We start from the raw sequence: 106148 nt of genomic DNA, 5'->3' as shown, positions 1-106148 counted from the left end.
GTATATGTAGATATATATTCCATAGCTTTAAAACAGTCCTTGAATACATGAATATACATACATATACATAAGCATGCTATGCGAAGGGCCATGAAAATAGAAAGTTTCTCATGATCCTGCTCTCTCTTATTTCTAATTGTGGGTGACGGGTTGCATTTATAGTTTCCTACAGTCTTTCTTTTGCCGAATACAAATATATCTCTGTTTGTGAGAATTCCTGGGATGAACTGTGGGCAGAAAGCTAATTTAGCCGCGGTGCTGATTGACATTCCCTCCTTGCTGCCAGCATTGCTGTGACAGGATTGCAAAACCCGGAGCCTGTAGAACCCCACCTGCCTGCAGAGGGGCTCAGGGCATCCCTGCACCCCAAATTCCCCCATTATGGGGCTGCAGGATCAGTGCCTGTGTGACAGCCCATGAATGGGGACGGCGACGCGGCAGCCAGAACGGGAATGAAAGTCTCTTTTTAGCTGCTGAACAGAAGATAGGAGTTAAAATATGCAAGTGCATTATAGAGCCAGAAAAATGTGTGCTTTGTTGAAGCTAACGATGAGGGCTGCTCCATCCTTCCCCCACTGCCAGCACAGTGCACTCCGCAGCTCCTTGCCTAACAGGAGCTTGTTTTGGGTGAACCTCATGCAAGCTTTGGTCCTGCTGCCATGAGCCTCATGTTGGAGGTTTGCTAGCTTCAGAAACACCCCACTACTTGCTGTGGCATGTGTGTTTGCATCCACTCACAAGTGTCTAGCTACTCTGTTTGCAAAAATATATATATATGTATGTTTTATTTCAGCCTGAAATTTAAAAAAAAAAAAAAAAAATCATTGCAGAAATAATAGCAGTGGCAGATGTGGGAGCTTTGGTGTGCTGGGGTGCTGGCTGCACCATCAGAACGGTTGCGGTGCGGATGTCACAGCCGCGCTGTACATCACTCCACCAGCTGCATCGCGTGGCAGATCTGCTCCAGACAGAGTTTGCAGGGAGCCTGAGAGAGCAGCCCTGAATATTAACCCGGTTTCTTTTGTTGCTTTAAAAGAGGAGCATCATTAACCACGACTTAGCTCATTAAATCAGGGATGAAAGGGAGGGCAGCTCGGAGCGAGGGGAATTAACCCAGCGGGGAGCAGAGCCAGGATGCAGAAGGAGGGAGATGTGTGAGAATTGGGAGGGAAGGGGTATTTTGGGCAATTCTTAAAATTCTGAGAAATGCTCTTTAAACCATGGGTTTTTCAAAGAGGGAGATAGCCATGAGCAGTACGGGGTAAGCATGGTGCACCCTGTGTCATGCTTAAAGTACAAACTCGAAGGGCTACTTGCCCTTGGGGTAACTTGGTGTAACTGGTGCTTTCACACAGCTAAGGGTGAGGCATCCCTTTTCCATTCTGCATCCTCCGGGGCAAATCCCACGAGGAGGGTATCCCCAGCACATTCTGCTTTTGGTACAAAGAAGGAGCCAAGAGCCACATCTCTGCCCATGAGATTTGGGCTCAATCCAGGGTGTAAGCAGGAGAGGATGAGAGGATGCATGAGCTGTGGGTGTAGTGAGCAGTTTGGCCTTGCCAGGGTGTGATGTATAGCATGGCTGTATCTGTATGTCTACCGGGTTGGATTAGTGTCGCTAGCACTTTACGAATGAGTAGTTATAACCATGCTGCCTCTTAAAAAAGAAAGCAATTATCATATCTATTGGGCAGTGCATTAAATGACACCATTTAATTAAAGCCTAATTTATCCCTGAATGAAAAATATTTAAAATCAGCGCACAGTATTTTATCCCATTCAATTACTGCAAATCTCCATCACATTGCTGCTACAGATGAGCTTGGCTGGCAAGTCGGCTGCATGCACCAGCAGCACTCTGCTGCTCTCTAGATGCACCCAGCAGACTGATTTCTGCCTGGGGTGGTCTCTCCCAGCTTAAGGTTTGCAGCCACCTCAGATAATTAAGGGCTGGGTTCAGCTCCACTGCTGCTGAGCCCTCTTGGGAAGTGGCTTTCCTATGGGTGCCCAAGATCTTTGGAGGACTCATGCCAAAAGGAATTGCTCATCCTCGGAAAGTCTCTCAATGTATTTTCATAGCAGGCTCCATGGTTCAGCTTTGGAGGTGTTCAAGTTCAGGTCGGAAGGGCTTTGGGCAGACTGATCTGGCACCTAATCTTGTGGCTGGCAATCCTTTCTGCAGCAGGGGGTTGGAACTAGATGATCTTTAAGATCCCTTTCAACCCAAGCCATTCTGTGGTTCTATTATGGGAATCCCTGGATTTAACATTCAGGAAGCATTTTTAAGGGGTGTGGGATGATATCCCAACCCTGCTGAGGACAAAGAGGGGTTGGTGACCGTGTTCCTTGTGCTGGGATTTCTCCTGGGGCCTCTGGAGAGGTCTCCAAGGTTGACGTGGAGGGAATCCAAGACGCAACCCAACAGCAGCCAATCCTCTTGGCCCACCTAGCAGATCTGTGTCATGCTCCAAAGTCTCTATTTTGCAAAATTCTTTGTGTTTTCAGCCACAGCCGCTCAACAAATGAAATAATCATGGGATTATTTGCCAAGCTGGCATAAATTTGGGCAGAAAGAGCTGCTGCTGCTAGCCAAGGGCAGATAGTTGGCTGTCCGTGCTGCCCAACAGCCACAAGCAATTGTCTGGTGTACGTGCTTGTGACTAATGGACCAGTGTAAAAGGCTTTAACATAAATACATTAAATAGTTGGGCCTCTGGTCATGTGCAGGGGCTCTGTGCAGAGATGTGTCATCTCCCATTGAGCCGTGCAGTGTTTGAAAACACCAGGACAGCACGTGGCTCACTGTGCAGCAAAACTATCAGGGAGTCCAGAAAAGCCAGGAGTTGGACTTGATGATCCTTATCGGATCTCTTCCACTTGGGGCATTCTATGATCATAAATCCTCCCTAATCTGAAGAGAGAGAATGATTTATTAAGTTGTGGTGTGAATCCAGAGCCCAGGACTCAGTTCACTCTCAGATCTATTGAGAAATAGCCTGGAAATGCTCTTCTGTACCCCAAATTCTGCATAATTCCAGTGGTGGAGAAGATCTTGTACAGCCCCATGTGGGCTGAGCTCTGGTATGAGCAGCTGCCTGATTGTGACCGTCTCTGAACTCACTTCATGATTTTCCTTGCTAAGAAAAATCTGTTTTCTTTCCAGATGGAGCAGCACTGCTCCTTTTTCTTCAGCCTTGCAGTTTCTTTTTCATTACAGCTTGGAAAAGAGAACAGAAGGATATGCACATGAGAAATCTGACAGTCTTCAGCTTACTAGGGGATCTGGGGCAGCGTTCTGCGCTTAGATCTGCACCGCAGCGCTCATCTGTATTACAGAGGTTGACAACTGTGCTTACTTCTCTGTGTGATAAATCTCCTGTAGTAAGGTGCTGTTCCCAGATGGTAACAGTTGGTATATGCGTGTATATGGACCATTGTTTTTTTCCTAAGATTCTCCTCCTAAGAGGGAAAAAAGAGAGAGATCTGCAAATTGGCTTTGGCCGTGGAGCGGAACGCATGGGGTTCTTCAGGACTCAGCCCCACAGTTCTCCTTCTCCACCTCAAACCCGCAGCATCCTCAGCCACCTCCTCCCTCTGTGGGCATGAGATCTAACTCTGATTTAATCTGAGGCTGTGGTTACACTGAAGAACACGGGAAAAGCAAATTTCCTAGGGAGGGATCTGGGGTTCCCACCACTTCTCCAAGTGGAAGAAGCAGAGCAATCACAATCAAACACGCTTAGTCCAGGGAAGATGCTGCTCTGTGGTGCTGCAGGGCATTAAGAGTTCAACACGGGGCTGTGCAATAGGGACAGGAGCTTTGTGGCTGCAGAGGATGGAGCAAGGACAGTTGCTGCATTCCTGCAGACCATCATGAGCCATCATTTTTGTGGTGGCGATGCATCATTTTTGCAACCAGCAAAAAGCTTTGTATCAGTGGCTGATGTCCAAGGTTGCTTCGAGCCCTGGGCTGTGCTGTTGCTGCTGGGGACACCGTGGTGTCTTGGCCCCTTGTCCAACAGATCCCTCAGACTGCTGAAGAGGAACCAGAGGACAGAGCTGGGACCTTCAGGATGGCCCTCCACGAGCATCCGCACCAGTGACACTGATGATTTTTGCTCCAGAAGCAAGTTCCACCTTTTCCTTAAATCTGCAAGGCTAATTGAGCAGAGGAATCAATTAACACAGGCATGTCAAATTGCTTCTGTCATTAACCCCATAAACAACTCGCCCTGGGTTAGCTGGGATGTCCCCGTGCTGCCAGGGGGTCCCAAAGCTGCTGACAGCAAGGCAATACTTTTGGTAGGGGCAAAAAGCCCATGGTGTTGGGGCTCTAATAGGATGTATTTTAAAGGCATGCAACATTTTGGAGCTTTAGGAGGAACGCTGGAGCTTTCTGCCTCCCCAGACACCAAGAGGCACCATGCCCCATTGAACTCTGCCTTCTGCTGCCACGCGTGCGAGCAACGTCCCATGAAGTCCCGCTCACGAAGCATTGCGGTCATGCAGAGCAGAGCAGCACATGGCAGCCTCTAAGGATGTGAGGATTTTCTCCCCGGTTACAACCCCCCTCCCAGTGTTTTCCGAGCCTTTCTGAGCCTCCGCTCGTGCTTGTGACAAATCTTGCACCATCAGCTCTCGCTTTGCTTGGATTTTTTTTCCACTCTCAGCCGCCCAAGCGGGTGCTTTTCTGTTGGTTTTGAGGGCAGAAACACAAGACGAGCAATCTGTGTGCTCCATACAGGCTGATACGGTGATACCACAGCCTCCCCCCAGCTCAGCTGGAGATTGCTGGATAATGTATGGCATTCTGCTGAGATAATAACCCGGAACGAAGGGAGCGTTCCTCCCCGCAGCGTTTGCAGCCAACACTCAGGGCAGCCCTTTGTGGACAGAAGAGGTGGAGGGGGCATCGTCTGCCTGGAGAATGGCAAAGGCTTGAAAAGAGGGGGGAAAAAAGAGCTAATCATCAGGATGTTTTTTTTTTTTTTTTTTTTTCTCTTGAGCTCATAAAGCTGGGATGAAAGGGGAAGGAGAGAGTAATTGGAGATGTAAAGTGTGAGTTGCTGGGTGAGTTAATGAGCTAGAGGGGAATTAGAGCCCTGACCCGAGCGTCCCATAGGGAAATGGTGGTGCTGGAGGTGCTCTCTGCTCAGGAAACCCTTTGGGAATATGTCCCCAAGGTCTGCTCTGTGCTCCCAAAAGAGGGGCTGACATCTCAGCAGGTGCAGCACCGCGCTGCTGGGGCGGCTGGGGGAAAAGGGGCTATTTTAGGAGAGGAGGCAAAAAGCAGTCTGTGTTTGGCCAAGGAGGTTGGGAGAGGACGCTGTGCCTGTCTATAAATACAGCAGGAATGTAAACATCAGGGTGGGGAGCAAATAGAGCGAAGGCGAAGGGGGATGTCAGCAGAAAAACCTACAGCTCCCGAGCAGGGACAGAGCTGGGAGGAGCTGAGCTCCTGGTCCTGGGGCTGGGTTATGGGGTAGCTCAGAAATGGGAAAAAAAGACCTTTTCCCTACTAGTGAGACTGGATATCTCCTGCAGGCTGTCGGTCTCCAGACTGATGGATCACAGAGCCCTCTTGCTGTGTTTTGAGACAGGTCCTAGTGTAAGACCTATCCCCAGGACCTACCCAGGGGAGGCTCTGGTTGGGTATTAGGAAAAACTTTATTCTTTGAAAGAGTGGTGATGCAGCGGGACAGCTGCTCAGGAAGTGGGGGGATCACCGTCCCTGGAGGTGTTCCAGAGCCATGGAGATGTGGCACTGAGGGATGAGGGCAGTGGGCATGGTGGGGTGGGCTGTGGTTGGGGATCTTTGAGGTCTTCTCCCACCTGAATGCTTCTATGAGTCACTGATTCTATCCCAAGGAGCTACATGTAGGATTTTGGAAAAGGTCATGCAAGGGAAGGCTTTCCCAGGTGAAAAGAGAGCTTGTTCTGCAGCAGGAACAGAACTAGGAATGATTTTCCATTCTTTTCCCCCCAGGCTTTTCAGTTTTGCTAATCGGACGAAGCTCGCAGATCTGTTAATGCATTGGATTGGAACACGCCCAACCTCGTGATGGGGGTGCTGGGATAAAGCATTTCTGAGGTTGTGCTGTTCAGTCACAAAGGGGTTTGATAAAGATTATGTGGGGTCACTGTGACCTAATTACGGTTTAAGGGAAACGTTTTTGTAAACGGGCTGGAATTCAGATACAGGAATAATGTACCTGGAAGGTGCTGTAAGATGCATGGCTGCATGCAGTGCTAAATGAGCATGTAAATGAGATGGTTCTCATTAGAAAAGGGCAAATCTGATGCACAGATCCTGAGAGCCTTCCCTAGAATGAGCCTTTCTGTTCAGCCGCTTGTCCTATTAGGGCAGAGGAGGGATAATGAACTGCTGGTAGTGCTGTGCTCTGTGTACCACTGCTTTGATAGTAGCCATGAGGAACCATTGTTCAACCTCTGTGTCCAGCGCCAGTATATTTGGGCATAATTGCAACGTTTAGTGCTGTAAAATCCACCACGTGGATTTCTGGGGGCCGAGTGCTGTTTGAGGTCATAGAATCATTCAGGTTGGAAAAGGTCTCCCCAACCTCAGCCCCCCACTCCCCCCGTGCCCACTGACCTCAGTGCCACATCCCCACAGTTCTTGAACACCTCCAGGGACGGTGACCCCACCACCTCCCTGGGCAGCTGTGCCACTGCATCACCCCTCTTTTAGAGGAGAAATGTTTCCCAATATCCAACCTGACCCTCCTCTGGCAGAACATGAGGCCAACTTCCACCTCACCACATCGTCCCTACAGGGAGCTGTAGAGTGCAATGAGGTCTCCCCTGAGCCTCTTCTTCTCCAGTCTAAACAACCCCAGCTCCCTCAGCTGCTCCCCATAGGTGTATGCTTCAGACCCCTCACAGCTCTGCTGCCTTTCTCTGGACATGCTCCAGGGCTTCAATGTCTTCTTGGAATGAGGGACCTGATGTGCAGTTAGTTGGTGGTGGCTTTGGCTGGATTCATGCACTGCGTGCAACTTGTGGGCAGGGGGCTGCCCCCCTGGGGCTTATTTATGGTCAAAGCCAGGTTTGGATAAGAAATCCTCCCAGCATCTCCAATACCATCCCTAACACCAGAGCTGACATGAGCCACGCTGTACAGTGCACCATCTCTTTGTGCTTGGCCATGTCCATATATTTATATCCCAAACATTTTCCTTTTGGGCCCTAATCCTTATTCCTTTTGAACCTCCATACAGTTTTCTTTTTGGACTCCAAACCTTTTCCCTTTTGGATGCCAGCACTGCCTCTTTCCTGCCCTGAATAATGTCTCCTATAAAACACCAGTCCCTGGGCCTGATGATATCACTCCAGAGGCAGAAGATGATCCTTCTTGAGCTCTCTTCTGGTCAGAACAGGCTGTGTTCCAGCTCAGCCTGTGCATGCCAGCAGCTCAAGCCCAGCCAAAGTGCGAAGGCTCTGTGGATGGAAGCAAAATCTCATTTATCTTTCCTGAATGCTGGTGCTTGGAAGGGATATTAAACCAACCAGAGTGTCCATCACATTCAGAGGCAGGTTGGAGCATTTCTTGCACGCAGGGGATGGATTTCTGTGAAGAAGATGTTTTTTTGCTAGCAGTCCCCAAACTGAAGATGAAAAGCCTGCTGGATTCCTGGCTCCAGCACCCACCCTGCTTGATTTATGGGGAATACACCAGCAGACAGGAGCAGAGCCTGGGGAGGATATTTATATCCCAAACGTTTTCCTTTTGGGCCCCAATTCTTTTTCCTTTTGAACCCCAAAACAGTTTTCCTTTTGGACTCCAAACCTTTTCCCTTCTGGATCTCAGCAATGCCCTGTGCTGCTGCTCCTCATCTCCTTGCAGTTTTGCTCTTTAGTTGAGGTTCCAGGACCATCCCATGCAGTGTGTTGGTGCAGGTCCTCGTGCTGCGTACACCCCAATCAATATTTCATTAAGCTCATGGATTGCAGCAGAACCTGCACTGCAAATCCCAGGAAAGGGCAGAAGGTTCCATCCACCAAACTCCTCCAAAACCCCAAGCGTGGCAAAATCCCCCCCTCCCATGCCTTTCTCTGTTAAACACTTGCCTTCGGTACATGTTGTCCTCCTTCTTCCCCAGTATGGACTGAAGTGGGAGATTTGGGGATGATTCACTCTGTTCTGCCCAGCAGCTCCAAGCAGCAGCCGGGGAGTCTGCAAAACAGGCATCCAGCCCGGAATATTTTGTACACTATCTCAACACAGCACTGTAATTAAAAGGCATGCTTGAAATAAATGACAGAGGGCTTGGTTTATTTTTTTCCTTTTCAATTTCTTTCTTTTTTTTTTTTTTTTTTTTCCAAGGGAGATGGAGGGGGGCAAAGTTGAATTGTAATATCAAAAGGCACAACAAGCATATTGGAACAAATAGCATCAAACAATGTGTGGCCCGTGCAATTGCTTGAAAATGTGAGATGCTCGGTTATCACCCAGGGAACTTGCTGTCTGATTAAAAATAATTATTGCTGGCATTAAAACTGTTTAGAATTACTCTGCACAATTCATCTCCTATTGCCCGCTGCCACCATATGCCTGGTTTGTTGAGTGGAAAAATGTCTCTTTCGTTCGGATAAATAATGCTTTGTAAATATTTAGAGATGAATGTTCTGGATCAGTGAACGGCTATTTTTTTTTTTTTTTCCTTGTGATAAATATGTGCAAATGAGTTTGGTTTTAGCTTGGTTTGAGGCAGGTGTTGTTCAGGGCTGAATGAGTCCCATGGAACAGCTGTAGCAGGGGGACTTAATGAAGGAGCCCAAGGGTCACTTCTGGTGCTGAGAAAGTGGGGTGCAAACACCACTTTTAACATTTTAAGGCCATCAGGAGAAATGCCTCCCAGCCAGCCATGGTTGCAGACACCTGGATAACTTGCAAATGCTGTGAAATTGTGGAATTTTGATGCTGTACAGAAATGCAATGATGGATGCCCCCTCCCAGGCCATGGATGGGGCCCTGGGCATCCCAATCTGATGGGGAAAAGCAGCCCTTGGCAGGGAGTTGGAACTGGATTGGCTCTAACGTCCCTTCCAACCCAAACCATTCTATGATTCCATGATTCTATGTCTGCTGGTTTGGGGCTTATATAAGAACTGTATGAGAAGCACCCTTGCAATAAGCATGGCTCATGTTGGACCTGAAAGCACAAGGGTCTGAGTGAGGGGAGGATGCAAAGCTCTTGGTGTGTCCCAGCTGGATGCCCCGTGGATTATTGCTCATGAAACCACTCCCAACCATGGACGTTTGGAAAAATTTCTTCTCTGAAATAATGGTTGGGGACTGGGATGGGCTGCCTAGGGAGGTGGCTGAATCACTGCGTCTGGAGGTGTTAAAAAAATGTGCAGATGTACTGAAGGATGTGGTTTAGTGGAAAACTATTGGTGGTAGGTGTATGGTTGGACTGGATGTTCTTGAAGGTCTTTTCCAACCTTGGTGATTCTATGATTCTGTGACAGAAAGGGAGATGATGCTCTGTATCTTTCCCCTTTTGCACATCCAAAGTGCTATGAAGAAACCTCCCATTTGGCTGCCAAATAGCATAATACTGAGTTCACATCAGCACCAGCACAATTGTCCAGGTGGGGCTGGAGTGATTCATAGAAAGGGAAGACTGTTGGAGGGCACACAAATGCTTAAAGAAACGCAATTCTTGCATTTACTGCTTTGTGTGTGCTTTCAATTACATCTCTCCCTCTAGATAGATAAGGGGAGCAGTCAGACACAGACCTTCCCTGCAGGAACTGGGGCATTGAATAAGGTATCATAGAATGATAGAATGGCCTGGATTGGAAAGGAGCACAATGCTCATCTAGTTTCAACCCCCTGCTATGTGCAGGGTCGCCAACCAGCAGACCAGGCTGCCCAGAGCCACATCCAGCCTGGCCTTGAATGCATGAGGAGATAAATTCTTTTCCCTTGGAATACACACGGGAGAGGAGCTGCAACTCCCCAAGCACCAAAGTCCTGCTCCCTTTTCCTCCCCAAGGATTTAAACCCATAGGAGATGCGTGTCCCGCCTGTCTCGGTGTGCAATGCCTGTTGTATTTGCTTTGCATTCGATTAAAACACGAAGGCAAACAAGGGGCGTTAATGAATTCGTTCGTTTATGATGACAATCCTTTTTCGAGTCCTCCAATTGATTTGCCGAGCAAGCTGATAAAAAGAGCAACGCTTGCATTATTTACAACCCCCACTCTAAATGTTATGTCTGAACCAACAGAGCCTGTTTGCTTTTTAAAATTCAAATGAGGACAGCAATAATCTCATTTCCAGGAGCTGGCCGTCCTCTGTGCTAGGTGCTTTGCCCTCATCTCTCCATCACGGCTCGGGGACCCAAGGACTCAGTGTCACCCTGCTGTACCAACATCCATGGAGCAGGGAGTTGAGTTGAGAAAAATAAATAAATAAAGAGCAAAAAAAAAAAAAAAAAAAAAAAAAAAGTGCTGTGGGGTCTTTTAACAGCCAGCTGAGTCATCAGCTCGGCGTGGTTAATTATGCATAGATCCTAATTAAAGTCATTATTTACTTTGGAAAGCAGAGAGCTCCTGTCCTCACTGGGTTCAGGGTTTGGCTCGGCCCCTCGGGCTGCATGGAGGCAGGGGCATAAAGGGAGGTAATGGAGGCTGTTGGGAAGGACTTGGTGTCACCTCAGGGCTGTGTGACTCTTTTTGTGGACACGAAGTAGTGATGGCTGCGTGGAAATACCTCAGGTTGGTGCAAGATAAGGAAAAAAATCACGAAAAAAAGAAGGAGTCAAGAATTTCATTCTCTTCATGGAGGACTGGGGACCCATCCTCCAAGCAGCAGCCACAGCCTCCACCAAGGAGGCCGTTGCTCAAGCGAGTCAGAGCCCTGATTTGAAACAGCTTGCTCAAATATTTCTGTGCTCCCTGCGGTCGGATTCCAGACTTTTACTATGTGATTACTTTAACCTGTTTAAAAAGCAAAAAAAAAAAAAAAAAAAGAAGCAATGCTGCAGAGGGTGAGAAGAAAGGCCTGATTCATTGATGAGGGCAGGCCGTGGCACCAAACAAGGTGTTACAGTTTCCCCAGGAATGTTTTTGGGTCTTAAAATGTCCCGTAGTAAATAAAAGCAAGGAGGAATCAATGAGCATTGGGGGACATTTGGTGGGGCCCCAGATGGAGTATTTTCAGCGCCATCCTTCCTGATGTGCTCCATGCTTTTGTTTGGTTGCAGGAACCAGGGGGACTTGGTGCTTTCAGGGCACAGTCTCCCTCTTTGGGTGCCAATGGCAAAGGGCATTAGGAACAATTTCTTCTTGAAAAGAGTGGTGATGCAGTGGCACAGTCTGCTCAGGAAGGTGGTGGAGTCGCTGTATGTGGAGGTGTTCAAGAACAGTGGAGATGTGGCAGTGAGGGATGTGGGCAGTGGGCATGGAGGGGGTGGGCTGGGATGGTGACCTCAGTGCTCTTTTCCAGCCTTCACGGTTCTATAATTCTATGCTTGAGACACAGGCTGTGCTGCTCCCTCCCTGTGCTCACTGTGGGCTTTCTCCTGCTTTTTCCTGCAGCCAGGGGTGCACTTGCAGAAAAACCCATTCAAATCCCCAAACTGTGACGTGCGGGACTATGGGATCTCCTCCAAACTACAGATCAGATGGGAACTTATGTTCTTGTCTGCTTGCATGGGCAACATCCAGCCATGACCATTGCCCCAGGAATTGCCCCAGAGACCTGGCACAGCACTGATGGGTTTTGCAGAAGTTGATTTTCAGAGGAGTGCAGCAGCTGATGGCACTCTCTCCAAACCAAGATAAACAGGGGTGCCCCAAATAACTCCCTTCTTGCTGGTGAGGGGTATTTTTAACGAGCAGCTTGATACAAAAGTAAGGCAGGCAGTTAGATGAAAACAGGAGTGCTTTGCTGGAGAGGGGTTTTGCTGCATCTCAATGCAGCATCTCAATGCTCACTGCCATGCCATCCCCAAGAGATGCTGCCCATGGTGCTTACGTGACCGTGGGGGATGTTTGTAAAGGGCTGCTGTAAAGTTGCTGAGGTCGCAAGGTCAGGCTTGAGTACAAGCAGTTTCTATGAGCTGCTCTTCTGTGCCCCCCAAACACCATTTGGCTCCAGAGATTTGGGTGCTGAGGCCACCCCAGCACGGGAAGTAGTGTGGTTTATGGCTGTGATAAGAACCTTAATGGCTTTTTAAACTTAAGTACAGGCATGTCAGCTGGTGTTTCCCTTAGCACAGAGCAAGAGGTGAGCAGAGATCAGGAAGAAATGTGTGATGTGAAGGGGAATTTTGGGAAGAGGTTTGAACCAGGCACCCTCAGGGTACACAAAGCACCAGAGGCTGCCAGAAGTGCTATGTACTGTCATGGGGAGGAACCAGACGAACCCTATCCCAGCAGTTTAGGCTTTAGGGGGGTTGGCATTTGAGCAAGTCCCCTCTTTTCCCATCCTTGCTGGCTCTACAAGAGCATCTCTGCTGTGAAAACAAGGGATGTGCATCTTGCAAATATCTGCAAGGGGTTTATTGCAAAAACTCAAACCAGACCTCTAAAATTCAGGGCTAGGTCCAAGGTTCCTTACTCACTGTGCAGGTATCACGCTGTCTTTAGCAGCTCTGCTTACAGATCAAAGCCACGCAGAGCATGTCAGAAGAGAAAATCTGGACTCTTTGTTTTGTTTTAATTTGCTTTTATCCTGCTACTTCCCCAACCCTTTAACCAGGAGCAGAGCTTCATTGGGTGAAACTAGTCCTGAAAAAAAAAAAAAAAAATTTGGAGGAATTGTGCTCACATAGCAACCCCGTGCCAGGGGGAAAATCAAGGCTCCGGTCTCACAATGTGAGTCAGCTGCTTCCCCCTGCCTGCCCCCCCCCCCCCCCGGGATGAGTAATTCAGCTGTGATAACCTTTAACGAGTTGCAGGCACTGTTATAGCTCTGTATCCAATCTCAGCTGTGTGCTTTATTAGCAGAGCCCAGGATGGAGATGAAGCATCCTTGTAGGTAACATGGAGGTGAAACTGGGAAGGCGAAGATCCTCAAGAAGTGCATCCATCTGGATGCAATAGGTAAGGAGTCCATGTCCAAGCAAGATCCCTGTGACTCAGCCTTAAGGGAGTAAGCATGTTTTGGGTTTTAGTGCTCCTGTCTGTCTGGCTGCAAGATCACATGGGCAGAAGGGCCGTGTGTCTGCCCAAGGAGGTGACTTTTGGAGGCTGGGATGAAAGATGCCATTGTGTGTGCTTGGCATGGGATGGGTTGGGAATCCATCATGTGTCAGCTCCGTGCCCTTTGATATGGGGTTGAGGAGTGCTTTGGTTCCCCAGGGCAACGCTCAGCCTGGTGTTGGCTGTCTTATAGACTGGGGCTGCTCTGGGCTTTGAAGTCATGGGATTTTGCGTGATGGCAGTGTGAGGTCTCTGCTGTTGTCCTGTCTGTGCAAAGAGCTTGGAAAGATGGTAGCAGTGATGGAGAGGCTGGAAACACAGATGCAGAGGGAGCGAGATGAGGTGACAGATGCACTGTTTTAAACCATTCCTGCTCTTGACTGGCTGTGTTGTGCCCCTCATGCTGTAGGTCCTGCTCCACAAGGGATTGTACCCAGAGGTGCCATGTTTAGGTGGCTACAGGCTCCTCAGCATATTCTACTGCCCACAGATTGTCCTGGTTGGACAGAATAGGGCTGGTGCTGCTGAGACATCAAAATATAAGTAATCTTTTGGGTGCCTGTGCAATGGGTTCTCCCCTGGCTCTGTTCCTCCCCTACTTGCAGAATAGTCCTGTGAATCAAAGGATCACGGAATCATTTGAATTGGAAAAGACTTTCAAGGTGACCAAATCCAGCCATCAACCTGACCTATCGCTAAACAATATCCCTTAGTGCCACGTCCACACATCTCTTAAATACCTCAGTGGGGAAGGTATTTAATGGGAACTCCACCACCTCCATGGACAGCCTGTTCTGGTGCTTGGCCATCCTCTCCATGAAGAAATTCTTCCTTTGTCTTTTTCCTTATCTTTCTCCTGTTTGGCAGGATCTCTCCCTGTACTGCTCTCTGGTCTCTCTCTTCCCCTGTGGCTCTTATCTCACCCTTGGAAGAGATGTCTCATATCTCCTACAGCTGTCACTCAATCGTCTCTCACTGAACTGGTTGCAGGAGGAAGCATTAAGCACATGGATGCAGCTCTACTAATTTATTGTCCGCTTTGGGAGCCTCAACCCAGGTGGTTTAGCAAGAAAAAAAAAACATCACCTCTCTTGGATTTCGGCTGATAGCTCTATTTTTAAGCATCATCCCCATGGGGCAAATATTGGATGTACGCTTTAATTCTTTGCTGATATGTTTTTGTTGTGAAAAATAGTGCTCAGCTGAGTCATGGGGAGAAGAAATATGTCTCATCACAGAGTTAGTTCCCACACTTGGGACTTATGTCACGGACAACGTCATTCCATCAGGACACACTCGCTCTGGGCACCTCTCCAGCAAGATGGGAAGTTGCATTTATCCTGTTGTGTGCATGCAGAATAGGTGTTTTTTTGGCAATAAATCCAGTGCCTCAGTGAAGCATTTCGTTTCTGTGGTAGGAGGAATCTCATTAATGTGAGCTTCAGAGGAATCCAGCACTGTCAGCCAGAAGACAAATGCAGCAATGCTGTTGTCATTTATCAAATGGAGAATGACCTTTGCTATCCATTAGGATGAAATGAAAAGCTTTGAGCTTTAACTTTGTTAAAATGCACATGGATGTCTTTTTACATCTCCGAGTTGGTGCATTGCTGAGTTTAATGAAATTGTGCATTTTGCTAGTGCTTAAACAATATTGTTATATAATTCAGTCTCCATGTGTTTTCAAAGCAGCAGGCAAAAGAATTACACTAAAACCAGACACAAAACTCTCTTGCTTCAGTCAGTGGCTTAGGAGGCAGAAGGGGCTTGGGTCCAAGTGCCAGCCTGGTGTTTGTAGGTTGTATGATTTGAGTTACTTTTGGTCAACATTAGATATGTGTGCCTATAAAGATGTGTGAGTAGGCACATGTGCTCTCGGGAGAGCTCAGCTGAAGGAGGTGGGTGTAACTCCCTCTGGTCTGCTACAAACCTCTCCATGGGAAGAAGGTGTAAGATCTATTTTTTTCCCCATTTTTTCATTCTGAAAGATGCTGATGCTCTTTCCTCTTTTCACCAGGATCCTCTTTGCTCACAGCAAAGACTCCAACAGTCATCCACCAGATGTCCGTGCGTAGGCATCTCACAGATCCTCCCCAGCTCCTTGGCCACCATCCCAACTGCAGCTGTCCCAGCTCTTCCTGCTCTTTTCTAGTCACAGGGAAGCTTACCTTCATCCTGCTGGTAGGGTGGGCTGATAACATGGGGTCATTCATGCCCAGGACATCTCTTGGGGGTCCTCACGTCAAAACCAAACTCTTTTTTTCTGCCTGTCTCTTCGGTATTTCTATTTTCCTGTTGACCCACGAGGTGAAGACATTTCTGCTGAGCAATGCAGGCAGGCACTGAGATGGTGCCTGTAACCTCCCAGAGACCGTGTGGTTATGTGCATGAGGTTAGGTGAAGTTCATTTAATGTTGCACCTTATGGGCTTCCCCACGTGGTAGAACTGAAAAATTATGATTGGGTCTACAGCTAGAAAACCTCCTGTGTTCACAGATTGCAATCCAACCTGTGTTTGCTTCAGCACAATTCTTTTTTTTTTCCGCTGTTTGCTGTATCTGCTTATTTACAAACATAAATAAAATCTAGTTAGAGTATGTGCCTTAAGAGAGGCTTTCATCAAAATAACGACAAGTGGTGCTTTGTGTTCCAGCGGGTGTAGCTCAGCCTGCCAATAAGCCAATAATTCCTTTGCATATAGACAAGCCCAGAAGCAAACACTGCCTATATATTGTGGGTTTACTGCAAAAAGCAAGAAAAAGCAGTGACCAGAAGTGCTGGAGTCTTGAGCATCAGCCGTTGTGAAAACAGTGGGCAATGCGTGGCTGATATCTCAGTGGAAATCAATCCGTTAATGGACAGGTTTCCTCGTTTCTGGAGCTAATGCATGGATCTGCAGAGAGAGGATCTGCAGCGATTAGCTAGAAATACATCCTTGTTTGTGAAGGGCCTTAAGGAAGTGTCTTTATATCTAAAGCTACGGGAACTTCCATCTGCTGGTGTAATCAACATTGAAGGTGAGTGCAATCTTGGATCTCCATAATATCAATTACCATTGATAGTGGCATATGGGAGGTGGCTTTCATTTCTGAGTGCTTGGAATAAGGAGGTTTGGCTCAGTTGGTTACAAATCCATGTGCAAAACTCATGACAAGAGTGGACTGTGAGCACCCAAAGGAACTGGCATCTTGCTCAGTTCTTGCTGTCCCCAGGGAAGGGCTCTGCTCTTTGAAACTGAGCTTTGGAGGCTTGAATGGGGAACAAGTGACTAAATATTGACTCAGAGAAAACAAAGATCCCATTTAGATGTAAATGGAAAAATGTGGGAGGGGGAATGGTAGAGAGGGAGGAAGGAAACCAAAATGCATAAAATAAGAGTCTACAAGCAGAATTATCTCGTTGCAGAATCCATTTTCCAGACTTCCCTCTGTGAGTTATCGGCAATACTCCACATACTTGTGCAGCCCAATAGCTGCGAGGCACAAGTACATTCTCCAGTAGCAAATAATTCCCTTTCCTGATAACATCTTCAGCAGGGTTTGGCTGCAATGTGTGAGCACAGTGGCATGGCTTTCGCTCTGGCAGTGGGGGACGCAGTATGCTGTCACTGTGCTGATCAGAGCCATTCAACAAAATGCAAGTTTTCCATCTTCCATGCTGTAGGGTCTCCAAACTGACCCTACAGCAACTCCCACCTCTGGGGCTGAGCTGTGCCAGGACCGCATCTGTCCTTTCCCATGGCTGAATGCAGGACCCACTGCTAACTGGGACTATCTGAAGGGCAGCTGTAGGCTTAATGACAATTGAATGAATGCACTTCACTACAGGTCTGAGTAAGGATCTCAGTGCTGGGCTGCTTCTGCGTTACAGAAAGTAGAAGATTGGCTTGGGAAAACCCGTGAACTTAATGGTATCATTCCTTTTTAGCAAGGTACTTTTGTGTGGATTGTTAACAGATTGATGCCTGCAAAATAGGGTCTGCCAGACCCCTCTGCACCAATGTTTGTGCTTTTACGTGGTGAGGCCAGCAGAGTTTGGCTTGCAGAGTTTGCAACCTTGCTTTGCTTCAGCAATTTCCATCCTTCGGGAGAGGCTGCAGCAAACTGGAGCAGATCGTATCTGAAAGGTGATTACAGCAAGAATCACACCAGCAAACCAAAGGAGTGTTTGGGGTGTTTCATATTAGGCTAAAACCATGTTGTGTCCATGGGGTTGGGTTTTTATTTCTCTCCTGTTGGTGTCACAAATTGCCCAAGGGAGGCGCTTTGGGAAGAGGGCAGCTGTGCCCTCTCAGTATCAATGGCTTTCCTGAGCTCTGATGGGATAATAAATTGGGTATTAGGAAAGAATTATTCATGGAAAGGGTGGTTAAGCACTGGGACAGGCTGCCCACGTAGATGATCTTAGTGATCATTGCCAGTATTAATGATTCTATGGTTCTATGGTGGTCTCTATCCCTGGAGACATTTAGGAGCCCTGTGGATGTGGCACTTAGGGGAGTGCTTTAGAATTTGTGGTAGGTTGGTGGATGGACTTGATGATCCTAATGGTCTTTTCCAACCCAAGCAACTCTGATTCTATAAAACACTAAGGAACAAAACCCAAGTGTGTTACAAAGTCCTGAGTCCGCGTTAGAATCATAGAATCATTTGGTTTGGAAAAGATCTCCAAGATTTCCAAGTCCAACCATCAACCCATAACCATCACATCCACTGTCCACATCCCTCAGTGCCACATCTCCACCGTTCTGGAACACCTCCAGGGATGGTGACCCACACCATGTCTCTTTGCCACTGCATCACTGCTCTTTTAGAGAATAAACTTTTCCTAATATCCAATCTGAACCCCACCCTGACACCTCTTGAGGCCGTTACCTCTTGTCCTATCACTGTTACACGGGAGAGTCCCTGTAAGACTTGTCCTCCAGACCCTTCACAGCTCTGTTGCCCTTCTCTGGACCCACCCCAAGGTCTTGATGTCTTTCTTATAGAGGTGTCTTTCTTGTATTGAGTGGCCTAAAACTGAATACAGGGATGGTCACCTCTTGATCCTCCTGGCTGCACTATTTCTGATATAAGCCAGGATGCAATTGGCCTCCCATTCTCTTTTCTCTCTGGTTTTTGGGGAAATGAAGGTGACTGCAAGGCTCTGACACCTAACTGCACATCTACTCTAAGGAATTCAGCAGCTGTACAGGGATGGATACAGCCAGAAGTGAGAACAACGGGTGGGAGAGCTCAGCCAGGGGGCCTTGCTCCATCAGGGCTTCCAGCGTGTGCTATGTGTTCCCACCTTGGATTTTCCTGCTGATGAAGAGACATAAACCAGTGCTGTGGTTGCAGACTGGATTCCTGGGCCACACATCCTTGCTGGGAAGCAGCACATTGGTGGTGAGCACTAGGGCACATCTGCAGAGGATTTGCTGCTTGTGAGCCTCTCTTGCTCCTCTATGGGGAAAAATGTGATTTTCCTGTTTTTTTTCTTCCTTTTTCTTTTTCTTAGTGGAAGGCTTTTATAGGCTTGGATTTGGAAGCTTTCCCAGTTTTTGCAAATAAAACTGCAAGCCTGTCTGTGGAGCGTTGGAAGAGGAATCTCAGGAACGTGGGAGCTCTCTGCGGAGCCGCTCTGGAGTTTCTCCTGGTGCTGCCTTTAAATGCTCCTCAGGCAATGGTTGTTCTGCACATCTCTGTGTGTTTTAAACAAAAGAACAGTGGGACCCAACAGCTGATTTTTCATCAAAATTGGCAAAACAAAAATCGCAAGGAAAAAAAACAGCATTGGGCCCTGTAGCTGCAGAATAAAACGATGGAAGCATCAAAATTATATTCCGCATAGCAAGTGTGGGACAAAATGAACACCAACAACGGTCCCATTGTAGTTTGCAAAATACCTCAGTGCACCTTTGTGTCCTGTTTGCAATGTCACCACATGTTGGATGTAGGGAAGCAGCTTCCTGGCCTTGAGCAAACAGAGACACCCCCCCCCCCCCAGGATGAGATGGAAGGATATGGGGTCTCCTCGGCTGTGTGTACTGAAACATGCAAATCCAGCAGGAGATGTTCCTTTCTTGCTGTTTCCCATGTACGGGAAGGATATGGTGACTAATCACAACGTTTTACTGAACAAAGCTAATGGGCACCGTGTTTCCTATTTTGCAGGGCTGCAGCCAGGTCAGGAATGCGGTGAGCCCTGGGAAGGAGAAGTTTTCTTGGGGCCAGAGCGGTGCAATGCCACTGCCAGGATAATCCATTTCCTCCAGGCTGCTGCCTTGAAGATGTCAAGGATTTGGGTAAAAATAGAAAAGAGAAAAATGACATCCTGGATGAGGGGGAAACGGGAAAGCATCAAGCAAAGCCCAGCGCCGGCCTTTTAGTACCTAAAGGGAAGCTGAAAGAAAGAAGGGGAAAGACTGTTTAGCAGAGTCTGCTGGGATAGGCCAAGGGGAAATGGTTTCAAATGAAAAGAGGGGAGATTTAGACTGGAGATAAGGAAAAAGTCTTTTACAATAAGAGTGGTGAGGCACTGGCATAGGTTGTTCAGAGAGGTGCTGGTGCCCCATCACTGCAGACACCCAAGATCAGATTGGATGGGGCTCTGAGCACCCGATGGAGCTGTAGATGTCCCTGTTCACTGCAGGGAGGTTGAACCAGATGGCCTTGAAGGGTCCTTTCCAACTCAAACAATTCTATGATTCTATGAATTTCTGGAAAAACATTTTTTCCTTGGAAAAAAAATTTTTTGCAAGAAGCAAAAAAATCTCCCCAGCCTGTCTTGGGGTTATTCCTGCTTGCCCTTGCCATTCTGCTATGCACGTGGGGCCACTGCAAACTGGGGGCCGGGGTCCTGAGGCATTTGGGTGAACCCAGGATGGAGATATGGGCATGAGAAGTGCACAGTGGCTTTTCTCCAGAGCGGTTGCTGAAAGATCAGCTCAGGCTAATTGAGAGAAGAAAACTCAGCCTGTCCTATAACAGCAAATTAAACACAACTTTGTGGGTTTGGTGGTTTGCTGCCAAGCGCCAGCACAGCTCCATATAAATAGGTTATGACAGGATTATTCTCCCAGATTTTGGCAGGAAGAAGCTCTTGGGCCTTAATCCTGCTCGTGGCTAACGGATAAAGCCCAGCTCCATACTTACCAACCGTACCGATGGGCACCCATCCTGCACTTGGGAAAAATCACAGGTTCCAGCCTAGGGACCTCAGTGGCCATGGAGAATATATAAAAGCAAAAATCTCCAAATCTCACCTGTGAAGTATTTTCATGGGAAACCCAGAATCATGCCCTATTGCCATGCTCACAGCAAAGACAGGCTTTCTGGGGAAAAACTGGGCTGCCAGTGCTTCCAGCTGAAGTTCTGAACTGGCAGAATTGCTGGAAAAAGAACTGATGTTTTTATGTTTTGTTGTTGTTGTTTTTGTTTTTCCAGAAATGCATTTTCAAACTTTCCCCCAAAATTTTCTTGGTTTGATCAATTACATCCAAATTGGCTGATTTCTGGGTTGGTAGCAGGACTGAGCTGGCTGCGGGGGCTTTGGGACAGGGTGTGGGCACAACAAAGGCACGTGTGTGCAAAAGCACTGCAACCTCCAGGAAAAGGGAGGACAGCCTTGAATTTTTATAAGGAGGCCGGCACAGCCGCCGCTTTGTGCTGCCTACGAGCAGGCTGACAATGTCCCCTCTCACTGCTGCCTGCTCGCAAAGAGGAGGAGTAGGAGGGAAAAAATGCCCAACGTTGTCCCCTCTGCCCTGCCTGTGCCAGCCATGTCCTGGGGGTGCAGGGGAGATGATGGTGGAGGTGACAGCCAGAGCATACTGTGGGTGCATCAGAATCATAGAATCGCAGAATGGTTTGGGTTAGAAAGGATAACAGAGCATCCCTAGTGCCACCCCCTGTCATGGGCTGGTTGCCCCCACCAGATTAGGCTGCCCAGGGCACCACCCAGCCTGTCCTTGGGCATCTCCAGGGGTAGGATGTCTTGTTCCAATCTGTACTCGTGGCTGGGATCGCCCTGACCCAAGTGTAACGCCTCACGCTTGGTCTTGATGAACTTCATTAAGTTCCTGTGGGTCCATTTTTACAGCCTGTCCAGGTCCCTCTGGATGGCATCCCTTCCTTCTGTTGTACCAACTGCACCGCTCAGCTTGGTGCTGTCTGCGATCGATCCCACTGTCCATGTAGCTTATAAAGCTGTCAAAGAGCACTGGTCCCAAGACAGACCCTTGTGAGACAACACCTATGGCCAGCATCTATCAGTACCAGCATGGATCCCACATGGCTTTGGGCATTTATCTTTACTACGCAGGTCTCAAAGCATCAGTAATCAAGCACAGGGAGGAAGGAAGCTGTGAGCTCCCAAGATTCTCAGGTCTGCTTTAAAGTTTTCATGCGGTGCTACGATGTGGGGGCATCTGCACTTGTTCTGTTTGTTCCTTATCTCACCCAAAACACTGCTGCAACCCGGAGGAGCTCCTGCCTGCACACACATACACACACAGGCATTGCAGGGAGGATGCAGGCGAGCACACGCTGAAATATTTAAATGTAGCACCGCACTCAGCCGGCGACCTCTGCATAATGAGAACCTCTCGCTGTTTCTGATCCTGTGAATTGCCCGTGGCCCCTGCCTTTGTTTTGCTGTCTCCAGCCTCCATATGCTCCATTTGCATCCTGAAGTTATTGATGGGCAAAAGTGAAGACGTACAGGGGCAGCAGGCAGCAGCTCAGCGAGCTTTTGGCTGTTGCAGAATGGGCAGCCTTGGGTCCAGCCCACTGCTGGTTCACACATTGGGCCAACTCCGGAGCAAAGCGGCTCCCTGTGGCTTTGCTCCCATCTGTTCCCAGCACCACACCAACCACGCTGCGTAACTCCTGCAGGGCTGTCACATCCTGTTCTTCCTTGGGAAGATGTCAGCGTGTTCCTATCGACGGCTCCGTCATGTGCTGGGGAGCAGAGGGTTTCACAGCTTGCAGGGAAGAAAATGGGCTGTGTGTGTTTTCCTGAAGGCGTTTTTGGGTGTTTTGCTGTACAATAGGACAAGAGGTAATGGCTTTAAGTTGCACAAGGTTGGATATTAGGAAACATTTATTGTCTGAAAAAGCGGTGATGCGGTGGCACAGCTGCCCAGGGAGTGGTGGGGTCACCATCCCTGGGGGTGTTCAAGAGCTGTGGGGATGTGGCACTGAGAGACATGGGCAGTGGGCATGGTGGGGGTGGGCAGGGTTGGACGTGGGGATCTTGGAGATCCTTTCCAACCTTAATGGTTGCATGTTTCTATGTTTCTATTATTCAGTCAGCTGCCTGGAGTAGTCAGACCTCATCCTCCCCATTGGAGGTGTCCCACCAGCTCCATGACCCTCACTATCCAGATTGATACAAGTGCTTTTCCTTTCATGAAAAAATGACTAGATGCCCTGTCCCTGCAGGTGTTCAAGGCTAGGATGGATGGGCAGCCTGGTCTAGTATTAGCCTGTGGGTTGGAGCTTGATGATCCTTGAGGTCCCTTCCAACCCAAGCCATTCTTTGATTCTATGATTCTATGACTGGATGCTTTATTTTGACTAAACCATCTGAAATGAGGTGTTCTTCATTCCAGAAGGCAGATGATGATTTTTATCATAGAATCATTAAGGTTGGAAAAGGCCTCTAAGATCACCTCGTCCAACCATCAACCTATCACCATCATGCCCACTAAGCTAACCAAGTGGTTGCCTGTTCCTTCTTCCTTCTATAACATATTTTTGGTTTCTTTGGTTGAATGTATGCTGTATATGACTGGTAATTGAATCCATGTTGATTTTCTTTCCACTCAAAGCCTCTTTTCAGTTATTTTGTTTCCCTTAATGACAGAAAGAAAAAATAAAAAAGAGTTTTGTGGTCTTCTCAGAGCTTCTTCCATAGTTCTTGTTCAACATCTTCCCCAACTTAATGTAACTGGCAAATCTCTGCTACTCTGCATATAGCTGTGCCTTTTCCTAGACCTAAAGGTGAGGAATTGTCACCCTGAAATAACTCAGCTGCTTTGTTAAAGGAAGGCATTTTCTGCTGAGGTACGAAGCATCTTCATCTCCTAATGATGCCAGTGAAAGCCAGAAGCAATCAGGGGGCTACCAGAATTGCATTTCTCAGTCATTACCTTATTGCTGCAAATACAGTTTTGGCCATCCATCTGCTAAAGTGCCCATAATAACGACAACTCAACCGGCGTCTCAGCCAATCCTGACAACAGAGATCCTTTCAGCTTACAGAGCTAACGACTTCATAATTGCCCACAGCGTGCAGGCGTGGGAGAGGAGAGCATCCATAACCACACAGGCTTCTCACGGCTGGGAGGAAGGCAGTGCTGGGGTTAGCACTCGCACATCGACCCAACAGGATGTTGCAGGACATTGTTCCTTTTGCTGCATCTTCCTGACATCTGTGCCCGCCTGTTGTTTGGTTTCGGTGGACTTTTGTTTGGTTTTTCTTTTTTTTTTTTTTTTTTTCATGCTGGGATGTCAAGGTTTTGGGGTTTCCAGCCTTTTGCTGAGGTCAGCCATCGCTAGGATGAAGGCAGCCTGGAGGCCTGCCAGGAGCACCTGGCAATGTGCTCACTTACTGAATTACAGTAATGAAAAGAATATCAGATGCTAAGAGGTAGTTATAAGACCTTACTGATGTATATACTTTGCAGACCAAACGCTGCTTTTAACATACCCAGCTACGACCCAGCCCTCTTTCCCTTAACGAGGGGAGAAAACATTAACTGTGAGTTCTTACTGCCAGGGAAATCTGAACTCCTGAGTAGTTATTAACCATAGATCCTACTGTTCTCAGCCAAACGCTGTTTTCCTTTTCCTCCAAGCACTCAGCAGCATGACAAAACTATGCAGGGAGAGAAGGGTGTGGGAGCTGCACCCTGCTGCAGAGAGACACTCGTGGGATTGTGCTGGAGCTTTGCAGGATGCTGGATATCTGCAGCTGGATATCTGAAGTGGGAACAGCAGCTGGGGGACCGCTCCTTTTTAATATGCAGTAATTTCTAAATCGCATTTCATTCTCTGTAGCAGAAATACGTGAAAATGGTCTTTAGTTTTAAGTGGCTCTGTGGGTGTTCTCGCATTGCTGGTGGGTGAAATCCTTAAGTGGCTGCAAACTGAGCAAGGTTTGGGTCTGAGGTTTGCTGCTATGAGACAACAGAGTTCCCATTGCATCCCAGCTTTATATCCGGCACCGATTTGGGATTCTCCTCATGTCTGTTGGGTGAGGACTGTTTGATTTATGGGCTGGTTGAACGTAGCTCTGTAGATGTGGACATGGCTGCTCCTCCGGCCTCCATGAGTGTGGAGCATCATTGCTGGGATAGGTGGTGGTGCTCCATCCCTGCAGACACCCGAGGTCAGGCTGGATGGGGCTCTGAGCACCTGATGGAGCTGTAGGTGTCCCTGTTCACTGAAGGGGAGATGGGCACAGAGCAGAGCAGCGCCCTTGGCTTTACCCCATGGAGAAGGATGATGACCATCCGTCCAGAGACAGAACAGATTTTCTTAGGAGTACACACGACACTGGAAGAAGAGACACGTTTTAAGTACAAGGGCTCCTTTGCACATTTTATTCACCTTTTAGACTTCTGTTGATCTCTGGGCTAACGCTGCAAGAGAAGGACCTATAGTGACTGTAAAGACTCAGGATGTCTTTCCTGAATGATAATAGCTCAATTAGAGCCAGTCATTAGGTAGATATGGCTAAGGTCATCTTCTCTATGTACTTTAGTTGGACATTTTCTTGCTAGGTCTTCTGCTGACTCTTTGCAGTCATCTTAAAATTTTTAGCTTCTCAGCAAAGTTTTCCATTACCAGCAAGCTGCCCGGCCAAGGTCCCCCAGAGCACCACCATGTCCCAGCAGTGACCTCTCCTCACTATGAAAAGAAGAGCTTCAAGCCTCCAAATTCTCTTGCAGCCAGCTGCTAAGCCATGACATACTTTGTTCCTTTTTCACACTACTTTTATTTCTTTCAGAGCTTTTACGTGGCAAAATTCAAATGAGATCCTGATATGTGATCGTGTTCATTGGCTGCTTCGGAGGGTGTGAACATGCTATAAACTTTGACTTCTGTCTGCAAAAGCTGCTGTTGCCCTCTCCCCAGTGTATCAGGCTCATCAGATGCATCCCTATGAATCTATATTGACTTGTTCGATGTTGTCATATCTGAATCTCTTTAAAATCCTTTGCCTTTGGCAAACAGTTCTGTAACATCCTTTCAGCTTTTTTTGGTTGTGGTTTTGTATTCGATGCTGTTTATGCCTTTATTCTCTTTGCCCTGCTTAGATACAGTTATTTGATAGCTGCTTTTTCAACTCTGCTGCTTCACTAGACTGCTTTGTAAAAATCTGGTAGGGTCTTTAGCAAGGACTGCTCTGTGTTAATCCCAAGCCTGTAACTCATTCTTAAGCTGCTGCTGCGGGATTTGAAATCATGTCATGCTTTTCACTCTTCCACTTTTTTCCTCATGTCATTTCCCTTTCTAAATTTTAGGTGTTTCTGTGAATCAAGGACCATTACATAGCATGGTGCTGCACAGGAATGCAACGGAAACCTGTGCACCTGTTTATCACCAGACCTGATGTGTGTCCTGTCGGCTTTGTGTGCAACACAAGCCTCAGGTACAACAGCAAATTATGTCTTTCAGTACTTTTGCTGTATTTCAAGCTCACTCCCTAAGTCCCGAATCATGAAAGCGCTGAATTACTTTGAGCCAAGCACATCTGTAAGCACTTTGCTGAATTACAGCCTTATTAATCTTCCTGTATTTTAAATATATATATTTAAATCACATTTTAAAAACAAATGGGTATGCACTATTTCTTCGTGTTCAGGATTCTTCTTTGGACACTGATTTGAATGCCTTCCTGGCTTTGCTGGATATTCCTGCTGAAAGGTGCACCAGGAAGCTGCTGTGAGAAAGCTGGAGGATGCTCCCCAAAAAAGCTGCCATGTGGAGACATTCTGAAGGCGAGAGCACAAGATATATTCAGCTTAGAAATCATAGAATCATAGAATCACTAAGGTTGGACAAGACCTCCAAGATCCCCAAACCCCAGCTCACCCTCACCATGCCCACAGACCACGTCCCCCTGTGCCACATCTCTATGATGCTTAAACACCTCCAGGGACGACGACTCCACCACTTCCCTGTGCAAACGTGGCTGTAGATACATTTCTCCCTTATTTCAATAGATCTGGGGAGAAATGCAGCTCTTGGTTTTTTTTGTTTTTGTTTTTTTTTTGCCCACTCCTGTTGCAAAGAGGAACGTTTGGGGCTGTAGGAAGTGTCAGACCTGCAGCTGTGACTGTAGGGGATGTGGGGCAGCTCCTCGCTCCATCTCTACCTCGTTGCTCTCACCAGCAAATTAAAAGCAGGTTTTTGGTGCTGAGAGTTTTTGGTCCTTGGGAGATGCGGGAAGAAAATCAGTGCTTTGGTAAGAAAGTCTCCAAAAAGTGCTAGAAAACAAGAAAGAAGAAAACACAGACTAAAACAGACTTTCAAGGTCCTTCCTCCATTCCCACGAGGCGGTTGGTGGGGAAGCAGAAAATGCCATAAACCCAACCTGATCCAGGGCTTTGGGGGCTTAACAGGAAACCTGAGCTGAGAAGTGCGTCGGAGCGCCTCTTGGAAGACAATTTAAGTTTGTTTATGTGGAAAGCAAAGCGAAGGACTTGCGTTCGGGGGGGAGAAGGGGGAGAACTTAAAGAGGATGCAGCCAGGAGGTTTGTTTTTCTCACTGTTTTCTAGGCTGTATTTGTTTTCTCTGACAGTGACTTACAGCTCGGCTTTCTTTTCTATTTTGTTAGGGCAACGAAGAAGATAAATCCGTAATAATTCAGCTCTCTGTCTTTAATAAAACCTTGTCTTCTTCGCACAGCCCCTGGGAAGATCTCCATTCCGCAGCCCTGTGAGATTGGCTGGCTTTTTCCATTTCACCTCTTCACCAGGAATGGCAGAAAAACAGCATCGCTGTGAAAATTAATAGCAGAAAAACAGCATCGCTGTGAAAATTAAGAGCTAAGTGTGATTTCAGCCATGGGAAAGCTCTGGGCAGGAGAAGCCGGGCCCACTCCTGCTCTGTGCTCAGGGAAGATTTTGGGTGAAGACCAACAATGACTTTTCCTTGCTCTTGGTGCAGAGAGCTCGAGCTGAGTGAATACCATTCTGGGGCTAAATCCCACCGGGTTTGGAGGGAATAGAAGGAAGGCCGTGCTGGGGGCAGCTGAGCTGTGAGCAGCACTGGGTGTGAGCCCACAGAAAGTTTGTGTTTATCGCCACCTGAGCCCCAAACCAGCTCCCCCCACACCGTGCTGACTCTGGACACTCAACTCCCATCTTGGACACCCGGTCCCACCTCCCCACACAGTCCCACCCCCGCTAACCCTCAGCGCGGCCCCTTTAAGAGCGGCCCCGTCCCCTTTACTCTATGTTTACATAACAGAGCCGGGCCGTACCACTCGCGGCCGGAGGAGGGGGGGGAGCGCGGCGAGCCGAAGGGGCGGTGCTGGCGGGGGGCGCCCCCTCCGCAGGCGGTAACATAGAGCGGGGCGCGAGGGCGCCGCTTGGCTCCTCCCATCCACCCCCCCGCCGCCAGCACTTGGTACGCCCCTCGGAGTGTAGTGTCCGCGGTCGGGCGACCGCCGGCTCAGTGCGGGGCGCAGCGCGGAACCCGCTCGGGAGCTGCACCCGGAGCTGGGTGATCTCGGCGGCGGCTGCCCCGATGTTTTCCCCCAGCCAGGAGGAGCACTGCGCCCCGAACAAGGAGCCCGTCAAGTACGGGGAGCTGGTGGTGCTGGGGTGAGCGCTGCGGTCGGGCCGTCCTGATGGGGGGGGAGGAGGAGGAGGAAAGCGGGGAGGGGGAAGGGGCTCAGAGCTCCAATGGAAGTAACTCCATTAGGGCGCAGCGTCCGACTCAGTCTCGTAAAGAGCCGTGCGAGCTGCTTTCCTCGTGAAAATGGAGGGTAAGCCGGGCTGCGCGGCCCCGCCGCTAACAATGGTGCGGTGTAACGCCGTGTCACCTCGGGTCTTTAATTACATCGGGGCTGCTGTTGTGCCGCGGAGGCTTTTTGTGCGCAGCTGGAAGCGTTTTCCTCTCCGTTGCTTCGCTGCGGCTGAAAGTAACAGAAGTACGGGATGTTTTGGCTCCGATCTTAACGTGTGGAAAAGCACCGATCTGCGCTTATCGCTTCTGCCCGAGCTCCCGCTCCTCCCTGCCGCGCGTTGGGACGCCGATAAGATGAAATAAACTTCGTACGGCGCGGTGTGGGTTTGGGATTTGAGTGATGTGGTGCCGAATACGCACATCTCGTCCTCGTCGTGCGCGGCGGCTGGCTGCGGGCTGAGCTGTGCGCCGAGCTGCGCGCCCGCTGCCTTTGTGGGCAGCGCTGATGCGGAGCGCCGCCGTTCCCCTCCGCCGAACGCCTTGCGATGGAGGAGCGACAGGCGGGGGGCAATGCGGTGACTTCACTAATTCCGTTTTTCGGTGGGTGAAGAGCCGTTTAACGCCGTAAAAGCCGATTGCTGCCTTTCCCGCGAGGTGTTTTAACCTGGGAGTAATCCTAGAATGGCCTGGGTTGCAAAGGAGCGCAATGCTCATCCAGTTCCAACCCCCTGCTCTATGCGGGGTCACCAACCAGGCTGCCCAGAGCCACATCCAGCCTGGTAACACAAACTTACTGTTTTCTTCTTTGGTGACTCAGTGTTTGCAGCTAGAACAGAGCAAGCATCTGTCGGGCAGCGTTAAAAATACATGTATTAATACCTGCCTTGTATTAAAAGCACACAATCTGGAGTTTAGTGTAATTAAGGCAGTGTAAATCTGCTCTCTTCGAAGTGAAACGGAGATCTGTAAAATGCAGAATCCTGGCACTGCAGCTCTTGTCATAGCCGCTTGATTTAAACGGTTAGAATGACCTCACAGCTAATTTGAAGAAGTTGTTTTGAGATTCCACATAGCTCTAAAAAAGAAGGGAGAAAGAAAATGACAAAGAAGGGGGGGGAAAAAATGACACAGAAGTCATTCATCAGTGTCATAACCCTCTGGAACTGTAAGACTTATAAATTAGATAGGGAGAATGGTGATGAACAAAGGAGTTGGCCTACCTGGTGAACTGCTGAGACCTCGCTTTGTGATTTGATAAAACTTTCATCTTTTGGGCAGGGAGGTGATTGTCCCTCTCTACTCTGCCATTGTGAGGCCCCATCTGCAGGACTGTGTCCAGGTCTGGGGCACCCAGTACAAGAAAGACAGGGAGCTGTTGCAGAGGGTCCAGAGGAGCCACAAAGATGATCAGAGGGCTGCAGCACCTCCCCTACAAAGACAGGGTGAGGGAGCTGGGCTTGTTCAGCATGGAGAAAAGAAGGTTGCAGGGTGACCTCATTGCAGCCTTCAGTATCTAAAGGGAGCCTACAAACAGGAGGGGAGTCAACTCTTTGAAAGGGTAGATAACAGCAGGACAAGGGGAAATGGTTTGAAGTTGAGGGAGGGCAGATTGAGGTTGGATGTCAGGGGGAAGTTGTTTGCTATGAGAGTGGTGAGGTGCTGGAACAGCTGCCCAGAGAGGCTGTGGATGCCCCGTCCATCCCTGGAGGTGTTCAAGGCCAGGTTGGATGGGGCCCTGGGCAGCCTGGGCTGCTATGAGATGTGGAGTTTGGTGGCCCTGCCTGTGGTGGGCCTCATGATCCTCGAGATCCCTTCTAACCTGAGCCATCCTATGGTGATTCTGTGATTCTTTTGCTCCTGCTCTGCCTTAGCAGTATTGCAGCGGGGTTCTACTGTTCCTGGTGTTAACATCAAGGGGAACGTGTTCCCTTGGCAGGAGGTGTTGCTGTGTTCTGCAGGCAGCGTGGCTGCTCGTCTGCAAGCAGTGTGGCAGTTCTTGTTTGGTGAAGGGTTTCTTGAGATTTACATAATCTGTGTTGTAGTGAGCAAAAGCAGTTTATATAAATCAAGCCAGACAGGTCAAGATGGCTGGTAAAGAAGAGATCATCTGGTTGTGTACATCTGCTCCTAACATCATCTGTTCACAGAGGGCTGTGGCTTTTTTGATGAAGTGGAGGCATCTGTAGTCTTTTTATTTTTTTCCTTAAAGCCTTTATTTGAAGTCCCTTCAGAGCAGTGTTCCATTAAATGCTTTGTGGAACATGGGACTGGAGGGAGTTGTGAAGGAGAAGCTGAATGCAGTAGCAAGCACCTCAGTAGAGCATTGGGGTATTTAATGAACTGGTTGGCTGGTCTGGTAGCTGCTCTCACACAGAGCTGTATGGGGTCAGAGCTGTGCTGGAGAAAACCAAACCATCTCCTTGAGGGGACTGCATCTCTGCAGACTTTTCCACTATTTAGTGGTGTCAGCGTGCTGTTTTCAGATGATAAGATCATAGAATCACAGAATGGTTTGGGTTGGAAGGGACCTTTAAAATCATCCAGTTCCAGCCCCCTGCTATAGGCAGGGTCACCTCCCTCTGGACCTGGTTGCTCGCAGCCCCATCCAGCATGGCTTTGAAAAGATGGTGTAAGCTGACACAGGAATACCAGGGAAGCATGTCTTAGAGGCAGAGATTTCTAGCAACAGAAGGATTTTGGCCCTGATGTTCAAGAAGCAATTCAGTATAGAATCCTTCGGGTTGGAAGGCTCTCTTGAAGGTCATCTGGTCCAACTCCACAGCAACACCACCTTGCTGCCAGGTTAATGAGGAAAACTGGACACCCTTCTGAACAGACATGCAGTAGTTCTGCTTGAAGAAACTTTCTGAAAAAAATATAAAATTCTGATCCATGTTTGCAGTGATAAATTCTGCCTTAACTTCTGGGAAGCTGTCCTCATTGATGGATCACCCAATACTATTAGCAGTTCAGATTTGAAGCAGGTCTTTTTGTGTTAATCCGGGACACCTTCTTTTTTTTTTTTTTTTTTTTTTTTTTAGACCCTTGTTTCTCATACAGGCTTTTTCTGACTGCTCCAAGTTCCTCTTAATCACTACCTTCTTGATAAGCTAAATAAAGTTCTCTAAGTATTTCCTATGTTTAAGCGTGTTTCCAGTTGTTAAATTATCTGTTTGGCTTTTTTAGAGCTCTTTTGTTCATCTCCTTGAACTGCACAGCAAGGGGGGCTGCTGCAGTGTGCCAGTAATGCTGCTGAAGGCAGAAGCAGTGTAGCATCTGTGCTTGTCCTTGGCATCTGTTTGCTTCTGCTTATGGGCTGAAGGCATTGAGGGTCATCCTGGCTGTGGCATCCTGCTGGAGAATTACCTTGTGCTTATATGGATTTGCTGTTTGATGCAAACCTAAGGCTTGTAGTGATTCTGTAACTTTCCATGCTGTATGATGTGGGTGTGTTATCGGAGCTGCTTAGGTAATTCTGCTTCTGCTTTGGGACTTTATTTTAAAATGTGCATTAGGCTTCATTGATGGACTTGAGGTTTTTTGTTTTCTTAATGAAAGCCTGTTCATGGTTGCGTAGAGCAAAGATTCTGCTTCACTTACAGTAAGAAAAAAAAAAAACATATCTGAGTTCATTCTCTGTGACTATCATTCCTTGGAGTACTTCTGACTTCCTCAGCATGCAGGTTTGTATTCAGCAATAGGCTTTATTTGCAGCATCACACTATTGATATCAAACTGGAGAGCAGAAAGAGACGGGAAGCAAAACTCTATGCAGAACAAAGCAAATTGGAGCATCAGGTATCTGTGTGTTGGATGCCTGTTATGGAGAAATAAAATGAGGTGCTTCTGGGAAGTGGTACTACTCCCTCTGGCATGTGCAGAGGCTGTAGGTCACACATGTAGAAGCAGAAGACAGTAGAATCCTAGAATGGCCTGGGTTGCAAAGGAGCACAATGCTCATCCAGTTCCAACCCCCTGCTGTGTGCAGGTCGCCAACCAGCAGCCCAGGCTGCCCAGAGCCACATCCAGCCTGGCCTTGAATGCCTGCAGGGATGGGGCATCCACAACCTGCTAAGGCAACCTGTTCCAGTGCCTCACCACTCTCTGACTGCTGCTTTCCTACCTTGGCAGAATCAGGGATTCTTAGCTTCCCGTTTTCAGTTAGAATTTATAAATGAGTAGATAATGTGAAAGTCTGCTTACCTCTAATTTACAAAAAAAAAAGCCTATAAAACTAGAAATGACTTCCTAAACTACTAAGATTAGCTTTTTGCTACTGAAAGCAGTATCTTATTCAAGCTCCTTCATGCTCCATTGTAACAGCAGGCTGTTTCTCAACTGTGATTGCAAGGTTGCTAGAGAACAGATTTTTTCCTAAGAGGTTAGGAACTTTTGGCTGTTTTATACTCACTTATTATGGAGTTAATGTTGCCCTTTAACTTGCTTAATCATTTCTCAGCAGTTATAGCACATATCGACTTGATGCTTTGGGAAGATGCAGCCTTCTTTTTGTGTACTCCACACTAAGGAGAAGCTGGGTGAATGTGAGCCAACCTGCCTTGCTGAAGGTGGGGTTTATTAGTTGAGAGTGCCAGCAGAAAAGTTGTAAAGCTGTTTTTCCAAACATACCTGTAGGCAACAGGTGTTTAGGTGGGCTGAGCTAGCCCTTGCTTTGACAGTTTTTCTTGATATTGCCTACACGTGTTTTGGTTCTCAGTTTCATAGTATCTGTGATTAGTATGGGTATGCAGCCTTACAAAGGAGCATTCTGCACTCTTGCTTTGTGTCTAGTAGCAGTGTTTCTGACGTCACTTAGGGTTGTTTGGTTACTGTGCCATGTCCTACTTAAGTCTCATTTGTCCCTTGGTCAGCCAGGCAGGTGGAATTGGGGAGGGTTTGGTTCAATCTCCCAGCTTCATGCAGAAACTTGCTTTCAGGTTCCCAGGTGTACTGGGTGTTGCCTGGGTAGCGAAATCTCATTTGTGTTCAGGATGCTTTGTATTTTATCAGCAAATACACTTGGTGTTTGTTTTCCACTCTGCCCCAAGGTCAGCAGTGAAAAGCTTTACATCATGCTTGTCCCAGACCTAAACCTTGGGGGATAGGAATGGGAATGCCAGCATGGCAGCATCCTGTTTACTTCTGTTGCCTAAATATGCTATTGCTGTGTTGAAGAGGAACCTCTTCTAAATATGCTTTTTCCCCTTTTGGCAACATGCTGTTCAGATTTTTGTCTTTAAGTAGAGGCTGGGATGTTCCACCAGCTCCATCTCTCTGTCCCCTCTACTACTCCCAGCCTATTTCTGCTGAAACTCCTCATATTCTCTTAGCAAGAAAGACTCTGACTACCGTGATCTAGATGAGAGGTTATTTCCATGCCTACACAAATGTCTGTCACTTGTACCAGGGCTATATAGCTATATTTGCTATGTAACAGGTCTTTGCCTCAGTGAGGTGTGAAACTGAGCTACTTGTCAGCTCTTGCTGAGTAGTGACAGTTGTCATTTGATTAGCACGTGATATGAAATATGGGCTTTGGGCAGCTACTGGTGTAGCTTTCTGCAGGTTATTACTAAGTCTGCATGCTCTACAGATACTTTGGAGGGACCAATTTGTAAGTAACACTTTGGGATTAGATTCTTTTAATCCTATTTCTTAGTGGCCTAGAACAGGTCTTAGTCCTTGCACTAAGCAAGCAGCACAGCTGAGAGCAGAAGGGGTTCCCAGGACTGCAGATGAGTTTGTTGGGAGTATGGCTGCAGGAGCACCCTGTCACACTCCCCAGTCAATTGTGCCCCTTCTACAGCATCACTTCAGCATTCAGCCTTGTAATGTGACAGCAAGTGCTGTCTCACAGGGTCTTTGTGGCTGTACAATGCACACTACAGTAGTAGCAGAAACATTCCAAACTTGGAAGCTTCTTACTGAAGGGCTCTGTGCCAGCAGAATGTGGGGTTTTAATACAACTGTGTTCTGAGTGCTATGTGGACAAAGTGATTGAGGGCTTGCATTGCTGTGATTAATATAACTTCTGTTCATACAGAGGCCTTCTGAGCAGCGTGTGCAAATATCAGCAGTTCTGCACTTCAGTTTTGTTCAGTTCCTCCAGGGCCAGACTGTGAAGTCCTGTGAGATCAGCCTGCTGCTGCTTAATAGTGGCAGTTATTGGGTCAGGGTGGAGAGAGAACAGTTGAGCTAAAAGCTTTCCTCTGTTTCATGACAGGCTGTATAGGTGAAATAGATGGCTGAGCAGTTTGATTCATTACAAACAGAGTTTTGAGCTGAGCTTAATTAAGCCTGATATCAAAGTGCTGATTGCAGAGGACTTGTTAGGCACACTTCTGTCAGCAGCAGTTTGTGGCTCTGATGGGCAGGGAAACTGAGTGAGCCACGTCTTGTGCTTCTAGAAGTGATTTACTTCAGCTGAGAGATTTTTTTTTTTCCCCCTTCCATTTAACAATATCATCTTTACTATAGGACTTAAGTACACTGTATATCCTGACCTAATACTCATCTGTCACATTTTATTGCTTACATTAACTATAATATAGCTGTGTTACTGACTCTAGCAGTTAATTGTGTTAAGCAGAGACTAAAGCAGCCAGTCACATAGTGAGACAAAAACTTGCTTCAAATGTCAGTTTATTGTGCTGCCTCCACAAATGAATGGAGACAGGCGAGGAAACAAAGACAGCTGATGGTGTGCTTAAAGAAGGAGAAGGTCAAGAAGTATTACGCTTCTGTCTGTGAGTGCTGTAATGCTAACTAACCCCTGTTGCAAAACGCTTCCTTACACTGAAGAAAATGAGGACAAAGGAGAAACTCTGGCATAATCTTTTTTTTTATTGATTAAACAATGCTTTTTAGAAAGCAGTCTTTAAGCTCAGCTGTAGGGATGTGGTTAGCAGGCTTTCAGGTTACTCTTTACCTTGAAATATGTATACTGTTTTCATTTCAGGATCCAGTAAATTGATAAATGGTCATGAAAGAACTTAACTAAAGCCGTCCAGTTTGGAGAACAATACCTAAACAAATAGGTAAGCTTCAGACATATGGGGTGCATCCTCTCAGGGCATATAAATGTCAGGGACAAAGTGGTACTGACTGTGAAGGCAATTAGTCACTGTATGAAAGTAAACAAAACAAACCGAAGCATCTAAAAGCTTAAATCTCCTCTTGCGTATTGCAAATAAACTGGAGACCAAATGTGCAAACTCCCTAGCACGTGCCTTTAGGAAGAGTGAAAGAACTGTTTAGTCTAGACACAGAAGTTAATGGGCTGAAACTTTGATATAAGCACAGCTGTATTTCTTCACATGAAGCGGCATGATTTGACTTTGGTGTCTGATTTAGTAATGGTGTAGTGGTAGTCTTTGAAACAGGAGTAATGTGCATATGTGCTGCTTCATAGGAAAGGCTGAATTGTTGAAAGATATTAAAGCTGTAGCTTGTGCTTCCCTGCACATCCTGTGGCAGGATGCTGTCCATCTCCATGGATCACCCATGTTTTTTTATGGAACGCTGGCTAATAAATCAAAATGTTGCTGTGCTTCCAACTTGACTTCCTTCTAGTCTGCGTTGGACCCCTGAGGGCGAGCAGCTGTGGAACTCTGCCTTTGGGTTCCAAAATGAGTTTGGCACTGAGGAGGGATCTTATAGTCTGGATGTGTTTCATTACCTCATAGTAATTGTCCTTACCTCTGTGCTGACAAACATGTTTGAATTACTTTTTCCATCTTAATGTTTGCTAGAACAGCTTCCCAGTGCATCACAGAGTTGTGAATCTGTGTGTTTAGTGCATGACCTCTTGTTGCAGGCTTGTTGTGGCCTTCTGTGTGTCTGTGTCCCTGCTGGTAGAGCAGTTACATGGACAGAGGCTTTGACTATAAAATCCCAGAGTGGCTGGAGTTGAAAGGGACCATAAAGTCCATTAATCCCTGCTGTGGGCTTGTCCATCCGTGTCCTTCCCTCCCCCAAGGTCAGGCTGCCCAGGACCCCATCTAATGGCCTTGGACACCTCCAGGGATGGGACATCTGTGGCTTTTTGGGCAGTCTGTGCCAGGGCCTCACTGCCCTGTGAGTGAAGATTTCCTCCTAATATCAAACCTAAATCTCCCCTCTCTTATTTAAAGGCCGTTCTCCCTCGTTGTATCACTATCAGCCCATGTAAAAAGCCAATCTTCCTGTTTGTAATCTCCCTTTAAGCACTGGAAGGCTACAGTGAGTTCACCCCAGAGCCTTTTCTTCCCCATGCTGAACAAGTTCGTCTCTTTCAGCCTGTCTTTGTAGGAGAGTTGCTCCAGCTCTCTAAGCTAAGCATCTTTACTGCCTCTTCTAGACCCATTCCAGCAGCTCTGAATCTTTCTTGTGCTGAGGGCCCCAGGCCTGAATGCAGTACTCTGGATGGGGGCAGAGCAGAAGGAGTCAGTCCCTTCCCTGCCCTGCCCACCACCCCTCTGCTGATGCAGCCTAGAACACAGTTGGCCTTCTGGGCTGCTAAGTGCACACTGCTGGCTCATGACCAGCTTCTCATCCTCCAGGACCCCAAACCCTTCTCTGCAGGGCTGCTCTCAAGGAGTTTTCCTAATCTGTGTGCATTTGGGACTTAAGTGCTGACTCAAGTGCAACGCTTTACACTCATACCTAAGTGTTCCCTAATCTGATTCTGATGGAAGGTTTCATTAAGTGAACTGTCAATACCTCAGAAGTTTTTTGCCAAAACATACCAGCGAATTAAGCAAATTGATCTTAGGGCAGATCAAGAGGGGTGCAGACTTAGTTTGACATGAGCAGCTGAGTAACTCCTTCCATCAGAGCTGAATCTGTAAAGGAAGTTTGGCAATAGCCGAACAGATCAGTTTTGCATGGCTTTTTTTACTCCTTTTTTTTGTCTTCAGCTTATCTTCATGGGACCCAGGCAAAGTCTGAAAGATGAGAGGCTCCTTCAGATGGCCCAGCTGCCCATGGGATGTGCTGGCGTTCCCAGCAGTTCCAGGAACGTGCTTCTGTGGTCAGCATCTGTGCAAGTTTCAATGCTTCAGTCTTACAGGCTGTGGTGAGATTTATCTTTAAGATGTCTTGATCAGGCTGCTGGGGTGCAGAACACAAGCTGCTCACTTGTCTTTAGGGATATCACTTGTTTTTTCAATGTTTCCAGAAGGTTTCCTTAAATAACCATGTCTGGAAGTGAACCCCTGCACCCATTTAAATACTAATACAGCTTTCCCCAAAGCACTTGTAAATGTGATCCTTGTTTTCTCTCCAGGAGGTAAATAAGCCTTTTTTTTTTTTTTTCCCCAGTGTTTTCACAATCTCTTTGCTGTCAGAGCAGAAGAGCTTTAATGTTTGACTTCTGTTTTGTGCCTTACTTTCAGCATTGGAGCACAAAATGCTGTTACATTGCTGGCTCAGCCCTGCTTTATCTCTTTGGTTGCACAATCGCATTTCCAGCTGTAATGCTTGCAGTAAAACTAAATATATAGCACTCAAGTTGTGAGTTTCCAGTATGCAGAGGCTGGTGTAATATAGCAAATACCTTTCCATTTAAGGATTCAGGAAGACTACAAAATATAAAGTACGGTACCTTTTGCAAGCATAGCTGGAGTTTAAGTGATGAGCAGGATCTTAGTCAAGCTCAAGGTTTATTATTTGCAATGTGACTTCAAGAACTGGCCTCTGATCATGTATGGCTACTTTGCACCTTAGACCAATCAAGAAGTTTATATTGAAGCTTTACCTACTGGAAATCTCTCAGCAGTGTGTAAAAATAATACTTTGTTAAAGGGTAAGCAGATCTTTCTGTGGCAAAAGTGATTTGTTCTTTCTCCTCTGGGCATTCTGTAGCCAGTGCAGGCAGGAAGGAAGGAACTGAATTTTGGGTTGGCTGGATTCCAGCTGCAGGCTCTATTCAGATCCCAGCCAGAAAAGAATATTGGCTGACTTGTAAGTTTTGGGCAGAGATGGCAGTTGAGAAGAAACAGCCGTCTCAGTTTTGTGAATTGATGAAGTTTGCTATGAATATGTTGCATGGTAAAAAGTGAGATGCTCTGTGCTGTGTGGGGTTGGAGAAATGCATTAAAAAATCAGTTTGTCATGCATAAGTCAAGGGGAGCAAAACAATTGAGTTAAATGAGGAAACGGTGACTGGCACACATGTATGATGCTTTTTAATATCCAGAAAATGATCGTCTGGTTTCAACCCCCTGCTGTGTGCAGGTCACCAACCAGCAGCCCAGGCTGCCCAGAGCCACATCCAGCCTGGCCTTGAATGCCTGCAGGGATGGGGCATCCACAGCCTCCTTGGGCAACCTGTTCCAGTGCATCACCACCCTCTCAGTGAAAAGTGCCTGGTCGTGTTTAGGTGCAATGGGACAGACTGTTCAGGGGTCTGATGCCTCCTTTAGACTGTTGGGCAGACATGGAGTAGGGGCAGGGTCAAGATGCTGACCCTGGCAGATGAAGGCAGTGTGTGAGATGGCTGCTCCTCCCAAGCTGCCGAGGCAGTCTCATTGCTAGAGGACACCACATCCTCAACCTGCTGGCACTACTGGCTCTGTGTTGCAGTCATTTTCCATCTGCCTCTGATGAATACTCAGTGATTTACTGAAAGAGGTAGTGGCAGGTGAGGCTGTAGTCTGTAACTGGAAATGAAGGATGTCATTGAACTGATTTTTATTCCACAGCCTCTCAATGCTGTTTGTGCTCTATTGAGGAGACTGTGTGACATAAATCAGCCCACCACTCCCCCTGCTTCGTTAGACATCAGGGAATCCACGTGACTGTGATTGCCTCGCAGCTGCAGAAGTTGTTCAATTGGAGCTGTCACCTTAGTAGACAAAGAAGGGATCCAACTGCAAGTCATGTTGCCCAGAGGAAATCATGCTTTGCTGGCTCTTTAGCTTATGAAATTCCTTGCTTTTCATTCTTCTCTTTGTCACTACCGTGGCTTCACCTCTACTGCTTGTAATAACTGTGCGATGTCAGCCTTGAGTGAATGGGAACAAACACAGATGTGCTGTCACTGCAGCTGACCAGACTGAGGAGGTCTGGGTGCAGAAGTGCTGTGATCCCTGCAGGCAGCCCTAAGGTCTGACCCAGGTGGCTGTGAGGAAAATCTGAGTACAGTAAACGTGTTGATTGCCTTGTAAATGGAAGGGAGCGTAATGCCTTTGGGTGGAAGTAGTTGGTAGTAACCTGTTCACTAGAAAGGATTTTAAGTGTTGTGTGGTGAGGCACTGGAACAGGTTGCCCAAGGAGGCTGTGGATGCCCCATCCCTGCAGGCATTCAAGGCCAGGCTGGATGTGGCTCTGGGCAGCCTGGGCTGCTGGTTGGTGACCTGCACATAGCAGGGGGTTGGAACTGGATGAGCATTGTGGGCCTTTGCAACCCAGGCCATTCTGTGATTCTCTCCATATAGAACTGAGTTACTGTGGTGATGCATACTTCTATGTCAGCTTTTCTCTGCTTTTTCAGTGGAAAAGGACATCCTGGAAGAATCAGAGCGTCTGCTTTTCCTAGAAAACCAGTTTTCAGAGGCAATCTGAACACAGACTGAAACTTTGTCTTAGGAATTCCAGATAACATCCCATGTAGTTCTGCAGCCTCGTGATTCTGTTGCTTGTGTATGAGCTCAGTTCAAAACCCAGATTGGTATTTTGTGTTACTTAATACAAGCCTTCAGTTTTCTCAGAGGGCAGAAGTCACACTTTCCAAGTGGCTGTAATTCAGTCCAAAAATCCAGAAGTTTGTTTGGGACTTGCCCAGATGTGAATGTTTCTCTAGTAGACTTCAGACTTGTTGTGTTATAGTGGGCAGTTCCAAAAGATGCGCTTGAAAGTTCTAGAGACTTAAGATGTTAGAACAGGCTGATGCAATGTACTTCTGTACTTTTTTTTTTTACTATCTTCTACTCCCTACGGTGGTGGAGTGATGGCAACTCTTACTGATGGCATCTCTTACAGGAGACTTCTGTGTAATGGGAGCAAATGCCAAAGCTTTCCTCTGCTTTTGATAGAGCTATAGAGGGAAGTCAAATAGTTAACAGGAATTCAACAGATAGGATTTGACGAGTATAATGCAAGAGTATTGACAGGATAACAAAGGAATGTGCTCTTTGTTTTCTCTAACATGCATGCAGTCTATTCAGGTAGGCAAGGGAGAAAAGGTGTACATATACATATGTTCTGCAGATATCTAAACTTTTACAAGTATATGATTATATAGAGATACTAATATATGTATTTGTGCACCCTCATCTGCTAGCAGAGCAGTGTGATGAGGCATTTGTTAGCATCGCTCGCTCCTCTGTTCAGTTGAAAACAGCATCTTATGGCCCTGGTGCTCTGTTGGAATGTCAAGTATAAAAACTGATGAGGGTGACAGGGAATCTCCTGAGCCAGTCAGCTTAATGTGTTACTTGATTTTTGTGTGTCTGAACTAGCTCTTGTCAGATGTGCTTTGCTGGGGAAGCTACTTCCAACTGCAGTCTCGTCATCAGCTTTATTTGTACTGCTGCCTTTCCGTTTGGCTTGCAAATGCTGCTTCTAAGTCCTGTAATACTGTTTGGAATTATAGCCTGTACTTGGGGAGATAGTGCTTGAAACAGATCCTGTTTTCTTGGTTCAGTTTGATGCATAGTGCCTTCAGAATCAAAGGAATGTAGTTATTTAGAGACAAACATATGGTGTGGCTTGTTTTGCAGAAGCTGGTGAACAAGAATTGTACTGGTATGCTGACTGGCTGTGGGTACTGGCTAAGGAAAAGAGCTGAATTCTCAAAAGGGGTAGGGGGGGAGATTGAGACAGCTGTATGTGGTTTTAAACTTGGTTTCAGTTCTACAGACCATTGTGTCACTTGTGCACATTGCTTAATGTCTGTTGGGATGTATAAATGCAGATTTCCTGAAGCTTCAGCTTGTGTGGGATAAGCAGAAATAGCAGGCTGGATTCACATTGTTTGTGTGAGCTATGAGGAAACTTTGATCCTCCAACGAATTTGACTGCTGGCAAGCCTGCTGTGTGGCTTTAGGGTTTCTGTGCTTGTTTCTGTATGAACAGTCTTGCTTGTGGCTGACTGTGCATGTGCCTCTGTGCATCAGTGAGAGTGGAGAGCCTTCCCATCTGGGTGCTGATACTGCAGAGCTCTTGTTCAGGCAGTCACTGATGGGATTACAGAAAGCTGTAGAGTGGGAATCTTCTGGAGGCCAGAATCTGAGCTCCTAAAAGGAAAAGCTTCAAGCATACATCGTTCATGTGACTTCAGGTCATGTTTTGCCCAAGGAGGCTGTGGATGCCCCATCCCTGCAGGCATTCAAGGCCAGGCTGGATGTGGCTCTGGGCAGCCTGGGCTGCTGGTTGGCGACCTGCACATAGCAGGGGGTTGGAACTGGATGAGCATTGTGCTCCTTTGCAACCCAGGCCATTCTATGATATGGGCCATTCTTAATGAGTGTATGCAAAATCACTAACTCCTGAATATTTATGGAATTGTCTTCTGAGATCATGCTTGTATAGAAGTTGAATGTTTATTTCTTGTAACATTTTGGGAGGTTCTCTTGAGGAAGAGCAAGAGATGAAGAATTTTGCAGTTAAGGGTAAAGCTGATATAGTTTGCCATCAGAAACTGTATAGATCCCAGACTTGTTCTCTTTATTACTGCATTGATAATTTCTGGTATCTTAAGACTTGGAGGGAACAATCAGCTGTGCAACAATGCTTGCATACCTCCTCTGATCCAGCAGGTTTCAGATAATTCCTCATAACCAGATTTAAAGAACTAATTTCTCCTGTAGGGTGTTTCTGTTGTTTGTTTTTCTTAATAGGGTACATGTACACACTTTTAGCAAAGAATGGGCTTTGCTCGCTTCCTTTCTGCCTGTTCTGGGTGTAACACTGCACTGTTTCCTGATGTTCTCTGGGCTTGAGTGCTTCACTTTCTATTGAGTACTTTGCCTCTGAGATCACCTATGTTCACAAAGTGGATGTAAGTTTTTCTTTTTCTCCATGCTTAATGTTATTGGAAGGAACCTAAAAAGATTCTTGTCATGCTTGAGTGTTTGAAAATGCTATAAGCAGCAGACCCTGGAACTACTTGTCTGTGCAATCACAAAGACATTCCAGCTGCTCGTATTTAGAGGAGAACTGAAATAATAAGGCAGCTACCACTTCAGCTTATAAAAATGTGAGCAGTCAAATAGTCCTTGATAGTGTGTTAAAGAAAGCACTTGGCAGCTGAGAAAATGATTTGTTTGAGTCATGCGTTTGTTTTCATAGACCAGATGATCCTTTGAATCCAATGCATTTTTTTTCCATAATGCTTAATGTAGTGAAGCTTCAGACATCCCATGGTGGTTTTCCTCTTCATTCCTCAGATGACAACTTGGACAGTTTGCTTTTTCACCTTCGAGTAGGTATGAAGATCAGATAGGCTGGGAACATGCTTGGTATGGCAGGGCAGGTGTATCACAGGATCTCTTGTCCCCTTGCACTGTATAAGGTCTAATTTGTTTTAGTTTTGAAACTCCCAGCTGTTTTTGATCTGCTCTTTGAGAGGCCTGTAAACTGTTTCCATGTTGAAATGTTTAGCAGTGTGGATGCTAAAAGTCTACTGTGTTCTGGATGTGCAGTCTTCTGCTTTTGCATCCGTTGCTTTTCTCCAAACCCAGCTATGCATCGTGCTTTGCCTTGAACGAGACTTTGTGTTCATCTGACTTGTTTTCAACGCAGCAAAAGCTATTTGTATTCATTTTACAAAATGTTGTATTGAATAATTTCAGTGGTGTTTGGCTAGATCATAGTAACTGCTATTCATCTGGGTGCTTTCTAATATGAGAGATTTGGGGTTGGAAAGAGGATTCTCTAAACATTGTGCTTTTCCCCACCTTTCAAGCTCTTGTAGCTAGTGAAGAAGCATGCTTTGAAATGAACTTAATTAGTTTGTAGCCTGTGTTTTGCTGTGCACTAGCATTGCTGGTTTGATGCTCTGGTGAATGGTTTTAGTTGACAGCTTTGAAGATGGGCTTAAAGCACTGAACAAAATTGCCTCCTTGTTAGATGAGTGCTGGGAGGTAGCAGGAAAATGCTGGAAATAAGGATTGTTCAGGAAGTCATTGTGTGAAGAACTGATTCTCTTACCCTTTGCTTTCCAAAAAGAAAACCTTTTGCATTCAAATGCTTTTGTAGTGTATTACTTACGTTTTAATTAGGTAATGGTGTCTTAAATATTTGTGTTCTTCTGTGGTGTTTTTTCCTTTAAAGGTAGCTGCTCTTTCTCCCCATTAATCAAGTGATTATGGCTGACTTCTGAGAAATGTATGTTGTGGGTGTGACTTCACTCATACTGTCTCTGGCTGTAGTATTTAACTGGGATGTCTGTATAGGTTTTCAGCTAATAAGTCGTTTGGAACTGTCAGGCTGCTTTAATTGAAGCTCATCATGAGGCTCTGGTAGTCCACATCAGCATGCTTGTGAGGTGTGTGAGCATTTAATCAAACTCCTGTGCAGTCTGTGGAGGTGTCTTACAGAAGCCTGTGCAGCAAATACTTTCAATTGCTGCTTCTTGAAATGCAAAATTCCTTATTACTGACAACAAGTGCAGTTGAAGATTTTTTTCTTTAATAGTTAAACCAAGGTTGTAATATCAATTGAGTTTTCTACAGGGACTTATGTCTTCCAGAAACTGTGATAAAGGTCTTCTGTCTTTGCTTTCACAAGAGTAAAAGTAACAGTATTTTCCAGTAAAACAATCTGGGACAAATAGCAAACCAGATGCAAGCAAGGCTTGGTCAGAGCGATGAGAAGTTTCAGTATTAAGATCCCACCTCCTGCAGAAGAAATGCCAGATGACTTGCACGAGCCTCAAAACCAGGTTTCTGATGGGATTCAGTCCTCATGTGTTACAAGAAGTTGTAGTGATGAAGCACCACTCCTCTCTTGGAGATGCATTGCTTTTACCTCTTAGCTTCTGTATTTCCTTGCTCTGTGGAATTGTTTCCCATAGCAGTGTGTGGGAGAGTAACAGAGAGGCTTGGGAATTTGGAAGGAAACTGGATGTGTAAGAGCTGTTTTTAATTTCCCTTATTTGCACTGCGTGATTAACATGGTATTTGCAAGCCAACAGCATCTTTTCCTAGAGGTAGAAATGCGTATAGATCAGGTGTGCATCTTCCTGGATTGCCTGTATTATGTAAGCTCAACTTGCAGGAGGATGTCTAAATATCGTCCTAAATAAAACTAAACAGGTTTTTTAATTATGTTCTAGCTGCTACAATTACAGAGTCCTCCTGCTGATGGTGGATGGGGATGTGTGGAGGAGTTTTGGCTGAGCAGCCAGCCTGTGAATTAACGTGAACCACAGCATGGCAGCTCCTTGCCTCAGCCAGGGATGGGAAGCAGGAGAACAACTGGTTCTTTTTCAGAATGGTGAAGAAATGAGTTCACCCCAGGGAACCCTGCTGTTTCGCATGTGACTTCGTGCAGTGTTTTCAGGAGATAAGGTTCAAGTTAATCTGTGTACCTCAGGAAGGAGGTTCTAGCATATCTGATGTGTTGCAGGTGGCTTTGGGAGACTTTTTCCGTGGTGTGAATAGCCATGCTTCTTATTCTGATCTGTAAGAGAGGCTTGACTGTATTTGACCATACAAACACAATAAGGCTGGCATATAGCTTTTAGTCAAGGTGTTACTAAGATTTTAATGGTACCAGGAGCAATTAGGAGTTACTTCTGGAGTGTAGTAGAAGGGCATTTGTAGGGGTCCATATCTATGCCAGGCTTTTCAGATAGTCTGTTTGACAAGTTAAACTATTGCCTCTAGTCACTATCAAGTCGTGCCAACTCAGCCCTTTCTCTGATGGTCTACCTAAGAACTGGAGGAGCTACCAGATTAGACTGTGTTTCCCTGTTTGAAGGCTCTGGGACTGCACAGGTGGCAGTAAATGAGGCAGCACTGCTAAGGCATGATGCTGGGGGAGAGATGCTTGTGGTGAGCACACTGGATATTCTGAAAGCCCCACAGAAGGGAATGCATAAGGTGCTTACAGGTGTAAAATGGCTTCCCAAATGCAAGTTATAGGAACAAATATTTATCTTAAGGGGGAAAAGATGCTGATTTAACCACATCTAACTATACCAACATACCTTTCTCAGGGATAATCAAGCTCACAGATGCAAAAATATTGCCTTACTTGGGGAAAGAGATGAGATTATTTGGGACTTCCAAACTTGCTGGTTTGGATTTTCTTGCTCAACAGGAAGACTGTTTTACTAACCTGTACTGCTGGTGTGGTGATCAGGAAGCACTTCTGCCTGGAGAGATCTTCACCAGCAGAGTCCCAGGTGAGACTGGGCCTCTCATTCAGCTCAACCCAAGAGCAGTGGTTGTGCAGCAGTGGCTCTTGTTAAACTAAGGATGGAAGCTCTTTGCTTATCCGTAATTACTTGTAAGCTCTTTGCTTACCCATAGGTTACTTGTAGCTAAAGGTATAGCAACAAAAATTCTTACAGCAGTGACTGACGTAGCCTTAATTTAAAAGCCTTTTCTTCAGAAAGAAACAAAAATGGGTTGGGAATCAAATCTTCTAGCATGAGTAGAGGTTATTGTCAGGAAGTGCAGGAAGCTTGCTTTGACTGGAGTCTCCCTTGCTGAATGCATATGTGAGAGTTTTAACACTAAAGATGTCGAAATCTGAGGATGCTACTGCTGAAGGCATGCAGTATGCTGTCTGTAATGTAGTGAGGAGTGGGCTTTCCAGACTGAAGCAGGGATACTGAGGATGCTTTGGAATGGGTCTTCAAGTTGAAGATGGACAGGGGAACTTTCTGAAGTTCTGCAAGCTGTGTTCTGTCATTCAGTGACCAGCAAGTAACTCTGCTTTGCTGAATGTCACTCTGCTGTGAGTGTCCCTGCCCATTGCAGGGAGTTGTGCTAGATGGCCTTTGGAGATCTTTTCCAACTCAAATGATTCCATGAAGTAATATAGCATTTCTATGTTCAAAATGAACTTTTTGGTATGATAGAAGAAGGTACTGTTCAGAATATAAAATACTCTCAGTGGAATTACCTAAAAGGAGTTGTGAGTTCATATATCTTGCAGTCAGTATTGAAGCTGTTTGTGTTTATATAAACAAGCATGTGGATTTTTTTCCCCGTTTAATCTGTGTTCAAGAAAGGAAAAATTGGATGCTTCAGCAGAATAGGGCTTTCCAGCTACTCAGGGCTTTAGCCTATAGTTGTGAAAACCTGAGGTTGGTTATTGCCAAGGCAAATAATATATCTTTAGACTTACACTGTTGTAGATATCATAATGCAGGCTTGCAATGCTGCCAAAGGAATTTTTCTCCCATCCTCTGTACCATTTTTCCCTTGTTGCTGATCTAAATGCTTCTGTGGCCTTGCAGTGAACCAGAGAGCAAGGAATTGATGTGGTTTAAACTAAATTTAAAGCATAAATCTGGTTTTATATGCAGTGCATGTGAACCAGGGAGAGAAGCTGCACTGGGGCAAGGACAACATAGCAAATGAAGGGTGGGACTGCTGCTTTTGGCAGCAGTGTTGGCCCACACTGGTTCAGTGATGGTAAAAAGCATGCTGTAAGCCCAGACTGACTTCTGGTATGTGCTGAGCATATACTACTGTGTGATACCAAATACGGCATCAGAATGTACTTAAAAGGGAAAAAAAAAAAATCACTCAAGTCTGACCTCATAATGAAAGCTGTCACTAATGCTTTTGTGGCTTTGTTGTTCAGCGCAGGAAAGTTGTACTTTCTCATAAATTAGAGCCGTTCTAACATCTGTTGCCTGCTCAAAGCTGAGTCTGTGAGATGGAATGGTAGCCTGTGCACGGGATGGCCTCTGAACATACAGTGTCTGCAGTGAAGCTGTCAGTGATAGTGAGGAAAATGAAGTCAGGCTGTTTCTTTTTGGCCAGTGGAAGCATTACTGGTTGGTCTCGCTTTCCAGGCAGCACAGCATCCACGCAAAGCAGGGGCTTCCATGACGTATCCCAACCCTGGGAAAAACTTACTGGAGTTTGCATGTCATTGTGTATAGCAAAGTCCTCAACGGTTTGATGTAAATCTGTTGGAAACTGGCTTTGTTACTTAGGATGCCCATGAGAAATGCCAGCACCACTCCCTTATTTGCAAGGAAGAGTGCTATCAACAGAGATAATTATCCTGAGAGGTTCATAATGCTGATTGTCCCAGTGCTCCTGCCTCTGAGAGGCACTTGAAAAATGTTCTGAGCTGCATCTGTTGGCTGTGGTGAGAAAAGGCTCCGATCTGATGCCATTTTCCTCCCTCTGAAATGCATAGGAATGCCTTGTGATTGTCCTATTGCTTTTCACTAGTGTCAGATCAGAATAAAACTTAGACTATAATTAGTTTTTGTTTGTTATGCATACTCAAATCCTCCTGCCCTTTCATATAAAGGAAATTAAGAAATTGGCACAAAGAAAACCTTGGTGAAAACTTGTCACTGCTAATCAGGATGGATGAATTAAGCTTTCATTCTGCTTGCATTTCCTTCTTATTTAGTTTCCAAAAGGCCTTTAACCTAGAGTGGCTTTTTTCTTTTCTTGTTTAAAAACTGTTTAAATTCTGAACAAGATGGGGGGGAAAACCCTGTAGTGAAGTCAAGTGGCCTTTGCAGCTGATTGTTCTGCGACCATGAGAACAGCCAAACAAGATAACCATGCCAAGTCTGGTTTTGACTTTCAGCAAAACTGCATGACATCAGGACTGCTTAACAATGGTACCAGCACAGCAAATGTAATTGCAGAGTGTAAAGCCAGTAGAGATGCTACTCATGTGATTTCTTCAGGAGTTGTTGGTTTTTTGGGTTTTCAAGCACAAATCCATGCAGGAGGAATGCTTTCCTTAGGAAAGATATAGACATAATCACGGTAATAGTGTCACTCTAAGACAGTACTTAGAATCCTAGAATGGCCTGGGTTGCAAAGGAGCACAATGCTCATCCAGTTCCAACCCCCTGCTATGTGCAGGTCACCAACCAGCAGCCCAGGCTGCCCAGAGCCACATCCAGCCTGGCCTTGAATGCCTGCAGGGATGGGGCATCCACAGCCTCCTTGGGCAACCTGTTCCAGTGCCTCACCACCCTCTGGCTGAAAAACTTCTTCCTAACATCTAACCTAAACTTCCCCATCTCAGTATCCAAGAAGACTGTATCTGCAGAATCAAATCACTCACTTTAAGGGCTTATATTCATTACCCGTGGATCATATGGATGTATGTTTCTAGGAATCAGTCTTTAGGGATTAGGATCAGCTGTGTTAACTGATTTCTACTCTTCTTGCATAGAATTAATAAGCTTCCAAAACCAAATAGGCTTGGTGTGAACTAAGTGGTTTGTTCCTGTTAGTGTTTTTGTTCTTTGTTTTTGTTTTTTTTGCTGTGTTGGGGAATCTTTGTTAATATTTCAGAGAGACACAGCGATCTTCCCTGTGAAAACAGGAGTGGGAGAACAAGTTGAGCTGTAACCCAGCCCAGAGCTCTGAACTACTCAAGGCTCTCTGGGATTCTTTATCGAAAGCAGTCTTCGCGTCTGGTTTTACGTTTGAGAGCACTTAAATTTGAGACCATCATCTCAAATCTGTTATCTGCTTAGGAATGTTCAGCAGGGCTGTAGTTCAGGTCTCAGGTCCCCAGGTACTGCCCATGTGTAGCTGAAGCTGTTTTCCATTGAGCTGTCAGGTGTCTGTTGGATGCAGTAAGTAAGGTTTCTGCAGGGCTGGGCTGCAGGGCTTTAGCAAGCAGACTGTGTGCCTTTGTCTGCCTCACTTTTCCCATCTTTTGCAAAAAAAATAAGATTCATATCTCCCCAAGCACGTTTTCTTGTAAGGCAAACTTGGTTGGTTATGTATGCAAAATGGTAATTTCATGAAAAATGATTCTGGGTTACTGTATTGCTTTTCCTAGTTGGCAACTGTAGGATTGCTCTTACAGCCTGAGCAGTGAGTGACCATTAATTAGGCTTCTATAGGGCTACAAACTATTTCAGATCTGCAGATGGTGTGGTGGGTATAGAGTTGGATTGCTTCGAAGTGCATCTCTAAACAGATAAGGACTTTGAATTTTTTTGGCCTCATTTGATTTCTAGGGGGTTGGTCCCCTTTACACCTTCTTTTCAGGTGGTTTTCCTGTTAGCTTTTAATCACAAAGACTGCTGGAGAGAAATAGGTGATCCAGTAAGTAGAATAGACTTCACCAGTAAAAGTACTGAAATCTGTAAGTGGAATTGCAGCTGTAGTTCTTCAGGGAAAGGCCTGAGGATCAGGTGTGAAAGAGGCATCTGCAGTGAAGTCCTGGGAGGCATCAGCAGAAGTCCAGGGAGCACAGACCAGCTGAAAGCTATCAGGAACATGACGGGTGGAGGTGCTGTGATGAGAAGCATTCACCCTTCCTAAATCTTTGGGGAGGGAGAAATGTGATTTCATTGCCCATGGGTTGCGAAGAAACTTCCAGTTCCTTCCTTCCCCGGGGAAGGAATTATGCTCTTGAGGCTCAGTGCTTCTCTTAATAACTCACCCACTGGGTTTCTGTCTTGTGAGAGATGAAAGAATGGCTGAAGGTTACTGGGTTACACCTGATAAAGGCAGTCATTAACCAGTCTTCAGATGGATTCACATGAATCAAAAACGCAATTTCCTCTTTTCTTAATAATAAATCTACTCCTAGAGGCCTCATTTAATAAATTAAGAAAATATTCTATGTGACTGGAGTTAAAACTACATTTTTTTTCCCCAGCTTTTCCCAAACTTCTCCTTTTCTCTCTCTTGTCTTCCTTCTTGTATGATCTGTGGGAAGCAAATAGCAGTGCAGAGATGTTTTCCCAACTTGCCATGTCATGAAATTAAAACAAAAAGAATTTGTTCTTCAGAATTCCTTTAATTCTAAAGGCCAAGAACTATTTCTGAACAGCTCATTGTATTGCTTGTGGTTGAAGTTTTATTCATCTTTAATAAGGTCATCAACCATTGGCAGGAAAGGAGCATTTGAATGCCTGTAGTTATTTAGGTAGCAAAGCTTAGTATGACCATGACTTGCTTTTTAGCCACGTGTTTGAAATCATCAGGATACTGTGACCAAACTGCTGCTTTCCTTTTCTGTGTTTCAAACTGCTGATGCTTTAATGCCAAACTCTTTTTTTTGTTCAATTCCAGGTATAATGGCTCCCTCCCTAATGGTGACAGAGGACGCAGGAAAAGCAGATTCGCCCTTTATAAGCGACCTAAAGCCAATGGAGTTAAGCCCAGCACTGTTCACGTGATTTCTACTCCTCAAGCATCCAAGGTACATAACAGAGGCAAATTCTGTTTTCTGGTGTTCTTGGGTTGTATCCCAGCTACCTGATTCACCTTGCTGCTGGTTTGTTCTCCAGTAGTCAGATACTTGCTTTGGAAAGCCTGTAGTGGATTTTCTTTCTAGAGATATGGATCTCTAATCCAGTTACTTATTTAAAGTAGTCTTTAACCTCAGGTATGAGTTAATCTGACCCTTTTGTCCTTATTCAGAAAGCTGACTGTCTTATCTGAGACCTAGGGCAGTCATGGAATGCATATCCAAGAAGTGCATTTATTTTTCACTGGAATGTAAGATCATGTATGAACAAGTATGTGTTTCTTCTTCATGAGGATGGTGTAGAACAAAGGAAACAAAAAAAACCCTTGGAGATCCCTATGAGTCTTTCATAGGTAGTGCCTGTTTTCATATATAGACAGAGGAAGAACAACATTTCAGTCAATTTATTATCATAGCCATGTATTAACATATAAAACTGTCTGTGTTAAGGTGCTGCTGGTAGAATGTATCTGAAGCAATGAGAAGTCATCTTACCTCCTCTCTAAATACTTGGTATCAGAAGGAAAGAGTGTCAGGTTGTGGCCTGGGTTGCAAAGGAGCACAATGCTCATCCAGTTCCAACCCCCTGCTATGTGCAGGTCACCAACCAGCAGCCCAGGCTGCCCAGAGCCACATCCAGCCTGGCCTTGAATGCCTGCAGGGATGGGGCATCCACAGCCTCCTTGGGCAACCTGTTCCAGTGCCTCACCACCCTCTGGCTGAAAAACTTCCTCCTAAAATAGCAGAATATACATTGATCTGTAATGTCTGCACGTACATTGGGAACATCGGTTGTTAATGGAAATACACATGTTTGTAGTAGGTAGTTTTAAGCATTTGGACTTCAGATAGTATTTTGGCTTTTGACTTTCAAAATATTTAAAGGCCTGACAGACGTGGTGAGGTGTCTGGTTAATGTTTGTCAGCACTGTTATGGTAGTACAAATATATACTGTACAGATTAACGCCCTTATAAAGATAGTACAGGGTCTGAGATGTTAAGGTCTTTTCTTTGAGGATCTGGATTCAGGTGGATATGTCAGGTTGAATGTATTCTTCTGCACTTTCTCTGAACCCTTATAAAAGAACTTTTGTGTATTTATACTGTTGTCTGGGGTGAGACTGGTGGATGTGTGCCAGAACAGTGATGCAGTGGATTTCAGTGCACTTTTGGATGCACTGAAAGGCCATTTACATTCTAAAACACTTTCTTAGGCTTCTCTGACACCCTCAATATCAGAGCCTAAATCTGTTTTGCCAGGAATGGCTTCTGCATGCAGCTTCTGTAAATGATCCCAGAAATATTGGAAGGTAGAGAACATAGAGAGCTTTGTTCTTGTAAAATAATATGCAACTTGACCTCAACATTTTCTTTCTGCTCTGAATCTTTCAGTTTAATTCTTAGGGAAGGAAAAACAGTGGGAACTTGTAATATCCTGTGCAGTACAAGCTTCCTCCCTTGCAACTTTTCAGATAAAGTTGTTTTATTTTGCTTATTCATCACCATGTGAAATGAATCTTTAAGAAGAGGGAAGTTCCTTATTCTCAGGTGCTGACGCTTTTTTGGTGGTGAGTGAGGCACTGACTGTTTTCATCTGTTTTGTTGCTGCTGTGGCATGGATGCTTGAATAAGGTGCCATAGTGGTTTTGTGCAACTCCATTAATGCAGCAGCTCAAGAACCACAACTGTCACTGATTTGAAGTTAGTGTGTGAGCCTGAAAACTGCAGTAGGTCATGAGAGGATGCTTGTCATGTTCTGTTGTCCCAGCTATGTGCAGGTGTCAAGGACAGCTGGAGCAGCAATGGTTTCAGTAGCAAATCTAGCTGAGATAATTGTGTGTGAATCAGTGCCTTTTGCTCCCTCCCCCCCGAAGTGCTGCTTTTTTTTTGCCTCTCTGCCTTCTAAATTATCTTCTTTAGCACCTCCAGAATTGTTTGGCCTACTAATGGGTATATTCTAGAGGAAAGCATTTCATGAGGTTAAGAGTAGCAGGTTTTTCAGATTACACTTAAAATATGCATACATCTCTTCAACATTATGCACTTGACTTCAAGACCTGTTTTATTAACTCCGTGCTTAGACACCATGCAGGGAAATCTCTGTTCTGTCCACGTTTCACAGAACTGAGGCCATTCATTTGAGACAGACTTTCCCAGCAGGGTCAAAATTGATATTAAAAAAAAAAAGTGTATCCTTGTCTCTGCAGTTCTACATTCAGGTTTTACTTAGAAAGGTTGTTACTTGGGTTGACCTGGGTCTCCTAACAAAGAAGTCTCTCACCAGTCGTTGATCAAGTGATAACAGCTTTCCTCTGACTACACTACTTGAACCTTAGGTACAATCTCAGAGCTCATTGTGACATAGCTAGGATTGCCAACTTCTTATTTTCAAGACATTAGAGCTATTTACAGCTAACCTTTAATTGTGTTAGAAGTTTGGTTCAGTTGCTTTCATGTGATGTAGTGGATCTAGTATTGGATACCAGCAGGCCCAGGCACAGGCTTTGCTTATGCAGCAGTTTTCTGATGAATGTGGAAATGATAACCTAGGAGTGATGTGATAAAGTGGGATTTAGGAGGTTTCTTGGTGTGGAGTTGTTTGCTTTTTTGGTAGGGAGAGGGATGCTTATTTACTCAGAAGAAATAATTGCATATATCTGGAAGGGGAAAGGATAGATATGTCTCACTGAAAACATAAACAACTTAATATCTCTGTAGAACAATGTTTGAGGCAGACTGTTTTTTTACAGATCTTAAGTGAATGTGCCCTATGTAAATCAGGCTGTATGATCCCAATTTTTGCCAAGCAGAGATGTTCATCTTCCCATATACATCCCATCTGTTGGTTCAGTGAGCTGTTAGCCTTCCTTCTGTTCAAGCACAGGTGGATCGTTGCTCCTCTTTCCTCCTCATTGCAGCCAACAGTAAGGCCTTGTTGGATGCTGCCAGTTGGAGTTCTGTTGGGGAACCACGGGAGAAATCTTCCCCTGTCCTATTGCTGGCAGTGGGCACTAACAATGTGATGCTGAATGGTCAAGTGATGCAATTGCCCATGACTGTAGGTATTTATGCATTTAGATTTCTTTGAGTTCCTAATGCTTTGGAGCCACTGTCATGGTTGTGTAGGTTAGAAAAAAAGAATAAATGCCTCAATGTGCATTTAAGTTACTTGGAGTATGCAATTTGGAAACCTGAATTGTATACAAGAGTTAAGGGGGTGGCATTAGCCCTCCAGGATTCCATGGAAGTACCCTGAAAGCATGAATAAACTCTATTGTAGCAGTATGTAGGATGCTGCTGAGTTAGCTTGCTTGCAATGTGTAATCTGCAAAAACGCTTCATTGTATGGGCAGTACAGTATAACAAGCAAATACTAGAAATGCTCTTTTCTAACAAGTGGATGTTGTGTTTTGATACCTAAGTGCTTCTTTCTTATCGGATATTACTGCTGAATTGGTAGAAGATTGCAAATGGCTTTGGAATTGCTGTAGAGTGCAACAAAAAATCTGACCGTAACAGCTTTTTGTGAAGGGGCATCTTGATTTAGTTATTTTTTTGTCTGTCGTCTTAGGATAAAGGATTTCCTTTGGAAGCCTGTGGTAGATGAAGACAACGTACTTTTCCCTCCCTCTGAAATCATTGTTTCAAGCTGACTGGGGAAGATCTTTCTGACTTGAAGTCCAATTACCTGCCGAGCTGGCTTCTGCCTTGTGCTATCACAACAGCAGCTTGTACAGGCACTGGCTGGGTTCCTGCAGCTCACATCAAGTTTCATGCTGCTACTGCGAAAGAATAAAAGGCAGCTATGCAAGTAGTTACTAGGTCAGGAGAGAGAGCTCTGATTTGTGCTTTGAGTGGCTAGAGAAAATGAAAGTGTAGGATCCTTGTGATTGCTTATCTAATGCAGGTTCTTGTGTCTGCTTTGCACATGATGAATTTTGAGTAGAAAGGCTGAAAATCCTTTTGGAGCTTTTGGTGCTCCTTCTAGATGAGTGCTGTAGAGCTTGGCTGCTGGGAGGAGGGTGCTGTCTGTCAGTGGCTTTCCTATTTCTTGTTGGGCTTATTTATTGTGTAACCAGCTTTTGGAGCACTAATTTGTTCTCAAGTAACTTAATTGCATACATGTCTTGAGAGTCCCAAGTTGTGCAGAGTCCCTGGCTCATCTGCTTGATTAATGGCTTCCTTGCTGTTAAATGTCCTTTTCTATTAAATGAAATCTTTATAACACGCTATGCTCTACCCCTTTGCTCTCCCAGATAGTAAGGAATGGTAGGATGGAAGAAAATGGCTAAACCAATTTTCATTTGTATTGCTTAATAAATAACAACTGTCGCTTGGTTTGATGTTCTTCCTAAGCTTTTGGGACATACTGAGCAGAATGCATGTCAAAGATTCTTGAAAATCACTTTGCAGTGTTTTCTAACAAAAAACAGATGTTCAGTAAAGGAAGGGGAATTAAACTGCTGAAGACCACAATTATTTTTTTTATAACATTGTTTTTTTTTGCTTCAGAAGGTAGACAGAAGATCAGAAAATGCTTTCCTTGTAAACTGTTTAAACTACATCTGCTATAAATTGATATTTGGAGCAGATTCTACTTGAATTCCTCTATCCTTTGGAGGCAGAGGAAGGTGTGATGTGTGCAAGGATTGTGTTAAGAACCTGCCGGTAGGGTTTGCACAAGAAGCAGAGCCACTCATTTTAATAAAAGACAACTTGTTTGAAACGAACTTCTTCCTGTTTAACTAGTTTCTGCATGTTCTGTCTGCTCATCTCGGATGTGGAACAGAAAGTTAGATTCACCACTACAGTAGATGTCCCTCTCTTGTTACGTGCTTATTCAAGGCAATTAAGAATCCTGAATAAAATGGATTTGGTTTTACAAGTGCTTGCCTTGGGAACTCGGCTGGTCTTGTCTTCCTAAAGGTTAAGGGGTAACTTAGTACTGATTTTGGATCAAATGAAATTGCATGGACTGGGTAATCATATAATCATTAAGATTGGCAAAGACCTGTAAGATCATGAAGTCCAACCATCAACCCATCACCACCGTGTCCATTACACGTGTCCCTCAGTGCCACATCAGCACTATTCTTGAACACTTCCAGGGAGGGTGACTGCACCACCTCCCTGGGCAGCCTGTTCTGGTGACTGATAACACTTTCTAAGAAGAAATGTTTTCCTAAAATCCAACCTGAACCTCTCTTGGTGCAGCTTGAGGCCAGTACCTCATGTCCTATCTTGAGTTACCCAGGAGAAAAGGCTGACCCCTATCATGTTGCAACCTCCTACAAGGAAGCTGTAGAGAGCAGTAAGATCTCCCTTGAAACTCCTCCAGACTAAACAATCCCAGTTCTGTCAGCCTTTCCCCATATGACTTGTGCTCCAGAACCTTTACGGCTTTGTTCCCCTTCTTTGATTGCACTCCAGGGCCTCAATGTCTCTCTTGTAAGTGAGGAGCCCAAGACTGAACACGGGGTACTTCTCTTTGAACTTGCTTTGGGGATAATGCATCAATGCAAGTTGGCATTACCAAGTGAGAACCTTAAAAGTAGTGAAAATCTGCTGTTGTGTTCTAGGTGAAAGGGCAACGTGCAGCTAAGAACAGATTTTTTCTGTAGTATCCTGAACTGCAATATCCTAAAAGGGGAAACGGTCTGAAATAGATGGAGCGTTGTATTTTGGAAAAATAAGGTAGTGTATACTTAGAGCTGTATGGAACAGCTGTCCTGGGCAGAGGAGCTGGAACTGCCTCAAACAGTAGATGAGGCTCTTATGTTTTAAGGGGTTGTTGTGTGGAGCAGTTGTTTTAAGAATGCAGGAAGCAATTCAAGTCTCATAGGCCAACAGAAGCTTCTCAAAGAAGCAAAGCACTGCTACTCCTGTTCTTAAAAATAGGAAAATACTTATTTTCCAGAGTTCTTTGAGATTTCTGTTGATGGTGAGAGCAAAATTCAAATACTTATTCGTGAAGGATGCTTTATGATACATGTGTAAAGAGTAATTAATTTCATCTGCTCACTAAGTAATAGGGGGTGAGTGACTTGTGAGGAGGCTACAGGATTCCTGTTTCTGCTGTTTGTAGGTCTCTGGAAGGTGTTCGTGGTTTATTGAAGATACAGGACTACTTCACTTTGGGATTCTGTTACACTCAATACCAAAGATCTCACAAAGATTTTAGGGAGAAAATGGATAACCTCCTTTATTTGGATAACATCTTCTGAAGGGATGTACCTATGGCAAAGTGCTTATAGTGATGCTTTGTTCACTGGATGCTCCCAGGGCTTCAGAGCTTTTTTGCAAAGAAGGCATTATCACATTTGGATTTCATAGGAACAGTTCAGAACTTTTTAGCCCTAAGGATTTGCTTTCACATGATGGTTATCTGTGGAGGATTGTCCAGTGAGCTGCCCTTCTGTGAAAACAAGCTGTTCTAACCATTGACTCTGTCATACCTTGTACTTATATGACCTCCCTGCAAGACCATGTGTTGTGTACAGACTTGCCTTTTAAGTTTTGCACATGTCTCCTGTCCATTGTGATTCTGCCAGTACTTCAGGAAGTTCAGGACTCTGCAGATGCCTCGTGTGAGATAATGCGTGTGGTAATATATACCTTGGCCTTCTAGTTCAGTAACAGCAGATGCCTATCACTTAGACTTGAGGAAGCTAATTATAGGCCTAACACTGCCAGCTTGCTTAGTTGTACAGTACTGAGTTCTCCTCCAACTGCATCCATCAGTGTGAGCTCTGAGTGATCTCTCCTGTGCTGAGTTTACCGTAGTCAGGGAATGATAAATGATCTCTCCCCTGCTTTTTGATATCACTAGGCAAGCAGGAGTATTGCTTGCTGTCACCATGAAAACAATGATTAGGTTTATTGGAGTTGGATTTTCATTTTCCCCTTAGAAATCTCAGTCTGCCAGCCTTGTGTTTGAGCAGTGATTTTCCTTGGGCTGGGCTTTCACTGAAGATCTCCTTTCTTGGCCTTGGATGCTGCCTTTGGGAGCAGGATCCAACCATCAACCTGACAAAGTCCAATCACTAAACAAATGTCCATCAGCCTCTTAAGCCGTGTTCACACACTTCTTAAATACCTCCAAGGTTGAAGATTCCACTGTTTCTGTGGGCAGCCCATTCTAGCTTGACCACCCTCTCTGTGAAAAAAATTCTTCCTTGTGTCCAATATATACCTTCCGTGGCACAACTTGATCTTATTTCCTCACATCTCATGGATGATCATATGAGAAAAGACCAACACCCTCCTTTCTGCAATCTCTGTACAACTGTGCAGAGTGAAGAGGTCCCTCCTCAGCCTCCTGTTCTCCAGGTGGAGCAGCTCCAGTTCCCTCAGTCACTCTTCATAACTTGAACACTCTTCATCAGCTTCAGTGCTTTTTTCTTCACACACTCAAGCAACTCCGTGCCCTACTTGTTGTGAGGGACCCAAAACTGAACACAAAATTCAGGCTTCAGTCTCACCAGTGTCACATCCACCACTTCACCAGTCCTGCAGGCCAGACTGCCGTTAGCCTTCGTGGCAATAGGGGTTCAATTCTAGATGTTCTCTTTACATTTCAGCCTTGCTGCTGTACTTGGGGAAAGCCATCCTTCAATCTTTTGCTTAAGCGTTGAGCCTGGGAGCTTTTTTCCCCACAACTGGTTCTCTGGTCATTTTGCTTGGAGTCTCTCACTGGGTGGAGGGTTGGATGGACGTAAGCTGATCACACAGGTAAACAACCAACCTCTCTTTGAAGGTATTTCCTTCACAGTATTTTGGCTATGTATCTGCTTGACATGCAGTCTCCTTCAGAATCCAGAATTCCGGGAGAGGTTATTAAGGCAAAGAAGTAATTAAGGAGATGATGTGGTTGAGAGAAGGTGAGGGAGAGGTGTGGTTTTTGAGCTTGAGGTTTGGGAATGCTTGGTGAGTGTTACTAAAATAGAAGTTTTTCTATCTGCCAGCGAAGTGTGTGAATGGTCAAAAAGTCTTCAGTAATAATGGGTTAATTTCTGTAGATAGGATTTATCTCAGTTGCACGTTTGATAGCAATGTTTTTCATATATCCAGACCTTATGGTTGTTTAATTTTCTAGCAGAGTAGATTTCAAGGAAGTACTGAAGAAGACAGGGACTGCAAACCCATAAAAACTTGCAGGATGCCCAATCAACTTTGGGTGGGACTTTGTGGTTCGTAGTAAATACTACATTAAAAACATCAGACAGTCAACTGAGGAGCCCAGAAAGGCTTTCCTCCTTGTTTCCATATGCTGACATTTAGTCTCGAGCACCATTTTCTCTTTATTTCAGCCCACCAAAGAATCTTCTGCTGCTGAGGGTCAGCAGTGAGGCAGTGCCTTGGTGGTCCAGGTGGGAGGCAGGCAGGAACAAAGCTGACCTTGCTTCAGCATGGGCAGCTGCTCTTGTTTTGTTCCAAATGAAAAACCAGCTTTGCAAAGCTGCATTGCAAAACTTGTAATAGCTCTTAATGTTCTTCCTAACTTCTCCTTCCCCCTCAGAGCTTTCTCAAATGCTCTTCTTTGGTATTTAATTACAAAAATGGCTCGGTTGCTGTTGTAGCATAATAAATAAAACACAAGTCAAAACAGTGTTTGCAATTTATTGCTGGAGACAGCCCTATTCCCTTACAGTGTCACAGTTACAGCCTTAACTGCAACTGAGAAGGTCTAAGTATATTTTCCTTGTTAAATATCTGTCCTTTAAAATTAAGTTTTAGCCTCTTTGTACTATGCTAACACATAATTGCTGGAGTTTAGAATATTACCGTGATGTTGTTGGTGGGGGATGGAGCTTGATGATCTTTGAGGTCCCTTCCAACCCAAGCCATTCTGTGATTGTACTGCATACAAAAACACAAAAGTTCCCAAGGAGCTTTTAATTTTTTTTCCTGGAACTAAGACAGAAGGGTTTTCGAGGGAAGTTGTGCATCTGAATTCCTTTGAATGCGTGCATTTGCTGAAGGTCTCAAGTAGATGGTGAAAAATCTGCCTGAGTCACAGTAGCCCCATTCAGTCATTGAAAACCTTGCTCCAGAAGCGTTTTTCTGTTAAATAACTGTGTAATGCACTGCTATTAGATGATGTGATGGATGTTTCATATATTTTGTAAGCTGCTTTTACGGCTTTTGCTGTGGAAATATTTTTAAGGATTTTGGAGGAAAAAAAAAAAAATAAAGCGTTTCGGTCATTTTCTGAAGAATATTGGATCTTGACAGAAAGGATTTGTAGCTTAAAATCAATGGATATGAAAATGGCTGTGTGAAAATTTGGATAGATGGCTCTTTAAACAGGAGTACGCGCTCTTTATTTGACCTACAGCGTATTCAGTTCCGATACTGGCTGTTGAACAAAACTCCTTTACGATCCGACAGTTAAATCCTTTGGCAGAATGCCTTTCTTCCTGTTTGCTGTGGGGGTTTAATTCCAGATGTTCAAGTTCAGAAGGCTTTTTCTTAAGGAGTGGGTGTGAGGAACATCACAAAACCCTCATAGATCAGTCTGCCCCTCCCATACAAACTGTAGCATTCAGGCTTTATTTCTAATCCTTATTGCTCTGGGATTACTCTCTCTGTACCAGTATCCGTGTACATTCTGTTGTTGTTGCTTCGATTCCAGTTTGCCTCATTTTGTGGCTCTGCCCACCAGTTATAAAATTCTGACGTGCAACACTGATAAGAGTAGAAAATTGTCTGGTTCAACTTGAAGCATCATGGTGAGCGTGCGTGTAGGGAGGTGTGTATGAGCACCAGGTACGGATGACAGGAGGGATGAATTAATGTGCTGAGGTTTTTCTGGACGCAGGTGGTAACTGTTTTATTTTGCGACAGTGGAGCTGACTGTATTTAACCTTAGAAGCACTAAAAATGTGTACTTTAAAACAGGAATACAGAGGCAGCATCCTAGGCCGAAGGATTGCATGGCTTCAAACAAATCTCTGGGGGGAAAAAAAAAGGGTTTTGGAATGTAGCGAGCAGTACATTTGCCTCAGGTAGGATTGCAGGCTATGCAAATGCTGAGAAATGATGGTTTTGCCTCAACAAGCAAACATTACAGCTTTCATGAAGCAGTAATCCTTTCTGTTTCAGCTTGTGTTTAGCTAGAGCGTCGATGGCAGACTGTTAGTGTATTAGGTCTGATACCCAGAAAGTCTTGCTCATAGCTACAAGTCTAACAGTCCTGCCTGGCACTGCTCTGAGCAAGCCCCTGTGCTCTGGTTAAAACAACATACAGCAGTGCTCAGAGGTGGGAACACTGAAGATCAGCTGTGTAGGGTGAGTTGTGGCAATGCAGCTGCTTTGATAGTAGATCTTTCAGCTGGAGCAAGCAACTCCAGAAGGAACTGGAGCAGTGGCTGCTTGACATTTTGTGGAGTTTCATGTCAGCTGTTGTCCTGCAGTAATTTTTCTGCCAAGCACTCAGGGAACATCTGCAGAGTCGTCGTTCTGTACTGCTGCAATGATTCACAGACTTGTTGCTTTGAAGTCTAGGAAGTCTTCCGCAAGGAAATGTCATAGCCAGAACTGTTTGTGGATTGTGCATAGCTCCGTCTGTATTTAGGGCTGGCTTTGTTAATTGAGCCCTTAGCATAGTGAAAGTTCACAAACTGGAGCTGCCTCTAGGTCTGTTCAGCGCTTCAGGATTTGCCTCAGCTTCGGGTTTCTTGACCTTCGTTATCAGGAAGGAGAGAGCGCTGAGTAATGCTTGATGTGGGTACAGAACTTCATGTATTATTTGTGTAACTTCTCAGATAATGCATCAAAATGTTTTTGAAGGACAATTAAGATTGAAAGGTAGATTCCTGAGGTCCTTTCCAACCCAAGACATTCTATGAAATACATAGAAATGATTTCTTCTTTAAAATGAAAACTTGTGCGTTTGAATAGTAAGGATGTTTAATCCCATTTCATTGACAGACCAGGGTTCACATTTATGCAGTGTGATGGTTTGCTGCTTATGCACTCTCTTTTTTTGGTGTTTTGTTGCTGCATTAGTCTTAGGTACCACACTCACCTTGCTCCTACAATGGGAAACGCACAGCCGAAGGGAGGAAGCAAGCAGTTATAACCTTTTCTCATGAAACATCACTGCATTTAAACCTAATTTACTGCCAGTTAGTGAGCTGGCATGGTCTTGGAATGCTGTTTTATGAAGCCCAGCTGAAGACTTGGAGTGAGACGGTTCCTTGATAGGAGGCTAACATCACTCTGTGCACACAGCTGCACGCTGAGCAGAAAGGCCCAAAGAGAGCTCAGTGCTTGGTGTGGTCAGCACGATCTGGCTCTGATTGATGCTCAGCCCTTGCTGCAATCATTCTATCAGTAGTTTCTTACTCTGAGTGTATACTGCATGCTCTGTAGGGGTGAGGAAACCTTACATTTAAAATAGGGAACGTGGTTAGAATAAAGTGTTTTTCACAGAAACTGCGATCGATACGTGGAGCTGGGTGTCTGCCTGTGGGGTGTGCAGTTAGGTGTAAGCAGGGCAAAGGCAGCGTGTCTGATGTGGCCTCAGTGTGGATTGCTGTGAAACTGCTGGGTTGGGAGAAAGTTCCAAGATTCTGAGTTGCCAGGGGTATAAAGTTCTTTACTAGTTCTTTGCTGTGAGAGTGGTGAGGTGCTGGATCAGCTGCCCAGAGAGGCTGTGGATGCCCCGTGCATCCCTGGAGGTGTTCAAGGCCAGGTTGATGGGGCCCTGGGCAGCCTGGGCTGCTGTGAGATGTGGAGGTTGGTGGCCCTGCCTGTGGTGGGGGGTTGGAGCTTCGTGATCCTTGAGGTCCCTTCCAACCTGAGCCATTCTATGATTCTATGATAAATCATTTTGGGGTGGCTGTTGCATTAAACTCTTAAATAATTGGCATGCGGAATCTGACAGTGACAGGTCATAATGCACTCCAGTAACTTTTTATGACCAGATTACACATGATGTGGGAATAAAGTGAAAAAAAAAGCTTGCAGCGTCGTGTTTCCCCTTCCACATAATCTGCTGTGCATATTATGAAAATATGTAGGTCAAGTGCCCTCTGATTTAATGAGTAGGTTTGAAAGGATGGATGAAAGCGTTCTGCAGTCACTGTCCCTCCCCGCTCCTCTCTGTGCCCATTACCTGTGGTGCTGCTTTGCTCAGTGCTCTGCTGTCACAGCAAAGGGCACCAGGAGTCCTAAGGACGTGGTTGTTGTGAGGTGCTCTCGCTGAGCTCTTTTAGAAAAAGTGCTGCTGAACGTTTTCTTCTGGGAAAGAAAAATGATAAAACTGCACTCGGAGGTTCTTAAAGAGAATTCTCCCTCTCATTTTGCATTTAATACATAAAACATGTTTCTGCTGTGCTTAGCACTCACTACTGTTTTAGAACCTTCATCCTCCAGGAGTAGGATAGATAGGATAGTAGGAGTAGGATAGTAGTCACCACCCTCTGAGTGAAAAATTCCCTTCTTACATGGAGTAAAAAACAATCTGGTATGCTCAGGGTAGGACAGGGGGGAATGGTTTTAAGCTAAGACAGGGGAGGTTTAGGTTAGATATTAGCGTGATGGTGAGGCACTGGAACAGGTTGCCCAAGGAGGCTGTGGATGCCCCATCCCTGCAGGCATTCAAGGCCAGGCTGGATGTGGCTCTGGGCAGCCTGGGCTGCTGGTTGGTGACCTGCACACAGCAGGGAGTTGGAACTGGATGAGCACTGTGCTCTTTTGCAACCCAGGCCATTCTAGGATTCTGTGATACAATTCTATGAATTTCTGGGTTTGAATCTTTGTAGAGAAGTAGGTCTGATCTTTGTAAAGCAAGAAATTGCAGGTTGGAAGGTGATTTGGTTGTGTTGCTGCTGCTTCATGCTTCTGTGGAAGGTGCAAGGTCTTGGAACCGTAAATATATTTCTATAATGATGTCTCTAATTAGAGTATTAGTTGCACTGGATTATCTCATGGTTTACTATTTGTAGTGAAAATCAGTACTGTATGTGCTTTGCTATGTGAGCTGCACGGAGGCAGGCATTAAAAATTACATGTTTCAGTTGCAAGCTCTTCTGCTGTCTTTATATTTTCTTTGGTACTGGGACCTTTTGCTACCGAAGGGGAAAAATGTAGGATACACGCAGCTCTTTCATAGCTATCATTTTCTCAAAGCTATCATTTTGCTTGGAAGGCTGTCTGAGCAGAAGGTGTCAGTCAGCCGTGTATCTAACAGCAGCACGCTGAGCTGTGATCTCCTCGTGTCACAAATAAAATGAGTCCTTCCAAATCTGGACAGAATTTCATCTTGTTTCTCCTGTAGCACGTGTTCTGGCAAAGCTTCATAAAAACAACCCTTTCTTCCTCCAGGACGAATTGCTGTCGTTTTGGTCTTATGTCTGTGGAACTTATTCAGCAGTAATGCAGTGTTTCATGCCTACAGGTTGGACATCAAGCCATCCTTCTTGCTGTTCTTACAACAGCAGAGGATCTGTGCGAGTTCTGGCAGACTTTCTAGTCTTTAAATCAACTTGTTTGATAGCAGTGTAGCAAAAGTATCAACTGTATTGGTGCATCAATTCACCACTATCAGGAAGAGATGGGAATAATTGCATATCTGAAATGGCTTTAGACTGGCGTATTTCCATCATTGATTAATATGGTTTCACAAAGTACAGGGTACAAAGTACCCTTGAAAACTTATGCTTTAAAAACAGCTTTGTGGTGGGGGGTAGTGTCTTTAAACAGGCTTTCCTAAAGTTTGATTTGATAACCTGTTCTCCCCGGGGCAGAGGTTCTAGGCAAATATTTCTGCATCATGGCTGTGATGTTTTCAGGTAGTGCATTGGTTTTTTTTCATGACGCTTTGTAAACCTTTTTTGGTGAGACTTTTTAGCTACTGAATCCAAGTTCGAGTCTCGGCACAGGATTTTAATGATGTATTGGATTATGGGAACCAAAACTGTCTGATGCTTGTACTTTCCACTGCCTAAGAACATAAGTCAGCTGGACACCTGATATTTCAAATCCATTTACATGATTAAACTACATATAATTCATACTAGAATTTCATTTTATGATTTTAATGACTCTAGAATGTACTTTTTTTGCTTGCATATTTTTGTGAGTCTTTTTCCACAGTGTGTATGTATGGTGGTATCTTTGCCAGCAATTAAGGGTTGAGAACAAGTCAAGCAAACAGCTTCTTGATTCATATATACATCTGTAGCAAGTTGGAAGGAACGTCTGGTCTTAAAAGAATTTACTGAAGTAGCAATCTGCAATTTACAATTCTTTGTCTGGAAAATAAACGTAGCTATTGTTCAACACTTATTTTTAGAAGTAGGGGTGATTAAGGGAGCTCTGTCCAAATTTTTTTCCTTGTTTTGTGTTGAATATGTCAATATATGGATCTGGTACCACGCGAATGCCTGCCTTCTCAGTCTCTCCTGGCAAAGAGGAAGGAGGAAGAAAGATGTACTGTGACAAGCAAGAACTAAATGTTTTTGTGTTGTTGCTCTTCTTGTTCAGTTTCAGTGGGAAGTGGTGGAGTCACCATCCCTGGAGGAGCTCAAAGACCATGGGGATGTGGCACTGAAGGACATGGGCATGGGGATGGGTTAGGATTGGGCTTGGGGATCTTGGAGGTCTTTTCAACCTGAATGGTTCTGTGACTGTGTGAAGGATGACCTTAATTTTATTGGCATGTGGGATTATCATCTAGGTTGACGACACCTTAAAACACCTGGGATGGCAGTTCATGGTGTGTTAAGCAGCATATGTGAGAAACGTATGCAGCAGATTCTAGTCCAAAGAAATTCCTTGCTTGCCTACAGATTAATGCAGGGAATCTCTGCAGGTCATCTCTTGAGAAGAAACTTGCTGTGGCATTTCTGTAATTTGCTGAGGATTTGCACAAGTGAAATGTTGATATAAAAAAGGACTCTTCAGAAAGGGCAGTGGAAAATACAAAGGAGGAGTGTGATATCCTAAACTACCCTGCCTTTGCTTTTCATTGGAGAAGAGGTCAGGAGCATAGCATGAATGCCACAGTCTGGTTCCTCATCTGTTTAGCTGTTCCCCTTTGAAGTATCTTTCCTATGGTTAAAATAATTGGGCGTTCTTTATTAGAAACAGGTGAAAGCCTGTTGGTTTCCTTTCCCTAAGTGAAAGTAAGAATCATAAAGCTTGCACAACAACTCTTCAGCATCTTTTCATCCCTGTTCACAAGTGTGTGTTGCTTTTATTTGGGAGAAAAAAGCAGAACACTGGATGGTTCTAAAATGAATCCTAGTCTATTGAGTGAGTACTGGGCAAACACTTAGAATCAGGTGTGTTTCTTGGAATCCCAAGTGGCCAAAGAGAGCCAGTGCTGGGGAGATTGCAGTGAGGGATTCCTGCAGAGTTCTGGTGGTCTGCTGGTTATATGAAAAGGTAAACTGGATGATTAGAGACCAGAATTGAATTAGTTACAGCTCTGTGTCCAGGACAGGTGTTGTGTTGCTGAGCACAGTTTTATTGTCAGTAATGTACTGATTTTGCAGGACCTCAGCATGCATGCTTGTCTGCTTAACTGCATCAGTGCCCCATTGCATGTAGTATTAAGGCAGTTATTGTGGCTCGGCTCACCTACCTTGTGATAGCAGTAACTGTGTTGTTCCAGTCATAAATGTGAAGGAACTTCCATATTCTTAACAGAGAGTAAGAATAACTGCCTCTGTCTCACAGTTTCATGTGACACTGAAGTAAGGATTGTGGGCAATGATAGTAGATTGATTGTTAACTGTGTATTACATTTGCCTTTCTCTTTAATTTTAGTTAATTGTATTCTGGTATGGGAAATGAAGAGGAGAGAAATAGGAAGGAGCACTGTGTGGTTTTAATATCTTAACCATTTTCAGCTGGCTATTAATTCATTTAAATCCCAAGGAATTATCAAGGAAACTTAATTTCCTGAGTTGGTTACTAATGGGATTCCAGAGAGATAAGCAATTTGCTGCGTGGGATGTACCATATGAAATCGAGGAAAGAAAGCATAAACCCCATTCCTAATCTGACAAAATCTGTAACCAAAATGCTAGTAAAGCTCAACAGGTGGAAGCTTTCAGTAAGGTCTGTGTCTATTGCTATGAGGACTGGATGTATGAAATGCAGAAAGTGGCTCACAGCTTTGCTTCTGAACTGCAGGACTACCTATCAGTTCCAGCTTGCTGCTCCTGCTCCTTGCAACATGGTTTGCTTTCTGTGTTTAGTGCTCATCCTGCAGCCACGAGCACAGGAGAGGCCAAAAGGCATTCTGCTCTAGCAGGGGAGTCAGTAACAGAGCTACATGCTGAAGACAGATAGGATGCTTTTTAAGAGAACAGTTAACTATTGGAACCAAGGAAGATTTTAACTCTTTGAAAGGGTAGATAATGGCAGGACAAGGGGAAATGCTTGTCAGCTGAAGGAGGGAAGATTGAGGTTGGATGTCAGGGGAAAGTTGTTCTTTGCTGTGAGAGTGGTGAGGTGCTGGAACAGCTGCCCAGAGAGGCTGTGGATGCCCCGTCCATCCCTGGAGGTGTTCAAGGCCAGGTTGGATGGGGCCCTGGGCAGCCTGGGCTGCTCTGAAATGTGGAGGTTGGTGGCCCTGCCTGTGGTGGGGGGTTGGAGCTTCGTGATCCTTGAGGTCCCTTCCAACCCGAGCCATTCTTTGGTAAGATGACTTAAAATATCTTGATGTGAACAAATCGACCTGAAGCGGCTTTGTGAAAGAGATGAACCAAACAGTGCGACGAGGAACACTGCGAGGACAATGGGGTGGAATTGGAAGATACCCGGTATGGAGAAAATGGGACCTGATTAAAAATAAATGGTCTTTTTAAACTCTGAGTTAATTAAACTCGGTTTCTCCAAAAAAAGCCCTTTACCTGCTCAAAGGTTTTTGGTTACTTTGAAGTAGGAACGTGCTATTTTCTTCCAAGTCTGTTGGAGGAGGGTGAAGTTGAAGTGCAGTAACTGTGGTGTCGTCTTGAATGATGGAAAATGCTCCTGTGTGTTAAAGTAGTCACTGTTTGCAGCGTGTGAAACGGGATGTGGAGAGTAAGGGATGTTGTAAAACAAATGCAGGGTGATTGTGAGCGACTGTCAAAACTGAGGGCCCGTTCTTTTCAGGTGTAGAAAACGATGGTGCTTACGGGGAGAGAGAGAAGAGAAACTAATATCTGTGCATGCAGTGTGGGTGGGAAACCTGGGAAGCGTTAGTCTTGGGAGATTAAAGGAAGACACCAGCTTTATTGCCCTTGTGTGATTTGTCAGCTCAGCTCTGCCTGCAGAGGCATCGTATTGCAGGGGAGGAGGTAAAAGCCTGTGCCTTCATGGATGTGGAGCAATCAGCTGTCAGATTCTTGTTTCTGGTGCTTCGTTAGGCAGAGCAGATGCAGTACGTCCTCAACAAAGCAGAGATTTAAGTGATTATTGGCTATTATTGTAGAGGCTCGTTAACTATTCCCAATGCCAGAAACATCTTCAAACTGCAGTTTGTTTTTAATCTGTGGGAGAGTAAAAGTTGGAACGATGCTGTATGTAGTGTAAGGAGATGGCTTATCTGCCATAAATCTTTGGCTCCACCATCTGCCATTGCTTTAAATCCCTGTTTTCCCCACTGGCTCACCTAACTTTAAGAGAATGAATCTCTTGAGTAGTTAAATCAGTTGCCATGCACCGTAACTAAGAGGCCAGAATGAGATTCTGTGATAAAATGTTCTTAATTACTTAATACATGATGACTAATGATTGAGGTTCCTCCATGAAACTAAAATAGATGGAGGTGAAATAATCACAGTTTAAATATAGGAGAATCAGTACATAAGTTGTTATTTCCATCTGCTGGACAAGACATTGAGGCAGTATGTAACATCCATTGGGAGTGCATTCACATCCCCCCTTATGTGTGTAGAGGTGAACTGGATAAGGGTTATTGCTCTGGTTTCTGAGCTAGTTGTTAGAGAAAGCTGCCTGCTTGTGTACGATCTGTACATAAAAAGAACTTCTTGCTGTTGCAGTCTGTGTGGTCTGTGTTTTCCCAACAATACAGTGTTATTAAGTTCTGTGTTTTTCAGGGAACGGTGAATCTGCTCTAGCTTGTTGGGTATGAAAACTGATAACCTGCCTTCTCATTTTATTAAATGCAAATGTGAACGCGTCCTTCAGTAATACTGACTTTGAAGAGATTATATTTTTCTTTGGATTTCTCTCTGTTATCTTTGCCCTAGAAATATATCAAGTGTTCAGTTATAATCTGGCATTTCATCTGGATTGCTATTTTATCTGTTGTCTTGCTGTTTTTCGGAGCTTTAAATTCATACTTTGTGAAAGAATCAGCTGGTTTCAGTGCAGATTTCCCATGTTAACTGTTTTTAAATTGCTTCTTCAGCTCAGATAAGAGGTGGCCGTTCACTTCAGCGGTTCGATCTTCACTGCTGCTGCTGGCTTGAAGCCTATTCATTATTTTTCTACTGTCTGCGTTAGATAATGTGATCAATTATCACAGATAATGTTTGCTCCAAGGAGCCCCTGTAGCTGCTTCCTAGTCCACCCAGCTGACTTCATTCAGTGTCCTTGAGGATTCCTCTGGATAGCATCCAGATGTTCCAAATGTGTGGTGAAATTCAATCCAAGACCGTGCGATTTCAATATTTAACTTTATATTTAATGAACACGAAAGACATAAATTACATGTTACTACATATATTTTCCACGTTCTGTAACCAGTGCCATTGGGTGGTTGGTCAGCAGTGCAAAAACAGGCCGGTAAGTCTGCAGGTGGGAGCAGGAGAACGGAGCAGTGCAGGCAACTTGTGCACTACTTGGGATGCTTTAAGGCAGCAGCTTTTGGAAGGCAGTGATGTGTTTTTTTGGCAGAGGGCACGGAGAAGGGAATCTTCTGTTCTTATCTGCAGCAGACACACTTAGTCATTGATTGTGTGATTCAGAACGCTTTAATTCTTACGCTGGAGTCATCAAAGCTCAAACTTCTGCAAATCTTGGTCTGTAGTTGAATATGTATTTGTGTAATGTGCCACATAAGCTCGAAAGCCTTTGTAATGAGAGCGGGAAACAGACTGAGCTTCATATTGGATTGTGTGGATGAAGTCGGTTGCCCTCCAGAGCGTTCAGTTCCTCAGTGGTGTGTGAGGTGGTGCCACTGAACTTGGAGCAGTATTTATTTACTTTTTTTTTTTTTTTGCAAGTTTAGAGCTGCAGCTTAAGTATAGTGAGGTGGGGATACAGTCGAGTCTTGCCCATGTTGTGCCGTGTTGGAGGAAGGGCTGGGAGAGGTGGTTGGGTGGGGTTATGTTGCTTTTTCCCTGATATCTGCTTATCAGTGAACTTGGAGTATTACAGATGAGGGCATGATTTAACTCTGAAACGAGTCAAATGCTGCTACTAAAACTGTTTGACAATAGCTGCGGGGTGACCTCATTGCAGCCTGCCAGTACCTAAAGGGAGCCTACAAACAGGAGGGGAGTCAACTCTATGAAAAGGTAGATAACAGCAGGACAAGGGGAAATGGTTTGAAGTTGAGGGGGGGGAGATTGAGGTTGGATGTGAGGGGGAAGTTGTTTGCTATGAGAGTGGTGAGGTGCTGGAACAGCTGCCCAGAGAGGCTGTGGATGCCCCGTCCATCCCTGGAGGTGTTCAAGGCCAGGTTGGATGGGGCCCTGGGCAGCCTGGGCTGCTATGAGATGTGGAGGTTGGTGGCCCTGCCTGTGGTGGGGGGTTGGAGCTTCGTGATCCTTGAGGTTTCTCTCAATCCAAGCCATTCTGTGCTTCTATGAAACATTCATATGTGTGAATTCTTAAATATGAAAGAATTTTTTGTTATTGATCATCTTCATTCTGGGCAGTCAGACAGCCTTGTGTGTTAAGTGCAGGAGCACTTGCTGTTCTATAGCCCATATCATATGCCGTGCCTTTTTTACACTCTAGGCCTCTGGAGTGTATTGTAGCTCAATATCTTTTACTCAGCATTTGTTCCATTCAGTGTAAAATCTTAAAATCCAGTATACCTAGCTGCTGTTTCCCACAGAAACAGTGAGGTATTCCATAACTTGGTTACTGCAGCTTCAATTCTGTGCTGTACCTTTTTATGTATTTAATGTTTTATTACTTCCAACCCTGGAGGGTTGAGATGTTATCTGAGCACAGGGTCAGGATGACTTGAGCTTTATCACTGAGCATACACATGGAGAAATGTATTTATACAGGACACAATTCTGCCTCTCTTATTTCTAAGGACGGCTGCGTGTGTGTTTGGGGAGGGAGGGACGTGGGTCTTATCAGTGGTAAAACCATGCTGTGTGAACTGCATGAGACATTTGATGAGACATTCTCTTATCTAATGTAACATAGGAATATAAAGCGAGTTGCCTGTAAAGCTTGCTTTAAATTTTAATAAATTGCGGAAGAGATAAGTTGTAACTCCTGCTTGTGAGTGCACCCAGCACAGCCTACTGAAACCAGATGCCACTGTTACTTCTTTTAAAACGAATCTTGCCAGCTTCAGTGTTTAAGCTACGATGCTGTATTTAAATTTTATGGGGGCATAAATTTTCCTTCCTTCTCATCTGAATCAATTTTTACTGGAAAATGATAGAAAATGTGGATTTGAGAACACAATGAAAATAACGGGAACTGAGACCAATAGAGGCTACTAATCCTCTAATTACTTTCTGTGAATACTGGGAGTTGTGCTGCAGAACGTCCTTCAGTACAATCTCGAGTAATCTCAATTTATTCCTTTCCAAAGCTACAGAGGGAGGGATTTTGCTGCCAGCTCGGAATAGTAATGGACTGTGGTGGTCTTTATCTGACAGCAGTGAAACAGATGCAGCTACTCTGCTAAACGTCTGTCTTCAGGCTTGATTTTTTTTTTTTCCTGGGTGCTGATTGCCCTCTGATTACCCGTTGACATCCCAGGTTATGAAATGGAGCTGAAAGCTCAGGTCAGTGCAGTGAATGTGCTTTGGTGGGTTGGTGTGTATCGTTTGAGTGGATGGTTGGCTGTGTTGGACTGACCTGTACAAGTCCTTTCGTTCTGCTCTGATATCAAAGCTGTTCCATGGCAAACATTTCCCCGTGTTTTGGCTCAAGTGCTCTCAGACGGCTCTTTTGTACTTGCTTTACTCTCTAGCTCACTGTTGATACTTGAATTGTTCCCCGCTTTGTATTTCATGCTGAAGCTGGTATGCCAAGGTATGCAAGCTTTTTAACTGGCTTTCAGCTGAACCTCCCTGAATCTACTCTGTGAATCCGTTAGCCTGGAGAACTCTTGGTGTGACAGCCGGTGACAAAACATTGATAAATGAATCCCAAATTTGGTTGTTCACAACTCCTCACAGCTCGGGTGGATGGCTGAGGATATGTACCCGAGGATGCACTGAGCACCCATCACTTTCTGACCATTCTCAATGCTGCTCCATACTACCATTGTAACATCTCCTGTGTGCAGTGAGGGGCTTGCTTTCTTTCCTGGAATAAGTTTTATTAATACAAAGCCTGAGGCCCAGGGCCAGCCAGACTTGTCCTTTTTACACATATCCACTACTGAAGGCTCTTATAGCCAGCTACAGTTTGATACGAGCTTGGCAGCTGCATAAACAGCGAGGAAAGCTCCTTGCTTCCCACTTGTTAGGGGGTTGGTTTTGCATCTCCCGTGCAGCAGCATCAGCACTGTGTTTTCCCTGCTCTTCTAGTGTGTTAACTTTATGGCTTCAATCGCATCAGTAGCTTAGGCAAGCAGTGTAAGCGTGTGGGTTTTTTAAATATACGGAGTTGCATATAAGGAATTCAAGTCCTGAACTTTACACAGGAAGATGCTCCATAATACGTAAAACTGTAAAGGTTAGGATTACTCTTTCTTACTGTAAGATCATAGGGATTTAAAAGAAAAAAAACAGTGGACGTTCCCTGCATACTAAATGCACGTTGTTAACTGGTGTGCTATTTCTTCTACTTAGGGATCTGAATATGCACCAAGACCTCGTCCTTCATCCCAGCTGGAGGCAGATCCTATGGGCATGACCCTTCTGTGCTTTCTCTCACAATACTCAAGCCATAGCATGAAGTTCAGAAAACAACTTCTGTCCTTTGTTGGGCTCTATAAAACCTAACTGCTTTCCATAAGCGCTAAATGGCTTTTTGGCAAGAGTTAACTTTTTCTCTCTCCTGAGAGATTTCCGTGCAGCTGCTTAACAGGTCTGTTAAGGTAACTGTCTGGAGAGCCTTTGGCTGTCTTAATGTAAAATTGATTTGTGTCAGATTGAATTTATGGTTTCTGGAAGCTACAGAATGATATGCAGCTTCTCATCTTGTTATTATGTGCTCTCCTTTGGCAGGCAGGCTTAGATCGGTGCTCATGGGTGCTTTGATTCACAGAAGCATTCACTGCTGATGTGCTAAGTGTACAAATCTTTCAGTCTGTGTATTGATAGAAGCCCTTGAGGGACTCTATCACTATTTTTTGTGGTTTTTAGTTAAAGATTCTAATTTCTGACTGTTTTGTGTTCTTGGCGTATCCAAATACATAAGTGTAGCCAAGCATCTGCTGCTTTTGTTCCTGATGTATATAAATGAATTGTAAACTGCTGGCACCAGAATGTTCAGCTACAAACACTGTTGCATCCTTCTCTAATTACAGACACTTCTGTGGGTGTATCAAGAGTTCTGGGGGATGTGCTCCAGCTGCTGTAGCAAAATCATATTTAGGCATTCATCCATGCCTGTACGCGTTCTCCTTTAAGACAGTGATGTGACTGCACTGTAGGTTGAAGCTGAAATGGGAGCAGATGTGTGATCCAAAAAAGTATCTTAACCGTTCCTCAAAACTGGAAGAAAGATGCAGGTATGTGTGAATCTGACTTGTGATACAGCAGGTGGATCTCCAAAAAGAATCATCTAGGTTGGAGCAGACTTCCATGATCACAAAGTTCAACCATCAGCTTCACCTACCGAGTCCTGTCACCAAACCATGTCTCATATACCCTGCAGTGAACAGCTAAGGTAATGAAAAGGCAGCATGATAGAATAAATGAGAAATTGTGAGATGGCTGTTTCTAAGTGTGAATAATTATTGTTGACTACCAGTGTAGGAACTGTGAAGTTTAAAGGAGTATGCATACATGTCCTGGAAGTCAGAGACCATTTTTGGAACTCAGGTGAGGTGTATCAGACTGACAAAAGTCAGTACAGGGTATAATGTGTGCCTTTCCCTGGGCTTTCAAAACAGGTGTGATGTCCTCAGAGCAGAATATGGTAAGAAGTTCTGAAGAAGTTGCAGTAGACGGTGTAGGAGCAATGTGCAGGCAGGAATTTGCTGAAAGGAGCATTCTGGAGTTTGGTGTGAGTGATGATGCTGAGTGGGTGATGTATCTGGCACTGCTGCACCTTATTGTGCGTGCATCTGAGCTGCCTGCAGCTCTCCTCTGCTGGGGGGAGGGGAAATGGAGCAGGCTGACTAAGGGAGGAGTGTTTACAGGCTTGATTTCAAAGATGTGTGAAAGATCACTGCAATGTAGTATTACTTAATGTGTGCTTAAAGGAAAATGGAAGGGGAATATAAAGGTCTATAAGGGGTAGAAAAAGCTAGAAGGCCAGATGGAAGGAAAATGCTTCCCAGGTTAGGCAGGTAAAGTGTTGATTCATAACAATCAAAAGAAATTTGTGACGTTCAAAGAGGTCCTGAGGCACTACATAATATAGCTGCATCTGTTATTATAAAACTGCACCTCCTTCAAGCTGCTCCTAATACACTGGAATACAAAGCAGAAGGCCTTGCACTGCTTTACCAGACGTGCTCAGGAGTCCTAGGTGTCAAGGTAGGACTTGGGTCTGCAATAATGATGATTTTGGCCATCTGGAGTCAATCCATGCAATTCAGAATGCGTTGCTAAGGCACTGATTAATGCTTGCTTTCATAGGAATAGCCTACCCTGCAGTATTCCCTGGAATAACAGCATGCACAGAGGTGATGGGCTCTGTGTGATCAGCTGTCTGTCAACACCCACATTGTTTTACAAAAAACTTACCTGGAGATGCTCTTAGATCACTGCCTCCTTGCTCGTTGCATTACCCAAACTAGACAACTACTCCAATGGGATATTTTGGTGCCCCTTCTGGAGAAAGGACAGTCTGCAGCGTTGTCTAAAACTTTATGCAAGCCTCAGTTCAGCAAATGGAGAAGATAATGTCAGGTCTGCCTATTGAGCTGATAAATGGCAACTCAGCAGCAGCACAACCCTGCGTGTGCACACGAGCAGATGGCTGCCATGTATACAAATGCGTTGTCCCTTCTTCCCCCTCCCCCTCAAATATACAAGCTCAGCATGAAAGGGTTCATAGGAAACAAACACGAGCGTTTGGAAGCCGCAAAAGCTTTTAAGTGTAAATAAGCAACTAGAATTTGTTTGTTTCTAGGTGCTGAGCCCAGACTTTCAGAGGAACTGACTTGAATTGAGCAGAAGTGGCCTCAAGTTCTACAGAGATTGATTTGCTCCAAGTGGGATTGTAAACACTGCCACACGTACACGGGTTTAAACTGTTTCTTTAACTGGCAAAAAATCCCACTTTGGGTTGTTTATGGCTGTTAATGCTCAGATCAGCAAATAAACGCAACTGTCTGAAGCTGGTATGGAATTTGATGTTTTTACAGTTACAATTGGTGCTTTTCAGAAAGCAGCTTTTTCTTCACCTGCATTTGCTGACTGTCTTTAACCACTGCATGACACTCATCGTTCGAGACTGATGTTGATTAGGGAGAGGAGGTGTTGGTATTCAGAAGTGGCCATAGATGTTGCAGGTGTAATTCAGGCTCTTACTGCCAAGGAAAGGGGAGCGCGGAAAGCTGGGTTTGTGTGGAGCTGTGCAGGGAGCAGATGCAGGCACGGGGAGATTTCCATGATAATGTCTCTTATTTTCTCTGAAAGAGGCTGGGGGACAATTACATATAATAGCTGTATCAGTAGCTAGAGGTCAGTGTAAATTTCCAGAGTTATTGAAATACAGCGCTACAGAAGCAGTAATTCTGGGCAATTACTGGTGGCTTTGCATTGAGGCTGAATAACATTGCAGACAGTCTTTAGTTAACATCACACGAATTGAAAACTGGTCTCATTTGCTGGGGAACTTCTCAAGTAGGCAAAATCTCAGTGTGATGATTAGGGGCCCTTGGTGTGGTTTCTACATGATAACCCAATGGCTGTTGGCTCTGACAGTCTAGAAATCCATTGGAAGCATGCTGGGTTCTTCCCTTTAAAACAGATTCTTCCTTGCTGGCTAAAGCATCTTTTTTCCTCTTAAGAACTTTTGTCTGATGTCCCTGAGTGTTTGTGTTCTTTTCTGAAAGAAATTGAAGGCTGGCAGCCAAGGAGGAAAGCGTTTAACTCATGAAGGCACTGCTGTCATTAATTTCACACGCGTCAGTGTGGTGTCGGTCAGCCTGACTACCAACAAAGGAAACTAAAGTGTTCCCGTAAATCATTTTATTGTCCTAATCCAACCTAATTAACTCAACTAGGATTCCTGTTCTAATGGAACAGCCCTTCCTGCAAGACAGCTGCCTCTTTTCTTAATGGATTTGAGCTTCCCTTCTGCTGTGGTGCAGGAAAGTTGGTAACCATAACGCTGTGCCTTTCGTCTGTTTCATCTTTGGGGAGCTGGCTAGGCACAAGTGAAGCTTCAGTTTCCAAAGTACAGCTCACGTATTATTCTTCTTCCTGAAAATACTATCAGCAGAGAAAAAAAAAAAAAAAAAGCAAAACATCCATTTCTAGCAGTGGATTGGACCTGCTGCTTGCAAGTAACAGCCTAAAGGCTGTGAAAATGTCAGGATCTGCTGCTTCAGTTGATTCACAGAAGGTTTGACCCCGTTGCATGGCAGTGTTAACTTAATGCTGAGTGTTTCTGACCTGTTCTTGAACTGCTGGGCTGAAGGTGCCTATAGAAAATGAGCACCTTCATCGTGTCAGTGCTGGGAAGGGCTGTGGCACATCAGCAGGTGCTCCTAGATAAGGAACATCTGCCTGATGGTGGGTGAGGAACCCATGTAATTTTTCCCCTCTAGGGGAATATTGCTAGGAGATCTGCATTTAACCTTGGGGAAAAAATACACCTGTACTTTGCAAGCCTTTCTTTGGGGCTCATTCTTAGTCCAGGCTATTTACTATATCTGCAGTGTTCTGTTGGTCCATAAAGGCATTTCTGGAGTGGTGTTGACATCAGTCTGTCGTTGCACAACAGGAACTAGTTAAAACTTGCTTTCAGAGGTACTGCCCTGTGCTAATTGCTGGGATGGAGGCTGTGTGCCCCATCTGTGGTTAGGGTAGGAGTTGACACTTGCAGTGTTGTCTTGCTCCTGAGTAATGCTGTATGCCTGCAGATGAGGAGGTGGTGTGCATGGCTGCTGTTAATTGGGCATAAGTATTGTTTGCTGAACGTGTTTTGTTCGTGTTATCCCTCCTTTTTCTCTATTTTGCTAGCAAAAGGAGAGTTCTAATACTGCTTTTTTAACAAAACCTTTGTGTGTTCTCATTCCCCTTATCTGCTAGCTGTTTTTCTGTATAGGCTGAGGGCATTTGGTTTTCCCAGTTCTCAAAATGGTGATCTGGGGATTTGGAGAGATAGCAATGCTTTCGGGTGGGCTGAGATGTTTTGGGTGGGCTGAGCTACTGCACTGCTGCTGGGGAAGCGCTGTTTGATGTTTGTTCCTCTGAGATGAGGCAGGTCTGTAAGCCAAGGCCTTTATGCAGAGTGTGATGAAGTCTTGCTCTCCAACTGGAGAGAAGGAAGCAAGGTTGGAAATTGTGGATAAGGAAGAGGGGAAAAACCAAGGCCAACCATAATTTTGGCTCATGGGAAAGAAATAACAGAAAGATTGAGGAGCTGCTATGAAGTAGTTTGCAAAGTTCTGATTTAAGTTGAACTACTTTGGTCATGTTAAGAGTGAGGGTGGGATAGTAAGGTTCCTAATATGCACCTCTCCAGTCTCTGTTAATATATGGCAGTTTTTTTGTCATTAAATTACTGGAATGCAAATTTTGAGGCTGCGCAAGTGAGTTAACTGCAGGCTTTGCTTTTAGCAATGGAGAGGAGGTTTTTTCTTAAGATAAACTGCTTCAGCATGCAGGAGCATGGGGCAAATGTGTGCTGTTCTGCACCTGAAAGTCTCATGGAGGTGAGCAAACATGATCTCCAGCTTGGAGAGGTGCTGGGGAAGCCTTCATGCCAACTGGAATATGGCACCCCAGTCTTCCTCTTCCTTTCATTTGGATTTAAAATCCCTCAGTGCCAGTGTGGAGCTGCTGGCAGTGGGATTGTCATGGAAGATGTCCTTCTTACTTTCTTCTTCCACAGAGTTTTTGTCCCCACTCTATCTCCTGAAGGCTTTACTTAAATGCAGCAGCTTGAGACAGCTGGCCATACAGACCCAGTTGTGTAGGCAGCAGGATGAATCTAGCCTGCATCTCCCCAGCAGCATTCTGGCTGGACAAGAGGTGGTATATGCAATGGCCAGCCTGGAGCTGCATGTTTCTGAGCTGTTTGGCAAGCTCAGGCTATGTATGTTAGTGAGGTGGGGTTTTATTCCAGCTCAATTTACTGGACCTGTGCAATTAGTGGCAGCCTGGGAGAAGTATAAGGGGGTTGGAGCAATCCATCACCAGGCTTTTGGGACTGGTAATACTGTGTTTCTGTAGCTTCTTAAGCTATCAAGATCCTTCATGATTTTTTGCCTGTGGATGCTCTCCACTCGCAGTGCTGCTTTATTAGGATATTTGCCCTGCACTTGTAATTCATTGTGCTGGTTCTTGGGTTTTGTGTAGTCCTGAAATACTGCTACTTTTCTTCTTCGCTAGAAATGGTCGATTGCTTTGAGACAGGCAATTAAAATACTTGTAAAATGTCCTTTGAATTGAAGCAACTGTTGGTGCTGAGTAGCCTGAAAGGACATGGGTTGGAACATTGCTTGTAATAGTCTCAGCTTTTTGAGAAATGATTACACAAGTCCAGGAAACAAAATGTGGCTTTTTGCACTGCAAATGACTGGGTTTGAACAGAGGAAGGCAAAGAGGGGGAAAAAAGATGAGAAAGAAAAGGTTGGGGGGGGGCAAGGAGGGGAGAAGAAGGAATACAGATTACGTCCTACAGTAATATTTCAGATGAGATGCTGACCATGGGTGACTTAATGGGAATTATTAGCACATCTAAGCCCTACATTCTGTTGATGAGGACATGACCTTAAGTATTTCTGGAGCTTCTTACTTTCCCACTTTTCTTGTTTCGTTTTAATTGGACCTTAAAAATTGCCGACTGAGAAGAGTGTAAGCTTAGGGCACTCATCCTTACCTGCTAATTTCACCCTGCTGCTTGTGGTCAGTACTCGTAGATGGGCTGGCTGGAGCTCAAGGCAGGATCATCAGATAACAGTTGAGGATGGGGCTGTCTCCCATGATGGTTTCAGCTGCCACCCAGTTTTTTACAAACAAATGAATTTTGTCTGAAAGCAGTTACTTTCTGATACTTGAAATGGCTGATAACATGAGTAGAAGTTGATCATTGCAGTATTACACTTAAAATGCAGAGAGTAAGGGTCTCTTATTGTTTTATTTTTACTCTCTAGCATCTGAGACCTCCTTGGGGCATGAGATCCCACTCCTTGCGTATTGGACAGCAAAGAGAAGCTCTTGCTGCATGCTTTGCTCCTGGCGGGTCACAAAGTGGTGGTGACTTCATTTGCATTGCATCTACAGATGCTGTTAGTTCTTGCAACACACTGTGCGTCAGCATAATGGTTATTACCAAACAGCCTGCCCATTGAACATGAGAAATTTCCAATCTGTTAGCGCACCACCAATCACCAAATGTGTTTACCTCACTTTTCAGCAGTCATTATCCCTGCTGGAAGAAAAACAGGGGAACTAGGCACCATGGCTTGAAGTCACAGAACCTCTCGAGTGTGAAAAGCTTGCTTGCAGACAAACGATTGGGAGGGACTAGTGAGGTCATCTTGCCCAATTCTTTGCCTCCGGGTATTATCACCTAAGCCTAAAGCTTTAGCAGGTGTTGAAGCTGCTGGGAGCTTTCAGCAGCGGCGTGTTGTAAAGCAGTCTCTAATCTGTTGCTGCAGACACTCGGTTGCAAAAAAATAAATAAATACTTCTGGCATTGTTTTTTCATGTATGCAGCAGTAGTTTTGCTCAGCCTTTTAGTGTGCATGTCGGTGCTTTTAGGTAGCTCTAACATTCAGCAATGCTTCTAAAGATTTGTTTAGCACTTGTAGCATTAGGAACTTCTGGGCTTCTGTGAGAGGTGACAGAAGAGCAGAATGCATGTAGCTGCTTGGCTTACCCACCCCAGCTGTGATTTTGTAGGTGGACAGCCCCACAAGGGAATGAAGCTGTTGAGACTAGAAAACGAACCCCTTCAGCAGTAATCTGGAGAAAGCTTTAATTTCCTTATTAATTCAGTACTTAAGTATCTGCAAGTGTTTCTGAGTAGTAAGTCATTACTTTTTTCCTAATCACGTGCCATTATATGGACTGGATATTTACGTATAGTCCCCTGTTAGCCAATAGGCACAGTTTCTCAGTGTGTTCTCCTCTGTCCTGAAGCTTTTATTGATGCATTTACATTGTACACAGCGTGCAATTATGCTTTGACATTGCATAATAGGTATTAATCCGAAGCTTGAGAACCAATCATTAGTGCCACAGAAATGCTGTATGAGTCTCAGAGGTTCCAGAAAGATTCCTGTGTCCCACTCCTCCTTACAGCTCTACACTGGGACAACTGTGCTCTTATTTTAGATGGAAAATGGGTTTCTTACTGTTTGTTTTATTGCTTGTGGGTGTCTTTTTCAGAGCCGTGAGCATTCCTGTGTTGGAGTGATGTCTCCATTCTGTTCTGGAAGTCGTTGTTGCACAGCTTTTCTGTACAGATGTAAACCTGGGAAGGCTTAACAAGAATTGAGAATTAGCCAAATCATATCATATCACAGAATGGCCTGGGTTGAAAAGGACCACAAGGATCATCTAGTTTCAACCTTCCTGCTATGTGCAACAGGAGGTGTCCTCCTGTAGTCTTGTTTTAAATGCTCAAGTACTGCTTGGTCTTTGCTGCATTCGTATCTGTAGCGATCAGTTTCCTTTGGCAGGGAGTAAGAAATACTAGAGTGAGGAAAAACGTGTTGAAAGTGCACGCTCTTCCTCATGATTTATGTAGGTGCTAAGTCTGCTCAATTGTAATGACACTCCTACCTCCAAAATCCTGGCACTGTTGATTGGGAATTTATCTGACTGTATGCTTAAGAAGAAAGAACTGGAGAACCCTAAAAGCCCAGTCTTTGGGGCTGGGTTCCTCTCAGGCCTGGGAACTTGGTATAATCTGAGTTAAAACCATATGCTTGGAGTCTGGACAATGAAAATGGTAGGCATGGGTACTTTAAAACCAGAAGCAAATGAGCACAGCTTGTGATTTTCTATTACAATGATGCATTTATTTACCAAGCCTCGTATTAAAATTATGATCATGATCAAAGGTTTTTATATAGCAAAATGAATTTGATTATGATATTTATGTAGAAACTGCATGTAATTTGTTTTCTTTTTTAATTCAACAGGCTATCAGCTGTAAAGGTCAGCACAGCATCTCTTATACTTTATCCAGAAATCAGACGGTTGTAGTGGAATACACACATGATAAAGATACAGACATGTTTCAGGTAAGGCTCTATGCAACTCATTCCTTTTAATTTCTTTAAAGCAATACATGAAACCATAGTTCTGCTTTATATTCTTCAGGGCATCTTGTCTGTGGTGTGGAATTCTTGTGGCTAAATACAGTTGCCCTACTATGTTCTTCTCAAACCACTGCCAGCATCTGTTAATATCTGTACTGCCTCTCTGCTGTCACTGCACTTGGCTTTTTCTGCAAGGGCAGTGTGGTGATTGTACAAATATTACCAGAAAGGAATGAGTAGTCCATTTGAATTCACGAATAAGCAGAAATTATGTACCCTCCTGCCTGTGCCAGCTTCCAGTTCATTGAGTAACTGCAGTAAAATGAAGTGAATGAGAGCAGAACATGGGATGAGAAAGAAGGAAGGGGACTGTGCTGAGTTTTCTCTAAGCTATGTACCTTAGTGTGTTTTCACTTACCCACCTTTGCATGTTTGTTTTCCTCCTTCATCTGATATTCTGGTAACCTGAGCTAGCTATTGTGTGATGCTTATTTCAGTGGAAACTTCAAGCTTGGAGGAAAAACAAAGATGCACAGCCTTTTCCAATCTAGACTAATTGGGTCTGTCTTGTCAGCGACCTCTGTAATTAGAGCATCTTATCATGGATTGTTATCCCTGCTCATTCAAATTCAGAAGGGTCAGCAACTGAGTGCTGTTGACAGAAGAGGAAACGTCTCAAGATGAAAAGGTTCTTACCTTGTGAGGCTTCTGTTCTTTACTCTGTGTAATGTTTTCCCAGTATTTCTTGGGAATGATTCAGTCCAAAGAGAGAGTGAGAAGAAACAGTGTTGTCCACGTGCTGCTGTGTGATTTAAAAAATGATCACTTGGGGTGAACTGAAGAACTTTGGTAAAAATGAAAACATAACCCATGCTTTTGAGTTCCTGGGTGATATTTATCTCTGCGTGGTGGCTTCTGTGCTTTGAGTAGCTGCAGTGAAGTGTTTGTACATTTCAGTAATCGTGAAAAGCCATTTAAAAAAGCTGGAGGTTTTTCTACTTCTTGTGTACAGTAACACAAATAAAAGAATTCTTTGTGCTAGTGAAGAGTAGCAGAACAGCTGCTTTTTTGGCCGTGTTGTACAGATAACTCTTTCCTTGTATAATAACATAGTGATAGTTGCAGCTTTTACTTTAGGGAAGGATGTCAGTAAAGAATTAGCTGGAGGGATCAGCTGTCACTAATGAAATCTAGCAGCCTGAAGAAAAGCCATGCTCTACAGACTACAGTCCAGGTGATGCCTGTCTAAGGCAGTAGGGTAAGGAAGCTAATTAAAGGTACTTCAAATCTAACCCAGGATTTTACCTCGAGAGGAACTCTCTACACTCACTTCAGTGTAGAGCAGCCTAGCAAACGTAGCAGCTTTCCCTGGCACCCGTTGGGATCCACTGATGCTCAGCAGAGCAGGAACTTGCATGGAGTAACACAGTGAGACAGCTTGAACTGACCCAGAGACCTACTGCACCAGCTGGCACTGCAGTGCACGTCTTACTGCCGTTCTGCAGGCCTGGATCAGCTCTCAGATACCGAGTGAAATGTCACAAAAGCTCTCATTTTTGCCTCTACTCATTCACCTCTGAGACCTGCTGCCTGCGGTTCGTGCCATTGTCTGTCCTACCTTTGTAGTTACACGACTGGTTTGACCTGTTACAAGCCAACCCATCCCATCTTATTAACAGAACGTTTTGAGATGAGTCTCGTGTTTGTAGAGCATCCCAGTCCTCCTGGTGCCCCCTCAAACAGCTCACGTGTCAGGGTTACGACTTCTGTGTCGTTCAAATTTGTCTTGTCAGCTCAGCCATCATGTGAAGGCTGTCATGCTGTGACTTGATCTCAGCTTTACCTTGAGTGCTGCATGCTGGTTCGTGTTTCCTCTGCCTGTAGCCTCCTTCAGCGTGCTGCAGATATGGGCCTGAAGGGTCTGATAAGCATGTAATGGGGAAGGAAATAGTCTGGTAGATTGTGACAGTATTTTGCTGCTTGAGGCATGCTCAGACAGCAGCTGAAGAGGCCTCAGTTAACTTGGGCAAGCTACTGGGCTTTAATTATTCTCAAGATTTAGGCTGTGGGCTGTCAGAGTAGCTGCTGGAGGGCTGTTTTATGCTGCTCCATCACACACAGTGGCACATTCCTAGTTGTCTGTATTGATCTGCAGGATAAAACTTTACTGCTGATTAATCATTGCTTGAGTAGACAGTTCTTTGAGTTTGCTGCTTTCTTCTGAAGTTTGTTTTCCTGACTTCTGTAGAACAGCGGTAAGGATACAGAATCTGGAAAGGGAAGGATAATGCAAGATGGAGGATTATCTTAAAGCTTGGGGCCCCTCCTCAGACTCCTGATGATGTGTGCTATCATAGGCAAACCATGCAATTTCTTGATAGTTTCAATAGTGACATTAAAATTTCCATCTATTCCTGTGTATAACCTACTGGTTATCTAGTTTATAACACCATGCAGATATTCCAGCCCCTGTTCCCTGTGCACATGCACACTGTGTTAGCCATGCAGATTACATTTGTATTTATTATCCTGTTGTGTGGTTTTTTTCCTTGATGTAATTGTGTAGTGAATTTTGAGCAGAAATGCTATTGTGGAGCTTTGTATTAGTGACACCTAGATGAAGTGTGTTCATTTGGTTAAAAGGATGGATGTGCTAACGTTTCATTTTCTGTTTCCCAAAGACAAGTTGTTCCTTTCACCACCTATGTATTGCAAAAAAAAAAAAAAAAAAAAAAAAAGGATCTTTACAAGTTGGTGCAATCTGTTGGTGATGCATCAAGTTGGAGTAGAACCTGTTCCTTCACTGTTTAGACAAGAGTGGATCAAATTAGTACCACTAAAAGGATCGCAGTGTGCAGCCTAAATAACTCCAGGTCTATATAGGAAGCAGGTATATTGCACGTGAACATTGGATTTGAACATTTGACCCTGCACAAAGCAGGTGGGTTGAAACTAGATGATCATTGTGGTCCTTTTCAACCCAGGCCATTCTATGATTTCTCTTGAAGACAGCATAAAATGCTTCTCCCTGCTTCTCCCTATGATCAGAGCAGAGTTCTGTTGAGTTGAAGTGTCTACAGCGGTAGCATTGTGTGCTGGCAGACTGTCTGGGTTTGCCTTATCTCAGGAGTGAGGGCTTTTTGATAACACCTGTTTGACTGACAGTAGGCAGTAGCAAATTGACTGATGGCCTGGCTCTAACAGCTTTTAACAGCAACTTGTAGTGTAGACAACAGAAGCTGTCTGGTACATCAGGTGCAAGATTCATAGCGTGGTGTTGGAAGTAGTTGGGTGAAATGATGGCACTGGTCAGAAAGAGTGCTGAAATGCAGCCTTACGTTGTTGCTCAAAATTTACTTTTAATCTCAGCTTTTTAAAAATGCTGGATCGTGGTATATGTATTTTCATGCTCATGTCTGGATGTATTTGGATTTCATGTTGACAGATGGGGGAGATATGAGGAAGACAAGGCACGAATGCTTGCAGCTTTTACAGGAAAATAAGCCAGGATTTTCTAATTGCATCTTAAAAGCTTTGAGTGAGCTGTTGGGGAGACTGCAACAGGCAGGAGCTTGTTAAGGACAACTTTATATTCGTTATTGATTACCCTTTAAGAGACTTTGCATACGGATTAGTCAGAAGTTATGAATAAGCTTCCTGCTGCTGGTCAGTGCTGACTCTTAGCAGGAGCTGCACTGGGTGGCAAATAGGAGCCTGTTGGTGGTAATATTGTAGAAAACAGCTTTATAGTTTATTAGATTGAACCTGTCAAGTTTCATAAATCAGAATTTCCTATATTAAGTGGTTTTCTAAACTCTATCTATTGGGTATTCTGGCAATCGTGTTACTTTCACTGCAAAATTGAAGTGCATACTTTTGATGAGGCCTGTGCTAGTATTTCCTTGGTGGTTTTTCTGTGACAAGCTCATCATATTTTTTTACTTCGAGCTGTGATGCAGAGGAAAGAATTGGATGTGTTCCTTGAGACTTTCAGCTTGCATTCAAGAGTAACACTGCAAAGCAGAACTGCAAGTAGAACAGGAGCATGGGAAAGATCCTGCATTGTTCCTATCATTCAGCTGTGACAAGGCTTACGTATCAAACACATCACTTTCCTCAACTCTTAGACAACTTTTCATTACTGTTTTAGGCTGATACAACAAATTTGATTTGCAGAGATGCTAATATTCATGGTGAAACAAGATGTGTGTTCCAGTAGATGCCTTTGTAGAGCAAGAAGTTAAACAGAATAAAATTTCTTGGGCACTGAGATTGCATTTCATAAAATCATAGAATCATAGAATTGCTCAGGTTGGAAAAGGCCGTAAAGATCATCAAGTCCAACCACAAGTTTAGTTCCTGCTGTCCTGTTTTGCACTGCTGAGGTGTTCCCAGTTTTACAATTAAAACATGCAGGCAGCAAGATATAAAACAAAAACAAAAGCCCCTTTCTTCAGAAAAATAAAAACACTGCTGGTCAGTAGGTAAAAATATGCTTCTAACTTCCTTATGCTTCTGATTTAGAATAAACTTAATCATAGATTAGATTTTATCTGAAAGCTTTTCTGTTCTCGACCTGCAAATTCTGAAAATGTGAAGGTGTGTAGTTTTTTGTTAAGACATACAAAAATAATCAGGTTCTGTATCTAAAAACAAGTCCTTTATTTTCATGGCGAATTAAATTGGAACAAGAATTACAAAGAAAACTTTCTATTTTTCAAGCTTTTTCTTAATTGACAGAATATAGTGGTCGCTAGCTTGTAGTTGCATTATGCAATATCAAGGTGATAATCCCTTCATGCTGTTGATGATATGCCATCAAACAATGTGTGGGAGCTGTGGTGGACAAACATACATAGGCTGTCTTGCTGTGTTGGCAGTGCATTTGTGCCTAGGACCAATGTGAAAATGTGTGAGCCCCTGATTGGATCTTGCCATCCAGTGTGTTCCATCACACTGGAACAGGTTGCCCAAGGAGGCTGTGGATGCAGCCTGCATCCATGCAGGCATTCAAGGCCAGGCTGCATGTGGCTCTGGGCAGCCTGGGCTGCTGGTTGGCGACCTGCACATAGCAGGGGGTTGGAACTGGATCAGCATTGTGGTCCTTTGCAACCCAGGCCATTCTGTGATCCAGAAAGTCAGTAGACAGTAGGTTATTGATGTCATCAGTGTTAACTTATGCCCTCAATGGGTGATGTTCCCATGATTCTTTCTAACTGTACCACCATCTAACTACTTCTTGCAGGTTGGGAGGTCAACAGAAAGCCCCATAGACTTTGTAGTGACAGATACTATTTCTGGGAGTCAAAACAACGACGAAACTCAGATTACACAGAGCACCATCTCCCGCTTCGCGTGCAGGATTGTTTGTGACAGGAGCCCACCATATACAGCAAGGATTTTTGCAGCTGGATTTGACTCTTCTAAAAACATCTTTCTCGGTGTAAGTACTACTACTGATTCTGTCAAATGTGAGCAAACTCCATTTTTGGCCTCTTTTATTTTCAAGCCCTCAGATTCTCTTGTTATAACTTGGTCGTTAGACTTTTATTACTGCAGCGTAGCAGCCTCGGTATTAAGAAGTAACTGTAGTTTCATGTGCCAGATTTATTACCATGCATTCTTGGTGATAATTGTCTTTACTGATGAAGGTCTACTGCGGTAGCTGTTAAGAGTTTTTCTTTGGGTTTGCCTGTTACGCTCTTGATGCTCACTGGGAGTACTGCTGTTGTGGTTTTGGGTGATGAATTCATCTGTAAACTTCAATCTGTAAACTTACAGACAAACTTTCTTTCTGGGGCTGGTTGTCACACGCAGGAAAAAGCAGCAAAGTGGAAAAATCCTGATGGCCACATGGATGGGTTAACAACCAATGGGGTGTTGGTCATGCATCCAAAAGGAGGGTTCACTGAAGAGTCTAAACCTGGAGTGTGGCGTGAGATCTCTGTCTGTGGGGATGTGTACACCCTCCGGGAAACCAGATCTGCTCAGCAAAGAGGGAAGCTGGTAAGTGGAAAGCAGCTGCTGGTCATTAAACCAGAGCAAGAGTAGAGGGTACCAATATCACTGAAGTGTGTGTGTGCTACAGTGTGTTCTTGTTGCTGCTCTGTTTCTACTTATGCAGAATTCTCTTTATTTTTTTTTGCTAATGTCACTTCTTTCCAACTGAAACAGCACCGAGTGTAAAAGCTAAACATACTTTGCTCTTGAATGTTCACCTCTTAAATGTCCTTCAGAGACATGGGAAGATCTGGAAGTTTGTATTGCAAAAGACAGCTCCCCGTGCACTTAGAACCTTAAAAGAGTCTGCTTGTATGCAAAACGAGTTTGAGTAGTGCGGCTTCTGTTTGATTTACCTGCTACTAGGAAGATAAAAGGAGCCCTGCTAAGTATATTCCTGTATTCTCCTATGGAGCAGGATAGCTTCGCCTTTCCCAACAGTGGAAGGCTTCAGCTGCCAACCTGTGCCATATGTAACTAGAGTTTATGTGTTAAATTCATCATCCATCTGCCAGACTTTAAACATTGAGAACAGGGGGAGAGGATTTTCATCCCTCTCTCCTTCATGCCAAAGCTGCTTTTTGTGCTGCTGCCTCGAGTTCTCATTAGTTTAATAGTGTTAGAGGTATCCATGTGCTCATGGTGAACTGATCAACCCAGCTTTGCTGAAAACTGACTCCTTCAGTGGGTTTGGAAAATGAATGCAGAACAAAATACCGAAACTCCAGAAAACAACCTGGAGTGCATAAATTGTTTTGATGTTGCAGTTGTGCCCTTTGTACGTGGTTAGCAAACTACCTTGATAGAGCTCCTAAAGAAAGGCAATACTAAAACAAATTCCCTTTCCTGCGTGTAAAATGATTTGAATTCTCATTGAAATAAAATTACATGGCACACTGGTATTGGTGTGATCAGTATTCGTTGATTTGGTTCATAAAACCAAATGCAGCATATAATGAATTGAACACATTGCATATGAGGGCTTTTTCCTTTTCTGTTTGTGAAGGCATTGTCTGAAGTGCATCAAATCAAGAATTCTCTATTTGAACCGCTGAGTTTTTTTTGCATTTTATTTATTTTTTTCCTGCTGGTAGTACTTCATGATGGTAACTTTGTAGTCTGTATTGTACCATCTAGGTGCTTTATGCAAAGATGATACACAGTTAAACTGAATTTAAACTGGATTAAAATGTGAATGCCAAATTGCTTGTCATTCATGGAATTCTTAGGCTGCAGTGATGACTTTGTGTGACCTACTTAATGTCCAGGGGATTTATTTTGTCTTAGTGGCATTTTCTACTCATTTTCAATGTACAAACCTGGGCAGTAGGTATGCTGTCTCTCTTAATTTCATTTAATACATATTATTCACAACTGAACTGGGAGCAATGGCCTATATACTTTTGAAATTAAAATAAATTAGAATATTTCACTGAAGTACAATGTGTTTAGCATAATCCCTTGAAAACGTATCATGCTTACCTGCTTTCAGATAAGAGAAACCCTTAGGCAGTGCTTATTGGGGCTGTATTTACATGGAACACCTCACTGAGGGCTAATTAGTTAGGAGGATGGGGGGATTCGTTGCTCAGAAGCTGAGGCTGGGTGGCTTTGGTTGCAGAACTTGTCTCTTGAGAGATGTGACTTGTAATTCCCTCTGTGGTGATACCTTTGAATGTACCTGTGCATGCAGCTGGTGCTGCATTTGTCATTTATCCGTAGTATATCTGCAGAAGAGCCTTTCACTGTTAATAAGGTATGCTGTGGGGGTTCGTGCTTGTGCAAAATGCTTTGCTCCTACCACAAGCCAAAAAATGGTATCTGAGTGTCAGGACAGTCCTGGGTAGTAGCTGGTTTTGGTCCATAGAGGGTCTTAGCGTGAGCAACCCTCTGCCAGTCCACGTGGGCAAGGAGTTACAGGGGAGCTAGCTGGCTGCCTGGCTGAGACAGCCCTCAGGGAATGGCAGGTTTCCCCTTCCTTCTGTGATGACTTATCAAAGGCATGAAAGGCATGCGGGCAGTCAGTACCAGACACAAAATAACGTGCTCACAGGTGAGAGTTGTTACAGAATCACAGGATGGCGTGGACTGGAGGAGACCTTGAAGACCATCTGGTTCCAACCCTACCGTGGGAAAGGACACCTTATGAAGAAGTTAGTGTAATGTGATGATTTCACAAAGAATTAGAGGAAGGAAGACTGCATGGTAACTAGTATTCCTGTAGCATATAATAGTTGCAAATTTAAGATCTCATCTACAAGAACAAGATGAAAAAGAGCTATGCTTACTGTAATCTTAAATACAGAAGAGGTGAGAGATGAATTCAGACAAATGGAGGACCGTAACAAAAGAACAAGACAATTATTTAGCATGCTGGTGAAAGGAATTGTTTCTTGAGAGAGAGGGTGAATTTATAGACAGAGTTGGTTGTGTGAAAGTGGTGTCTCAGACCTGATCACTTGGTTATCAGGCTGTGGATGTCCCGTCCATCCCTGGAGGTGTTCGAGGCCAGGTTGGATGGCTGGGCTGCTCTGAAATGTGGAGGTTGTTGGCCCTGCTTGTGGCGGGGGGTTGGAGCTTCGTGATCCTTGAGGCCCCTTCCAACCCTGGCCATTCTGTGATGATCCTGTGGTGATTCTGTGATCTTTGCGTTCCACCACTAGGTAGAAAACGAGACCAACGTCCTACAAGATGGCTCCCTCATTGACCTGTGTGGAGCCACCCTTCTGTGGAGAACAGCAGACGGACTGTTTCACACCCCGACTCAGAAACACATCGAAGCTCTGAGGCAGGAGATCAACGCCGCCAGGCCGCAGTGTCCCGTCGGGTTAAACACTTTGGCATTTCCCAGTATCAACCGTAAAGATGTGGTAGAAGAGAAGCAGCCCTGGGCATACCTCAGCTGTGGTCACGTTCACGGCTATCACAACTGGGGACATCGCAGTGACACAGAAGCTAACGAGCGGGAATGTCCGATGTGCAGAACCATTGGCCCCTATGTGCCTCTCTGGCTTGGTTGCGAAGCAGGCTTTTACGTGGATGCTGGTCCTCCGACTCACGCTTTCACCCCTTGTGGACACGTGTGCTCTGAGAAGTCTGCAAAATACTGGTCTCAAATCCCTCTGCCTCACGGTACTCATGCATTTCATGCTGCCTGCCCTTTTTGTGCAACACAACTGTCTGGGGAACACAACTGCGTCAAGCTTATTTTTCAGGGTCCAATTGACTGATATCACTTCGCCATGACCACGATAACGTTTTGTTTAACAACTTACTGTGAAAATTTTTGCCACTAACTCTAGATTTTACCTTTTTTTATAACGTTATTAATAGGGTGGTGGGGTGGGGATGGGGGGCTGACAAAGGAAATGGTGAGGAACTGTGGTGGAATGGGATACATTGATACCTGGAACTCGACAGATATCAGTGGGGTTGCATGCTCGAAAGCAGCATATTCACAAAGTCTTCTTGGTCAAATTGTAGTATATTTGTAATCTTTTTATTAGTACCCTGGATCAGAAAAAGATGTCTTAATGATTTTTTTAAGCTAAGATTTTTTAATGGAAAGGTTTTTCTTCTAAACTTTGACGAGCCTTTAAAACCTATTTTTCAAACCTAGAAGGAACGTACAGAATGTAACTGTCTTTAATTTGCAGTATAATTTAACTTGAATAGTTTCTCAAGGAGCTAAAGCAGAATGTGTGGACAGCCATAGGTGAATGTTCACTAGAGATAATTGGATATGTAAGAGAAAAATTAGCTGCCTAAATTGTAGAGTATAAATGTAATTAAAATATCTATTATGGTATAACACAGCTGGCCAACAAGGCATCAAGGATTACTTGAAACTGAGGAAATCCTGTTTGCATTGATTTCTTTTCAGTGTAATAGATGTCCACTGCTCATTATGTGTAGTGTGTGGCTGGGTTTTGTTTTGTTATTTCCTCCCCGTTTAACTTGCCTATGGTGAAACCTCTTTACTTTTCTACATACATACATCTGGTTTAAAGCCAGCCTTCTGTACACGTGCAGTCTGATCTCTTTATTTCTGCTTAGCTTAGCTTGCCCTACCTGCGCCTTGCATGCCCAGAACCATTGGGTTGAGATGTAGCAAGCCTTGAAAATCTAAATCCAAGAAAGGGATGCAGTGCTACAGCAAAACAGAAGAATCAGGTGCAATTGATACAGAACCTATTTACGTAGACCTGAATGCAGGAAAGCACTTAATTAACATACAAGTATAATCCCACAGATGGGATTTGAGAATCTAAGTGCTTCAATGGATTGTGGCTATACACTGTTATGCTTTGAAATAATAATAATAAAAAAAACAAAGGTTAAAAATAATTTATTTGAGTTCACTTCGTAGCCAGAATGCTGTGAGGAAAGCATCCTTTCTAGTTCAGCTGAGTATTTCTGTTCAGTTTTCAACTAGCTGCCATCTGTCACCTCTTTATGCAGATTGAGATGTGTTTGTATCTTCTTTTTTTAAATGTTTGCAAATCAAACAACATTCAAATGTAATCAGATCCACGTATCGGGGTGGTGCATCTGAAGTGGATCGCTTGGAATTCCTGACTTTTTAAGGGAGCTGATAAATATTTACTATGGAGATAATTAAATCAGAATTTCATATGAGATGTACCCTGCCCACTGTTAGTGTCATTTCATGCAGAATGAGAACTCTGATTTGGTTTCTGCCTTTTGCTTTCTGTGCTCTTGGTATCTGAGGTATCAATCTATCCAGTCTATAAAGAAAAAAAAAATGGGAGAAAATTACAGCATCTCCAGATTCAAACTCAGTTCTGTTTAATCAACTGTAGCTTTTTGCTATGTTTGCGCCCTTTGTATAAATAGATAATTTATATGATTTTAATATATTCTGTATATATACTTGAATTGGCCTGTTCATATTTTGGTTGTAAAATTATTTTATAGTTAACCTTATAAACATTTAACGTGTCCCTTGCTGGTGGTGCTGGGACATGCTTTGTCTGCTGCTGGTTTTAGTGTAATTTCGCTGTATAAATGTTCAGCATTTTAATAATTTGAAAATAGCTTTACTTTTTACTGCTTTTTGCTGTTTTGTTTGTTTTTTTTTTTTTAAGTTTTGTTCTGTAGCATTTTCTCTAAAAAAAAAAAAATCAAACTGTACAGTTTTGTCCCACTCAGTGATTGGAAATAGGATGCATCTTGTTAACAGAAAACGATATGCTTCTTCCTAGTGCCTTCTCAATGAGATCCTCTTGTGATTCCGTGTGCTGAGTCCTTACTCCCACAAGACAACCTTGTGGCTGATCTTCAACAAGAATGGCGATCCAACCAGATGGGGAAGAAACGCCTTTGGCCTTCAGTTCCTCCTTCTGGTTTCTGTCATAAATGTGAAGGTGCCTCTTCCCTGTTGATATTCAGTACGAGTTCCTCAGGTTCCACATGCATAGTGCAGCATTATTTCTGTTTAGCATATACCTCATCTGTGAGAGGCAGTCTCACCTCCACCTCGTTCCTATTGGACTCGGGAGTACTTAACTTTGTTTCTCACAAGGGATGCGATGAAAACACACTTTCAGGAAATGCTGACTGTTGAATTCTGGCCGTGAGCTGTGTGTTTATGCTGGGGGGGGGCAGAAGTCTTGGGTTCCACGTGCAACATCTTCACCAGCCTGGGGTGGCAGCTGCTTTTTCCTTAAGCTCATCAGGACACGCGTATCTCCTATTGAGCCTAAATGGATGTAAAGCACAGGTTCCAAGGCACCTCCATCATCCTGCTTCACTTGCTTCCTTTTCTGTTGCAGATTAATTGTTGCTTCAGGGCTTACATGTAGCTGTACCCTGTGCAAAGTGCACGCACAGAGCGTGTGTTGGAAGTGCCAGCACACCATCTGGTCGCTGTGTTTGGTGTGCAGTGCAAGACAGGTGAATGGTTTGTATCTGAGGGAAGTGTCCTTCTGCAAGGCTGTGTTTTAAGCAGGATTTCTTTGCTTTCACTGTCAGCAATTCTGCAGGAGGAAAACTTCTGTCTGGGAAACAAACTTCAGCAGCCCCCACATATAAATCCAGGTACTTTGCCATGAACATTACTCAGATCTGGAGGGTGTCCTACAGGGATGGGTTTCCTGGGAAGGCAGAGGAGTTGGTAGCATCATTTTCCTCAGACACCATTGCCACGTGTGCTGCTCTGATTAAATGAGGGATTGCTCAGTTGCTTTTCCCATTTCTCTTTCTCTCATCTCAGTAACCACACAGCTTCCCGTTCTGCTAACTCAACTGGAAGCAGTACAAGCAAGACTGATCCTGTTTGGAGAGACTGAACTTGAGAACCACACTCATACTTTGTTTTGAAAGCTCATTTCATGATCTCAGCGTTGAGTTTCTTACATACCATTTCAAGCACTGGCAGCATATTCTGTAAAGTTTTTTTTTAACCTGTTAACTCAATTTGAATGCTTCAGAAACAGCTTTGACTGCATAACTTAAAAGTATTTTTTCTAGTCTGATCTTTAAGACAGGAAAAAGTCTGTCATACCCATGCATGCTGGAGCTGTAACACTTCTCTTTTTCCTGGCAGCTTCTTGGTAGAGTGCTGAAGTCTCAATAGGCAGCTCAGTAGTGAGTGTTGTTCTTTTTTGAACCGTGGTCCAACTTGTACAAAAGAGTTAGCATGATACTGCATTTTAATCAAGATTTTTTTTTTTCCAAGTGTGGTCACTTTGTGCCTCTGGTACAGTAGTAGTACTGTACTGGCATAGCAATTAAAGGAGGATTGTGTTTCTTGGGGAGGATGGGAATGGGACTGAAAGGAGACGAAAGCTGCTGTCGGACTGCTTTCATGAACTGCTGTGCCAGGAGCTGTGACCATAACCATCCTGCTTTCAGACCTGGTTCATGCTGCAAAAAGCACTCTCTTTTGTTAGGAAGCCCCACAATAGATTGGGAAGGCTGTGGTCTTCCCAGGAAAATACTGGATGTGAACATGGCAGTGCCTGGAATTGAAAGATTCTGCATCAGAGCCGAATGGAGGTGCTGGGTTGGGGCTGCCCTGAACAGCTGGGAGTCCCATTGAGAATGCAACCCACTCTGACCAGGATTTACTCTTAACTCCATGTACCTCCTGAAATAAGCTCTTGCTTGGGGCTGTGGTAGCTCTCCTGCTGCTGCTCACTCGTTTTTCTGCTGTTTTGTTTGTGGAAGCCATCATGTTTCTGTGCATCTAGTTCATTTTTCTGGGCTGAGAGACCCGTTGGTAGCAATCTGGCCATCCTTACCACTGGTGGTCATTGAAAAGCATTTTTTATGTGCTAGGAAAACTGATGTGGCTTGACTCAAGTTTGAAAGGAGCTGTGCTTGTCCGTTTTTGTCAAGGATCATCTTGCAGAGAGTGGTAAGTCTCGTTTTACCCACAGCTATTGCTGACTTTCTGCACTGGATGTGGGTGGGTGGCTCCCACATTATGGACACATAGAGCTGTTGACCCAAGGAGGTGGGAGGCAGAGGTCTGCTGGATGTTGGGGCTGAGTAGATGTGGGCAGCCCAACTTCTGGAGTTTTCTGACTGAGGATCCTTCCTTCCTACTCGTTTACTCAGTTTTCAGCCTCTTGTGAGTTCTTGGTTCCTTTCTACTACACCTGCCTAGTTGCAGGTGAATCAGTAAATGTGGCTTGAAAGGAAGGCAAGGAAAAGAACTTGGATGCCTTCAGGCTTGCTTCTTTTTAAGGAAAACAAAGTGAAGTTACAAATGTCTTTGATTTTTTTTCCTCAATATTTGGATTTCATGAGCACTCTTCACAACCTTCACACTCAGCATCGGTGAATTGAAAGGATGAGCTTAGAAGATCGTGCAGGTTTTTGGGGGTTGTGGGGTTGTTGCTGGGCTGAGAAGTTGCAGGGTGCAGACCGGGTCCCACTGACTGCAGCAGGGCACTTTGGAGTTGAAATCCCTTCTGTTTCCATCTCAGTGCTTAGGGATGGGTGTCGTGGGATCAAAACACGTGGTGAAGAGCTCCTGTTGCTGCCATACAGCCTCAGCCACACGGTGTGATGGAGAAACGTTCACCTTCCAGCAGCATTGGCAGCTCTGGGTGTGTTTGTAAAGCTGCTCTTTTCTACACTGTGTGAAATGAACTGAAATGATTTCTTTGCTGTTGTACCCGTGGAAGTACAAGCCATTTTTTGGGGAGGGAAAAAGGGAGGGGGGGGGTTGACAAAAACCTTCCAAAAAAAAAAGAAGAAATTAAACTGTTGTCTCAGTATTCTCATCGACTCCTCCAGTTGTTGGTTTTTTTTCCCCTGCTCATTGGTTGTCGGAGCTCAATTAGGGTTTGCAAAACCATATGAAGAACTTAAAAAGCAAACATTAAGAATGCCACCACTTCTGCTCCCTTATCCCTTTTCCTCTATTCCTCAGCAAACAAAACCCCACACCTCTGAGGATCCTTCAGCATTGGAGGTACAGAGTGGATTCAGGTTGAGTGCCCTGAAATTCCAGTTGATTGACACCCCTGGTTTTTAAATGGAGCTGTTTGTTTTCAATGCCAGCTGCCTTCTCGCGGTGTTAACATAATTGCAAAATAAAAGCAATTTCCAAGAATAATACGCTTTGTGACTCCTGAGATTCATTTTCTTAATGGTAATTCTGCATTTCATTTACATCTGTGTGTTTGTGCCCTTTCTGTGTGCAGTTGCTGTGAATTCGCAAGCTTCGTTTCTTTAAAATGAGCTGAAGTGAATGGGTCTGCTTTTCTTCAGTAAGAAAGAAAGAACATTGACATGAGCATAATAAAGAATAAGGATTTCAGCAGCTTTCTCTACATGTGACCTGCCAGCTGGCTATCAGGCTTCCTTCTAAATAGGAGCCTTACGTGCTTCCCTGGGAAGATGCTCTTAGGTGAATGGGAGAGGAGAAGCTTTGGGATATCGATGTGCACTTTGTGAGAGGTTTCCAGAGCACCTCTGATGTCTTCCATTTCTTTCCCTTTCAAGGTATTGCTGCACGGATGCATATTTTTAGGAGGAAGTTAAGAAATCTCTTTCATGTAAAAACAAGGCAGACAGAAGTTTGACAGAGGTGTCGGAGTTGTATGAGCCTGATTCTTCTTTATTCCTCTAAAATTTTAACTCTGAGATCTCATGTCTGAATACAGGCTTGGGATGAGGGAATACTGAGCAGCAGAAAGGAGCTCTGTGGCTGTGAGCTCTGGCAACCTGCTGCTCTGCTCTCCTGTGCACATTGTCCTGTCTCATTGGGAAAACAGAACCTTGACCTCCACTGCAACTGCATGAGTATCCATATTTTTTCTTGTTTGCTTTTGTTTGGACAGAATTTGCAGCTTTGATAGAAAACTGGAGGTGTTCAAGGCCAGGTTGGATGGGGTCCTGGGCAACCTGGGCTGCTATGAAATGTGGAGGTTGGTGGCCCTGCCTGTGTCAGCAGGTTGGAGCTTTGTGATCCTTGAGGTCCCTTCCAACCAGGGCCATTCTCCAGTTGTTTTTTCAAGTGATTCATAGAATCACCAAATCACCAAGGTTGGAAAAAGACCTCCAACATCATCCAGTCCAACCATCCATCCACCACCAATCTTTCCTCACTAAACCACATCCCTCAGTACAACATCTAAATGCTTCTTGAATGACTCCAGGGATGCTGACCCTACCACTCCCTGGCAGCCTATTCCACTGCCTGACCCCACTTTCAGGGAAGGATTTTTTTCCTATTATCCAACCCTTCATCGGGGCCAGGGGGCTGGGAGGAGATTCCAGACATTGTCTGCAGAGCTGAAGGGCTCTCGGTGTATTTTGTATGTGAGATCTGCACTTAAATAACACAGAGCCTGCTCTGAAATGAGGGCCCGGCCCCTGATATCAGAAGCATTAATCTGTTGCTTTGCATTAATGCTGGTCAAAGAGCTGTGGTATGCTTCCATGGGTCTGGCTTAAAGGGCCATCTCTGGAAACAAAGCTTGGCCTTCTGGTTTAAAACAACCAAGAAAACCCACCACAACCAAGTATCTTGGGTTGGAAGTAAGAAAATCACATAAGAATGTGCAGAGAAGCTGGTGGGAACTGTAACCTCAAGTTGGCTCATGGGTTTCCCTTTGGTCCCCACTCAATTTTTGCTGCATTCTTCTCCCTCTTGCCTGCCTATTGCTGCTGTAGGGCTGTGCATGCTGAGCTGCCTCCTGTTTTCCTCTGAGCTGGCCATGTGGTAAAAACCCAAATCACGTGCTTTGCATCTTTCTGGTGTGATGCTGGTTTCCCCAAAACCAACCTCTGTGCTGTGTTGAAGGCTGTATGGAAACACAAGGCTGGGGCTGAGTGCTGGGGGATGCTGCTGGTGGTGGGAATGGGAATGGTGGATAGATGATGGCTGGGTGTGGAGGACCTGTGCTGGTGGCTATGGGGTAACAGGTCCTAATGATACCTGCCTTGTTCTTTGGTCGAGTCTGGCTCTGCTTTTCAATCATCCTCTCTCATTACCAGCTGCAAGACTTCCTGTTCATGGAACCACAGATCGGTTGGGGTTGGAAGAGACCTTAAAGCCAGTCTGGTTTCAGCCCCTGGTGAGGTCAGGGACACTTCCTACCAACTCAGACTGCCCTCAGCAGAGGTTTGGGGATGGATTTTCACCCTGTTAAGAAGGAGAGCATGTTTGTTTAATGCTTATTTCCTGCACAACCGCCCCATGGAACCAGTTGCTTTTGCATTTCTGTGTTGTTTGTCAACTGAATTCAGGTGACTTTCTGCCCAGCTCAGATGGGAGCAGCTCTTTGCAGGGTCTTGTCCTGCACCCACACCAAAAAAGCCTTCCCATGTCCATTGATCCCTGCTCACTGCAGAGGAGTGGGAGCAGATGGCCATGGAGGGTCCCATCAAACTCCACACATTTCATGGTTCTGTGATGGAGAACCAAAGCACAGAGCAGCTGAGTGAGGTCCTGGGGTGCTGCGAGGGGCCGTGTGAGCAAGGAAATACTTTGCAGTAGTAAATAAAGCAATTATCTGTTTTTCCAGATGCATTTCAGGCCAGGAGGCCGAGAGGAAATTCCTAACTGACTGCCTGTCTGTGGGATAATGCTGTTTCCATAGGCCTCCCTGCCAAGAATCACTTAATTATGAGCAATTAAAAAAATAATAGTAATAAAAAAAGGGGGGGGGGGTTTGATTTGGCTTCAAAATGCTGAGGGAGTTAGTGGAAAATGGAATAATGGAGTAAACAGAAGTGAAGGCAGTGATGTCCCCAGCGTGTGGGACCCTGTGAGCACCATGTGCTGCAGTTATGGGATGCAGACACGGGCTGCATCCTTCTCTCTTCCCCCCTGGCAGCAAACTCTCTGTGTTCTGCAGGGATTTGGGGTCGGGCTGAGGGCGCTGGCTCTGCAATGTGTGGAAATATGCAGCGTTCCCATAAGGCCCACTGGGATGGGGTTTGCTCCTCGGGTGAGGTGCAAAACCTGAGCCCTGGGGCTCCTCACTCAACGTTTGCTGGGATTCCTTCAAGATTCCTTTAATTTTCCCCTTTGCTTCCAGGGATTTTGGTGTGGGCTTTCTGAAACGCTACCCTGAAAGCTGCAAAGTGATGTTAAGATGGAATGTTGTCACCGGGGTTGAGCAAAGCTTTAAGTTTCACAATCTGGTGGAAGATGGGGGGGGAGGGTGTCCAGTTTGGAGATTTCTGCCCTGTGGATACAACAGCTGACAGAAAAAGCGTGCGTGGTTTGGCAAGTTTGTTTGAAAGCACCTTTTGCATAGAACCACAGCATCACTATAGAATCACTCCAGTTGGAAAAGACCTCCATGATCCCCAACCCCAGCCCTCCCCCACCATGCCCACAGCCCACATCCCTCAGTGCCACATCTCCATGGTTCTGGATCACCTCCAGGGACGGCGACCCCAGCACTCCCTGTGCAGCTGTGCCACTGCAGAACTGCTCTTTCAGGGAAGAAATGTTTCCCAATACCCAACCATTACCCCTTTAGGACAGCTGGGAATAACGGTTTAAGGGTGCTCCCTTGCTGTAAAAATCATTGTAAGCCTTTTGCAGGAACAGAAGCCTGGCGGTTTTGACAACACGCTCCTTATGAAAAAAAAAAAAAAAGTCCCAATGAGTGTCTTGAGCAGCCCTTGCTGTGATCTTTTGCTGCCTGGGAGTGAGCCATCGGCACGGATGTGGGCTGAATAACAAGGAGCCCGGCGGCCGCACAGGAGATGACAATATGTTTTTGTAAGGTGATAAAAACCTGCTTTGTTGGGGTGTGCTGGAGCTGGGGCTCCCATGGGGTCCCCTATCGATGCCAGGTGTGTGGGTCTCGGTTTCATGGCCATAGGGCACAGCTTTCCTTCTGACTTCAACTGTGTGGATGCCGCAGGGTTTGGGCATTGCGGCACGCTCCGTCTGCGTTTCGCATCGTCCCGCTCCCTAAATCATAGGGGGAGGTTTTATAGGCGGCTCTGACAGCGCTGAGCAGCCCTACAGCAGAGGGATGCGGGGATTTATGGCACTGCTACCACACAGCGAGGCTGCAGGTGGGAGGGATGTTCAGGTTTATCGGAAGGGGAGCATAAATAGAAGGCAGAATGGGGCAGGATGGAGGCTGTGGGGCTGGCGTGTGGCATAGAGGTGCAGCAGAATGTGGTTGGGTCACTTTGTCTCCTTGGGGATTGCATCACAGAGATGCCTGATTTTCTGTTGGGGTTTTGGTTTTGGCACCCCGAGAGCTGTATCTCAGCCCCAAACGAAGGCATATTACTCTTTATGATGGGATAGGAGTGAGGGCATCTCCTTGTCCCCACAGGCAATTCTGTGCCGTTGGCTGTGCTTTGGTTGCTATGGTCCATTGGCTTGAACAAAAGGAATTGCAGAATCACAGAATGGTCAGGGCTGGAAGGGATCTCAAGGATCACAAAGCTCCAACCCCTCTGCCACAGGCAGGGCCACCAACCTCCACATTTCAGAGCAGCCCAGGCTGCCCAGGGCCCCATCCAACCTGGCCTTGAACACCTCCAGGGATGGACGGGGCATCCACAGCCTCTCTGGGCAGCTGTTCCAGCACCTCACCACTCTCTCTGTAAAGAACTTAAAGCGTTTCTTTCCCACCTGCCTTTCATCTTTCATCTCTGGTGCTCTTGATAGCTCCAAGTCCTCTGTGTCTTGGAGACTTCCTTCTCCCTCTCTCCGACCCTCCACACAGCCATCAGCGTTCCGATGCGGGTGTTTTATTGGAATAAAAGTTGATTTTTATCTCCAAAGCCTGTTTATTAAACTCTCCCCCTCCTTTCGCAGCTGGCTCCCACTCACCCTCCCAAGACATTTGTCGATTCAAATCAGGTTTAATCAACTCTCAATATTGGATGCAGTAAAATTGGATTTCTGAGAGCCCAATAACGCTGCACTGGAGCTGGGGGAGCTCAGATTTCATTGCGTTGGTGGCTGTGAGGAGCAGCCCCTACAAAACCCATCCGATGTGCTCTCCCAAAGAAATATTGATGATTAGGATTCTTATTTGCATGCTGATATTATATACAGCTAAATCTTCCCATCGGGCCACCCATCTGCCAACTGTCTGGGGAGGTTTGTCCTCTTTCTCCTATCCTTCCCAAAAGAAGCCAATGGCCTTTGTTTTGTGCCACAACTTTGGGTATTTCATAGAATCACAGAATGGCCTGGGTTGCAAAGGACCACAGTGCTCATCCAGTTCCAACCCCCTGCTATGTGCAGGTCACCAACCAGCAGCCCAGGCTGCCCAGAGCCACATCCAGCCTGGCCTTGAATGCCTGCAGGGATGGGGCATCCACAGCCTCCTTGGGCAACCTGTTCCAGTGTGTTGTGTTCAGCCAGCAGTGGGGTAAGGATCCCCTGGAATTCCTGGTGACTTGTCCCAGGGAGGTGGGAAAGGGTGATGCCCCTGCTGCCCAGGAATTAGGTTTCATAGTTATAATAAGAAACTTCAGCAGGCTGTGATGATCCTAAATCTTGAATTTCTTTCTGAGTCTTGGGCAAAATTCAACGTGGCGATGAACGACACAGCGCTGCCTTCATCCCATGGCTTTGCCCCACATCAGCCCCAAGCCTCCCTCCACTGCCAACCCATGCAAAACCCACTCCATAGCACTTGTCTGAGATCCCATAAAATGGCTTTTTTTCCCATTTCTTGCTTGCTGTGTGCTTGCAGTGTGGTACTGGTCTTGCGCAGCAGGAGCAGAATGAGGAAAACTGCTTTTTTGTGTGTGTGTCAGTGCAGATTAAAGGCTCTGAGACGATGCTGCAAGACAGCAGATCTATGCTTGACTCCTTGCCCAGAAGCATTACCTGTCTGAGAGCAAGTGCCAACAAAATCCCTGTTTACAAACTAATTTTGAAGCGAGGAAGGCCCCATGTCTCACTGAATCCAGGTGAGGATGCGAGTTCCTTCACTCCCTGCAAGGGCTGCCAAGCGAAGCACGTGGCAGATAATGATGCAATCAGCACCGAGGGAATGGCAATTAGAATCATTATAGAAACACAGAACCGTTCAGGTTGGAAAAGACCTCCAAGATGCTTAACCCCAGCCCACTCCCCCCATGCCCACTGCCCACGTCCCTCAGTGCCACATCTCCATGTTCCCTGAACGCCTCCAGGGATGCTGACCCCACAACTCCTGGGCAGCTGTGCCTGTGCTGACTGCTTCTTCGGAGCAGAACTGTTTCCTAACGTCCACCCTGAACCTTCCCTGGTGCAACATGAGATTATTGCCTCTCATCCTTTCGCTGTTACTTGGGAAGTGAGCCCCAATTCACTTATCAGGACTCCAAGGTGCCCCAAATGGCCCCGGTGCCCTTCCTGCTGCACGCATGATGAGAGAAACCTGCTTGCAGATGCAAAGCACTTTGTTTTGGTGGCTGGCTTAGAGCCATCAAAACAGGGGTTTTAGGGCAGGTTTCCCTCGAGGCATCAATTACCCAGAGGCAAAAGCGTAGGGCTGTGCTTGGGGTCCCAATTCCCCTTCGTGTTCTGTGGTGGTGAAATTTCCTCCAGCAAAGTCCCCTTGCTTCACTGCTGAGGCTGACACTGAAATCCCAGTGATTTCCAGGTGTTCCGACCTTGGGAATGGATTGGGTGCAGCGAGAAGGTGAAGTGATGTGAGCCGGGACATTGATGGAGGAGGGGAGGTGGGCAAGATGGATGGTGGGGTGGGAATGGGTGACACGGGCTGGTGGGAATCGAAAGGGAAAAGATGACAAGGGCGCCGAGCTTGCTAACAAAGACAAAGCGCCTGGATTTTTCTGGGGTGAGCTAAGAGAAAAACAAAACAAAACAAAATGGAGAAGGTGCTACATTGCTGCTGATGTCGGTCACTTTTTGGACATGATGAGCTTTGCTGAGCTGTGGCACAGCAGGAACCGGCACTGGAGCCAAAGCATTAGAGCTCTAAGGGAAGGGAAAACATCCAAAATACTTCATTTTGTTAAAAATGCATTCCAGACAGAGGGATGCCTGCCCAGTGAGGGCTGCAGTGTGTCCTCCCCTGCTGCTCCCACCACCACCACCATGGAAGGTCCCAAGGTCAAGCACCATGGGTGTTGGAGCCCATTAATTAGCCCTTTAATGAGACTTTACCATCAATAACAAAGACGAATTCCTGACTGTGGATGGTTGTTTATAGGGTATGGCTGAGGCCAGGAATATCTCCCGTTGCCAGACTGCAGCCCTTGTGCCCTCTGGTCCCCGGTCATTAAGAGGAAATTCATTTGGCCGAACACTGAAGTAAGCAAACTCTCTGATTTCTGGTCTGTTATGACTGTTAACCAGCTAGATCTCACTTTAATAGCTTATTTAAAGCACTGGGCTTCTGACAGCCTGGGTGATGGATGGAGCTGTCAGCACCGGCTTCGTTTGGAGAGGAGAGGAACATCTCTTAAACCAGAAGCTCCATAAATCAAAAGGATGAAAACCGGCGAGTGCATTTTTCTGGGCAGGGGCATCCTTCTCCCTGCAGTGTGTAACAGGCACTAAATTGAGCCTGGATTTATCTGATCTGAAACCCCATCTGACAAGCTATTCCAGCTGGGGATGGCGGGTGGGGAGAAGTGAGGAGATACCATGCAGCCCCCTGGCCATGCAGCCTTGGGGAGCCATCTCTTGTCCCAGATGCATCCAGGTCTTGTTCCATCCATATCTGAGTCTCGTTCCACCTACATCTGGGTCTTATCCCACTCAAATCTGGGTGCCATCATCACTCCCCAGCTGCCCTATGTCCCCTGAGCACTAATCCTGCCTGAAGGATTGACCCACATACCTTGGGTTTAATAGGATAGCAACAGAGCTGGGGAGGATATGATACCCTTGGTCAGATGAAATAGCTTACATAGAAGGGGAATGTGGATTTCCCAGCATCAACACAAAAACATGACCTCCTGAATACTTCAAAATGTTTGCCAAGCAAGTTACCATTGCTTCATGCTCCTCCAGACGTGAGTTCCCAGTACCATGGGAGATTTTCATTTTGTGTCTCTCAGGGCTGCTGCCTTCCATGCTGAGCCAATGGAGGGGAGCAGGAAGCCCTGCAGATGTGCTACTCACAGTGCCTGAGTTTTGTTTAATATTGAAAGATGCTTAAAGCACGGCTCTGACCTACATTGCCAGCTCTTCAGTGGAGCTGGCTCTGCACGTGCTCTGCAGAGCAGAAGCTGTGCAGTGGGATGTGGGTGGTGGGGATCTTTTTCCCCCTACTTTCCTCCTTTTTCCCCTTTTTCATCTTCATTTCCTCTTTTTTCTTTCTTTCTCCCTTTTTTTCCTTCTTCTCCCCTCTATCCTTCCACTTCCCCTGTCCTTTCCTTTTCCCTTTCTCTTTTCCTTTCTTTCCCTTTTCCCTTTCCCTTCCTTTCCCCTTTCCCCTTTTCTTCCCATCCCCTTTCTGCAGGCTTTGCTGTGACTTCCCTTCACAAACCCCATCTCTGATGCAGCCCCCTGCCCAGCCACACCAGGCAAGAAGTCTCTTCTGAACTCAAAAAAGACAAACATTTTCTGAAAGCACACCCAAGGAGCCATTCCAGCCCTTTTTAGGTCAAAATCTGCATTTTTAAACACTTCCCAACATGAAAGCATGCCTTTAAAAAAAAAACAAAAACTGCAGATGCACAGCCACGCTGTGCTGGGATGGATGCCTGCAGTGACCTTCTCCCAGCCTTTACAAACATGAATTTCACTTTGCTCCACCAAAGCCACGAGCATCCACCCACCCACCAAGGGGTGAGGTGCCGAGGGGACGCTGAGCCTTGTGATGCCAACTGGGGACACAACAGAGCATCCCCAGTGAAGGGGAGGAGGTCCAAGGTCCACCTGGGGCTTTCCCCATCCCAAAGCCCTGCACTCAACCCTGATTCCTTATGCTCATGGTGTGAATCACGACGAGTTCTGGCTCTATGCTGCAAACACCCAACGCTCCTGTGGCTTTTTAGGGGTCTTGTGGCGAAGGGAAGAGGAAGAAGGGAGAGGAAAACCAGCGAACCACGTAATTAGTTTTCGGTTCAGCGATGGATATCACTTGCAAACAGGTAATCTCAACCCGAGCAGGCTTCTTTGCGATACTCCTCCTAATGAATGAGTGTCGCTGGATGGTCCTTTGCCTTTTAATATTAATCCAAACACATGCAGCTGTCACCGCAATAAATAGAGCACCTCGCGGCGAGAGCAGACCTCTTAATCTAGGCTGGGAAACGCGCTGGTATTCGCTGCTTGATCTAAAGCTGCTGCCCCATCCCTCGCAGCGATGCCCTCCCCACCTTCGCTGCAAATTGATAATTCCAGGCTGCTCTCAGTGCCCAGCAATAAGCCTGAAGGATCGTATTTGCCATCTCCCCGGTAGGACAATGGGAAGCGATTTTGCACAGGCGTGGGCAGGCGGCGGAGGCATTTGGAGCTGAGTAATTGGATAGCAGCAGTGCAGGAAATCCTAATGGGTCGATAATCCCGTCGTGCAGTAATCCCGTGTGGCTGCCCCTGAATTTCAAGCAGCACCTTGCTCTCACTGAAACGTGATTTCCAAAGATCTGAGTGCTTGTGTTTTAGCAGTCAGCGCACGTTAGTCATTCAGTTAATCCTTGTTGGGGGGCTGGAATGAGATGATTTTAAGGTCCTTTCCAACCCAAGCTGTTCTGTAATTCTGTGATTCTGTCCCCGTGGTAAAAAGTCAAGAGGCACGGATATTTTGCTCAAAATGAAATCTCATGTTGGAACAAAGCTTCCTGACCTGTGAGTCAACCCCATCTTCTTGCACAGCTCACGGGCTGCAGTCAGAATCACAGAATCACTGAGGTTGGAAAAGAACTTCAAGGACCCCAAGCCCAACCCCAACCCATCCCCACCATCCCCACTGCCCACGGCCCTCAGTGCCACTTCTCCATGGTTCCTGAGCACCTCCAGGGATGGTGACCCCACCACTCCCTGGGCAGCTGTGCCACCGCATCACTGCTCTACTGGAGAAGATTTTTTTCCTCATATCCAACCTGAAATTCCCCTGATGCAACTTGAGGCCGTTTCTTCTCATCCTCTCGTTGAGGCCACCACCACTAGGGGACATAACAGAAAAATCTGGGGCTTTTTCTGCAGTGGTTCATTCTGCATCCCTGGGGATGTCCCTTGCCCCAAAGGATGCATGCATGGGATTGGGGCTCAGAACTCCATACATGAAAATGCCCGTGGACATGATGGCTGCATCCTTATCCCAGCCACGTCTGTGCTTCTGCATGATGAAAAAGCCAGGGTGGAACAATTCAGTCCATAAAGCAGGTGTGGGATGGAGCATCAGTGTTCAACTCAAAGCACGTGCAGCTGGATCCCAGAAACTGGCTGTTCCTATTGCTATTTCAGTGCCGGATTTCCACATTCAGGTTGCACCATTCTTATAGGCCTGTACATCTGCAGTTTGAGTCACGATTCAGTGGAGCCAGGGGCACAGATGACCCTATTGCTATAATATCCCAGCACTACTTAAAAATAGA

General features: G+C 45.1%; 1 protein-coding gene and 1 long non-coding RNA gene across 9 annotated transcripts; one reads left to right on the top strand and one right to left on the bottom strand.

Annotated features, from left to right (window-relative positions):
• Positions 1–25678: 25678 nt before the first annotated feature.
• LOC116236600 (uncharacterized) lies at positions 25679–27652 on the bottom strand. 5 transcript variants are annotated; one of them, XR_004168582.2, is made up of 5 exons: positions 27587–27652; positions 26983–27173; positions 26497–26659; positions 26265–26397; positions 25682–26164 (listed from the first exon to the last, which is right to left on the bottom strand). It is a non-coding gene; the product is annotated as an uncharacterized LOC116236600 (long non-coding RNA). The 5 variants fall into 5 exon arrangements; XR_004168583.2 differs by having other exon boundaries at positions 26271–26397; XR_016467377.1 differs by lacking the exon at positions 26265–26397 and having other exon boundaries at positions 25679–26164; positions 26497–26688; positions 26767–27173.
• Positions 27653–27810: 158 nt separating this feature from the next.
• PELI2 (pellino E3 ubiquitin protein ligase family member 2) lies at positions 27811–95756 on the top strand. 4 transcript variants are annotated; one of them, XM_031605395.2, is made up of 8 exons: positions 27844–28001; positions 35045–35123; positions 36984–37096; positions 50265–50394; positions 81057–81158; positions 86422–86619; positions 86994–87182; positions 89840–95756. In XM_031605395.2, exons 3-8 carry the CDS (start codon positions 36993–36995, stop codon positions 90404–90406), a joined length of 1290 nt encoding a protein of 429 aa, XP_031461255.1. In that variant the 5' UTR covers positions 27844–28001; positions 35045–35123; positions 36984–36992; the 3' UTR covers positions 90407–95756. The 4 variants fall into 4 exon arrangements, with proteins under 4 accessions (XP_031461256.1, XP_031461255.1, XP_031461254.1 ...); XM_031605394.2 differs by having other exon boundaries at positions 36984–37141; XM_090141881.1 differs by lacking the exons at positions 27844–28001; positions 35045–35123; positions 36984–37096 and adding exons at positions 46248–46327; positions 47906–47914; positions 49131–49145.
• Positions 95757–106148: the final 10392 nt, after the last annotated feature.

The sequence above is a fragment of the Phasianus colchicus genome, chromosome 5, assembly GCF_987193195.1.
Source record: "Phasianus colchicus chromosome 5, bPhaCol1.hap1.1, whole genome shotgun sequence".
NCBI classification, from domain to species: Eukaryota; Metazoa; Chordata; class Aves; order Galliformes; family Phasianidae; genus Phasianus; species Phasianus colchicus.
Note: the sequence above shows the minus strand (reverse complement) of the source record. Positions and strands in the feature narration are given on the sequence as shown.

Excerpts from the sequence above, each read along its gene's own strand:
- PELI2 (XM_031605394.2), top strand. The coding sequence starts at position 36,993 with ATGGGACCCAGGCAAAGTCTGAAAGATGAGAGGCTCCTTCAGATGGCC. Across the intron at positions 37,142-50,264 it reads CTTCAGTCTTACAGGCTGTG|GTATAATGGCTCCCTCCCTA; the intron begins GTGAGATTTATC and ends GTTCAATTCCAG. Across the intron at positions 87,183-89,839 it reads CTCAGCAAAGAGGGAAGCTG|GTAGAAAACGAGACCAACGT; the intron begins GTAAGTGGAAAG and ends TTCCACCACTAG.